The sequence below is a fragment of the Telopea speciosissima genome, chromosome 6 (assembly GCF_018873765.1).
Source record: "Telopea speciosissima isolate NSW1024214 ecotype Mountain lineage chromosome 6, Tspe_v1, whole genome shotgun sequence".
NCBI classification, from domain to species: domain Eukaryota; kingdom Viridiplantae; phylum Streptophyta; class Magnoliopsida; order Proteales; family Proteaceae; genus Telopea; species Telopea speciosissima.
In genome coordinates this window covers 49,912,979-50,031,368 of record NC_057921.1, presented here as the reverse complement: position 1 = coordinate 50,031,368, position 118,390 = coordinate 49,912,979, and the positions used below count along the sequence as shown (strand labels likewise).

Below are 118,390 nucleotides of genomic sequence, written 5' to 3'. Positions count from 1 at the left end.
TCATATATATCCATGCAAGTGTATCATAATCCAACTAGTATTGTGCATTCTCACATTTTTAGGATTTTTTGAGCCCTATTTGTTGCGGCCTTTAGGCTGAAATTTGACAAGAGGGGATGGTCTACCTATCCATTGATTGGTGTCCTCTCCAATCTGTCACATGGTAGATATGGGTCCCAAATGAAGGGGCCATCTGCAGTTTTGATTTTTGAATGGCCCCTTTATTTATTAAATAATATCAAGGTGCAGGAATCTGCAACAAATTTGATTGCACATCTAAATTTTGGCAAATGAAAATGGAGGAAGATTCCATTCCTATATTTGCTTTTAGTGCCCTTCAAGAGCACCATGGATGGCTTGTTATACCTTTTGGAACCTCCTCTGCCCCAAAATTATTTGTTGAGAATTGGGTTTCAAAACTTGGAATTGGTAATCAAATCGGCTAGTGCTGAATCCAATTCAAATCAGCTAGAGTCGATCTGAATCGGCTGGAAATTGATAGGAATCGGTTTGTGTTGATTCCAATATGAATCAATTGATTCGACCGATCTGATTCTGATTTTTTTAAACCATGATATAGAAGGATGGAGAACAGTTTCGAGAAAGTAAAGAATTTTATGTGCTTTATGTAGATGTTATTTTAGTATTTACCCGGGTTGGGAAAGATACTCTTGCTAAAAAACTAAATAGTCATTGAATAGTAATCTCTGGAGAAAAAAGAAGAAGTTAGAAACAAAAACTAGAATAGATTTCCTTGGTTTTACTCTTGAAAATTAAAAGGTTGAACCATGGTTTAAAACTCAGATCGGAGTAGGCAAAATTGGTTGATTCAATGGGGTTTAAAACTCGATCGGGTCGATTTTGATTAAAACCTTGACTCTAAGAATACTGAGTTTGACTGAGTTGGGTTGACTCGGGCTAATTTTGGCCAATGTCAGGACGATTTGAATCTAAATAGATGAATCTTGATCTTCTGAGTTTTGAAACCTTGGTTGCAACATCATGTCTTGGAAAGCATAAAGCACTATAAAATTGAATCCTTTGTTTCCAGTATAATTTGATAATTGAATTTAAATAAAATAAAGGATGGTCAACAATGGAAGCACTCTAAATATATGATCTAGTAAAATTTTGAAGTTTATAGTTGTCCAACTAGGACTTTCATTTTTACTCCAAGCACACTTATAAATTATAGAGTAGTTTTCTTTTGAGCATTTTTTTTGTTGAAGACCAATTAGAAATCCCATAGCCTTCCATTGTCGTGGTCAGCATAGTTGAACCCCAAAGACCAGTTAGGAGCAATGCAGCTAGAGATGGGAACAACATTGCTCTCTTTCACTCTAGTCTCAAGAATACAAAAGGAAGCGTGAGAGCTCCGTAATAGATTTCTAATTTTTGCTTGTTTGGCTGAGGGGTGGAGACCTCGCACGTTCCAAATAAATCTGCTAGTAATGATGAAAGATGAGTGTGAGGCCCCCCTTGCAAATTGAGCCCTAATATCGCCTTAGCGAGTAAGGCTTTAAAGGAAAGGGTCAGTCACTTTTTATACTTAGATTTTGAGGCATTCTTTTCTTGAGGTTGTATTAATAGGGGCTCCAGAGTGTTAACCTAGATTTTAGACCCGGCAGAGACATAGCCCACATGACAAGGGGGTTGGGAGGTCAGAAGCCTCACCTCTAAGTAAAACTATCAAGTTAGGGGATGTGGGGGACCCGGTTAACGAGTGGGTGGGGGAGAATGGATGGATGCATGTGGTGCGGGGGTTGGCGATGGGAAGGTTCAACTTGGTTGGTAGGGGGAGCTCATGGAAATGCTGATTTACTGAGTCAACGCGTGGGTAGGAGTAGTTGCCACGTAGGAAGAAGAGGAAGTGCCACTTGGCATTAGATTTTAGCATAGCAACAAGAGGGGGCAGGGTTAAAGTCAATAACATACGAGGGGAAGTGAACCGGGGGGTAGAAGATGGGTAGGGATGTAAACGGATCGGATTCGGCTCGGATAGTGCTATATCTGCATCCGCATCCGATTAGCTTTCGGACGGATTTGGATAGTGCTAAACGGATACAGAGACGGATATGGATTGGATATTTTATCCGTTTACATGTAAATATAGTTTTTCGGATAGCTATAGCATATCCGTATCCATATCCGTTTAGCTTTCGGACGGATTCGGATAGTGCTAAATAGATACGAACACGGATACGAAAACGGATTTGAACTATTCATTTACATCCCTAAAGATGGGTGATGGAGGTGTCCAAGAAATTGAAGAGAGAAACCCCTCTCTACCATTAGGGGAGGAGAAACGAGAAGCCCATGCCCCCCCCCCCCTCTTAGAGCACAAGGACACGAAGTGTTGGGGGAAGGAGGAGAAAAGAAGGTGACGATTGTAAAGCATGACCAATAGTCATCCCACCTTGAGTCGAGGTCAAAGGCAATGAAGGGGAATGACCCTCTTGGGGAGCAGGATCTATATCAGCACGAGAGGTCCCCTCTCACAATGGGAAATAGTCCCTGCACACGCATTGCAAACCAGATAGCAAGCCAACCCACGCCTCAACGGAGAGAAAAAAAAAAAAAGATTTCATAAATAAACTCTAAGGTTTGTGATTATTAAATCATGGGAAGCAGTTTTTTGTACGGGAGTGTGGCCTACGCTAGCACTCCCATGAGCCTATCTCTCTCCTCCTTAAAATAAGGTGGTAGAGATGTCTTTTCACATGGAGAAAAGAGAGAGAGACTCATGGGAGTGTTGGTGTAGGTTACACTCCGGGATAGAGATTTTTTTTCCTTAAATCTTTTATAAAACTTGACATGTGACTAGGAGCTCTTAGATTCATGTGTCAACAAGGTCTCACTTTCAATTACGTGGGCAATTTGTGTCATTGAGGAGATTCCATTGTACATTGTCATCTTAGAACACTGGGTCAAACTTTGAGGGAAGAGTGAGGGTATACTCCATTGCAGGTCGTGCAACATACTGTCTGGGCGGTGATTTAAAATTACGAAACACTCGAATGCACATATCCTCGTTTAGATATAAAATACCACAACTGCCCCCTATCACCTCGTCACCCGAATACACATGTCCTCGTTTCTTTTTCAAATACCATAACTACCCCTTCTCATCTCGTCTTTTCTCTCGCTCTCTCGCTCTCGCTATCGGGACTGATACAAACTTACAAAGCTGTATCCTTTTTTTCGCTTTCGCAGGGACGATCTGAAAGAGGAAGAAGAAGAAGAAGAAGAAGAAGAAGGAGCTTTGATCAATGGTAGATTCATCAACTATCTGATAGGAGAAGGAGAAGCAATTGACTGAGACTGTTCTGCTGGAATCTCCAGTTGAAGTCGGACTTCTTTAATCGTATTTCGAACAGAGTAAGTTTTCTTTCTTTTCTTTTTGTTATTCACTTCCAACTTTATGTGGTGATGAAGAAATAAGTAAAAAACAATAGAATTTTTAAAATCTCGCAGTAGAATTTGCTATTTGCACTCTTTAAAGACTATGAGATCTTTGGCATGGAACTGGCAAAAGAGGAGTGAAATAGCCATAATTTTTTTTGAAGTTGATTTATTATTACGTTTTAATGAATCTATTCGTGATTTGTGTTAATGAGTAAATTCCCCCCCCCCCCTCCCCCAAAGTGTGTCTCTATAATCATTCGACTTGTTTGTTTATTTATTCAACTTCCCCCCTCTCTTAAATGCTTACTCATTTTGCATTTCATCAAATTATTTGTGTCAGGATCATGCTTATATAGCACTGGTGAGACGATTCACTGTGGCATATATGGAGTCGACTGGTAAGCCTTTAGTGAATTGTATTAATTGTGAGTGTACTTCTGATTTTAGTTTTCATAGGGGTATATTTATCTTTTGTGTATGATCAATAGGTATTTATGATACATGTACGTGTAGTTTTATTCTCGATAGGGAGAATTCATGGGGTGGCCCATTGTACAATAAATGTGGCGTGCATATCAATCGAACATGCGTTCTATTAGGCCAATTCTCAATTGCCATACTGCAAGGTCATTGATTGGACAACTCTATTCACATAAGGGCACTATTGCCCACTGGTTCTGAATCTTTTCCCATGTCTTAACTGTCTATAATGAAGACTCTTGGTCCTTTGTTATAATCATTTGATTTCTGCAATCTTTGCTCTATTATCATCCCTAAGTTGGTCTGACGAAATTGTGTTGCCCATTGTTCATGAAAATGTTTCCTAAAGCTTTATTTTTACCATTGAATGCGTGTTTGTGATAATAAAGTTAAAAACTGAAAGAAGAGGAAATATTAAAGTCTAAAAGAAGGGAAAAAGTTGCCAATGCCCCTCTCTCCAACTGTTAACTGTAGTACAAGCTGTTAAATGTAGTACCAACTATACCTAATTGAACAAGTGTTTTTTGATTGGTTACATATTTATTGATTCTCCACTCAACTGAACAAGGCTTTATCCCAATAAGTTGGGGATGGCTAGATAAATATGTCTGGAGCCATTTCTTTAGGCAAGTTGTTAATGGTCTGATCTTCCCACACTGCTTTGACCCATGCTCTTTCTTACCATCCTGTTGTCTTAGAGCCTTTAACCTACACAAAATCATTCCTAACTAGTGTAGTAATTCATCTTTGTCATTCATTACCAAACCACATCAATTCACTTTCTTACACCTGAAATCCAAGCTCGAGTCGCATTGTTTCTCCCCTACTGCATCAGCCAAATTACTGGACGGAAAAAGATAATAATTCACATGATATGACAATCTTACCCTCTGTTAAAGGGGCAATGTGGGTACTTAAAGTTACGAGGGAGAATTTGTTAAGAAGTTGCAATGAGTTGAATAAGGCTTTTCAGGTGGAAAGTTAGGGAGTATTGGTAAACACAAGTATAGTTTAGGAGAGCTCTCTCTCTCTCTCTCTAACCCCCACATTTTTCATGTTGGAAGTCTGAACTCTTACCATCATATCAGGCAACAGCCCTTAGTGGAGCTTTCTAATTTTTTACTTCACAAGCCAGCATAGTAATCATGCACAATTAGGGAAATTTTGAAATGCTTGTGGATTTTCTAAAATAATTTGGGAACAACGCTCTTGATGAAACCTCTAAACAAAAAAGGAGAGTGAACAAAACACGAGTCAATTCTTGAAGATTGATACGTGCTTGTTATATTGTGAGATGGTCTTATAATTATTGGATGCTTATGAAACTTTTATAACATTTGCATACAATAAGAATGCGATAGTTTATTGATTAGTGAAAAGCTAAAAATGACTGCCATTGGGAGTGTCAAATCATACGTCTCAATTCTAGCCTTTTGTTCAGTGACAAAGATGCTTGCCATTGGTTGGTGCGGTGGTGATGCAGATGCACTACCTTGGACCGGTTCAAACCCGTTTGGGAACCCAGATGGAGATGAACCGGGTCCAGTTTGAGTTATTGGATCTAGTAGGATTTTAGGGATCTATGTTATTTGGGAAAATAATGATTTTTTTTCTTTATTTTATTCTGTTAGCTTTGTAGGATATTTGGTTTCCGAATTCTTCTTAGTTTCCTTATTTGAATTAGTTTCCTAGTAAGAGAGTCTTATTTTTAGGAGTCTTTTATTTCTCTTTATATATGATGCAATTCCCCATTGTTGGAGATATGATTGAAAAGATGAATTAATTTTGTGTTTGTGAACAGCCTGCGTGGCTGGTTTGTGCGTTCCTTTTCCACATCCCTTTTCTTCTTCTTATGCGTTCTTCTCCCCCTTGCAACTCTGATTTCTCCCACGCTTGCCTCTTCTCCTAATCGGCCCTCCACTAGGTGGATTGTTCATTTCTCTTTGTTCTTTCTTGCTTTCTTATTCTTTCTATTGCAATCTTGTTTCTTGAAATTCATATTCTCATAGTATAGGTGAGATTCATTAGTGGTTGGATTATGTCAAGGATCTTTCTTTACTCATAAGTAGATTACCTACAGCTAAAAAGATATTGTCGTTGTGTTCTAAGAAATCTTTGTTGTTACTTTCTGTTGTTGTATTCTCTGTCCAGAAGGATGAAGTAGTTAAATTACCTATATAATGATGGTCTATCGTCTTCAAATTCTATGGAGGCATTGTACATTATCCTTTGAATTTGTAGAGTTTTATAATTTTCTGATATCATTTGATTAGTTTCTTAAAATACTGACCAGATTTGTTGTTTGGGCATGAATCTGCACATCAGTCCAGTTGGTGCCTTGGTGGATATTTTTGGATCTCTTTACTTGGCTGATTAAACATTCTTCTGGGGGTTCGTCCTTTACTGTGTCTTCTATTGCCTTCTAAGTTTTGTCTGAGTTCAGATCTTTTTTGAATGGCGAAGCTTTGATCATAAGAATCTCTCTCTTTCGAGGTTTGGGCCCATACAAGCAGGTAAGGTTTATGTTAACCACTCTGCATCAGAAAGATGATCCTGAGTCACTGTTATAGAGAATAGAGGGTCATTAATATCTAAAAGTAAGGCTCCTTCTGAATTAGAATAGATTTTCCTCAGGTCCAGTTTGTTGTCACAAATCAACTGGAGACTATGGGGATGGATCCATAGTCTCCAGTTGACTCTCAGCTCACACAGATATATTCCAAACGATTCTTGGACATTCTTCAGCTCCCTTTTACCCTGGGGTTGAGGATTTTGAAGCAGAATCTTGATCCATTGGCTCTCAGTCACTGTATATGATTTTTTCTGACAATTTTGTGGAAGATCTTTATATTTCATAGATATGTGTAAACTTATTTCTACTTAGTCTGGTCTTCTTGTCTGCTTATCCAAGTGTGTTGCAACTCAAAGTCCTGGTACCACCGTCTGAAATTAAAGGAATCCTTCTTGCAACTAGATGGATTGTGAAATTCTTCTCTCCTTCCAGATTATTTCTTTTTGCAAAGCATGAAATTTACCATCAACTTTCATAGTTTCATGTTATGTAAGCTGATGCATGATTGTATAGAAGGGAATTCTTAATCACTTAAGCTTGGTGGTGCTGGTGTATTCAGCAAACTACCTATTGGTTGTGGATTTTATATTCGTCCATTTTGATATCTGTCCTGCTAGAGGGGCCTCTGGTAATTGTGTGCGTGCACATATATAAAGGTCAACTTTGAAGGGGTTAAAAGATTAAAAAAATAAAGTGATTCCATATATGTGGTGCTTTTAGATCTTTAGTTTTGGCTTTTCATGTTGCAATGCCTGTATGACTGATTGATGCATTTTGCCTATTTCGTGAATTTCAACCAGTTTGTGCCTGTTGTTGGTGCTTGTTGCAGTTGCTGGTTTAAGGGATACCTCTGTTGTTGTTGCTACACTGGATACTGGTGAAGTCTATATTATAGTCAGTTTGTCTACGAGGAGTGATACTCAGGTGATTTATGTTGATCCGACAACTGGAGCACTCCGATACAATGGGAAGCTGGGAGATGATGTTTTCAATTCTGAAGATGAAGCTCTGAACTTCATCACAAATGGGTCACGGTGGCTGTGTAAGAGTAGAACTAATGCTCGAGCTATACTGGGTTATGCAACCCTTGGAAGCTTTGGCTTTCTTCTGGTTGCCACAAAATTGACTGCCACCATAACAAATTTACCTGGGGGTGGATGTGTATATACAGTGACTGAGAGTCAATGGATCAAGATTCTGCTTCAAAATTCTCAACCCCAGGGTAAAGGGGAGCTGAAGAATGTCCAAGAATTGTCTGAGCTTGATATTGATGGGAAGCACTATTTCTGTGAAACAAGGGATATCACTCGCCCTTTCCCTAGCTGTATGCCGTTGCAGAATCCAGATGATGAATTTGTTTGGAATAGGTGGTTGGCAATGCCTTTCAAATACATCGACCTGCCGCAGCACTGTGTCATTCTTCTGCAGGTTCTGTTTCAGGCTTGGGATACTGATCTTGACGTTTAATTTTAGTTTAAGTTGCTAAGTTTCCAATATGTTCTCAATGTGCACCCTATGTCTGGGCTTTGGATTCTCAGATGTAGCTTTTCCATTAGTTGATATTTAAATGCACACACACACACTATATATATATATATATATATATATATATAGAATGCTGCGTGGTCGCATGGCCTCTGTACCCAGACAGAGGAGCATACTAAATTACCACCCCGTCCCCTGTGAAATAAAAAACATCCTCCATGTTGATGCTCTTGTGTGCGCTCACATTGGTCCTTATGCTGGTACAGGGCCTACATGACTAAGCAGCGATCTCTTGCCTATATATACACTTTTGACCTAGTTTTTCATTTCATAGTTCTGTAAATCTCATCCATCACAATGGCAAGTTTGGTAAAAATTTCATTAGGCAGCAAGTATTCTGTTGGGTTACTATATATTCTGGATGTTAGTTATGGGATCAGAATTACTAAATATGGTTTCTGGAATATTTTTCACTGGATTGGTTTTCATACTTGGCTGTGCTATGTAGAGTGCTGTATTTTTTCATCAACACTCTTAGTTGAATTTACTTTTTCTATTAGATTTTATCTGCTCTGTAGTTGATCTCATTTTATACCTTCTGAACTTTATGTGTTGTTCTATAACCCTTTTGTCATTGCATTTATAATCTCCAGCTATAGTTTCTTGTTTGTCTCAGTTAATAAGTGGGCAACCAGTTCAAACAACCATCAAGCACCTTGGGTGGTGTCTGATATTCCCTCTGTGGTTATGTTCAAAATCTTATAAGGATTAACATCTGTTGATATTTGATATATTGACATCTATCTACAGGGGTTTGCAGAATGTCGGGGTTTTAGAGGCTCAGGTCAGCAAGAAGGTTTTGTTGCCCTCACAGCACGTCGTAGCAGATTACATCCTGGTACTCGCTACTTGGCTAGAGGGTTGAATTCATGCTTTAGCACAGGTAACATCATTTTTCATTCGAATATCTTTTGGAATTGAATTGCTTCTATTAGTAAGAGGCAACTAAGTGGATATCGATATAGTGTAGGATCTTTTTAAACTGGCTGAACCTGGTGGGATGCATGGGAAGGGGACAATAAAGTAGAATAGAAACAAATGAGTGGAAAAAAGAGTTTGGGAGGGGGGGGGGGGAGGGGGTGGTAGAGAAGAGGAACAGTTCAATTGCTACTAGATTTATTTGTTAACAATTACTTTACTTGCATTAGCTATGTTTATAATTTAAAAGAAAGAATGAACCATTAAACTTGACATACCATATGTATTGAATTCAGTTTTGTTTTGAAGGGAAGGAAAAAGTGCCATGGAACTGAAGGTGTAAAATTACTGACATACATATAACATGATTAAAGTTTTTTTTTTTTGATCGGTATGCCATGATTAAAGTGCTCACCCATTCTACTATTTTTCATAGAAATGTATTCTTGTGATGTAATTACCTTTTTGGTGGTTCTCTAAAAGGCAATAGAATGACCATTAATGCAACTTTTAGGCTTGGTATTTACCTGCCTGTTTATTATTTCTTTGGGCGGGGCTCCCAGTACTTCGGGCCTTTTATGAATTGTCAATCCATGACTCACAGTAACCGATTCATTGAAGCACAATCCAGCTGTTTTACTGTATTTGAGTTTTGTCTACTCCATTTATTATTTTAGAGTTTGAATTTACGAATTGTTCTTTTTTTCGTGGACTTGTATGGTCAATTTATTGTTCTCTCCTTTTGACTTAATGCTATTCTTTTTGTTATCTATTGTAGGATTTAATGGATTAGTGCCCATAGTTTTCTGCATTGTAGTTTTAGGTTTCTAGATTAGTTGCTAAAGCTTGCTCTTTGCTAGTTGCCGTATTAGGTTGCTTGATCTGGTGGATTGATACTATAGCTTGTTGAATGCCATTTCATACTTAGTTTCATTTGCTTTGGACTTTGTTTGGCATGTACATGAAAGAGATGGAATTTCGCCCTTTTCTAATGGGCCTCTGCATCGTTCGGGATTCTTTTCCCTTTTAATTTGTGTGTTATATTATGGTGCTCATTTTTATCGCATGTCTGCCTTGATGTCGTTATCCATTTAATGCATGTTCATTTTGATGTGACTAATACATTTGGCATCATTGACATGTTGAAAATTTCGTTTCCTCAATAAATTGAATATTGGTGCGATGTAATGCCATCAAACTCAATAAAAATGTCCATTTGACAGGAAATGAAGTTGAGTGTGAGCAACTCGTATGGGTTCCTAGGAGGAGTGGTCAAAGTGTTCCTTTCAACAGATACCTTTGGCGAAGGGGTACTATACCAATCTGGTGGGGTGCTGAATTAAAGATCACTGCTGCAGAAGCAGAAATTTATGTTTCATCTTGTCATCCATATAAAGGAAGTTCACAGTATTATCAGAGGTTAAGTAGGAGATATGGTGCTCGGAATTTAGAAGTAACTGCAGGAGGTAGTCAGAATAAAAAACCCTTCGTTCCTGTTTTATGTGTCAACTTACTCAGAAATGGAGAAGGAAAGTCAGAATCTATCTTGGTTCAGCACTTTGAGGAATCATTAAACCATATTGGATCGACTGGAAAACTTCCATACACCAGGATTCATTTAATAAATTATGATTGGCATGCGACCATAAAATATAAAGGTGAGCAACAAACAATTGAAGAACTGTGGAAACTTCTGAAACAACCCACAATAACTGTTGGGATTTCTGATGGGGATTATCTACCTTCACGGCAGCGACTTAATGATTGTGAAGGAGAAATTGTCTGTAATGAGGACTTCCAAGGTGCCTTTTGCTTAAGATCACATCAAAATGGGGTGCTACGTTTCAATTGTGCAGATTCTTTGGACAGAACCAACGCGGCTAGCTATTTTGGATCACTTCAAGTTTTTGTTGAGCAATGTAGACGGTTAGGGATATCACTTGATACTTTTCCATCAATAAATAATAATGATGGGTATATTGCTCCTTTGCCACCAGGGTGGGAGAAGCGTTCTGATGCTGTTACTGGAAAAACATATTATATTGATCATAACACAAGAACCACAACCTGGGTTCATCCATGTCCTGATAAACCTTGGAAGAGATTCGATATGACATTTGATGAATTCAAGAGGTCAACAATGTTATCTCCTGTATCTCAGCTTGCAGACCTTTTTCTACTTGCTGGGGATATTCACGCGACACTTTATACTGGTTCCAAAGCTATGCACAGTCAGATACTTAGTATATTTAATGAAGAATCTAGTAAATTTAAACAGTTCTCTGCTGCACAGAATATGAAGATCACTTTGCAGAGAAGATATCAAAATGCAGTTGTTGATAGCTCCCGTCAGAAGCAATTGGAAATGTTCCTTGGAATGAGGCTTTTCAAGCACCTCCCATCAGTAGCCATTCATCCTTTAAAAGTATGTCTTAAATGATATTTTTCAAAGTAGCGGTAGTAGTTGTGCGTTTAGCCAGTGTTTCCATAATAACTATCAACATGAAACATTTTGCTTGAGTTTGATGGCACGGGTTAAAGTTTCCTTCATGACTATTAATATGTACACGGGTTAAAGTCTCCTTCATAATTAGTAATAGTCTGCCCTGTGATCAACTCATTTTGATTTTATATTTCAACATTTTTATCTTCGAGCATGAAAAATCTGTTGAGTAATAAAAAAACTGATTTAAAAAGTTGATTAATTGACAAGATTTATGTGCCTGTGCCCTAGTTTTGTATCTTGAAAGTAGGCTGACTTGGAGTTAGTATAGAAATTGTGGTATTTCTTTTTGGGGTTAATAGGGTTTATGCTAATTTTACTTTTTAAATACATTTTATTATTATTAATAAGCTGTATCTTACCAATTTTTAGTAAGTTATGAATTTATTATATATCCCAAGTTGAAAAATCACCATTTACAGTTAGTCCAAATGAACTATTCTAGTAAGTTGTATGTTTTTTTGAGTCATGTCAGGAATTTTTTTTACTTCGAAGTTGGAACTAGGTTTTTGAGTCTTAGTTTAAGTTTTAGTTAAGACTTTCAGTGGTTTTTTTGCATCTCTCTCTCTCTCTACAGCAATCAAATTTAATCTGATTCCATTTATTTTCAGCTATTGAACCCAAATTGACTTTTTAACCCGTTCTTAAATCATTGTATTTCCATATATAAAAATACTTTTAGGCATGGAAAGAGATCTCGGTTGAAACCAACCGAAACCACCGAGATATCTCGGTTTCGCAAGAAATCGAGACGAGTTAAGGTGGGAGTTTAAAAAGTACAGGGTTTCGGTTGGTTTCAATTGGTTTCGACCATGTTTCGAGCATATTTCGCTAGTTTCGACCTGAACACCTATATAAGTGTCACTTATCTCCATCGAAACTTGAGGAAACATGGCTGGAAACCAGGACTGCACTTATTTATGCCAGAAACCAGGCCAGACACTTATTTATGCCTAATATCTTACTTAAGATACTAAATAGACTAGGAATGAGACCCTTGGTGAAGATATCTACTACTTGATCACCTGTCTTCACAAAGGGAGTACAAATGCACCCAGAATCCGGCTTCTCTTTGATGAAGTGTCAATCAACCTTAATATGTTTGGTTCGATCATGCTGAACCGGAATATGGGCAATACTTATAGCAGCTTTGTTGTCACAATAAAGTCTTATTGGCCCTTCAGTTTCAAAACTCAAGTCTTGAAGTAGTCTCTTTAGCCATATAAGCTCACACTCTCCATGAGCCATGGCGCTAAACTCAGCCTCTGCACTGGATCTAGCTACAACTGGTTGTTTCTTGCTCCTCCAGGTAACTAGATTACCACCCACAAAGGTACAATACTCAAAAGTAGATCTTCTGTCAGAGACTGAACCAGCCCAATCAGCATCTGTGTAGCCTTCAATCTGCAAATGGTCATGCCTAGAAAATAGAAGACCTTTTCTTGGACAGGATTTCAAGTATCTAATGATGCGATGCACCGTATCTAGATGTCCACTCCTAGGAGCATGCATGAACTGACTCACCACTCCAACTGCATAAGAGATGTCTGGTCGAGTCAAGGAGAGATAGATTAGTTTCCCAACTAATCTTTGGTACTTGCTGGCATCTATAAAAGAAGAACCAAATTCATCACCAAGCTTATGATTCGGATCAATGGGGGAAGTTGCTGGTTTGCACCCCATCATGCTTGTCTCTTTCAGAAGATCCAAGACAAATTTCCTTTGGCAGATGTTGATTCCTTTCCTTGATCTAGATACTTCAATATCCAAGAAGTATTTCAAGAGTCTAAGGTCTTTGATCTCAAACTGTTTAGCCAGTTAAGACTTCAATCTGTTTATCTCAGTAACATCATTCCCGGTTATCATAAATTCATAATGTCATCAACATAGAAAATGAGAGCTGTAACTGTAGCATTACCTCTTTTGATAAACAAGGTGTGGTCAGCTTGACTCTAATCATACCCATTTTTCATGATGGCTTGTCTAAATCTCTCAAACCAGACCTTAGGAGATTGTTTGAGGCCATAGAGAGCTTTCTTCAAGAGACACACTTTCCCTTCAGCTGAGGGACACTTAAAACCAGGTGGAGGCTGCATGTACACTTCTTCTGCTAAATCTCCATGAAGAAATGCATTTTTCACATCTAATTGGTACATTGGCCAATCTTTATTGGCTGCCACTGAAAGAAGAACCCTGATTGAGTTATACTTGGCTACAGGGGGCAAAAGTTTCCTGGTAGTCAATGCCATACACTTGACTATACCCTTTTGCAACCAGCCTAGCTGTGTATCTTTCCACTGTACCATCGGATCTATAGTTGATGGTATAAACCCATTGGCATCCAACTGGAGTTCTCCCCCTGGGAAGATCAACTAGTGTCCAAGTATTGTTCTTTTCCTAAGCCACCATTTCCTCATACATTGTTTGTATCCTTTTTGGATCGGATAAGGCCTCTGTGACATTTTTGGGAATGGAAGAAGACTCAAGGGCAGTTGAAAAGACAATACTTGTAGGAGAAATAGAGTCATAGAAAACAAACAGGGCTATGGGGTTAGTACAGGCTCTCTTCCCCTTTCTCATAGCAATGGGAAGATCTAATTCAGAAGGAGAAGTATTACCTGACTGAGGATGTGGATCCAAAGAGGGGTTTTGGCAGGGTTGCTTTCCCTTCAACGCATGCCAGGGTTGCTTTCCTTTTCCCTTCAACAAGCATTTACCTCTTGTGAATACAACATCTTTGAATCTTATTCCCTTGTATTCTTTTTTCCTGCTAGCATCACCACCACTGCTAGCATCACCACCACTATATCAACAACACCATCAACATCAACAACATCCACTTCTTTGTATTTTCCAATATCTAATAGGAATGGGGAAGTGGAGTTAGCCAAGGGAGATAGAAAAGGAATGACATCAGCATCTTGTTCACTTCTAGTACTCTCCCCCTGAAGAGGATGCTGAGGACAAGAAAAGTAAGGAATAGACTCAAAGAAAGTGACATCTTTGGAGAGAAGTCGCCTTCGGGAAGGAGGATGTAGCACTTATACCCTTTGGTTGAATCAGAGTAGCCATAGAAGATGCACTTGAGAGCTTTGGGATCAAGCTTGGTGCGGGCTGATTTGTTGACATAAACATAACAAACACAACCAAAGACTTTTGGAGGCAAGGAGAAGACTGAGGATTGAGGAGAAAGAAGAGCCAGGGGAGATTTGGAGCCTAGGAGTGGAGTTAGCATCCGGTTAATAAGAAAGGCAGCGATAAGAAGTGCATCAGACCAGAAAGTCTTAGGCACATGCATACCAAAGAGAAGACCCTTAGTGATTTCCAACAAGTGGAGGTTTTTTTCTCTCAGCCACCTCATTTTGTTGGGGGGGGTCAACACATGGCAGTCGATGGATGATGCCATTATCAATAAAGAATTGTTGGAGCCCCCCATATATGTACTCACCCCCTTATCAGACCTAATAATTTGGATTCGAGTACCAAACTGAGTACTGATAAGTTGATAAAAATCCTTGAAAGAATCACAAACATCACTCTTTTGTTTCAACAAAACAGTCCAAATAGATCTAGAATAGTCATCCACAAATGAAAAAAGTAACGAAATCCAGACAAAGAAGTAGTAGGAGAAGGCCCCTAAACATTAGTATGAACAAGAAAAAAATGTGCAGTAGATCTATTACCAAGATAAGGATAAGATGTGTGGCAATGTTTAGAAAAAATACAAGATTCACACTGAAAAACATAAGAAGAAGTAAAAGAAGTAAACAAGTGGGGTAACTGTCTCCTCATAACAACAAAAGAGGGATGACCTAAATGCTGATGCCAAAGCATTACAGACTCCAAAGTACTACGGTCACTCCGACCACAAACAGAAGTTGCAGTAGTAGATAGATCAGGTAAACTCGGTTAAAGAAGGTAGAGTCCTCCTCTTTCAGTCCCACTGCCAATAACCCTCCTTGTCTCCAAATCCTGAAAAAGACAATATGAAGGAAAGAAAGTGACAAACAATTTATGGATTTGGTTAGGTGACTCACTAATAATAGGTTAGTAACAAAATCAGGAACATGAAGGATAGACTCAAGGGAAATAGGAGTAACTCTCACATTACCCTTACCAGAGACAGAAGAAAGGGAACCATCAGCAACCCTTACCTTGTCCCCGTCAGAGCAAATGGAGTAGGAATCATAATACTATGATATACTAATCATGTGATCAGAGGCTCTAGAGTCAATAATCCAGGTGGGTGCAGTAGAAGGAGCAGATGAGACCTACAGGCTACAGAGCTGAGGCAGTAGTAGCTGACCCTCCAGAGGTAGAACCAGTAGCTGACCCTCCAATGTGAGACATCAACTGGTGGAGGGCTGCAATATCATCCTGTGAAAGGGAATCGGGAGCAGGCTGGGGTCCAGATTTCTCAGACTCAGATGTCACAGAGTGAGCCCTAGCTCCCCCTCGCTTGCCTCCACGAGTACTAGATGAACCACCACGCATAACAGGGGGCTGCCATGAAGATTCCAACACTTGTCCTTGGTGTGTCCCAGCTTTCCATGGTGATCACATTTAAATCTCTCATGGTGATCTCCATGAGTTGGTCTTGGCCTTTCCCCCCACTTTTCTAGTGTCTGTGGGAACTAGAAACAAGAGGAGATCTCTTTGTTGATGGTGCAATATCCATAGTTGTTCTCCTGGTTTCCTCACTTTGCAAGTAACTACATATTTCATTCAAGGATGGAAAGGGAGACCTCCCTAGGATCTGCAGATGAATGGGCTCATACTCTGGATTGAGCCCACCAAGTAGAGAAAAGATCCTTTCAACTTCTTGATTCTTGTAAACCTTGGCTTCATCCTCAGAGTTGGACAATCGAAGATACCTGTAGTGATCATATTCCTGCCATAGGTTGATAACAGTGTTGTATTTAGAGATGCTCCTATCACCCTGCTTCATATTGGTGACCCTTTGGTGGATTTGGTACACCTTTGCATAGTCACCAACTCGATCAAAGGTCCGGGCAACACTGTCCCACATATCCTTGGCAGTCTCCTTGTCTATAAATCTCCCTACTGATCTCAGGTTTCATGGAGAAAACCAACCAAGTCATAACTGTGGAGTTCTCAGTCTCCCACTGCAGGTATCCTGGATCAGTAGTAGCAAGCTCCTTAATAGAGCCAATAATATACCCCAACTTTCCCCTACTGCGCAGGGACATCTTCACAGAACAGGACCAATCCAAGTAGTTGGTATTGTCCAATTTCACAACAGATATTTGGGTGTTGGGATTGTCAAAGGAAGCTATAGTGGGAAGACCACTAGCCGAAATTGGTCCACTAACCTCAGAATCAGCCCCAGACATAGTAGACATGATACCAAAATACTCAACAAAACAGATTGTTGTCTTGCACAACTGGGGAGTAACCTCTACCCACACACAAGCAAGAAATCCAGCAAACAAAGAGAACAATACACTGCCCAAGCAGTTCCAGCAGCAAAAAGGAGGTAAATCCTTAAGGAGAACTTAAATCAAACACCTTGGGTGCATCTCAACATCATTCCAGCAGTCATCCATCACATAATCATAAAAAGAACTTCCAAAAAAAGCTTCAACTAATAACCTTCAAATGCAACAAGATGTAAACAATGCAAACCTTCCATTATAGCACCTCATAACCACCCAATATGTTGGCTGCCAACAACGAAGAGCTAGCAGCAGAAATAGAGCAGCAGAGCAGACGGTACTGTTGGAGCAGCAGAAATCGAGCTATGTTCCTCAACACTGTGACCTACTTCAACCGAGTGCTAGGGGGTATGAAAGGATAACCCTAGGGCACGTTTGGTTGAAGGTGTCGTAGGAGTCGGATTCTTAAATTGGATCGGGTTCTTAAGAATCTGGTTCATGTGGATTTGGATTCTGATAAAAAACCTGTTTGGTTACCCAAAATCTGTTAGGTGGAATCCAACTGAAAAACTGTTTGGTTGCCCTGGTTTTGTCAGGTGGAATCCGGCTGAATCCATATGTAAGACTGTTTGGTTACCTTGAGTCTGTTAGTTGGATTCTACTTGAATTTTGTCTGGAAAAATATTTTAACCTTGTTTTGTTATACAACATATGCATACATTTAATATGACTTTATAAAAAATAAGATAATCAAAAAATTGGATTAAAATTCTCAAAAGAAAGTCTTTCCCAATTTTTCTTGTGTCCATAAAAATTACAAAATTAGCACTAATTGGTGTTATGTTACTTCAACAAAGCAAAACTCATAGTACGGGCATTTTCAAACAACAGAGATCTCTACATATGGTAAAAAATCCATATCCATTTAACTTAAGTACATACATATAAATTTTTTGTGAAATTTCAAAGATGTCATTAAATTTGGGTTCTTGTGTGGATTAGTGTGATAATTGACTATGCTATGAACAGTTGAATAAAAAGGGCCTTGGTGGATTCGAACCACCATCCCTGGAACATGCGCATGTTCCAAGTGCTCTACCAATTTGAGCTAAAGACCCATCAAGTGGAGCTTGGAATTTACAAATAACTAAAATAAAAGAAAAGGCTAACAAAAAACAAATCCTATGCTTCCACCATACTCATTCAAAGCCTTTCCAAATTAATTCTCCAATTCTGAATTGAAGCCCACAGATCACAAGAACCATTGGTCCAGTAAGTCCAGAAATGAAGAGAGAGCAGCCACTTACATTAAAAGAGAAAAAAGAAAAGGGGGAAAACTGCTATTATTAGGTACCTAGAATAAACCATGGATCTATTTAAGTATGAGATTACAAAAAATGATAATAAATGAACAAATATGCATTTTTGGTCTGTTTTCTCTTAATACAGCTTACACGAAACACAAAATCAAGTATAAATGCAAACTTAATTGGACTTAAAACATAATATAGTTTCCTATTCCAATCACACTTTTGTTGTCTAGGCCATGCCATTCCAAGCATTAATTCCTTACAATGATCAGGTATCATTTAGTTCCTGACTCATCAACACAAGTCATAATGGAGAACTGATTCATTCAATCAATCACACTCTTCAGTTTATTATATACTTAAATGACAGACCCACCTTCACTACAGCAAAATACAATACTCAAATGAAGTAACAAAACAATTCTTATTACCCTGATCTTGAATTGATTGCCACCACTGGGTAGTCTTTAAAATTAAGTACTAATTTATAGAACTATACATCAGAGATCTGAGATAATCACCCCTGTTATGATAGTAGCTAGCTAATCCTTTAATAGCTCAACCTGAGATAGATATGGAGGAGGATGAAGGTTGGAGCCAAACCAACCATTTAGCTCTTGCATTTGGGGAAAGGGGTGCCACATGTGTTGGCAACCTTCCTAGCATTGGGGGAGCTGACGAATTTTTTGAGGTTAGGGTCCTTGAGATACTTGCACAGACATGGCTTCTGCTCCTTAATTTTACTGCAACATAGCTTAGAGGGAGGAGTTGCAGACATGATTGCAGAAGCACACGATGCCAGCTCTGTTGGCTTGCAAGTGACAGCCATTGAGACTTGGGCTTTAGCTAGAAGCAGCACCAGCAGGACACACATTGCAAGGTAGGATGTCTTCATTTTCTTTCACACAACAACAAAGGCTGCCAGCAGAAAGAGATGAGAAGGCAGGAGGGGCAGGATCACCGAATCTTATTCGCAAACTCATTTATTTTCTTGGTTCAAAACAGTTAAGTGAGTTTATGGGGATGTAGTAACAAATGGATTTTTGTCACACAAGAAGTCAACTTGGAGATTCATGGAGAACCAGCAAATTATATTGGTTAAAGATCCATCTTATACTCCTTAGCATGAAAAGAAAAGGCTAAAAACTTACTGGTAAGGTGGAGTTTCTGACTTTCAGCTTCCCCAATGAATTAGAAGAAGACAATAGATGTGATAACAGGGGAATGAGACAGTAGTAGAATGCAGAGTGAAAGCAGTAATTTGGAGACAGAATAAAATCAAGATTTAGTAGAAATCAAATAGAACAAAATCAGATTGATAGACCAAGCTGAAACTAAAATCAAGTTCAGTAATTTGGAGACAGAATACATGCTGAAAATCTCAACTCGGTCCACGGGTCAGATCAGAAATTAAGAGCTTATCCTAGTGGAGCTAGGAGAGGGGTAAAAAACAGTAAATTCACTACTCAAAATAGAAATCAGAGTACAGAAACAATACGAGCAATCAATTCTGATCAGTGGTCATAAAAATCAGCAAAAATAGATTGTTAGAACAAGTAAATCGACTCAGTATTCAGATGCACAGAATAGTAAGTAATGTATAAGGGCAGAATAGGAATACTGAATTAGAACCAGATCAGCAGGTCTGATCAATTCTCATTGAGTTCCTCTTTTAGGAGTTGTTCAAAAATTATAGGAAAGGGTATCCACCCAACCTGAACCTCAACCTTTAAGGAGGGAGTGTGTGGTAATTGATGCTTGCCAGGAGATCTCTGAAAAATTAGAGGGAAAGCATGGTTTGAGCTTCTTATGCTTTCAAGTTCCAGTGAAGCAATGATTCTTGAGCTTCTGAAGAGCAGAACAGAGGCAAGTTACTGTCTTCAGTTGCACCATCCATAGAACCCATGATTGCACCATCTAAACATGATTCAAGGGAGTTAAGAGCAAATCTCAGATAAGGCATATGTGTTTTTTTTTGCCCCTAATGAATTTCCAATAAAGTAAAGTCTCAAAGGAGGATTTATATTTTGGGATTTGTTTTAAGCTTCTAGCTACAAAACATCTTACTCTTAAGTTTGTTTGCAATACCAACATTATTCAATCCGTTGGTTCTTTGAATCATGGTGGCTTTAGGAGTATTTTTATTTTTGAGCCCTTCACTCGTTACTAAAGCAAAAGACTTCTAAGACATAATAGTCGATTAGAAATTCCTAATAAAAAATTTATATAACAAAACTGACTGGGTTTCCTAGTTCAAGTCATACCTAGAAGAAAAAAAGACAATGGAGCCTATGCACAAATACTCCATATAAAGTAGCAGATAGAAAATATGAAGAAGCTGTCGAAATACAAACAAATAAATGCTTAACTGCAGATAACAAATGTATAACATGTCCTCCATACAAATCATGGGCAATACCCCTCAGCAGTAGTATACTATGACACCATGATGAAGAAAATCAAGCCAAAGAACAATAACCCAGCAATAGAACAAAAACAGATAAGGAGAGAGAGAAGAATAGAGGAGAGGTCCCCTTCTTTTGCAATGGAACCTCAACAACACTCACAACAACAAATGCAGCGACAGCCAAAGCCAAACGGAGATAGGAGCAGTAGCAGTAATTGCAAAGGGAACAACTCAAGATAAGAGAGAGAGAGAGAGAGAGAAAAAATATGCCATACCAGCCTTAATCCAAGATGTTCCTTCCACTGGAGATGGTTGAAGGTACCCTATTGAACTTCGTAGAACCTGAAATGGAGGAAAAAATTAGTCAGCAATCAATAATTCCAATTTTTTTAAAAAAAACCCTAACTACATAGACACCGAGAGAGAGACACAGATAATGAGAGAGAGACAGAGACAAAAACGAGAATGATAGAGAGGGACAGAGCAGAGAAGAACTTGCGCTTGGAGTTGTAGATTGTCTTCGTCACAGAGACAAAAAACGAGAACGATAGAGAGGGAGAGAGCAGAGAAGAACCTGCGCTTCCTTGAGTTGTAGATCGTCTTCGGTTCCTTGGAGAAGAGATGGCTGAAGACCAGAGAGAGAAAGAGAGTCGTGATTTCACCTTCGGTTCCTTTGTCTCACCAGAGATTGCCTTCTTCGTCTTCAGTTCCTTGGAGAGAAAGCGAAGAAGAAAACGATAGGCTGAAGACTAAAAACCCTAGCAATCGAATTGAATTTTCATTCCCGATTTTTGGAGTCCACAAGAATCCACCCTATTTATATGAGGGCCTAGAATCCTGGACTCGATTTGGAATTCACCCCAAGGGGCGAATTCTTGTGGATTCTCAAATTTACACTGAAAAATGGATTTTCATGGATTCTAGGAATCCAACACGGAACCGGGTTCCGAGAAACCAAACACGCAAAAAATTACGGAATCCGGATTCCGTCGAATCCGACTCCTCAGAATCCTTCAACCAAACACGCCCCTAGGCGATCCAAATGCAGCAAACCTCATCCCAAATGGTTGAGGTAGTAGGAAGAAACCAAGAGAAATGTGGAGGTGCTGGCAGCAACTTGAGGAGCAAAGTTTAGGGCTTCAAACTTCTGCAGCAGCATCTCCAGCTTCAAACTTCATATGTTGGTTCAAGAATGGAACTCTAAGAGATGTATTACTTCACATTGTACAGCCTCTATGGAACCCTCTATCCTTTTAGGGTTCCAAAGTGAGGTGAAGGATAAAACTGAGTAGCCGACTCTCAAACCTGAGAAGCTGGCTCTGATACTAAGTTTGAACTTAAAAGATGATCGATTCTAGTAAGGGAGAAGTAATTTACAGCAACGAAGGAGGAGAAGAGAAGAGAGGAAGAAGAAGAAGAGAGATTGGGAGAATAATCGATTATGTGTGTTGAGAATCATATTCACTTCATTAATCATTTGTAAGAATTACATAGACCTCCCTAGGGAGGTAAATAGAAATAAGAAGAAATAACAGAAATACAACTTAGCCATGTCTAATAATAAGACAATGACAGAAGTCACAGAACAACCCATACAACCGTTGTAATAACTCTAACAAAAGCAATCCATTCTCATATAATTTTCCACCTCTTTTCCCTCCCCAGTCCCCCCCCCCCTTCGTTTTCCCAAAAATAGTCAACAATTAAAAGACACAAAATATTTCAAATTAAAGGGAATCATAAATACAACTTAACTCAGCCTAATCCCAACTAAATGTGGTCAATACATGATCTTCTTTCTCTAATCAGCTCTGTTCAAAGACTTACTTGTTACTCGTCCTAAGCTATGCATGTCTTTTCTCACCTCTTCTCCTAAGGTCATTTTAGGCCTACCTATGACTCTTTTAGCTCCTCTATTATGCATTTTATCATTGCTCCTTTTTGGAGCATTCAAGGGTCATTTTAGGCCTACCCTTAGCTCTTACTGCTCCTGGCCAACCCCTGGTTCTTTTTTACAACATAATTATGTGTTTTTCACAAAAATAAATAATTTTCAAATTAGATCTCATTTTCAGTTTTGGGAAAAGAATACAAACTAAATGTACGAATCCATGAAAATAACAAAGTTTCATGTGTGCTGCAGGGTAATTTTTGCCTTTTCTTATGATTGTGCAAAAGTTTTATTAAACTTTTCTAGATCAGACTGGAGGTTAGGGGGGTCATTTCCATGGGGGGTGGGTGCATAGTTGTCATGGCGTCGCCATGGCGTCCTGGCGCTGGAGAAGGTTGCATGGCGACCTACGCCATGGCGTCCCTCTTTGATTTCTTCTTCCTGTCTTCGATTTCTTCTTCCCTCTTCGATTTCTTCTTTCCCTCTTCGATTTCTTCTTCGATTTCTGAATTTTCTTCTTAAAACTTGAGAAACAATAGAGAAAAAATAAAACATGGCTTGAGTATACATCTATTAAAACATTAAAAATGGAGAAAATAAACAATAAAACATGGTTGACATGCTCGCCATGGCAGGCGACATGTCGATATATTGATGTGACACCCCTCCACCGACTTGGATCGCCGTGACAACTATGGGTGGGTGGGAGAGAGACAGACTGGCGCTGTGCCCAGCCTTTACCCATATATATATTGTTGGCAGAATCGTGGGCTAGAAAAGAGAGAACGAGAGAATAATTGCTTGTATTAATTGATAGGTAAGCCCCTCTATTTATAATAGAGGGGAAATTACAAAGAGACTAAACTAGGCGATGTGGGACTAAAACCCACATAGCCCACTTACACTTAATAACATAAGAAGCCCAAAATGACCAGAATACCCCCACGGTATTCTGGATTACTTATTCGAACACTCCCCCTCAAGCTGGATTATACAAATAAGTAAAGAAAGAAGATCCTGCTTGAACTAAAGAAAAAAGAACTCCTAATAATGCTAACACTCCCCCTCAAGTTGGCGCATACAAGGTACTAATGCTCAACTTGAACAAAATGAGAAAAAAAACTAAGTTGCAATAAAATCCAGCTTGACATATGAATGCAACTCCCAAATAAACCTTCAAGAACTTGAAAAAATAGATCTTCAAAACTTGGACAGACAGGATCAGCAAACCGGGACTGGAATGTCTTCCAAAAAAGGCAGCTTTCACCAATCTTCTATTGCTGTCCATTGATGAATCTCTGAATGTTAATCTTGAAGATAAGTAACTAAGCTATCGAGCAGATGAATCAAGCAGCAGAAAAGATCAAGCAGCGGAAAAAATCAACCCAACTGTAGAACCTCATATAGGCAGGCAATAACCAAACATCTTCAATACTTTAATACCAATCTCCCCCTTACGGCAAACTCATCCCAATAACAAGGTACCGGAAAAAATCAACCCAACTGTAGAACCTCATATAGGTAGGCAATAACCAAACATCTTCAATACTTTAATACCAATCTCCCCCTTACAGTAAACTCATCCCAATAACAAAGTAGGTACCCATTGGCAATAGTGAATACTCTGATCTTCTATGTTTTGCACCAAGTGTTCCTGTATGTTCTGCTTTCTGCAATGGCTGCAGTATACTGTACATAATCCCCCCCTCATGTGTAGTACACATGGACATAACAGAGATGATGTAAGAGATAGGGCAAAAACATAATATTCCAGAAGTTTCCAAAAGGTGCTAAGGGTAATGGAAAAGGAAGAAATGGCTAATTAGAGAATATCATAAACTTCCAAGGTGGTTATGGGTAGATGCCAAAGGTATGGTTTGGGAGGTGGTGAAGTGAAAAGAAGCAGCGGGATAATGAACCATGGACAAAGCAACACAGTAATTTACAACCTTCTTTCAATCGATCAAACTAATTCCAACACGCCAATCTCCAATGATCAGATCTGTATTATAAAATAGGTCTAATTTGTTGAAGGAGAAGGCACCATTTTGCAAAAACTTGATCGATCTTCACACAAGGAAGTACCAGTGTGCAAAATTCCAAACTATAAACTCCCACATGCTAAATAGAACTGACGAAGATATTTGGACAGCAATGGATGTAAGAAGCTTCAACAAAAACTTGGATTAGCTCTGAGTTTGTGTACAATGCTAGGATCAAGCTCTCAAAGTGAGCCGGAAATGAACCAGAAAAGCTTCACATAACTGAATAAGTTCGTAGTTGTAACTAATAACCTTGGAACACACTGTTGTAATCCCAAATAAACTGATCTCCAGGGTAGTAGATTCGAGTATTCAATAATGAAAGAAATTCGATCTCCAATAGTAGGATACTCAGTCTCAATAATAAGGCAGCAGTAGTCCATATAAAGGCAGCAGTAACATGTCAACTAGTCATGCTTACAGAAGCCAATCAATAAAACCAGCAATATATGAAGTAAAGCTCAATAGAACCAGCAAATATAAGATAAAGAACCTGACAGATCCATAGGTAGTTGAAGCAGCCGACCACATAGGAACAAGTAAAAAAATAGGTTGATAATTGGAGAAACCGAGCCATAAGAATGAACCTGAATTTTTTCCAAAAAGAGCTGATGAATGATGCTGTAATATGGATTGAATACTCCTCTGATGGTTATAAAACTCTCCTAAAAAAATCAGCAATAGTGGACTGCCCTAACCCTTAGATCGATTATAGTCAAGGTTTTTACAAAACCCTAAAAGTGAAGATCGATTGTAGGGAAGGGGGCTTCAACAAAAGTGAGGATGACTTGTCAAAGGTGATGTTTTCTGTTAATAGATGCTGACCACAGCTGCGGGAATGGATCTCCAGTTCGAATAACCAATCTCCCTGGTGATTGAGACTTGATCTTCAAGTGGGAGAAACACCAAAAATTGCAGAAAAAATAGGGCAGCAGCTATCTTGTGTAATAGAACTTCTTCAAGCCATGAATAGTTGAAGTAGAATGTCCCTCTTGATGGTAGAAACACCTCCAGAAAACTCCAACAGCAGCAAGCAACCCTAACCCTAAAATTGATATGTGTCAGGGTTTTGTAAAACCCTGAAAAAGAGGATCAATTGGGGTTGGGGGTCTTCAAACCCTTGGAAAGAGGCTAATACTGAGGTCGAGTGGTCCTTGTAGTTGGAGTAATCATCCCTCCAAAAATCAACAAAAACTGAAGCCTGTAACCCTAATGCCGATTTGAGTCAGGGTTTTAACAGGTAACCAAAAATAGTAGGTTGAGAAGGTTTTTCTGTAAGTACAAATCCAGCCATCAGAAAGTGTCCAAACTTAGGTCGATTAAGGCTTGTAGTTGTAGGGAATCACCCCTAAAAAATCAGCTGCATCTGAAAGGAGAAACCCTAAAATCGATTGGAGTCAGGGTTTTGAAAAAAACTCTGACAAGTTGAGATCGATTTGGGTATGGAGGCTAGAAAAGTTAATAAAAGATGGAGAAAAAGAAAGAAAGGGAAGAAAGACTATAGAATAGGGTAGAAGAGTGTTGGAAAAAGCTCCACAGGAGGCTCCAACAATGGAGGATCAGTCTTCATTAGGTAGAAATCAGATCTCCAAAAATTCTGGATAGCTCCAATATCGCAGGTATGGCTCCAGCAGATTTCGAACAGAATTTTTTTAATAAAAAAAGGTAGAAAGGGAGGGGGGCAACAACTAAATCATTGATATGCTGTGTTTACCTCATTAGTGCTGCCCCTTTACAAGGTTGAGAGGAATAAGAACAGAAGAAGGAGAAGCCAAGAAAGGGAGAAGTCGATTGAAGAGATGGATTAGGGTTTTCTTTCTCTTTTTCTAACCTAGATCAAACTAGCTTTGATACCATGTTGGCAGAATCGTGGGCAAGAAAAGAGAGAATGAGAGAATAATTGTTTGTATTAATTGATAGGTAAGCCCCTCTATTTATAATAGATGGGAAATTACAAAGAGACTAAACTAGGCGATGTGGGACTAAAACCCACATAGCCCACTTACATTAAATAACATAAGAAGAATAAAACTACCCCAAAAAGACCAGAATACCCTCACAGTATTCTGGATTACATATTCCAACATATATTTATATTAATATTAATTATTTAGGATAAGTATCAGGTTAGAGTACGGAAACAAAATTCTTAATTCTATATCCTTTCATGGCTTATATAATTGAATAGTACTTCAGTATGCTATCCCTCCTCATAAATGTCTGGATTTGCAGAAATTTGAAGACTTCATTGGAATAACTTAAGATTTCAAATATTTTAGTATGGCATTGTTTAGTAATTTATTGCTGATTTATATAGGTATTATCCCAGCCACCTGCTTGTTTTTTGAAGCCAGTTGTGAACGTGTTTGCAAGTTCAAATAATGGTGATGATCTTTTGAGTTTCAAGAGGAAAGAGCTAATATGGGTGCGTCCTCTTGATTTGCATTTGAATAAGCAACTTATTTTATTAACCAAAAAAGAGAGAAGTTTGATACTTTGCAGGAGTTGGCATTTATCATTGACAGGTTTTTGTTGTACTTGTTTTAGTGAATGCATTTTTTATTTTCACAGGTTTGTCCACAAGCTGCAGATGTTGTTGAACTTTTTATTTATCTTCAAGAGCCTTGCCATGTTTGCCAGCTTCTTCTTACAGTTTCGCATGGAGCAGATGATTCAACTTTTCCAGCTACAGTTGACGTAAGGACAGGGTCTAATTTAGATGGGCTTAGACTTGTTGTTGAGGTGTGTTTTCCAACTTCCATGTTGTTGTTCTTCTAAATGTTTCAATTCCAAGAGTTTTCTACTATTGTGCTTTTAAATTTAGGTATTGATTTTCTATTTGCAATGAGAAGGCCTGTCTATTATTCTACTTGTGATAGAGAGGAAATGAAGGCTGCATTTATTTGGTGCCTGGAAGTCTGGAACCTGAATGAGGCTAAGTATACTCTGAACAACAGCATATATTGTATGGGGGAAATTCTAAGACCAATTAGCCAAAGGTCTGATTGAGCATGTATGACATGCATTGTAGTGGATCCTTTTGCCCTTTCTCATTGCTCTGGTGTTGGTAGAGGAGTCAACAAGCTCAAGTTGGCGTTGATAAGTGAAATTAGTTGTGGTGCCAAAGTCCAGGTAGATTTGCTGGTGAGGCTAGTAATAGTATTCAAGTGAGGTGGTGCATTGTTTGAAGCCATAGAGTCATTGGAGAGCAGATGGAAGTGTTGCTTGAGGAGCCTAGTCGAGTCATTGTAAGGAGTAGTTGCGTGATGGGAGTACAAACTGATGGTGTTTGGGCAGAACGTAGTAGTGTTGATTACCCATCCATCCCACTTTAATTCTCTGTGAAACATCATCCTCTATGTTACCTTCTTTATTTATGATTAACCCCATATATCTAAAATAGTCACTTTGCGGTATCTCTCTTCCCTCAATTTGCACCATTTCAGTATTATTTTGCTTTCAATTAACAATTACAAATCCAAGACTCTGATTTGGAGATCAAACCACATTAAACACATCTAATCTAGCCTCTACATTATATGTCCAATCCTTGATTGCTGCAGCAGGAAATGAGGGTTTCCTGACTCTTGCAACGATGTCGACAAACCCTCTGTCACGTCCACTTTGTCGACAACTCCTGCCGCTCCGTCTACCAAAAGCCTCCCCACTCCTAGTCGGTCGAGTAGTCCTTTTCTTTCTTCTGCTCCCCTCCTCCAGCTCCCGATTTTCTTCTACGAGAAACCCGTATGTCGGTCCTTGGTGGTCCTCCCACGTCAAACCTCCCCCTTTTTTCCTTTTCCTCCTCCAGCCTTGGGTCCCTCTAATATCCCCCCTCCTATGCTAACCCATCCCTCTCCCTCCATGGACCCATTTATTTCTGGGCCTTCGATTTATCTAAACCCCTACCCCGAAACCCTTTACCCGGCCCTTTCGGTCCAGTCCTCCACTTGTTCGCCTCCCCGGGCCCGCATGGATCTCGCAACCTAGACCCTGACCCATTCGGTCCATGCCACCATATGTTCCCCTTCCCTGGCCCACTCTAAACTCGTTGGGGCTCTGGCCCATTACACGGTCCACTCCACTGCTAGTTCGGGTCCTTCAATGGCTAGGGATTCTACTCACTCTGATCTTATCACCTCATCTTCTCTGCTCGTGTCGGACCTGCAAATCACTCTCTCCCATCCTCCGCTGGCTTTGTCGATTCATCCCCCCCTTTCATGTCTACCGCCGGCATGACGTAAGTTCCGCTCCTTATCCTAAGGAACAGCCCCCTTGAGACTATTCTTTACTCAACAATGAGAAGATATTGCCTCTATGCAAGGCTATCCCCGACCATGCCCTCTGCCTAGACAAATAGTTATGATCGGTGGGCAATCCTTCATTCCCTTTGGGCCGTTCATTTCCTGAAGTTGGGCCAGTTAGTCATGTTGTAGTTAGGCACGAACTATCAATGCGTCGCCTTCCTTGTTTTGTCTGTTGTGGTTTCTTGGGGCTCTTCCCCTTTCCTCTTTCAGGCCCTTGCCTCCCCCTTTGTAAAGGCAGGGTCTTGTAGTTTGCTTGTTATTTGTTTGTTCTCCCCACCTTCTTTCCTTTGGTAATGAATTTTTTATTCATCCCCAAAAAAAATAAAAATGAGGGTTTACAAAGGGGAATAAAATGATACATTTTTTTCTTCTCAGAAGAAAAAAAGAGTGCACAAAAGTCTGGATGCTTCTTTCGGGCTTAGGTTTGGGAAGTATAAACATGATGTTCTGGGTTGGTTTGCTTACTCCGGAGTCTGGATGAGCCAATGAAATCTCCTAAACATGAACTTTTTTTTTAAGTGAGCCTGTTTCCCTTGGGTGTCAGGTCAACCAGTTCAACCATCCCGATCGATCTGAGTTTCTAAAAATTGCTCCTGATGAACTAAATTACAAGGCTTTCACTTTATCTGAAATACTTTTGAATTCTTTCATTTTGTCCCCTTATATCGTGGAACATCAACTTAATACTCATGGAAAACCACATGAGAAACTAATCACCACTTCTATTACCAATGTTTCTCTCATAATAACTTGAAATTCCAAATCAGAATCTCCTGGAATAGGAACAAGATCCCTGTTGTTACTCCCATTGCTTTGCAATTCTTTAGCTTTGAATGGGCATCAATTGTTTTCTTCATGGCCTTTCTCAGAATATGATTTTCTTGTCACTCTTCTTGGCGGTTTTATTTACTTGAGGGAACATTACATGTTTTTGTCTATTCAAGTAAGTTTCTAATGCATTGTTGGGATTTATTGACATTTAATTATTGCATGGCTGTTGCAGGGAGCTTCCATACCCCAATGTTTAAATGGGACAAACCTTTCGATACCCTTACCGGGTGCTGTTAGTCCAGAAGATGTGGCTGTCACTGGTGCAGGTGCACGCCTTCATGCTCAAGATACATCTTGCCTTTCATTCTTGTATGATTTTGAAGAATTGGAGGGTGATTTGAACTTTCTCACCCGTGTGGTTGCACTTACATTTTATTCTTCTGGTCCTGGAAAAACTCCTATAACTATTGGTGAGGTACAAAGCTGATTTTGCAAGTATGCTGTTGTAAATATGTTATATGTAGAATTGTAGTATATTATTTTTTACTTATTTATATTCTTTATTATTTATTGTTCGTCTATTTTCATTAGCATTCATATTCTTGAGGGCATTTCTGTGACTCTATGGAATATTATATTGAAGAAAGTCTGTGGGTTAAGTACAGTGAGAATCATTCCATCTCACTTTCTCTCTAAATAAACTCTAGGACAGAAATCTACAAAATGTATAGGGTTTAATTCCTTCACAATCTATAGATTGTTGCCATTTGTTTTCCATCTGCTAACTGTTTAGTTTCTTATGAGAGGTTCTATATTTTCACACACAATAAAATCACTGAATGGGGTTTAATTCCTTCACAATCTATAGATTGGTTGCCTTTTGTTTTCCATCAGCCAACTGTTTAGTTTCTTATGAGATTTTTATATTTTCATACACAATCACAATGTGAGGCACTGCACAATAGTGCTACTAGTTAAACCTTTGGGGGAAAGGGGGGAGGTCTCCTTGCTGAAAACCGAAGAGCAACCGTTCTAATAATTTCTTTTTATAATATTCGTTATTTGTATAGACCATAAAAAAAAGGTTCACCCTGCTGTATTATCTCCAGAAAATGTGAATAAGGGTGAGTACTATGATTTGACATCATCTATATGACTTTTTAACCCTACTATTAACTTGAATGACTAAAACATGCCTACTTAAGCTAAGGATAAACTTGTCCAAAAAATATGTAAAATTCTTGACACAGACTAAACTAACCCACTTATACTTACCAAAATGACTCAACATGTAAATAAATAAGGAACTTAGGACCCAACAGCCAAAATTGACATTGGGATGGGGGGGATTATGACCGGTATTTTGGAATCATTCAGTCCTTCATTATATTGGTGTCTCTCCTCCAAAAGAGGGAGAAGTACCAGGTTTTGTCCTGGGATTTGCAAAAAACACCTAGGGGTTGAAGCACTGAACAATCATACCACGAGTTCAGATTGTTATCAAAACCCGAGATCTGTGAATGCTTGAATGAATCAAATGTGATCAGCCAAGCCTCTTAATTTATAACTTTTAAGAATGAAATTACATGACAGAAATAGCCCTGCCATAGCCGACATAGCTAGGCAGTGTACTAAACAACTTAAAATTATAAAATAAACACCCAAAAGACCAGAATACCCCCCACGGTATTCTGGTTTACATTATTCAACACTCCCCCTCAAGTTGGAGCAAAGATGTCGATCATGCCCAACTTGACTAAATTAGGATGAAATAACTTTCCAGACAGTCCCTTGGTGAAGACATCAGCAAGCTGATCAGATGAAGTCACAAAGGGAATACAGATCTGCCCATCTTCTAATTTCTCCTTGATGAAATGCCTATCCACCTCAACATGCTTGGTACGGTCATGCTGTACCGGGTTGTGTGCTATGCTGATTGCAACCTTGTTATCACAATACAACATCATAGGAAGGCGAATAGGAATACCCAAATCTTGTAGCAGACCTTTAAGCCAAAGTAACTCACAAATTCCTTGTGCCATAGTTCGAAATTCAGCTTCGGCACTAGAACAGGCAACTACATTTTGTTTCTTGCTACGTCAGGTGATAAGATTTCCACCTACAAAGGGGCAATACCCAGAAATAGACTTCCGATCTGCAGAACCAGCCCAATCAGCATCGGTGTATGCTTCTATCCATAGGTGACCATGTGAAGATAAAAGAATGCCTTTTCCAGGAGCTGACTTCAAATAGTGTAGAATGCGAAGAACAGCCTCCATATGGGAAGTGTAGGGATTATGTATAAATTGACTCATAGCAGTTACAGGCTTACAGCAACAGCAATGTCTGGACGAGTGTGTGAGAGATAAATCAGCTTCCCCATAAGCCTTTGGTACCGGCCTTTATCAACAAGCTCACCATCATTTTCCTTGAGCTGAACAGTGGGATCCATAGGAGTATCCGAAGGGTGACAGCCTAGCAAACCTGTTTCAGCCAACAAGTCTAGGACATACTTTCTTTGGGATAGAAATATGCCTTTTGAAGATCCAGCCACTTCAATCCCAAGAAAGTATCTCAATTTCCCTAGATCCTTAATCTCAAATTCCTGGCCAAGGAAGGTCTTCAACTGTCTGATCTCATCACCATCATTGCCAGAAACCACTATGTCATCAACGTAGACTATAAGGACAGTGAGTTTTTCACCAACCCTCTTGATAAAGAGAGTGTGATCAGCATTACTGTGCTTATAGCCCACAGAAATCATGGCCTTGTGGAATTGACCAAACCAAGCTCTGGATGACTGTTTCAGCCCATATAGTGCCCACTTCAGCCTGCATACTCTTCCTTTATTTCTGTCACAAGAGAACCCTGGTGGGATGTCCATATATACCTCCTCCTTCAGTGCTCCATTTAGGAAGGCATTTTTAACATTTAGCTGCTGCAAATCCCAACCAAGGTTGACTGCACATGATAACAACACACGAACTGTATTCAACTTTGCAACAGGTGCAAAGGTCTCCTGATAATCAATGCCGTATGTCTGAGTAAAGCCCTTGGCCACTAGTCGTGCCTTATACCTATCCACAGTGCCATCCACCTTCTGTTTCACCACAAACACCCTTCTACATCCAACGGTTTTCTTCCCAGGTAGAAGAACCACAAGCTCTCATGTGTTATTTTTTTTCAAAGCCTCCATTTTTTCCATCGTGGCTGCCTTCCACTTTCCATCTGATAGAGCTTCCTGCCAATTGTTAGGAACACGAACAGAAGAAAGAGAAGAAATAAAAGCACCAAACGATGGGGAAAGGGAGTCATAAGAAACAACATGAGATATGGGATGCTGAGTGCAAGTCCTGACACCTTTGCGAAGGGCAATAGGCAACTCAGGAGAAGGAATATTACCTGGTGGAGAGGCAGGTTCTGGATCCAGGTTCGGCAACTGGATGGGTACAGGAGCAACAGTTGATTGAACCTGCTTATGTTTCCTTGCATAGGTCTTCATTTTGCTAGCATCAATCATCCTCTGAAATTCACTAATGGTTCTCTGCACAGGAGTCTGGGCAGGTGTGGTTTGCTCCCCCTGTACAGGAACCTCTCCCCCTGACTCAGGGGGAGGAGGAGGAGGACTAGAAGGAGGCTGAACAGGAGAAGTAGGCTGAACAGATTCAACCTCATCATGAACCAATTGGAGTGGAGGTGGAGAGTCTAAAGTCAACACATCTTCGCTAATACTCTCCCCCTGAAGATGTGGGGACACATAGTAGGAGACACTCTCATGAAACACAACATCCATGCTGACAAAAGTCCGGCGGGATGGAGGGTGATAGCACTTGTACCCCTTCTGTGTGGCAGAGTACCCTAAGAAAATACACCGAAGACTACATGGGTCAAGTTTGCCCGGGGACCGTGTTTCCCTGGCATAGCAAACGCAGCCAAAAACCTTAGGGGGAACAACAAAGGAGGAAGAGCCAAGTAATAGCTCAACAGGGGGTCTAGAGTGGAGGACCCGACTGGGCAGCCTATTAATTAAATAGGCTGCAGTAAGAACAACATCCCCCCAATAAACGGAAGGGACATTACGGGCAAACATAAGAGCACGAGCTACCTCCAAGAGGTGGCGATTCTTCCTCTCAGCCACACCATTTTGGGCCGGAGTATCCACACAACTGGTCTGATGGAGGATTCGATGGGCAGCCAAGTATTTTTGGAACTGACCTTCCATATACTCTCTCCCATTATCACTCCTTAAAGTCTGAATAGTGGCATTAAATTGAGTTTGAACCAGCTGGTGAAAGTGCTGAAAACAAGAAAAAACTTCACTTTTATTGTGCATAAGATAGACCCAAGTAAACCGGGAATAGCAATCAATAAAGGTGACATACCACCGATGACCTGAAAGTGAAACTTTTCTACTAGGACCCCACACATTAGAATGAACAACATGAAATAAAGAAGATGATCTTTTATTAGAAGTTGGATAATTTGAACGTGTCTGTCTGGCCAAGACACAAGACTCACAAAAAAAATCTTCTTTATTACATGAATTACTTAATGCTGGAAATAAAGTAGATAGAGTACCTAAGGGGGGATGCCCTAGTCTAGAGTGCCGTATGTGTAATTCAGAAGAGAATGATGCTGGGGAACAAAGCCTAGAAGGTAATGCCTGAGTGGATGTAGGATCTCCATCAAGCAGGTACAATCCGCCATGCACTTTACCTGATCCAATCGTCTTTCCCGAGTCCAGTTCCTGAAAAACACAATGAGTACGAAAGAAGGTCACTTTATTGTTCAAAGATTTGGTGATACTACTAATGGAGAGAAGGTTAGTGGTAAACTTGGGAATATGCAACCCAGAAGATAATGTCAAAGAAGGGGAACAACCAATGGATCCTTTCCCAGATATAGAGGAGAGGGACCCATCAGCAATTTTAACTTTGTCCTTACCAGAAGCAGGAAAGTAGGTGTTAAAAAGACTGGAGGAACCTATCATGTGATCAGTAGATCCAGAGTCTATGATCCAAGGAGTGGAAACTATTGATGCACAATGACCAGCAAAGGAAATACCTATACGGGCAAAGAAGGAACCTGAATTGGCAGCAGATGTAGTGGGGGCAGCAGATGTATTTAACAGGCGCCGGAGAGCTTGAAGTTCTTCCTGGGTGAAACCGATGTCAGTAGTGGGAGCTGGAGCTACACTTTCAGTGTGATTGGCTTTGTTTTTAGGCATGGTACGGCCCCGTTTGCTCTCAAAATCAGCAGGCTTCCCATGAAGTTTCCAACACTGAGCCTTACTGTGATATGGTTTTTGGCAATAATCACACTTCATAGGCTCCTTAGTAGTGGCAGCAGCAGCAACAGTATCAGTAGAAGTGTCAGTAGTGGAACCAACAGTTTGTAAAGTTGATCTTTCAACCTTAAGAGTAATCATCATAGCAGCCCTCCTTGTCTCTTCACTGTGTACATAGGAAAAAGTTTCCTCCAAAGTGGGAAAAGGAACCCGACCTAGAACCTGTACTCGAATAGGATCATAGTCATCATTGAGTCCAGCCAGAAAGTCATATACCCGAAATTGATCTACATAGGTGTGGTAGGCAGTGATATCAGCAGCAGTGGTAGGCTGAAATCGAGCATAATGATCCAATTGCAGCCATAAACACTTGAGGGCAGCATAATACTTGGTGACTGTCATCTTCTTTTGAGTAGTATTTTGAAGAGTTTTCCTGATCTCATAAACCTGAGCACCACTCCCTGACCGACCATAAGTACCCTTGACAGCAATCCATATCTGAGTAGCAGTGTCAAGGAGGAGATACTGACTAGAGAGGTCAGTGGTCATGGAGTTCAGAACAAAGGACATCACCATTGCATCATTGGCAGCCCACTTAGTACGAGCAGCCCCTTCTTCAGTAGGTTGTTTGGTGGTGCCAGTAAGATGGCCAGTGAGTCCCCTACCAGCCACAGTCAGGGATAATGATCTGGCCCAAATTAAATAGTTTGTGCCATCAAGCTTAATGGCAGCAGCATAGGGAAGAAATTCAGTCCTATTCTGATCTCCTCCAGAAGTAGCCGAAGTAATCTCTGAGTCACCCATAGTGCAGTCAGACAGAAAATCGATCCTTGAATTTGAAAAAATTCAGATCTTCAAAAACCAGCAGCAGTTGGGGCAGAAATAGAGGTCGAATGCAGCAATAAAACCAGGGAATAAACCCTCAAAAAAAAACTTCTCAAACAACAGCCCAGAAAACCAATATCGATAAGGTGTCAGGGTTTTTTCAAAACCCTGACAGTTGAGATCGATAAAGAGAAAAGAGGGGCTGGAACTTGAGTGCTTCTGTTCCTGATTATTCAGATGTAATAGGTGCTGTCCAGATGCCTGCATGTGGTGCTCCACAGTGAAGAATCAACCTTCCATATCAATAGTGTCGATCTCCAAAAAACTGAAGCAGTCCAATATCGCAGAGAGGTAACAGCAGCTATCGTAAATCTGGAATTAGGGCATAAAAAGGTTGAGGTGTGATGGAGGGCAGCACTTAAACCATGATAGGATCACCTCATCAGTGCTGCCCTTGAATAATGGAAGGAACCAAGGGAAAAGAAAGAGAGAAGGAGAAGAGATCGATAGAGAAGATGGAAAAGAGGAAGAAGAATGGGGGGAAGGTTTTGAAGAACCCTAGATCAGAGAAGATGGCTCTGATACCATGTTATCAAAACCCAAGATCTGTGAATGCTTGAATGAATCGAATGTGATCAGCCAAGCCTCTTAATTTATAACTTTTAAGAATGAAATTACATGACAGAAATAGCCCTGCCATTGCCGACATAGCTAGGCAGTGTACTAAACAACTTAAAATTATAAAATAAACACCCAAAAGACCAGAATACCCCCCCCCACGGGATTCTGGTTTACATTATTCAACACACATAAATTTCAAACATATCAGCAACAAAATGATTTTTCATAATTTTTTGAAAAAAAAAACTACACTGTAGCAGCCTCTGTTATTCTGGAGCTGGGACCTGTTCAAAAGTCAAAACCCTACTAAAGCCTGAACATCGGACTCAAGTACCCAAAATAACCCTCATGATCATTGCTTAGGCATTTACTGGCTACAGGAGTCGACCAAAAACTCTATATAATACTGCAACAAGTTGATAGTTACTACACTTGACCCTATTCCCAAACTAGACACTACAATCTCAATTGCAGAAATACTCCTTCCCTATCTGCATATTGAGTTTATTTTGTGAATTAGCCATAAATGGATATATATATATTGATATAGAAAAGCTAGTAAACTAGCCTACAGGTCAGCCACTTCCTATTGTGTATGTTTCTTCTGTAGTCTGTACAGAGCCATGTGGATCCAAGCCCATCATACTGCCAAATTAGTAGTAGTTGGGCTTGGCCTGTTTTATGTCCTACATCAGTTAATGGCCAGTAAGCATTTTATCTTTGTTCTGTTATCCATAAAGAGGTAGTATTGAGCTGAACTGCAGACTAGGTATGGATGATGATGAAGATGATGAGTAGGCTTTTCTTACTTTATTGTGACGTAGATGTTTTCTAACTGCACTTTCTTTTCATTGATCAACTTGTCCTACTTCTAAACATCCTGTATTATGCTATTTCAGTTGTTCTGTGCCTAGTTTTTTTTAACAGTGGGGGAATAAGTAAAAAACTTGGTTCTTGTAACTGTGTAGTCTTTTTGATGTAGAAGGGGTTCAGCTAAGAACCACTCTACAGTAGGATCAATAAAAGTTGCAGCAGATCATCAATAATAGAAGCAAATCAAACACCAAAATAGAAAGAAAACAATAACTTGTATACCAGCAGTGGGAATGACTCCCAATTAGGATCGAGTGGAGGGTATGCGGAGGTGGCCTTGTGCCCCAAATTTCAGCCTGTTGGATAGTTGGTTGCTGAGATATGAACTGGAGTCAAAATTTGAACTTAGAAGGTTAGGGCAGATCTTCCAAACCAATGGGTGTCAGGACACTAAACCATGGATTGAGTGTAGCCTTTGGTGGTCTCAATCAGCCCTCCAAAGCACTGCTGGATCAAATTTCTTCTTGTTGAGAAATTGGAGAACAAAGTTGCAGGAGAAAACTAAGGCTGGAACAGAACCGCAGGGTGTAGGTCTCTCTTTGATTGATTGCAGCAGCAGGAGTCTAGGCTTAATTGGTGGTTCGATTCTGGTCTCTAAGAGTTCACAACTTCAACTTGTAGCAGTCACAAGGTAGTCACAGCTCTTTCAGCCAGGCTCTCTCAACCCTAGGGGTTTTGGCTAAGGAGATTTGGCTTTGAGGAAGAGAAGAAGATAAAGGGGGATAAGGAGATTCGGCTTTCTCAGCCAGGCTCTCTCAGCCCTAGGGGTTTTGGCTCTCACCAGCCAGGCCTCTCAGCCCTTCATCCACACAAGGGATAACAGAATCTTTTGCACTCAAGGCAACCAATATTCATCTCATTAAATCATGGTAGGGTGGCTTCTAAAGCCTTACATTAAATAGGACCCATAGCTGAGTCATACAGAAAATAGAAAGTATAATTAGAAGCTTATTAGAATTGCAGTCTCTTTTTGGGGTTGGATTTGCCTTACATGAATTAGAAACCTAATAAAATAGAAGGTAACAAAATTGGAAGTCTTTTTGCTAAGCTTCTAAAAAATAGAAACTAATTAATTTAGCAACTTAGTTCTAGGATTTGACACAAAAATAGAAACTAACTTAGTCTTCAAGTCTTCAAAAGAATCTTCTATATCTCCAGCCGATGGATTGCTTCTTGTGGGTCCCATCTTGAGTGTTGAGTAATGCTGCCGACTCCTTTAATTGGTGGTCCCCACCTTAGAATAGACCTCTATTAATTCTAACCAGCAGCCTTTAAATACTTTAGGCCCAGAGAGACAAATATACCCTTCACTTAAGGACTTGAATCCATGGTACTAAATCTCGTTTCATTTCGGTGTTTCGGTCTGACCGAAATTTCCGAGATACCAAAATTTCGTCGAAATCTCGGTCGAAATATGGTATTTTTCTGTGGGTGTAAAATGCAAAAAATGTCCGAGATTTCCAAAATTTTCGAAACGAGATGACCGAAATTTCCGAAACGAGATGACCGAAATTTCATCGAAATTTCCGAAATTTTCAAAATATTCGAAATATTGCATTTTTTCATATCGGACTTGCGTTTCATTTCGGACAGGTCGAGATACTCGAAATATTAGATATCTCGACCGAAATTTCACAAGTTTTAGTACTATGCTTGAATCTCTAATAACTAAAAGACTATTCTGCCCCCACAATCTTCTAGTAATATTCTCACCAAACCAAAACAAGGGCTGTGAAACTGTTCGTGTGAACAATGTTTTGTCCTACATCAGTTCCATAGCCAGTCATCTTCACTTTGCAAATAACCACACACTTCATCCAGAGATGGAAGGTGGGGGCTTTACCCAAAATTTGTACCCAGATTGGTTCATATTCTTTGTTTAGCCCACCATGGAGGATCAAGTCATGGTCCTTCTCAAAGGTGCTATTAACCTTGGCCTCATCTTCAGGGTTGGACAGATGGAGATCTATATAGTGGTCATACTCTTCCCAAAGACCAATAATAGTATTGTAGTATTCAGAGATAGACATATCTCCCTGGTTCATTGTGATAATCTGTTGGAGGAGTTAATAAACCTTGGAGGAATCTCCAACACGGTGAAAGGTCTTAATTACACTATCCCAAATAATATCTTTGGCGGTATCCTTTCACATACATCTCCTATCAATTTCACGTTTTGTAGAGAAGATCAATCAGGTCATAACTGTCGAGTTCTCTGTCTCCCATCTCTGGCATGCTGAATCACTAGAGAGTGGAGCCCGGATGCCACTGGTGATGTAACCCAACTTCCCACGACTCTGTAGGGATAACCTAACAAAGTAAGCCTTGTCCAGATAGTTTGTATTATCCAACTTGACAATGGATATCTGGGCATTAGTGTTTTCAATAATGACTGGATTGGAAATAACACCGCTTGTTCCACCAGTTGAGGCTTCCATTGGTCCACTAACTTCTGACATTATGTGGAGACACACACATGGAGCTGGTTGGACCGTTGGATACCCACACCAGATGGGGAGTACACAGTCTACCCAAAAAATTCTTCCCAATACACAAACACAGGTTCAATCAGTCAAAAAACATCACAGAACTTCTAAACTCCACCTTCGAATGGATCCCAAATGAGAGAAATAAAGGATCTGGAAGGTACATCTGGCAGTAGGTTAGTTCAGCATCCTGCTTGTCTATTTCACTTCAAGAACTTCTAAACTCCACCTTCGAATCTCTTGGTTGATGGGTGAAACAGTAAGCCATTCATCTCACATGGTATAGCCTCTTCCGGACCCGTTACCGATTTTAGGGTTCCAAGTCAAGACACAAAAGGAGAGAGAGTGATTGCTGGCCGACTCTCAATCCCACTCTGTTACCAAGTTCGCACTTGTAATGTGTGTCAGCAAGAATAGAAACCAAGAAGACAAGATAGGAAGAAAGAAGGAAGAGGATGAAGAGAGAAAGAAAGGGGATGTGCACAACAGGGTGAGAGAGCAATGTCGATGCCTCTCACCTATATTCACTCACAAGTCACATCAGATAAAAAATGAAAGTAAGATTATATAAGTATCCTTCACTTACACCTAGTAGGCTAGTAAACACATGTGCTTATTTCACATCTGTTTCCTATTCTACCCTTACAATATGTACTCTAACACACAGATGGTTCCTATCATTATGTGACAAAATATATTTTACTCTTTCCCATAGTGCGCTCTTTGAATTTTGCTTTCTGTACCAAAAGGAAGACTAAAAACTTTTCTAATCCAAACATTGGGTTATTCCATCATCGATGTCTTCTCAAGTTCTGGGAATTTGCTAAATGTTATGAATTGGATTCCGTAGAGTCTTATTAGACCGAATGCTGGCACAATGTATAGCCTTGTCTTTTCTTTTCGTTTTTATCTTTATTTTATTTTTAAAGAATGGAAACAGAAAAAATTTAATTTAAAAAATTAAGCATACATGATAAGTACACCAAAACGCCCTACAAAAAGTAGTGCACATCAGTATAGTACCAGCTTCATCCTTCTGATGTGCGTTTTCCTACTGGCCTTCTTTTTTCCTTTTTTGTGCTCGACATATAGCTCGGTTTTGTTAGTTATCACATTCATCTTTTAGGGTACTGTTCATTTTCTTTCCGCTCCCCTCTCAGGTTTATTTGCTGCTTGTCACAGGTGGAGGTACTTGGAGTTTCTCTTCCTTGGGGGGGCATATTAACAATGGAAGGACGTGGTGCGAAATTCTGGGATCTTGCCAACAAATGTCAGAAAGAGACCAACACTTTTCTGTGTGGTTCAGATAATAATCCATTTGGTCGTGCATCTTTCTCCAATGAAAATGTGTTGCGACCAGCACAACCAATTGCCTCCATAGATCTCTTGACTGGAGATAACATGTTTCCAGAATTCACTGAGCAACCACATACAAGCAATGCTAGCTCTAGGAGAGGTGATGCACTTGATTTCCTTGATAATGCTGTGATAGAGCACTGGGCTCCTGATGCAGATTCTAAATTCTCTTCTTCATTACAACATGGGAGACCTACAGATGATGGCAGTGTCCAACATTACATTAGTTGCTTAAAGGCACTATCCGGTCCACAGTTGGTATGCTAATGTCTTTCGTGATTCATGCTATTGGATAATGTTAGCTCGTTTAAGATTGTTAGTAAATTTATACAGTAAAGAAGTGGTTCATGGAAGCAAGTGCTTTTAAGGTGCAGTTAAGCATGTGCTTGTGGCTCAAGTTACAGCCTGGGTCCAAGTTGCACTACTTGAATTAGGCAATGCCTTTTCGGTGCAAGGTGCCCCATGCATGCTCCTGCTTATTACATATGTTTGGTTAAGTGAATCCTAGAATAGTTCTTAGAGTCGTTTACTTATTCTTGATCTGCGTCTACAAGAATATGGTGTCTTGAATTCTATCGAATATATTGTGAAACAATTAGTGTTGGCACTTGATTAATCAATCACTAGAAATTTTCATTCCAATTCATTGCATTGTGCAAAGATTTTTGCTGGAAGATTTGAGTTATTATTTGAAGTACCTTTTTTCTCCCAAGATTATAAATGAGACCACCTAGCTGCATCTTCTACATTATGTGAGAAATCTCATCCATCTTGACCAGAACTTAATATTTTCCTCCTAATTCTGTTTCTTTTAGTAGGTGTTCCATTCAGCTTTTCCCCCCATGAACACTATTTTGTGTGGTTTCCTTAAAACCCTATTTTGAAACCCTAGCTTTTATCAAACCTCCAGTTTTCACTCTTAAATTCCTTAATTAAAAACCTAATCTTAAGAGGGAGTGTTTGACACAAGGCGCTACATTTGCTTGAAACATCAGAACATTTACCTACATGGATTGATTTCCTTCACACTATCCTACATCATTTATTAGCCACATCAGTCATTCCTTTTGGTATTTGTTATACATTAAACATTTTGTATGAGATATGAGCTTTTTCATTGTTGTCTTATGCCTTTTTTTTCCTCATTGCTTGTCTAGGATCTTTCTTGCATAGTAAAAACATTAAAGACAGTACATATCCATAACATGTGTGACCTTGTTCCCTTAGATTGTGTTTGAAATACTTTCTGCACCAATGATATTTTTCTCATGTACCTCTTCTTCTTCTTCCTTTTTCTTATGGATTTCTCAATGACCTGATTTTGCTGCTGAGTATTTCTGTGATCTTGTTTACCCGTCCATTCTTTTATACTGAAGTTTTAATTGAACATGCAAGAGACAATTTTTTTGCTATAAATTTATATTTTTGTTTACATAGTAGATATAATTTCCATTATCTTTTTGGAAAAACTTGCGAGTCTTGGCGCAACGTTTAAGTTGCACTATTGCAACCATCAGGTTGCGGGTTCGAAACATGGAAACAGCCTGTCCGCAAAGCCAGGGGTAAGGCTGCGTACATTTGTCCCTCCCAGACCCTGCAGTACTGGGAGCCTTGTGCATTGGGACGCCCTTTTTTGCAGATTGAAACATAGGCATGGTGCAATAATCAATCCCATCCCCTCCTCCCTAAAAGAAGTGGAATAAGATGGTTGAATTTCAGTTGCTATGTCAACATATATATTTGTTATTTCATCTTGCAGGATAGGAAGCTGGACTTCACAGAAGCGATGAACCTTGAAATTGAACGTTTCCAAGTGAACCTTTCTGCTGCTGACAGGGACAGAGCTTTATTATCAGTTGGTACTGATCCTGCTACTTTAAACCCAAATGCCTTACTTGATGAGTATTACATGGGAAGATTATGCAGAATTGCAAACAGCCTTGCATTGTTGGGACAAGCTGCACTTGAGGACAAAATTAATGGTTCCATTGGTCTTGAGACAGTTGATGATGATTATATAGATTTTTGGAATATTACTGGAATTGGAGAGACCTGCTCTAGTCCCAGCTGTGAGGTTCGTGCTGTAACGCAACCTGCTGCCAACATGTCTTCTATGGTGTCAACTCGAGGAGCTTCACCATCTGTCTTTGTATGTTCTCATTGTGGAAGAAAGGTTTGCAAGGTTTGTAGTGCTGGGAGTGGGGCCCTCCTGCTTTCAACTTTTAACTCAAAGGAGGTATCAAGTGTTAGTGGTGTCTCAAGCCAGAGCGGGTCAAGCCATGGCAGTCAAACTGATTCCATCTCCACCAACCGTTTATCTACAATAGATGGGGTTATCTGTAAATCATGCTGCAGTGATGTTGTGCTTGATGCATTAATTCTAGACTATGTCAGGGTCTTGATTAGCATGCGGAGAAGTGCCCGTGCAGACAGTGCAGCACATAAAGCTGTGGACCTGGTGATAGGAGTTCCATTAAGAGATTTTGTTGTTGAAAAGAACAGAATGTCTGAAGGTCGTCAAGCTGGTATTATGTCAAGGAAACTACTTGGTAGAGAGGAATCACTCGCTGAATTTCCATTTGCCAGCTTTTTACATTCGGTAAGGTTTGTTTTCTTGTTTTATAGTTTCAATACTCCAGATGTTAATACACTGACTTTATTTCCTGTTACTGCATCCTTGTTGATGAAACGAGTCAGATTTGAGTTGAATCTATCTAGATCCGAATTTGTTTTAGCCTGTCCAAATCTAGTTCTGGATCTGAGCTTGATCGATGGTTATGGACCTATGGTATGGAACTGGAATTGGATCAGATACAGGTTGGATCTGGGTACTTATGTTTAACTTTTAATTATATATCTACATGTGATACAATGTGCAAAAGTGGCAAATCTTATGATTATGTTAATTGGAATTTTAAAGCTTTTGGATTTCTGAGATGCAACACAATTCAAATTTTCTTACTAACGATAAAAAGCTCAAGTAGACTTCCATCAAAGACAAGAAAGAAGGAAGAGGAACAATTCATTGGGTTTTAGAGGAGAAATCAAACAAGAATCAAGAAATTGGATTTTTTTTGCTGTTCACGTTAGCAGCATGTGGATAAACTTATGAAGGCTGTTACATTGGAATTTGAGGAAACTGTTAGTCCAATTGAATTGTGTATTAATTTTTTATGATAACAAACATGTGGTAACCAAACATGTGGACATTAATAGAATAAGCATGCCTTGGTGTGGGACTAAGTATGTTACTAGTTGATGGAAAGACTTTCCTGGAAATACCGTCATTAGTGGCCAATGACTATTAAAGTTCTGGAAGCTCCAAAAACATGCTTGTACTAATTAATTGGTTCTTCATTTTGGAAGTCTTGTCATGATGGAAAATGACAATGCACTTACCCGGAAGACCTAAGCATGTTATTGATGAACATTCCAGCAAACAAATTAATTAGTCACCCTATAAACTGAGAGAGTCAACCAATCTCTTAGGAGAAAAATTGACCATTTAAGTGAGTAAAAAGAATGGGTGGTTTGTCAGACTTCATGCCCCTCCCCCCCCCCCCCCCCCCAGTCCCTTGGTACATTATTGTTTGGTTTAAAGGCCACATCCCCCACCACAGCTTTCACGTTTGGAGAACCCTTAACCATTGCATCCCCACCCAATCATTTCTTGTCCACCGCCACATCCCTGGTTACCCCTCTTGTGCTCTTTGTTGGAATGGTATTGAGGACTTCGACCACCTTTTTTCTCTTGCCCTTTAGCCCTAACCATCTGGAAAAAAGCCTTGGGATCTATTTGGCACCGTAGCAGAAGACCCCTCCCATTTGCGAGGGAGTGGCTTTGGTTGAGTAGGAGTAGTACAATCTGTGATACTGCCGGCAAGCTTGTGTTTGGGGCTGCTATATGCCACATTTGGATGGAGCGAAATCTCAGAAGATGGACCTCCAACTCTCACTCTATCGACATGATTTGGAAAGCCATCTTCTTTGATGTTAGCTCTAAGCTTCATATGCTCCTCCTTAAGCCTGTTGTTGATACCCCAAGGAACAGACATATTGTTGTTTCCTGGGGTTTTAATGTTTTCCTTCTTCGTTCTGATGGCCCAGCTCCTTAGGGCTTGTGTTAACAAAATCGAAATATGGAATTGCTTGGATGATCGATATGATCAGCCCAAGACATATATTTATAATATGATAAATAATGTTGTGTGATAATAATAACCCTGCCATAGCCGACATAGCTAGGCAGTACATAATAACAAAAATAAAACACCCAAAAAGACCAGAATACCCCCACGGTATTCTTGTGTACATTATTCAACACTCCCCCTCAAGTTGGAGCAAAGATGTCTATCATGCCCAACTTGACTAAATTACGATGAAATAATTTCCCAGACAATCCCTTCGTGAAGCTATCCGCAAGTTGATCAGCAGATGTCACAAAGGGAACACAAATCAGTCCTTCTAACTTTTCCTTGATGAAATGCCTATTCACCTCAACATGCTTGGTACGATCATGCTGTACTGGGTTGTGTGCTATGCTGATTGCAGCCTTGTTGTCACAATACAACATCATAGGAAGACGAATAGGGACACCAAGATCCTGTAGCAAACCTTTGAGCCAGAGTAACTCATAAATACCTTGTGCCATAGCTCGAAACTCAGCTTCGGCACTAGAACGAGCAACTACATTTTGCTTCTTGCTACGCCAAGTGACAAGATTTCCACCTACAAAGGAACAATACTCAGAGATAGACTTGCGATCTGTAGAACCAGCCCAATTGGTATCAGTGTATGCCTATATCCATAGGTGACCATGTGCAGATAGAAGAATGCCCTTTCCAGGAGTTGACTTCAAATAGTGCAGAATACGAAGAACAGCCTCCATATGAGAAGAGTAGGGATCATGCATAAACTGACTCACAGTACTCACGGCGACAGCAATGTCAGGACGAGTATGTGAGAGATAAATCAGCTTCCTTACAAGCCTTTGGTACTGGCCTTTATCAACAGGCTCACTCACCCCCTTTTTCCTTGAGATGAACAGTAGGGTCCATAGGAGTATCTGAAGGGTGACAGGCTAACAACCCGGTTTCAGCCAATAAGTCTAGGACATACTTCCTTTGGGAGAGAAAAATGCCCTTGGAGGATCTGGCAACCTCAATCCCAAGAAAGTATCGTAGTTTCCCTAGATCTTTAATCTCAAATTCTTGTCCAAGGAAGGTCTTCAACCGTCTGATCTCATCACCATCATTGCCAGTAACCACTATGTCATCAACGTAGACTATAAGAACAGTGAGTTTTTCTCCAACCCTCTTTATAAAGAGTGTGTGATCAGCATTACTCTGCTTATAGCCCACAGAAATCATGGCCTTGTGGAACCGGCCAAACCATGCTCGAGGTGACTGCTTCAGCCCATATAGTGCACGCTTCAGTTTACACACTTTACCTTTGTTTTTGTTACAAGAGAACCCTGGTGGAATGTCCATATACGCCTCCTCATCGAGTTCTCGATTTAAAAAAATATTTTTTACATCTAGCTACTGCAAATCCCATCCAAGGTTGACTGTAACACACGAACAGTATTTAGCTTTGCAACAGGTGCAAAGGTTTCCTGATAATCAATGCCGTATGTCTGAGTTAACCCCTTGGCCACTAGTCATGCCTTATACCTATCCACAGTGCCATCCACCTTCTGTTTCACTACAAACACCCACTTACATCCAACAGTTCTCTTCCCAGGTGGAAGAACCACAAGCTCCCATGTGTTATTTTTCTTTAAAGCCTCCATTTCTTCCATCATTGCTGCCTTCCACTTTCCATCTGATAGAGCTTCCTGCTAATTGTTAGGAATACGAACAGAAGAAAGAGAAGAAACAAAAGCACGAAAGGATGGGGAAAGGGAGTCATAAGACACAACATGGGATATGGGGCGCTGAGTGCAATTCCTAACACCTTTACAAAGAGCAATAGGTAGATCAGGAGAAGGAACATTACCAGGTGGAGGGGCCGGTTCTGGATCCGGGTTCGGCAATTGGATGGGTACAGAAGCAATAGTTGATTGAACCTGCTTATGTTTCCTTGCATAGGTCTACACATTACTGTCATCAATCCTCCTCTGAAATTCACTAATAGTTCTCTGGACAGGAGTCTGGACTGGGGTAGTTTGCTCCCCCTGAATAGGGATGGTCTCCCCCTGTATAGAGACCTCTCCCCCTGACTCAGAGGGAGGACTAGGGGAGGGAGGACTAGGAGCAAGCCGAACAGATACAGGCTCATTGTAAACAGACTGGAGTGGAGGTGGAGAGTCTATGGTCAGCACATCTTCATTAACACTCTCCCCCTGAAGAGGTGGGGACACATAATAGGAAACATTCTCATAAAAGACGACATCCATGCTGACTAAAGTCCGGCGGGATGGAGGGTAATAACATTTGTACCCCTTCTGAGTAGCAGAGTAACCTAAGAAAATGCAGCAGAGACTACTTGGTTCTAGTTTACTAGGGGACCGTGTACCCCTGGCATAACATACGCAACCAAACACCTTAGAGGGGACAACAAAGGAAGAAGAGCCAAGTAATAGCTCAACAGGGGGTCTGGAATGAACAACCCAACTGGGCAGCCTATTAATTAAATAGGCTGCAATAAGGACAGCATCTCCCCAATAAAAGGAAGGGACATTGCGAGCAAACAGAAGGGCTCTAGCTACCTCCAAGAGGTGGCGGTTTTTCCTCTCAGCCACACCATTTTGGGCTGGAGTGTCAACACAGCTGGTCTGATGTAGGATCCTATGGGCAGCAAGGTATTTTTGGAACTGACCTTCCATATACTCTGTCCCATTGTCACTCCTCAAAATTCGAAGAGTGGCATTGAATTGGGTCTTAACCAACTGGTGAAAATGCTGAAAACATGAAAAGACTTCATTTTTTGTGTGCATGAGGTAGACCCAAGTGAATCTAGAATAACAATCAATAAAAGTGACATACCACCACTGACCGGAAATAGAAACTTTCCAACACTGTGCTTAGTGTGATATGGTTTGTGGCAATGACCACACTTCATAGGCTCTTTGCCTGTAGCAGCAGCAGCAATACTGTCAGAAGAAGGATTCGAGGTGGAGCCAGTAGCCTGTAAGGCTGATATCTCAACTTTAGGAGTAACTGTCATAGCAGCCCGACGTGTCTCTTCACTGTGAACATAAGAAAATGTCTCCTCTAAAGTGGGGAAAGGAACCCGACCAAGAACTTGCACCCGAATAGGATCATAATCATCATTAAGGCCAGCCAGAAAATCATAGACCCGAAATTGGTCCACATAAGAGTGATAGGCAGTAATGTCGGCAGTAGTAGTTGGCTGAAAACGAGCACAGCGATCCAATTGCTGCCATAAACACTTGAGGGCAGCATAGTATTAGTATTTAGTGACAGACAACTCTTTCTTAGTAGTGTTTTGAAGTGTCTTCTTGATCTCATAAACCTGAGAACCACTACCTAACCGACCATAGGTTCCCTTGATAGCAGTCCATATCTGAGTAGCAGTGTCAAGGAGGAGATACTGACTAGAGAGATCAGTGTGCATAGAATTCAGAACAAAGGACATCACCATAGTGTCATTGGCAGCCCATTTAGTACGAGCAACACCTTCTTCAGTGGGCTGTTTGGTGGTGCCAGTAAGATGGCCAGTGAGTCCCCTACCAGCCACGGTCAAGGATAGAGATCTGGCCCAAATTAAATAGTTCGTACCATCAAGCTTAATGGCAGCAGCATATGGAAGAAAATCAGACCTAGTCTGACCATCGCCGTTAGAAGTAGCCATGGTAATATCAGAGTCCGGCATGATGATGAGAAGTAGGGCAAAAATACCAGAAGAAGAAGCTGAATATAGGGTATGAAAACCCTCTTGGCAGCAGCAACACAATCAACCCTAACCCCCAAAATCGATAAGGTGCAGGGTTTTGAAAAAAAACTTGAAAGAGGTGTTCAATTAGGGTTAGGGGTCTTCAAAAAATTCTGAAAAAAAATCCTGTCGAGTGCTTTGTATGGTGGGAGGGACACCCCCTCCAAAAATCAGCAATATCTGAAACCTAAAACCCCAAAATCGATAAAGTCAGGGTTTTGAAAAAAAACCCTGAAAGTGAGATCGATTGAGGGAAGAGAGCTTCAATGCTGGATGTAGGGCTGCAGTAGTTGCTGTCCAATGTTGCAAGAGAGGAACCTCCAGAGGTGAACAAACAAACTCCAATGATAAGTAGATCTGATCTTCAAGGGGAGGGCTTCCAAAAAATCGCAGAGAAGAACAGGGCAGCAGCTATCGCAGATGTTTAACCAATCTTGTAGAACATTAATTGAGGTATGTAGAGGGCAGCAGCTAGATCATCTGATCACACCTCATTAGTGCTGCCCTTAAGCAAAGAGAAAAAACCAGAAAAAAAGGAGTGGAGGAAGAAGATGGAGAAGGAGGAAAACGATGGAGGGGAGGGAAGGGGGATGTTTTGTAACCTAGATTAGAGAAATTGACTATGATACCATGTTAACAAAACCGAAATATGGAATTGCCTGGATGATCGATATGATCAGCCCAAGACATATATTTATAATATGATAAATAATGTTGTGTGACAATAATAACCCTGCCATAGCCGACATAGCTAGGCAGTACATAATAACAAAAATAAAACACAAAAGACCAGAATACCCCCACGGTATTCTGGTGTACATTATTCAACAACTTGTCTCTTTGTATAGCTCCCCCTCCCCCTTCTCCTTTTTGGTAATGAATTTGTTATTCAACAAAAAAGAAAAGAATGGGTGGTTGACCTGATCTCAGAAGTGGTCGACTGGAAAACTGGCCGTAACAGCCTTCCTTTGGATGGTCGTTCGTTTGATTTGACCTTTGGCTTATAATGGTGAGTCAAATAATGGCTAGTTTGGCTAGGTGGTCGAACGAACACTTCAGGCAGTCAACCGACAAAGTTCCAATAGCCATAAAACAATCTGAAAACTGTAATATTTCTAGCTGTTGGACTTTGGCCTATAAATAGAGATGTTCTGCACTTCTCAAAGGTGTTCTTCACGTATCAAAACCATAGTTGTCAAGGCGCCTAGGAGACCTAAGGCGTTGGAGGGCCGCCCAAGCGCTTAGGTGACAAGGCGCCTGCCTAGGCCCCTAGTAATTTTTTTTTAAAAAAAATTTCCATTATATCTAGTATAGAAATAATATAGTTATGCTTACAACATTACAACAACAATACATAGTGAATCTATTCACTAATTTGCCATTATATCTAACAACATCATTACAGCAACAACATTATTTAGAGGAGAAAAAAACGCTAGTAAACAAGAGAAGGAGTACAGGAGAAGTGAACTAATGAAGTTCGATTATTTCTTAATTAATTAATTAATTTTTATTTGCTAAATGATCCATGCTTCTCCCCTATACACAAACTAATAAAAATGTTAGAAACAACATTATTTAGAGGGGAGAAAAAAACATAAGTTACAAAAAATTGATTGCCCAAGGACCTTGGTGTCCCAAGGCACCCTAGGCGACACCTAGAATCCTAGGGCACCCACCTTGTTAAGTTAAATAAGGCAGGTGACCTCCCAGCCCTTGGAAAACCACCCGGACGCATAGGCAGTGGCTAGGCAACGTCTTGAAAACTATGGAGAGAACCCTAAAGGAATTTTAAGAGTCCATGAGGATTTGATACCTAAAAAAGTAGAGAACATCTACTTGGGCTTCATAGGTTAGAATCAAGTCATTGAGCTCCATTTTTGTATCTACTCTAGTTAGAGGGTTTGAGAGCTTCATTTGTATATCCGCCTACAAAGAGGTATTGAGTGAGTCTTATCTTGCATATCTGCGTATTCAAGAGGCTCCTGAGTATGCAAAAACTTAGAAAAACTACCACAACACTGTTAAGTGTGATCCTTGGAAACACCCAGGTTTGGTTATGAGCTTGGTTCAATATCTCGCGATATATCGGTATCTCGGGCCTACCGAGATATCCGAAATATGGTGAAATTTCTCCGAAATATTGCATTTTTTCTGCAATATTTCGGGAGTCCATCTCGGTGGGTTTTTGGCCATATCTAGGCCTGATACTTTATGGACACCCTTATTTAAGCTAAATAAACACATTTAAACCTTCATATTGCAAAAAAATGAACTCAAAGTGGTGTTTTGGGCTTGCACCCTTGATTGACAGTATACGGTCGCCGACCCTAATGTATAAATAGTTAAATACACATTAATTAGGCAGTTAAAGACAAAAAGAAATTTAAACAAACTAATTAAAACTCGTAAGACATAATTCATAAATCATATTCTCATAAACTCCATAATAGGCAATACACAAAGTTACAAACTCACAACTCACAAGTTCAAAAATCAGTGAAATCACAACTTACAACTTTACAAGAGACAAGACTCACACAAGTGCTAATAATAGTTGTTGTGCCTTCCTGGATCAACCCCACTCATGGCCCGCTGGAGTCGACGTCCATTGTTCTCTGTTTGAAGGACATATGTGGACCATGGTATAGTTTCGGAGAAGAAACGAGTGTAGTCATCCACAACTGTCATGTAAATGGAGTCATCAACATATTGTAGGTAACCTATCCTAGGATATGGGTTAGGGTTACCAATCGGTCCAACCTGTGAAGAAGATGATCTAGTATGATATGATGTCGGCGAAAGCGGCGTTGGCACTGGCTACATGTATGGCTGATGAGGTTGGTAGCTAGGGTATGCAAAGATGTCATCCACAAAAGATGATCTAGTATGTCCCTGGGACTGGGACTGGGACTGGGAGTTATAGTCCCCTACCCCACTAAACTGCCCATATCCATATGGACCATATCCATATCCATATCCATATCCACCGTGAGGTTGTGATGAGTGGTATATGCGTCAAAATATGGGGCACGCCAATGCCCAGTCGATCCCCCTCCCTATCACCCATACTCAAACCGCCAACAGAGCTAGAAAAGTCATCAATGTCCATATAATCAGCTTGTAACTGTGTTTGTCGACCCCTACACTTCCTGCTGTATGGTTGTATGGAGGCTTTTGAGGGTGGGGGTGCAGGGTCACGTGCACTGTGGTCCGTATCCTGTGTGGCATGATCAAATTGTGTCTCTCCAGTTAATCGGACTAGCTCTACAGGCGCCGTATCCTCGCCTACCACATAACGCTCTTACATTCCATCAAAATCTTCACCACCACCACCGCCACCACCATCACCACCACCACCATCACCATCACCATCACCACCATCATCATCACCTTAGGACCTAGACCAGTCATCATTAGCAGCAACATTGCCACCAGTGGGCTGGAATGGTATGGGTGATGCTTCCCGTGCATGTATCTGACCCTCGTTAGCCATATAATCATCGACATCAGCACCAATCTCAGAAGCTGTCACGGGGTTAGGCCTACCTCCCTCCTGATCCAACACTAGCTCACCTCTATCCCTCACCCAATCCACAATAGGGTCCTCATCGTTTGAGTCAACTTGAAAGATGTCGGCGAGGTCAATAGTGCCCCTCTGTCCCTCATGTCCCATGCGTATGTGTTGCAGTTTCAGCCTCAAGTTGTAGTGCACATACACCATGTCAGATAAACTTTCAGATCCCAATCTATTACGCCTCTTGGAGTGGATGAGCGCAAAGGTACTGCAGTTCCTCTCACAGCCAGATGCGAAACATGTTTGGGCAAGGACCTTGATTGCTATTCTTCTTAAATTCTCAGCCGATTCCACATACAACACCCACCATTCAGTTGCATTATAAGTTTACAACAAAAAAAGACATGTGTCAAATGTTGTTTCAAGTTTCAACTTTCAATACATATGCAATTTAAAACTTAAAAGAATTAGATATTGAATTGAGTACCAACATCACCGTGTGCTCTGCCTTCTATTGCAGCATCGGTTCCAAAACTTCCTAATGCATCCCTAAACATCTTCATCTACACCCATGTGGAAAATTAGTAAGTACTTATTACTAATTAGTAATTACTACTTACTAATTATATTCCAAATGAATTCTAAGACTCACCACATTATTGCAAATAGCTTGTAGATGACCATCTGGCTCCAACTTCTTCACTACTTGTTTCACAGCATCAGTAAGTTGAGTTTCCAATCCAAGCCTATTATTATATTGATACTTGGGGTTCAAGTAGTATGCTGAAATTTGACATATAGAAATGAGATAATGTCAAATGCATAGGTAATTAGTGAATAGTAATACTATGAATTAGTTACATAAGCAAATTTACTCACCAGCCTTATGCAGTGGATGCATAAGTTGATTCTCCCAGCGAGCATTGATGATATCCAAGAAGTGCTTGCTACTGCGAGGAGCCACACTGTAGACACTATCTTTCATCAAGTCCATTGCAGCATATAGGACTGACATGGTTGGGCCCTTGAAAGCGGAGTCAACAATATGTAGAACTTTAACTACTAGCTCCAAAACTTTCACCACTTTGCTTAGTTTTGTCCTGAAGTCCTCAGATGACATGGTTGCTTGTGCTTCCCTCCCACTTGCAGTATTGGGACCCTTCCATTCAAACCACTCCTCAGAAGCAATCATACTTCTCAGCCCAGCCTTCTTTGTCTTAATGCTTTTTAGGGCAATGTAGTTGGTGGCAAATCTTGTGATGCCCGGCCTAACCAAGTCACCCCCACATTTTTCCCTCAATAGATTGAGTGCAAAAGAGTGGTTGTATACAAAGTTGGTGACTTGTCTTGCACTTTTAACCACAATCTTCACCAACTTTAACTTTCCCATATCCTTTAGCATTAAATCAATGCAATGGGCTGCACAAGGAGTCCAGAAGAGTTGGTACTTACTGTTATTCATCATCTTCTCACCGGCCAGCTTGAAGTTGCTTCCGTTGTCCATTACAATCTGGACAACGTTATCAATTCCCACATCTTTTTCAACTACTTCCTTTAACAATCTGTAAATGTATTTTGCATCCTTTATCTCTTTGGATGCATCCACAGATTTGAGGAAAACTGTCATCCCATCACAATAAACCACAAAATGAAAAATGAAAAATGAAAAATTGTCAGAAAATGAAAAATGGTACCAAAAAGACCTTTAATTACCAAGGAACAGTTACAAAAATAGGAACTATAACAAAAGTATCTACTATGAGAATATTCCAGCAGTCCTGTGTCCATAGCATGACCCCCACACTTCTTCTAGAAACCAAACCAGGTTCAAACCAAGGCCCATGTATGGTCTAAACCAGAACCAGAACCATAGGACAAGTTAGGTCTGGCTCTGGCCTGTTTTCTTGGACTGAACTGCATCATGTACACTTCCATTTTTGTTTCCCATTTTTGATGTTTAATGCTGTCATTTGATTGATGATAAGCAAGCATTGGATATTCATTTTCGCTTATTTTTCTTTTTGCATTCCAAATTTGAACTTAGGTTGCATGTTATTGATGGTCTTTTTCCCATTAATTTGGCCATTTTATATTGATATCTAACTAGGTTATGTATCAGTGCAGGTTGAAACTGCCATCGGCTCAGCACCATCATTGTCATTACTTGCTCCTACTGATTCTGGCTCACAGCATTCGTATTGGAGAGCTCGCCCTAGTACCTCCTCTATTGAATTTGCCATTGTTCTTGGCAGTCTATCTGATGTCTCTGGGGTCATATTACTTGTTAGTCCATGTGGTTATTCAGTAGTTGACTGTCCTACGGTGAGCATCTAACTATAGTTCCTTGAATGGTTTACCAGATAGCATTTGTAATGATTTGTGGGTATTTATTCCCTTAATAATGTGATATGAAGCTCATCTCAACTATGAATATCTCCCATCAACTTAGGCAAATTTCCATGTATATAGTTTACAGTTTGTTTTCTATTATCATCTACTTTGATACTCTACATAATTCCTCATTCTTTCTTTCACAGCGAAGTAGGCTAACATCCTTTACCTTTCCACTTAGTGGTTCATACTAACAGATTTTTTGAAATGTGGGGATTAATGTTCGACTAACTCAGAAAATACTGCTTTTCTTTTCTACCCTGTGCCTCTAACCTTATTTCCTGTTGCCTCTATGCTTTTCTTACCCATTGATAAGTTCCTGTTATTGTTTGTACAGGTGCAAATATGGGCTAGTAATAAGATAAACAAGAATGAACGCTCATTCATGGGAAAATGGGAGGTGCAGTCCATGATCACTTCGGAATTTTATGGAGCAGAACAGTCAGGGAAAGGTAATGATGTTCCAAGGCATGTGAAATTCACATTCCGAAATACCATTCGATGCCGTATCATTTGGATAACACTTCATCTTAGACGGCCTGGTTCAAGTTCTGTTAATTTGGAAAAGGGGTTGAATCTTCTTTCTCTAGACGAGAACCCCTTTGCCAAAATCAGTCGACGTGCCTCTTTTGGAGGGTCTGTTGAAAGTGAGCCATGCCTTCATGCAAAAAGGATCTTAGTGGTTGGGAACCCTGTGAGGAAAGATCTAGGACCTACATCTCCTCAGGGGCCAGAAAAGATAAATTTGAAAGCATGGTTGGAGAGTGCTCCTCAATTAAATCGATTCAAGGTACAACTGATCCTTATGATTTGCTAGTTTCATAAATTCAATGTTCTATCAATTATAAAGTGCAGGAAATGTCATTAATATGCCATTTTCTATATTCAGGTTCCAATTGAGGCTGAAAGATTGATGAACAATGATCTTGTCTTGGAACAATATCTCTCACCAGCTTCACCTCAGTTGGCTGGATTTCGTCTCGACGCTTTCAGTGTGATGAGACCTCGAATCACCCATTCACCACCTTCTTTTAATGTGAATAACCAGGAGATTTCTTTAACATTTTTGGAAGACAGACATATTTCTCCTGCAGTCTTGTTTATCCAAGTATCAGCTCTCCAGGTAATTTAGAAGTAAATTTTTCATTACATTACTGTCATATTATCCAAGTTATCCTTTCCAATATAATATTTATTAGTGTACTTATGCAGGCCCTGTTTAAATTTGGGCCTAGTTTTGATTGGGCCTTAGTTTTTGGGTTTTATTATTGTGATGGTTTGAAATATTTAGCCCAAGAGTGGTTTTAAGAGGCTGCATAGAATTTTTTATTAATGGGTCCATGTTGGTGATACGTGATAGTTGGATAGGGATTTATCTTATATTTTATTCCTAATTTGTTAGTCTGTGGGTTAGTTTAGGAGATTTCTTAGTTATTTAAGAGTCCTTGTTACGAAAGTAGATATTATATTAGTAGGCGAGTTTTCAATTTAGGATATTTTTTTTCTTTTCTACTTTCTATAAATAAGCAATGTTAGAACCCCCCCCCCCCTGATTTTGGATTAATGAATCAGTTTTGAATATTGTGGTAATTTCTTGCTGGCTTTACCTCTCTCTCTCTTTCTATATATATATATATATATAAACAAATGCTTTCTATATATATATATAAACAAATGCCTACTACTTTCTCCTTTTTTTTTTTTTTTTGGTAAATGAATATATTGCCGAACCCCAAGGGGGGGCAGGGAGAGAAAAACAAATACAAGAAAGGAAAGCGGGGAAAGAAGGGGGAAGGGGGAAAGAACAACCTGTTCAGTTTTAGAGAGGAAGGAGAAGAAGGAAAAGAGAGGGAAAGAGAAGAGCACATACGGTTGTGTTTAATCTCATATGTCTCAAACTAGAGACAAACTTCCTTATATTGAAAAAGAATAACTAATTACACAGGGGTCCCTAGCCTTATACAAATAACAGAAGAAACATAAAATACATGTGGTTATGTACAAGAATACCCTTAAACTCCTATTCTTAACACGACCACCCAGCCTACGCAGAGGAGGGAGGCCGCAAAAGCCCGGCATCAAAGCCCCAATAAGACACAATATGCCTGTTCCTGAGGTTATCCAAACAGTGCCTCTGACGGATACACCTGAGCTTGGAAGAAACATCAAAGGAGATGGCTTTCCAAATCATGTCAAAGGATCTAGAATTGGAAGTCCATCTCCTGAGATTTCTTTCCATCCAAATATGGTGTATGGCAGCGCTAAAAACCAGCTTCCCAATCGTGTCGCAAATCGAGTCTCCCGGAAAAGTCTTAAGCAACCAAAGCCATTCTCGGTCAAAGCTTCAGGCCCTTCTGCTTCGCGGCCAAATAGAGGACAAGGCTTTGTTCCAGATGGTGGAGGTGAAGGTGCAAGCAAAGAAAAGGTGGGGGGTATCTAATCGGCCAATCCAGCAAAGGGTACAAGAGGGGGGAGCAGGGATGGTGCGGTGGATGAGAAAGGCTTAGGTAGGCATGCAAAGTCTTAGGGCTCTCCAAACAGTGAGGCTATGGCGAGGGATGTGGCCAGTGAAGGAGGTGAAAATACCAGTGGAGGAGTGGAGCCAGATAATCCTGTCCACACGAGGGGATGAGGTGGGCTGCAAGGAGGGAAGGGTAGGCCAGATCTGGGAGATGATGGAAGGGTTAAGCGAAGGGGGCGGGGACCAAGCACCAGAGGAGATAAGGGCAGAGACAGGAGCATCCTTAGGAAGCCCTGAGGAATAGATGGCTCTGGGGCCAAGCAGGTTATAGAGGATTCCAAGAGGGTGCCGGGGGTCAAGCCAAAGGGAGGTGGTGGTGCCGTCAACAATGAAAGAGGAGATCCCAAGAAGAGCAAGGGGCCGAAGGGAGAGGATCTTACGCCAGATCCAAGAAGAGTCGGCGTGGGTTTTGATGGTCCAAATGGAGTCAGACTTAAGGAGGTAAGAATGGACCCAGGTAACCCAGATAGAGTCCTGGTTGGAAGAGATTTTCCAGAGGAGCTTAAGAATGCCCGCCTTGTTGGAGTTGTGGATGCGACGGATGCCCAGGCTGCCCTCAGATTTGAGGAGGCAGATAGATTTCCAGCTGGCAGGGTGGAGGAATCTGGGAGTCTCTTTTCCTTTCTAGAGGAAAGCACATAGGATTTGCTAAATGGCCTTGATGGTAGAATTAGGTATGCAGAAGATACCTGTCCAGTATAAGTAGAAGGCCTGGAGGACAGAGCGGATACATTCCAGTATGGAAGCATAGGATAAAAGCTTGCCTTTCAAAAGCTGAAGGTACTTGCGGATGTTGTCGAGCATAGGGGTGCAATGGTGACTCGACAGCCTGGCAGGGATCAGGGGGAGGCCAAGATAGGTGATTAGAAGGGTGCCAATGGAGAAGCCAGTGAGCTGGAGAAGGGTCTCTTTAGTAGAGTCAGATATACCAGAGAGGAAGATTTTGGACTTGAGGAGATTGACTCGGAGACCAGAGAGGGATTCAAAGAGGTGGAGGGAGTCCATGTTGGCAGAGATAGAAGAGTGGGAGGCCTTAGAAAAGATCATCAGATCATCAGCAAAGGCCAGATGCGAGAGACTGATGTGTTTACACTTAGGGAGCGAAGAGATAAGATGGAGATCAGTTTTGGTTTGGAGGCTCCTGGATAGGACTTCAAGGGCAAGGGAAAAGAGGAAGGGAGAGAGGGGGCAGCCTTGGCAGATGCCCACTTTAGAATGGAAGAAGCCGGCAGGGGTGCCATTGACAAGGACAGAGAAGGAGGGGGAAGATATGCAAGCGTAGATCCAACGGACAAAGACAGGGGGGAATCACAAATGAAATCCCAGCGGATGGAGTCAAAAGCTTTATGGAGATCGATTTTCAAGAGAGCCGTAGGAGAGTGGGATTTGCGCTCAAAGCCTCTGACGATCTCGGAACAGAGGATGATATTGTCCGCAATGCTTCGGCCTGAAATGAAGGCCGATTGATTGGGACTGATGAGGGAAGGGATGACAGCCTTGATCCGATTGGCTAGAATCTTGGCAATGAACTTGTAGATGAGGTTACAGAGGGAGATGGGCCGAAAGTCAGACAAGGAAGTAGCCCCGTCTTTTTTGGGGATGAGGCAAATGAAAGTCTGATTGATCTGAGGGAGCTGGCCCGGTTTGAAGAAGAAGCTGCGGATAGCTTTGAAAATCTCTCCTTTGAAGGAGTCCCAACAACTGAGAAAGAATCCCATGCTGAAGCCATCAGGGCCAGGGGCTTTGTTAGCCTCATGGGAGAGGATAGGCAGCGAGATTTCCTCATCGGAGGGGCTGGCGATGAGGGAAGCGGAGAGGGAAGGAGGGATGAATTTATCAATGAGCCTAGGGGGGATAGGAGTGGGGGGAGGGAGAGAAGGATTAAAGAGAGCGGAGAAGAAGGAGGAGGCCGCCTCTTTGATGTCAATGGGAGAGGTGTGTGAGGACCCATCAGCAGCGGTAAGATGGGAGATGGAGTTTGAGTTCTGCCTGGCTTTGAGAGAGCGATGAAAATAGGCAAAGTTCGAATCTCCAAGCTCCAACCACTTGGAACGGGATTTTTGACGAAGAAAGCTCTCCTCAAGGAGGGAGAGGGAAGAGAGTTCATCAAAGAGTCTCTTCTCTTCAATGGCAAATCCAGGGTTGAGGGGGTCGGACTGAAGCTTGAATTGGACTAAAGAGAGATCAGACCGGCAGGAAGAAAGTCTGGAAGGGATGTTGCCGAAGGTGGAGAGATTCCAGCGGCAAAGAGCCGATTTGTTGTTGCGGAGCTTCCTAGCTAGGGCAACCAGAGGCATCGAATGGGCCAAGACCAGGATACGCCAAGCTTTTAAGATGGTGTCTAGGTAAAGGGGGTGGGAAGTCCACATGTTGAAAAATTTGAAGGGTTTGGGGCCAAAGGAGGAGTAGGGCTGGATATGAATGAGACAAGGGCAGTGATCAGAGAGACCCTGAAGAAGAAAGGAAGCATGGGAATGGGGAAAGGAGGAGTGCCAGGCTTCGTTTGCAAGGAAGCGATCAAGCTTGCAGGCAATACGCTCAGGGCCAACACGGCGATTGTGCCAAGTGAGAGGGGAACCAGACCAACGGAGGTCGTCCAGGCCAAGATCCTCAATGCAGTCATTTAAAGGATCCACCGCCAAGAGATCGATGGGCCTGCCACCAACTTTCTCAAGCTGGGATCGAACAACATTGAAATCTCCACCGATTCCCCAAGGGAGGGAGTCCATACCAGCCTTAAGGAGGGAGAGGTCAGACCAAAGGGGAAGATGATCAATGGCTTGATTGCAAGCATAAACCACTGAATCAAAGAAAGGAGTGGGGGCATTATGAAAGGATAAACAGAGATGGACGAATTGAGAAGATGAGTGGGAAATGGAGATGTGGAGTTTGGAAGGGTCCCAGAGAATCCAAATCCTGCCATTTGGCGAATGGGAGTAATTGGAGAGAAAGGACCAAGAAGGGGCAATGGAAGCAGCGATGCGGGACGCATTATCCTGAAGGACACGAGTCTCAAAGAGAGCACAAAAGGAGGAATTGGAAGATTTGATGAAAGATCTAAGTTCGAGGTGCTTGGCGAGGGAATTGAGACCCCGGACATTCCAAATAAATCCAGAAAACATGGAAACTAAGGGGGGGGGGGGAGGGGGACAGCGAAATCCTAGGTGGAGTACTCTTGTGTCGCCTACGGGCATAGGCCACAGCCGGGCTGCCAACAAGAGGCTGACGAGAGGGGAGGGGCAAAGCCACCCCAGGAAGGAAGGGGTGGTACCAAGCGGACCGGGTTATCTGAGTAGGGGAGGGGGGGGGGTGAGACAAGGGGGGGTTTAGGGAAGGGATTAGGGGCACAGAGGTGGAACAGGAAAGGGTTTGAGGGGCGCAAAGTCGGTCAAAAGAGGTTCTGCAGGGAGAGAGAGGGGGGTTGGGTTCACAAATGGGCTGGGGGTTGGTGTAGGATTTTTTATATAAGTGGGTTGGGGGTTGGAAGATGGGTAGGTTATAGGTAAAAAAGGAATTGGGCTGAGAATTTGGTTTCTGGTGGGCCAGGTAAATGGGCTGAGACGAGGAGGGGGAGAGGGGGGGGGGGGGAGATGGGCCGAGAAGATGGGCCAGGTAGGGTGGAGGGCTTTGAAACATGGTTTCTTAAATTAAGAGAAGGGGGGTGAAGAGGTGGGGGCCACGTGGGGGTGGGTAAGAAGGGGGGTAGGGAAGTAAAATTACCAGGGGGTTAAAATAAACAACAAAGTGGGGGGGGGGATAGACCTTGGGAGAAGAGCCAAGGATTTATCGCAAGAATGGCAAAGAGCTTCGACTTGGTCACTCGCAGGGACACGATCAGGCCTGCAGGAGTCCATATTTGGAAGGAAGGGGATCTCGAGCACAGTAGGATCTTCAAGCCAAGGTTGGTGAGTCGTCGACAATGACAGGACGAGGTCATCAGCAGCTTTCTCAGGCAGACATGGGCTTCTTGCAGCGACAGAGGCGCTTTTAGGCGACTGGCCTGCAGGCAGTTCAGCTTGCAGGGATGCAGGCTCAGTGGCAGGAACAGGGGCAGAGGACGAAGGCGCCTCCATAGTGGGTGACTGCTTGGCACGGCGGTGGCGAGGCTGAGTTCGACGTCGGTGATGGGAGGGGGATCTACCACGGTGAATCGATTCCAGGGGCTGAGAAGTGTAGAGAACGGCAGGGACTTCCGAAGGTCCAGTGATTACCACGTGATCTTCCGATGGAGGGCAAACTGAGAGTAACGAAGGCGGAGCAGCAGTAGAGGCGGTTGCTGCAAGGGATAAGGGAGCAGTGGCAGCGCAGGCAGAGGAGAGGTGACCAAAAATCTTGCAGTGGCTGCAGCGAGGAGGCAGTCATTCGTACTTGACCGGTTGTGCGAAGGAGAAGCCGTCGTCTTCCACCATGGTGATAAGTGAAGGTGGAGCAGACTCGGCCGAAACATCGACACAAATGCGAGCATAGGATAGTCTGTCCATCTTGAGAGTTCTAGTGTCAGTATGCAGGGGAAAGCCAACTACTGAACCCAGTCTGCTGAGGCATTCACGATTCCAATAGTGGAGAGGGAGACCAGGGAGTGTGATCCACAAGGGAACTTGCTTCTATGCATCTCTTTCTTAATTGGACAGAAAAAAAGATTCTCACTCAGTCACTCCTCTTTCTTCTCTCTCCAATCAATACTCCTTTGCTCCTCCCTCTTTCAGCTATTGATTCAGATATCCAATTTGATAATTTTTCTAACAAAATCTGGTTGTTAGACTTAAGCTCAGATTTGATAATTCTTAGCAATCAGATTTTATCTTCTATCCAGAAATCAGATCCCTCTCTATCTTCTCCTAAATTTTCTCTTTCCATTTACGTTCGATTATTTCTCTTTCATACCAATTTCTCCCATCAATTTCATTTTTTTTTTTTCTGATTTAATAATGGAAATTAATTTCTGAAATCTAGTAGTTTTTTTTTTTTTTTTTTGGTGAATAAAGAATTCATACCAAGCAGAAAGAGGACTACAAAAGACCCCAGAAAAGGGGAAAGAAAAAAAATACACAAACATCCCGAACCTCAAACAAAGGAGGTAGGGGGCTGGAGAGAGGAAATGGGAAGGCCCCAGGACACAACAATATGCCTGTTCCTTGGGGTATCAGAACAAAAAAATTGGACAGCAGAGAGCTTTGCTTAATATCGAAAGAAATGGCGTCCCAAATCTGACGAAGAGGCTGAGAGTTGGAGGTTCATTTCCTGATATTCCGTTCCATCTAGATGTGATTGATGACAGCGCAAAAGGCAAGTTTTCCTCAGTGTCACAAATTGAAGAACAAGCAAAAGTTATGTCAACCCAAATCCGCTCTCTAGCAAAAGGAAGAATTCTCCTCCTATGGGGCCAGCATTTGTTGAGGATGCCTTGCCAAATGGAATGGGAGAGGGGGCAGTCAAAGAAAAGGTGGTCCTTGTCTTCAACAGCATTCCAACAAAGGCAGCACTGAGGAGAGACCTTAGTCTGCCTATGGCGAAGAAAGGACTGCGTTGGAAGGCAATTAGAGAAGACTCTCCAGGCTGTAAAGCAGTGTCTGGGGATGTGATGCTTGAACCAAAGAAGCTTCCTCCAAGGAGACAGAGGACCTCTGACACGAATGAGGTCCCAAGCAGCTTTGGAGCTGAATAGGTCAGAGGTTGCAGGGGCCCACAAGACACAATTATCCCTCTCGGAGGGTCTTCTAGAAATGTAAGGCAGTGCATCCCACACAGAAATCTAGTAGTTAATCTCTTGAAATCTGACCGTTAGATTTGACATCAAGTTTGATCCAAATCTAGCCTTATAGATTAGAATCCTCTACCTCCAATATTTAGTGAGCCCATCACTTGCAGATCCATCGATTAATTGGGCATTAGATCTGATAAATTTGATTTAGTTTGGTATCAGATCTAAAATCTTTTATTTCCTATGGCAATAGTTTATGAATTAATTTTTGCGCTTCAACTTCACATGGAGATAAAAACGGAGAAACATAGTTGTCAAGGTGTCTCCTAGGCCCCTCTAATGACTTGGGTCGTCTAGATGCCGTGACAACTATGCAAAGAAATTTGAGGATAGACTTCTTGATCTCCGATCAAGTTTTAAAGAGCTTGCCGATAATACTAAACATCTAGCGATAATGTATCAGGCATGATGGAAGCTTTAGAGAAAGAATCAAAAGTGGAAGAAACAGTGGTCGAAGAAGAGGTCGATCAATAGAGGATTCTAGTTGAGGAAACACAATTTGAAGAGATCGAGACAGGTTAATTTTCTGCTTCCTTCATAATCTTGGATGTCAAGAACCTGATTTTGGTCATGAGATGCTTTGGATCATCGTACAATCAAAGTCAACGATCATTGATGCCAATTGAGTGATGGTTTCAACTTCGATTGTCACTGAGAGGCGGTGAATCAGTGACCTTAAAAAACTTGAACCCAACTTGTTTGTTTCTCAACTCACTCATTGGCGTCTCTGGGTCTGAACCACACAGGCATGTACAGACATTCACATACACATATTACCTTGCAGCGAACACATACAACTATCACCAGCTGGGGCTATCACTTGCCACACATCACAAAATCCATCCTCCACAAACCATCCTGCATAGCACACATCCACAATATCCACAAAGCAATGTAAGCCACAAAACATAGAAGGATACGTGGTTTGGCAGTGTGCCTACGTCCACAGTGGAAATGACCTCTTGGGCTACAACCCAAATTAGGTCGATATGATGCACGATACACTTTTCGACCGCACCCACGGTCGGGAGCACCATCCCCAACTTATGTGGCACCCACCTCAAAAGAGCTACAACCCCTTTTATGCAACTACAACTGAAGGGACCACCTACCCCCACTATTGAGCATTCACTCGCTAGCCTCTTATTACAAATAAATGGGCTTATATGATTTGCCCCAGTTACAAGTTCATGTATATACAAATCCCTCCCAATTCATCACAAGTAATGATTCAGGAAATTTCCCAAACACCTAGCCTACAGTCAAATACAATACATGAGGATTTGTCAATCGGGTTACATATGTCGCTCGGAGATGTTGTAGATCAGACATCTCCAATCACTGACAAACTCCTTTGTCTTCTTCCTCTTCCTTTTCTTTCTCTCGAACCCTTGTATTTCTTCTTCTCTTCTCTCAACCCAAACCCTTGATGAAGCTTGATGCACTTGAAGAATCATTCCAATGGGCAAAATCAATATCCAGCTTGATGGTAATCTTCTTGGGTTCTTCTTGGAGACTCTGTCCTCCCTTTTCACTTCTCTCCTTTGGGTTTTTCTCTAATGTTCGAACTGACCAAGAATGGCCTTTGTTGCTGTTTTATCGACAACAATGACTTAAATTAAAAAAAGTCATTCGTACCTCAGACTCGACATTGAAATGACCCGTGTCGACCCTAATGTAGCCCAATCATGATAGGGAATTCCTTGCCCTTGCCTCCCACAGATCTCACACTCGTCTCAACACCCTCATACATATCTTTAATCAACATATTTACTCGACACCCCTTTCTTTACTAGGACAAGTCGAATTAAATCTCTAGGCACTCGGTCGTAGGCTTTTTCTTGGTCAATAAAGACCAAATGGAGATCCTTCTTGCTATCTCTATATCTTTCCATGAGCCTCCTCAATAAGTAAATAGCTGCCGAGGATTTGAGAACGAACAAAATCATACTCTGTTCCAAGACCATCCAAAAAATCCATAACTGCGAGTTGTTTTCGCTGCTGCTGCATCTTCTGTACGTCACTACTAATAGGAAGTAGAGTATTTAATTCTTCGTACATCCTCTTAAAATCAGCAAAGTACGGAGTCTGAGGGCGACCCTTCCAATCAACCCGATAGAACTCCTGTGACAACTCATAGATTTGAGAAAGGTTGTTCTACCCAGACTAGATAACATTTAAATATTCCCACAACTCCTTCACAGTGTCAATATGGGTAACAAGATCAACAATTGAATTATCCATTGAATTCAGAAGCTGCCCGAGAATTGAGGTATCAACAGTGTCCTATGTAGCATCATCAACAGGCTTTATCTTGGTGACCAGTCAAAACCAAATGCAGAATTTTCTTCCATTGTTGAAAATTGGCATCCCCTAAGTTTCTTTTCTGTGATCCGATGAGAGGATGAGGATACAACCTCAGCCACCATATTCTTTCCCTCAGCCATGAACACACACAAATCAGCAAGCAAATCAACAATCAAGTCTAAAAAAAATCTGTCTTCCAAAACCCTGACAGTATCGATTTGAGATGAAAACTCAAATAGCAGCACACCTTCCAAATAATAGTACCCTACAAACAGCAGCACTCTCCCCAAAAAAAATCGATTCCCAAAACCCTAATAGGGTGCAAAAACTTTGATTAATTCTAGTAAAAAATCGATCTCTAATCTCTAGAACAGCAAAAAATTCGATCTCCAATCTTCAAAACAGTGCCGATCAATCAATGGGACATCCCTCTTGAATCGATCCCTCCAAAAAATTGATTGATTATCAATTTTTGTTGGATTGTATGGGCCAGAATATCGTGGGGGTATTCTGGACATTTTCTTCCTTTTATTATGTGTACAGCCATGTCGGCTATGTTACAGGCAATTATGTCCTTGTTTTTTTGACTCTTTATTATAAATATATAGCTTGGGGTCTGCCTTAGACTGTCCAAGCATTCAGCTCTAATTCTGATCCTGTTAACATGGTATCAGAGCAGGTGTTTTGAATTAGGGCTCCACCTTCCTCTTTCTCGGTTTCTTTTTTCCCCTCCCTTTCATTCTCGATTCTACTTCCCTCCCTCGTCTGACTTCTTCTCCTTGTTCTTCATTCTCCCACTCGGGCAGCACTGATGAGGTGATCTACAGATCCAGTTGCTGCCCTCCATTACCTCATTCCATTCTCAAGGTTTTTGATCAATAGGAACCAGTCCCTGCCTGCGCTATTTGGAACTTCAAGTTTTTTTTGGATTGCTTCCATTCCAACTACAAGGACCCAATCCCCCTCTTTGAAGGCCAAGAACTGCTGCAGGATTTCTCTTCTGGTTAAGTTCCTATCTCCAAGTTTTTGAAGACCTCCTTAAGATCGATTTTTTCAACACAACAGGGTTTTCTGAAAACCCTGACAACTATCGATCTTGGAGTTGCTGTTGTCTATTGGTTCTGATTTTTTGAAGGGTGCTTCACCACTCATAAAGGGACACTCGACTACAGTTATAGCCTCTTTCATTCAGTTTTTGGGCCCATTCTCCCCTACATCGATTTCAGCAAAGATAGGTTTTTTTCAAAATCCTGGCAATATCGATCTAGGGGCTTCACTTGTCTGCTGCTGCTGATTTTTGGAGGGCTATTTCTTCATCTTCAAAGGACTTTCTCCTTCAATTTCTGGAGTATATATTGGCCTTTGTACTGGGTTTCTCATCACATCAGCTTCTCTGCGATTTTAGGTGACTCCATTACCTCGACTGCTACTTTTGTTAGTGATGGCCAAGGCAAATCAGGTTACCACACCTTTCCTCCTGATCCAATCAAATTGGATGGTTCCAATTACCTGCTTTGGTCTCGATCTGCATCCTTTGTCATTGCTGGCCATGGCCTTACTGACAATATTAATGGAACCAGTGTTATGCCAATTGAACCTGGTCCTCTTCAAGAGAGATGGCTTGCCAACAATGGGGTGCTCATGGCATACCCATAGTTCAAGATCTCGTCTCGTCTCGCCATTTCGAGCAGGTCGAGATTTTCAAAATATCCGAAATTTACCGAAATTTCACCGAAATATGGTATTTTTTCTGCCATATTTCGGCAGTCCATCTCGGTGGGTTTTTTGCCATATTAAGGCCTAATACTTCATGCACACCCTTATTTAAGCTAAATAAACACATTTAAACATTCATATTGCAAAAAAATGAACTCAAAGTGGTGATTTGGGTTTGCACCCTTGATTGACAGTATACGGTCGGACCCTGATGTATAAATAGTTAAATACACATTGTTTAAGTAGTATACCGAAATTTCCCGAAATATACCAAAATTTCATGAAATATACCGAAATTTGGACTTTTTCATTTCGTATGGTCATCTCGTCTCGATAGTGTCGAGATATCCGAATTATATCGAAATATCGGTGATATATCGCGAGATTTTGAACCATGGTCATACCTAATTGGTTCCATGAATTCAGATCTTGTGCATGGATTTCTTCTCCTTGATACAACCTCTCAGATTTGGGCTGCTTGCAAAGAAACTTACGGGCAGCTTGGCAATGATGCCTAGCTGTATGAACTCAGGAAGAAGGTCCTTCACACTACTCAGGGAGAATTATCTGTCTCCAAATACTATGCTACTTTGCGCAGCCTTTGGCAACAATTGGACCACTTCTCTGATTTTCACCCTACTATAGCTGCTGACATTACTTCATACAAGAAGCATGTGGATAAGATCAGGGTTTATGATTTTTTGGCTGGTTTGAATGTGGAGTATGACCAGATTCGTGTTCAAGTGTTGGGCCATAAACCTTTTCCCACACTTGAACAATCCTATGCTTTGGTCTCCTTTGAGGAAAACCATAGGGCTGTTATGCTGCACCCTCCTATTACTGACAAATCAGCCCTCCGACTGCTGCCCTGGCTACCCTTGCACCTGTTGGCACTCCTTCTCCTCGTGATTCTACTACATGCATTGGTGTTTGTGACCACTGTCACAAACCTTACCACACCAAAGAGAAGTGCTGGAAACTTCATGGGAAACCAGCTGACTTAGAAGCTAAAAGGGCTGCCAAGAAAAAGACAAAGAACAAGGCTCCTCACACTAAGACTATTATCACAGCCCCTGCTACTGACATTGGTCTACCTCAGGATGATCTAAAAGCATTCCTACGTGTGTTAAGGTCATCTGCTGTTGCTGCCTCTACTACATCCGCTGCTACTGCCAATTCCTCTGCTCCTTCAGGTTCAAACTTTGCCCGGTCAGGTATTCCATTTGGTGGTCATTGTGCTTCTGTAGCTTCCCATCCTTGGATTATAGATTCTGGAACTACAGATCACATGACCGGTTCCTCTAGCCTATTCCATCAATATTCTCCCGCTTCTAAGAAAGACAAGGTCAAAGTAGCTGATGGTTTCCTTTCTTCCATATCTGAAAAATGAATCATCAACTGCACTTCCTCCCTTCCTTTGTCTTCTGTTTTGCACATTCCTAATTTTACTACTAACCTTCTTTTTATTAGTAGTAGTACTCTTGATTTTAACTGCAAAGTAACCTTTTTTCCTTCCCATTGTGTTTTTCAGGATCTGGCATCTGGGAAGACGATTGGATTAGGTAAAGTGCACAGTGGATTGTACCTGCTTGATGATGGTCGTCTCTCTCCACCACCATTACCTTCTTCGCTACACCAGAATTCCTTGGTCTCTTCTGAACTTTATCAATGGCACTCTAGATTAGGTCACCCTCCATTAGGAATTTTAGCGCATTTACTTCCTGCTTTGGTCACCAAATGTAATGAGGATGACTTTTTTTGTGAGGCTTGTGTTCTAGCCAAACAGACACGTACTACTTATTCTCTATCAAATAAAAGGAGTTCTTGTTTCATTTGGTGCATTCTGATGTTTGGGGGCCTAGTCGTAAAACTTCTCTTTCTGGACATCGTTGGTTTGTTTCCTTCATTGACTGTCATTCTAGAAACACATGGGTATATCTTATGCACACAAAAAATCAGGTTTTTGCATGTTTTCAACATTTTCATAAACTGATCCAAACTCAGTTCCATGCTACTCTCAAAATTTTGAGAAGTGACAATGGAACCGAGTATAAGGAATCTCAATTTAAAAAATTCTTTGTTGATCATAGGATTATTCACCAGACTAGTTGTGTTGATATCCAGCCCAAAATGGTGTAGCTGAAAGGAAGAACCGCCACTTATTCTAAGTGGCTAGAGCATTGATGTTTGCTCGACATGTTCCATCCCAATATTGGGGTGATTCTGTCCTAACTGCAGCTTATCTCATTAATCGGTTGCCTTCCTGAGTTCTTGATTCCCGTAGTCCTGCTGATGTTTTACTTGGGAATTCTTCCTTTGTGGTTACACCCATGGTGTTTGGCTGTGTATGTTATGCTAGAGATACAAAATCTCGTGGCAAACTTGAACCCCGTGGAATGCGGTGCATTTTTTTGGGTTATTCTCCAACCCAAAAAGGTTATAAGTGTTACCATCCTCCTTCCCGTCATACTATGGTCAGCATGGATGTCATTTTTCATGAAAGCCTTTCTTATTATTTTTCACCATCTCTTCAGGGGGAGAGTTCTAGTGAAGATGTGGTTCCTTCTCTTGAGGTTCCCCTTCTTTTATCTCCTATGCCTGCTGCTGTCCAGCCTTCTATGGTTGTTGCCCAGCCTCCTATGACTGCTGCCCCTTCATCCAAAGGGAATCCTTTACAGGGGGAGACCATGGAAACAAGTGGTAATGATGTTCTTATTCAGGGGGAGTTGACTGCAGTACAGAGAACCAATAGTAAATTCCAGAAGAGCATTGACAGCTCCGACATTATCACCTATACAAAGAGATGTTCCGGAAAAGGGCAACTTCAATCCACTATAGCACCAATACCTATCTCATTGCCAACTCAGGATCCAGACCCTTCTTCTCCTGGTAAGCCTTCTTCTTCCGACCTACCTATTGCTCATCGCAAAGGTACTAGGACTTGCACTCTGTATCCCATATCTCGTTTTGTTTCATATAGCTCTTTTTCTCCTTCTTTTCGTGCATTTATATCTTCTCTTTCTTCTGTTTCCATTCCTAAAAATTGGCAAGAAGCATCTACAAATGGAAAGTGGAAGGCAGCAACGTTGGAAGAAATGAGAGCATTGAAAAAAAATAATATGTGGAATCTTGTGGCTCTTCCTCCCGGGAAAAAACTAGTGGGGTGTAATGGGTGTTTGTGGTTAAACAAAAGGCAGATGGAACAATGGATCGGTACAAGGCACGTCTGGTTACAAAGGGCTTTACTCAGATATATGGAGTTAACTACCAGGAGACCTTCGCACCAGTAGCAAAACTCAACACTGTAAGAGTATTGTTATCTTGTGTTGTGAATCTTGGATGGGACCTTCAGTAGTTGGATGTGAAGAATGCCTTCCTCCATGGAGAACTGGAGGAGGAGGTATATATGGACATCACTCCAGGTTTTTCAGGTGATACGACCAGGTGCAAGGTGTGTAAATTGAAGTGTGCTCTCTATGGGATACAAGCAAAGCAATGCTGATCATACCTTGTTCATCGAACGAGTTGGTGATAAGGTAACTATCCTCATAGTCTATGTTGATGACATTGTAGTAACTGGAAATGATGGTGATGAGATCAACAAATTGAAGCTATTCCTTGACGGTGAGTTTGAAATAAAGGATTTAGGACCTCTAGAATATTTTCTAGGGATAGAGGTTGCCCGATCTTCAAAGGGCATCTTTCTATTTCAAAGAAAATGCATCTTAGATCTATTGTCTGAGATTGGGCTGTTGGGGTGTCACCCTTCAGATACTCCTATGGAAGCTACTACAAACTTAAGGGGAAAGAAGGTGAACCTATTGACAAAGGTCATTATCAGCGGTTGGTGGAAAAACTTATCTACCTCTCAGATACACGACCAGACATTGCCATTGCAGTGAGTTTGGTAAGCCAGTTTATGCATGATCCTTATTCCTCTCATATGGGACGCAGTTCTTGGCATCTTACGATATCTGAAGTCTGCTCCAGGAAAAGGAATACTCTTATCTCCCAATGGTCATCTAAAGGTTGAGGCCTACACGGATGCCGATTGGGCTGGCTCTACTGACAGAAAATCCATTTCTGGGTACTGCTCTTTTGTGGGTGGAAACCTTATCACGTGGTGTAGCAAGAAGCAGAATGTTGTGGCAAGGTCCAGGGCTAAAGCAGAGTTTTGTGCGATGGCACAAGGAATCTGTGAATTGTTATATGGCTTAGGAGATTGTTGCAAGATATTGGTGTTGTTGTCCATCTTCCCATGATGCTATATTGTGACAATAAAGTTGTCATTAGCATTGCTCACAATCCTGTCCAGCATGATCGCACTAAGCATGTGGAAGTTAATCAACATTTCATCAAGGAGAAGCTTGAAGCCGGACTCATCTATGTTCCCTTTGTGAAGTCTGCTGATCAGTTGGCTGATGTATTCACTAAGGGGCTGAGTGGCGAAGTGTTTCATCCTATTTTAGTCAAGTTGGGCATGCATGACATATATGTACCAACTTGAGGGAGTGTTGGATTGTATGGGCCAGAATACCCGGTATTCTGGATATTTTCTTCCTTTTATTATGTGCTGGGCTATGTAAGGGGCAATTATGTCCTTGTTTTTTTGACTCTTTATTATAAATATATTGCTTGGGGTCTGCCTTGGACTATCCAAGCATTCAGCTCTAATTCTGATCCTGTTAACAATTTTAATTGATCAATCAAGTCTTCATTGTAGTCGAACCAAAAACAGCAAACAGGGGGTGAAATCACCCCCCTCTAAGCGTAGCCGCGACATATGGTGTAAACCAGCAACAACCAAAGAAGAAAAGAAGTTGCGCCTGGATGTAGGGATATCAAACTTGACTTGGTGTTTAAGGATCGAACTCTGATACCATGTAAATAATAAAGGAAAAGAAGAAGAGAGAGAGCTGTAAAGACTCCCACTTCATTCAATATATAACAAAACATAACCCTATCAAGAGCATAAAAGGAAATACATCATAAATAATAAAATTACTGTTCATGAGTTACTGTTCACGTGAACAGTACCCGTGGATACTGTTCGCGACACTGTTCATGTGAACAGTGCTGTGAACCCCTTAATCGATAACTTCTAGCACAAACAAAGGTTGAGTACTGCTGAATAGCACTCAATCTAGGCATCAAACAGGGAACCAATGGATTGAATGGTAGAGTGTTGGCAGTAAAAAAAAAACAGGTGTGAAACTAAGAAAACTGACAAGTGTTAGAGAACTAAATAGCAGTTCAAGAGATAAAACAGAAATTGTAAGTTGTGCAAGGATCGAGAAAAATCAGAATTTAACTTTTAGTGAATGAAAGTAGGGAAGATAGAAGAAGAGAACAGAAGGATATTTATTTAGGCCTCTCACTTAACTGTGGAGAAGGAATCCCTCCAAGGTTTTCCTCCCTACTGCATCCCACAGTAGAGCAGTTTTGAATACCACAGAATCAAACTCTGCCTCTCACAGAACTCAAACAAGCTCAAAGCTAATTTGTTTCTCAAATCGTTGGGGTAGTGTGATCCCCTACTTTTATTTATAACTTCAATGAAATATGCAAAATAAGAAACCCCCCATGCGTGGAAGGAGGTATCCCTTACAACCGAAGTTTCCCACAAAATAGAAACTCTTTGACAACCTAAAAAAATATAAACTAACACCTAATCCCATATAGGACTCAAATCCCAAAAATACTAAGCTCATTGGGCACTCAAGTAAGCATATTGGTCCATTCTTTGCCCAGTCCAATGGCCTGGTCTGTTGCTAGCTTTCTTGTTCTTCTGAACTACATCACATCCAATGGAAATAGTTACTGATGCAGAGCTTAGGGTATACACACGGAGGAAGAAAAGCCAGCCCAGTCAGGTCCCTAACTAGGCCCAATGACTTAAGTTATAATCACACCTATACTTGGGCCCATATATTGGTAATTCTTAAGCCCATCATCAACCCTATATCCTGCCCATATGTAGCCACCGACCAGCAGATGTGGAGAAGATACTTTGGCAGATTCTGTGGCCCAACTTGCTGCCACATGTGAAGGATATTTAGTTGGTTACTATTTTGTCATATTTTCTATTTCTTTGTGCTAGTTTTAGTTGCTAAGCCATTGACAACATAGAGTTTCTATTTTGATATTATGGCAACTAACATCTTATAAGAAGTTTCTATTTTTATTTTTTGGTGAAGAAAGTTTCTATTTTTAAGTTGTAAGCTACTTAATAGCAATAACTTTCTATTTTTGTAACCCATGCTTCATATTTTATAATACAAGAGGAGGGGTTACAGCAGCCCGCGTTTTTGATATTTAAACTACTGCTCTCTCGTGAGAGTATGCTGTGGTGACTCAGTTGCAGATCCGAGGTGGTGAAACCTAGGCTGGTTGGTGATGAATCTGACCCTAGGCTTGGTGGTGATACCAAGTCATATCATTCCTTCTTCTTACCTTTTCTCTTTTTCTTCTTTTTCTTCATTGTTCTGTTGGTTCCAGCAAGCAATACTCATTCTACCATGGTTGTTATTGGGTAAGTTCTAATCGTTTTGTGTCTTATGCATCTTCCATTGCTGTTGTTATTTATTACTTACTTTTCTGCAGGGTTTCTCTTCAGTATTCCTAAGTTTCTATTTTCTGACACACATGTTCTCCCAATCTAACCATCATATATCTTTGATATTCTGACATATAATCCATCTATTAGGATTTAGGACCTTCTTTTGACCCTAGTTTCAACCCCAATTGATTTAGTGGATTGTGAGACATCATTCTAACCATATTCTTCCCTATTTTCTCAGTTTTGGTTCACTGCGTTCTAACTGATTTTCTAGTCCTTGTTTATTCGGCCTACTTAACCTCATCAGTTACCGTCTTAAATATCAGAATAAAGTAGTTTCCTTCTGTCAAACTTATTGCTCTTAATAACCTTCTTAGGTGTTGCATCAGTCTGACAGAACAATTACCTAATTTGAGCTTGCCACTGATGAAAAGACCAGTTATGTTCAGACCAATGGAGAGGGAATGCTGAACCAGCTTAACTGGAACCTTCCGTTTTACTTGATTCCCTCATCCTGCTTTCTTGAGCTACATTGAATTGACAAATCATGCCACTGAAGTGTGTCAAAAAACTGATTTGTGCTTAGTTACATGTCACTCTCTTGAATTTGGTAAAGACAGTTCACTAACCTGTAGAGACACCTGCTGGAACTAAAGCATTCCAGTTGGGTTTATGAGATTGAGGAGGTCATTGGTCTGAACATGGATGTAAAATACCAGGCCCAATGCACCAGTGCAGATTAGGAGCTCGAGTCTTTTGAATTCCTTCCCAAACAGGAGAGGTTTTACTTGTTTCATTTTGCCATTTTAGGTTTTGCCTTAGTCCAAATGACTTCTGGAATTCATCAATGCAGGTATTACTTAGTTTGCTAAGCCCTCCTTGACCAGGTGGTTAATATTTGCATCTAGCTTCATAAACTCAATTATTTAAGTATAGTTACTATTAATTAAATTGTTTTAAAGATAGTCAATTTTTGCGATTGACAGTTAAAGGAAGCATCTATATGACTTCCAGTTTTAATGATTCAAAGATGAAACTCTGAGCAAATATTTTACAGGAGCCTGACAAGAAGTTGGTTACCGTTGGAGAATACCGTCTGCCTGAGGTTCGAGTTGGAACTGCTATGTACTTTGATTTCCCAAGACAGATACAGTCTTCCCGGATCACCTTCAAACTTCTTGGAGATGTGGCAGCTTTTTCTGATGATCCAGTTGAATATGATGACCCTGATTCCAGAGCTCCACCATTGGCATCAGGATTGTCTTTGTCAAATAAAATTAAGTTGTATTATTATGCTGATCCTTATGAACTCGGGAAATGGGCAAGCCTTTCCGCTGTTTGAATATTATTTATTTATTTAGAAATAGGGGTGGGGAGCTTAATGTATTGGTTGTGATTGTTATTGTCATTAATTTTAACTTTATATGAGTGTAACAATATCAATTATTTTAAATCAACATTTGTATATTGTTTATGTTGGACAGAAAAAACAGAGAAAGGCTTATTCATCTCTTCTGCACTTCTGTATAACATAAAATGTTTCCCCTCCATTCCCCCCACCCAAAAAAAAAAAAAACCTGTTGGTACTCAAATGCCATTTGTGGTCCAATGCAATCCTGAGAAGCGAGGACTACCATCAAGAGCCAAGGCCAAAAAATAGCATTATTGGTGATTTCTCACTATCTGATCTGAGATCCTTGGTGAATGAATATGGATTCTACTTTCCAAGAGAATGGAATAAAATGCAACTACAACCTTTCCCCCCATGGTTTGAAAAAGATAAAAAGAAGTGGGTTCTTGATTAGGCACTGTATTAAACTTGGTTTTAAAGACCAAATCAGTCTACGAACAACGGTGTTATCAGATTCTGTTTTTTCTTTCTAGGTTTGATTTCTGGTTCAAGTTTTGTTTTTAAATGAAATTTGCCAGTTATAGTTAAAACTGGGAATCCAACTCGAAAAACGAAGAACTGGGATTCGGGTCTCTTAAGTCTTGTTTAATCATATTGCTTAAGATAAGTGGTGTTAGTTCCCGTTTGGAAATATATGCGTATACTGCCTACCTATATTCTAGTTGTGTCATGTGGAAGGATGATTTCAAAATTCTAATGGTTGGATATTTAGAGAATGCTCTAGTTTGGTCATATGTCAAATATTTGGTTCAAATTCAATCATGTATCCTTACTTGTATGTCCATGCACTCTTTGGTAGTCTTTACCATAGACATTTAAATACGTTATTTGACATGCCAAATACCAAAATTAAGTGTGTCACTCAACCAAGCTAGGTGAGCAACCCACCCAATCTATCATAGAAGTATATGACAATTCTGATCGATTATCGACTGTTGTTGACCCAACTAAGATTGGTTCACCTTCAACAATGATTTGAGAGACAAACAGAGCTTAGGGGATTGGCTTGCTTCTCTCACTTCTGTATCTCGTTATTCTTTATTGAACTTGACTCTTTTTTTTTATGATTGAACTTGACTCACCCCCGAGTGGTTTATCTGAACTGTTACAAGTTAGTGTACACGAGCTTCCTAGAGTCCAACTTGTATTTATTATCTAAATAAAACGAGCTTTCTTTCTTTTTCAACCATACACCCCCCCCCCCACCCAAAAAAAAAAAAAAAAAACTAGTCAACCTTTGGGGATCTCATAAGATTGAAGAGATGCCACAGTGATTCTTGGTGGCAATTACACAACCCACAAACATCTTTAATTTTAGAGATAAATCTCACATGGGAAAAGTTGTAGATTTTGTATAAGTAGCAAATGACAATAATTTTTTTCTACAAAAAAAAAAAATAGCAAAGACACTAATTTTTTTCCAAGGGAATGTAAACCCAAGATTAGGTGAGAGTACCTGTGAGGAGTAGTAGTAAGCTCCTAACTTATTGGCAATATTCTTAGATTTGGTTGAAGGACAGAACCACTCGTTATGGGTGTTGGATTAACGAGAGATTTCGTTCCTTTGACGAGGAAGGATGGAATCTAAGGATCAATCCAAATTAAAATAATCATTTATGATCGATAGAATGCTATTTCAAACATGGGTTTAGTTCACGATATTGTAGAGTTGATTAGAGAGCAAAGATCTATGTCGTCGATCTCATTTAATTGGGATAAGGTTATGTTGTTGTTGTATCAGATCGAGGATCGACCCATATCAGATAGTTTTGCCCCTGATTTTCCTAAGAAGTCAGGGTTTTTAATAGTTTTACCTTTAATCCATACCGTTCCATTAATACGGATCGACCTGTGCCAATACCATTACGGATCGCTCGATCCAATGCCGGTACCTCAAACTATGATTCCAAATCCAAAAACCCCTACGAGGATTAAAAGGGTCCAAGAAATGATAATTCCTAGATTGCCTATATGGTAATAGTCAACAAGAGGTGGTCAAAGAAGCTTAAGAAGCAAAAGCCATACTGTGATTGTGAGAGGCAAACATTTATTAGATTAGCCCGGAATGATACCGGCCCTAATCATCACCCACCCTAGGGTTATGTCGGAATCGTTATTGTATCGGTATCAATGTCTGTATTGGGTATTGGCTAAGGCCGATACGGATATGATTCAGATACAGATCGGCTGGAATCGGATTGTATCGGATGTATTTTCAGACCTGAACCACTTTTTAGCCATTCAACCGATTCGTATTGGAATCGTATTCCAAAAATAAAAAGCAAAAAAAGGTTCAGACTTCAAAAAAACATTAGATACTCATTAGCTAATTCAAACTTCGAAGGATGTGAAGAAGGAAAAAACGGTGTATCCTAGGGAGCAAGCAGGAATCTCAGTTTTCAGTCCATTTGTGAAGTAACTTGCAAAGCACTCATTGAATCTGATTTTACGATCAACCCTTCTCATCCCTGTTTCCCAGCCCAACAATTGCCCAAAGTTCATCAACCAGATTGGTGTGAGTTCCTATATGGATTTAAAGAATCCTCCAATACATGGCACACTCTGTTGCAGCAAAGCCCGTAAATGATAAACCGTGAGGTCGATACAGGACAATGCCATAAAAAATGGGCACGAGCTTCTTCCCCTGTGTGGCAAGAAGGCCACATATCAGGGGACTATTTACGAAAGCAAGGATCTTTCCGTCTTCGTCTGATCACATCGATGTTGCAGGGATAAGCGAAGATATTTTAACCCAGGGAACCCAGGTGCTCTCTCAGGAACTTCTGTTTGAAACTAACACCCAATTAAAACAGTTGATTAATACAGATAATCTAAATGATGCCAGGCACATGTTCGATAAAATGCTTCAGAGAGATGAAATTTCATGGACTACTATGATGTCCGGCTATGTCAATGCATCCAATGCCTCCGAAGCATTGATTCTTTTCTCACGGATGTGGGTTGACCCTTCAATCAAAATGGACCCGTTCATTCTCAGTCTTGCACTCAAGGCTTGTGCCCGCAATATGGAACTGAAACACGGGATGCCGATCCATGCATACTGTATGAAAAGTGGTTTAGTGAACTCTGTCTTTGTGGGAAGTGCCCTTCTGGACATGTACACCAAAGCTGGATGCATTTCATTAGGTTGTAGAATCTTTGATGAAATGCCTTTAAGAAATGTGGTGTCGTGGACTGCTATTATTACTGGGCTTGTCCGCAATGGTTACAACAAGGAGGGTCTATTGTACTTCTCGGAAATGTGGGTATCGGATGTTGAGTATGATAGTTACACGTTTGCTATTGCATTAAAGGCTTGTGCTGACTCGGGTGCTATAAGTTATGGTAGAGCAATCCACACACAGGCAATGAAGATGGGTTTTGATTCGTGTTCCTTTGTGGCAAATACTCTGGCTACCATGTACAATAAGTGTGGGAAATTGAATTATGGGTTGCGCTTATTTGAAAGGATGAGGATCCGTGATGTTGTTTCTTGGACAACTATCATTGCTACATATGTTCAGATGTGTCAAGAGGAGGATGCAATTCAAGCGTTCATATGGATGAGAGAGTCGGATATTGATCCTAATGAGTTTACCTTTGCTGCAGTTATTTCGGGCTGTGGAGCTCTTGCAAATATAGGGTGGGGTGAACAATTACATGCCCATACTGTATGCACCGGTCATATTAATTCCTTGTCTGTTGCAAATGCCATCATGACCATGTATTCAAAGTGTGGATGCCTAGCTTCAGCTTCAAGAGTCCTTCACGAGATGAAGAAAAGAGATGTAATTTCTTGGAGTGCAATTATTGCAGGTTATTCTAATGAAGGACATGGTGAGGAAGCTTTCGAGCTTTTTTCTTGGATGAGGAGGGAAGATCTGAAACCAAACGAGTTCACTCTAGCTAGCTTGTTGAGTGTTTGTGGAAATATGGCAATTCTAGAGCAAGGGAAGCAAGTCCATGCTCATGTCCTGTCCATTGGTGTAGAACTTGATATCATGATAAATAGCGCTTTAATCAATATGTATTCCAAATGTGGGAGCATAGATGATGCTTCAAGGATCTTTTATTCAGCAGGAAATGAAGATACTGTCTCGTGGACTGCTATGATTAATGGTTATGCTGAACATGGGCACAGCAGAGAAGCTCTCAATTTGTTTGAGAAGATGTCAAGGGTTGGGGTTAGGCCAGATTATGTTACCTTCATTGGTGTACTTAGTGCCTGTAGCCACGCTGGACTAGTAGACCTTGGTTTCCAGTACTTCAACTCAATGAGTATGGACTACCAGATTAATCCTGGGAAAGAACACTATGGCTGCATGATCGATCTTCTCTGCAGAGCTGGACGGCTAAGCGATGCAGAGTGCATGATTAAAAGCATGCCATTTGAACAGGATGATGTTGTTTGGTCAACACTGCTCAGGGCATGCAGGACCCATGGTGATTTAGAGTGTGGAAAACGCACAGCGGAGCTCATTCTTGAATTGGATCCTAATTGTGCAGGGACGCACATCACGCTAGCTAACATCTATGCTTCAACAGGGAAGTGGAGGGATGCAGCGGATATGAGAAAGCTGATGAAATCAAAGGGGGTGATGAAGGAGCCAGGGTTGTCATGGATTAAGATCAAAGACAGAGTGTCTGCCTTTGTGTCTGGTGATCGCAAACATCCACAGTGTGATGATATATATTCCATGTTGGATTTACTTGCATTGAAGGCAGAACTGGCTGGCTACTCCCTGGATAGTGGTTGGTTGCTGCATGATATTGAGGATTAACAAAAAGAGCTATAAATTATTGTCTACCAGGTAAGTTTTTTTTTTTTTTTTTTTTCCTTCCTGGAGACTGTCATTCATCTAGTGATAAAATGAATAAAAATATTAAAAGGAAAAGAAGAGATGATATTAAAATGAAACCGACACTGGAGAAACCCCCTGAAAACCTCTGCCTCTTGTAGAAACGTTTTTTCGTCGTTCCTCTTTGGTGCACTCCCTATGCTGCTTGCTCTGAGAACCCTCTTCTTTTTATTAAAATGAGAACTGTAAGAAAGTATACAGCAGAGACCAATTAGGGAAGTCCTTGTGATCAATTTGATGAGGTTCACCAAATACATAATAGTTGTGCTTTATAATTAATTTGAAAGCAGAAAGTAGTCCCCTTGAAATTTTACTGACTTGTTTCTACCTTATTCAGCTTGTGCTAGGTAGGGCTAGATTAAAGTGGCATGATTCAGTTGGCAATGCAATAGTTCAACCATAACTCTTCAGTGTGTCAATATTTTCAAGTTAACACCCAATATATATTTGACAGGAAATACTTTTTCCCTTTCTATTCACAGAACCCACCATGGATAATAGATGATGACTCGATGAGTCAGGCTCTGAAAGCTGGCATTGATATTGGGTTTGGAATAGGATCTAAGAAGGTTAATTGCACCAACCGGTAGCTCAATATGCAAATTCCATTGCATGTCTCTGTACCATCATCATAATACATTATCTGGTGCATTACAAAGGAATTTGAGTAGTAATAGCATCTAATTTACAAGTCGTAACTACTAAGAATAAATCATTAAGTGAAAGGAGCCAAAGAGTCTACCTGGTCTTGGGCACAGCTATGAACCTGCATGGCACAAGGATGGGGGAGGAGAGGGAAAACTCTGTCTAACCAGTTAGGTTTTCATGGTTTTACTGTGAATTGGATAGAATCCACATTCCACAATTGATTCGCAGCTACCTTAAAAGGAAACTTGGGAGAATATATATCTTGCAGAACATCCTAAAGTCTGATGTACAGCACCCAACCAATATAAAATTTTGTTTAAAGTCTTTCAACAAAATGCCAAACCATCATACTATGCCATATGTCATCTTTCTACATTCCTCATACTCAACCAGACACCAGTATCTCAAATTCTCAATGATTAACATAATACTGAGAGCTATTAAGGAAAGCCTCCAGTAGACCAGTACTTTGTTGTGTGGATCAGGCCTATGAGCTGCCTCTTAAGTTACTTTGTCCTGACTCAGACTTCTGAGAAGTCATAACCTCTCAATCAAAAAAGTAGTCCTTGTTCTTGCTGATGCATTTATGACCCTATTAGTTAGGCTCTGGTACAGTTAAACTACCCAATTGGGCTTAGAAAGACCTTATTTTGGGCAATGGATGAGTTTTATGGGCCTTAGGTCACATGTTTATGGGTTTAATCTTGTAACACCCTAAATTTTAAGTCCATAAGGTGGGGATGAGATATGGACACGAGAGTAGTAGTAGAAAGTGTCTTAACTTCTAGGTTATAACTTATAAGTATTTGAGTTAGATTAGGATATCATTAGCAAATATAGAGTTCTATTTTGAATATACTTAATTTAGTATGTGAGAGTAGTTAGGAGTCCTTTTACTAGTCTGGTTAGGAAATTTAAAAGGTTATATGTGTATACCCCCCCCCCCCCAATCAGTTAGATATGATTTAAATAATAAAATAAAGTTTATTGCAAGAGTTTTTGAGCTGTTGAGCTCCACAAACAGGATTTTTGTGCCAGATCCGATTTCTCTCTTCTGTCCCTGATTTCTTATATTCTCTCCTTTCTTTTTAGTCTTCACATTGATCTCATGTTACTAGTTGATTTTCCAACTTTTGAAATTCAGATCTATCATTAAATTCTGTTTAAACTTATTAGTTATTTTACCAATTTTTTAAATCTGATCATTAGATTCTGACCGTTTTCTTATCACAACCCTTCTTCGTAGCAGAAGTATGTACTGGTTCTTCAGGGAAATATGTTGGTCTAGAAGAAACAATTAGGGACTTTCAACTGATCTTTTCCGGTGAATTAGTTGGTCTTCCTACGCAAGCATTTTATTTGATTGTTCACTCTAATTTCTCCTATCATATCTCTATTCTCAAGCTATAGTAGCTTTGGCTAATTAGTCATCCAGGAAACAGAATGGGTTGAATCCCTGCTACAACTGGAAGTGACCTATTTTGATAGGTGACATATTTATTTATTTATTTTTATTTTTTTTTTGGGGGGGGGGGGGGGAGAGTGTTGAGTATATATGCACATCTCTTCGTTGTTATCTAGTTCTTTATTATGATCCTATGCAATTCAATATAGTTCCCTTATTTACTGGTTCTTCAGGGAAATATGTTGGTCTAGAAGAAACAATTAGGGACTTTCAACTGATCTTTTCCGGTGAATTAGATGGTCTTCCTACGCAAGCATTTTATTTGATTGTTCACTCTAATTTCTCCTATCATATCTCTATTCTCAAGCTATAGTAGCTTTGGCTAATTAGCCATCCAAGAAACAGAATGGGTTGAATCCCTGCTACAACTGGCAGTGACCTATTTTGATAGGTGACAATTTTATTTTATTTTATTTTTTTTTTTTGGGGGGGAGTGTTGAGTATATATGCACATCTCTTCGTTGTTATCTAGTTCTTTATTATGATCCTATGCAATTCAATATAGTTCCCTTATTTAACCACCAAATAAGAGAGTGGAAATCATCAGAAATTAAATTTCCCTCAAAATCCTGTATGCAATTCACTTCAGATTGTATTTATAGCCATTACAAACTGTTGAATAACTATTATTATCTCAGACATAAAAGGTTGTCATTATAGACGTGCTGATGGGAATCCTTGACTGAACAACCTAGAGGGAACTTACTAAGACCACCACTAAGGGCAGTGAAAAATAAAAAAAGAGACACTTCATACAGTTCAGATACTTATTCCAAGGCAAATTTAGGCATCTATATTGATGGTTAAATAGCCAAAATGTTGAGTAAGGGTATTATTAGATAAGAACAATTATGGCGTCACCATGATTACCTAACAGCTTATGGTAGACATGACACATCGACTTAGAAAAAGCACAATCTTAGTTGCAGAAGAGCAAATCAAGGTCTAAATAGCATCTGTGTTGGAACAATGGAACATGTAAGATCACAAATTGTCAAATCATTTTTTTAAGTGTTTGCTACATGATTCCTTGGTAAGTTGTTTGTGTTAAGAGTTCAGATTACCAATCCAATGAACTAATAGTCAAACTATAACCTCACCAGCTTGAGAATCAATCCAAAATCACTTTAGTCTGCATTTGGTAACACTCTGGAAGTATTTTCATTGATTTCTGTTGGTGGCAGCGGATATGGTATGGTACCAAATACGTAACAAAAATTATTGAGAAGGATCTCAATGAACACATGTGATAACAAATCTAACCACTGGGAAGAGTAGGTTACCTAGAATGCACTAATGGCACATTCCTCCACAGGAATGCAGCACAAAAACATGATCTCCGAAGAATTGCTCCAACTCCAATGCATAGTTCAAAATCTCGACGGAATCTTGGAAATTTCGGTCGAGTTGAAACGAAATGGTAGGTCGAATTGAAAAATTACAAATTTTCAGTCCTTTCAAAGCTTTTCCCATTCATGATGCTGGGAGTCTTTTAAAAGGATTCTAGTCTGGGAAGTAGAGCTTATTGCAGCATTTTACTAGAACAAATAAAAGTTAACATAAAGCATGTGATAAGGATAAATAATGCAGGCAAAAACTGCCAAGGCAGACAGGGGACACAAGAGGACACATTGTTTGTGACAGGATACAAAGCAGGGAATTGAGGTATTGTCTAATGAGTCACAAATCCATTCTTTTATTGTAGCCTCAATTTCATCAAGTCAAAGCATGTCAAAATTCATTAGTTTTGTGGTCAATGGTAGACTTATTCAATTACCTAAACAATTAGTTCAACATCATGTGCTCTTGGATGAGATTTAATCAAGTGAATGTTCAATTTATGGACTGGATTCAGTTCTACAGTAGGTATTATTATTTCTGTTGTTTGCTTCTTTATTAACTTGGGTCTACATTAGTTGGTGGTAAAATGCTGGTAAGCTTCTTAAGTATGGTTTTAGGTCTTCAATGTAAATGTTACTTATCTTTCATAGTGTACACTGTACAGCTTTGTATGTTAGTATTTTGATAAGATAGCCTTCTCTTGTTCTTTTATATATATATCTAATTTTAATATTCTTATTTTTTAGGGTTATTGAGCTTGGGTTTTCTGATCTCATAGTTAATTTGTTAAACGAGTTGAACCTGATGATGATTGGATCCATCCATGACTACACATGGAAAGCTTCTTAAATCTCATCGCACTTTTGGGCATTTTAAAATTTCAATTCATTTCTAAGAGAAAGGGGTACTTAATAAGGCTTTGTTGATGCTATGCATTATCTGTCCTATCTCTTCATGGATTGTTTGTTCTTTCACCGCACTGCTTGATCGCTAACATGCTGGCACTTTAGCTTAGGCACATCACACCAACGTGCACTTACATTTCTTCTATCTTCTTTTGATGGCATTCAAATAAAATTGATAAGTACCGACTGAATCTCTTGTTTCTTGCATAGTAATGGTTTTGGAGGGAAATGGGTTCTCTTTGTGGAAGTTTTCTTTTCTTTTTTTTGGTAAATCTTTGTGGAAGTTTTCAAGCTTGTAGGAATTGGTTCATCTAATAGAATTCAAAATTTTGTTGAGAAAAATATTTGGTGGATTTGTTGGCACTTCCACGGAGTTATTTCACCTAGATTTTTATTATCAGCTGGGAGTGCATTTTTGAATGGTAAAGATGATAGGGTAGGTAAACTGGTAAAGTTTTTCTTCTTCAGTTTTCCCTATTTAAATGCCTGGGGCTTCATTTCTTGCTGGCTATGCAATGAAGGTTGGATCTGTATCCTAGTTCTTCCTTGGTCACCATATCAATATTTTATAGAGTTTGACTTGGTTAGGGGCTTTTATAGTTTCCTGCATTCACTTTGTAAGAAACGATCCATTGTTAGGTAATTAATAAATTTGGGATGAGCTTAATTGTGAACCATTCCCATATTTCAGGGGGTTGCAGCAGCGACACAAGAGGCCATTTCAGTCACTCCGCATCAGAGCAGTCTCAACTTCATACCATGGTCGTGAACAATGCACAGGGACAAACCAAGCACAGTGCTTCATTTCAACCAACAGAACCCACCCAAGGTATTGAAGAACCAGAACAAAAAGCTGAGAAGCTGGTTTCCTCAAGCCCGTCCCAAACGAACCCAGAAAAACACCGGGGGAAAAACCCATCACAACTACTGACAACACACCTCCTCATTCTCCTACTTGAGCTCCTCAGCCACAAAGTTAAGCCAAGGGGGTAAGCTAACAAACCTCCCAAGCCACCTTACATGCCATGCCCAAATGGGAAACCATTACAAGGTTCTTGTACAGGTACACCAAAACAGAAGTTAGCATCATGTGCGTCTGCCATGGAAGCTCCTTCCCACTGGCTCGAGTTCATGAAGCATCCAGGGGGCATAGATACATCCATTGAAGCATATAGTTGTGGTACCATCCACATTTTAATGGAGTAGTGAGGGTGGGCCTTGGTACAACAGTAAGGTTGCTCCAATGTGATCAACTGGTCAGGGGTTCGAGTCTGGAAACAGCCTCTAAGCTTCTTTGCGAAAGCAGGTTAAGGCTGCATACATTATGACCCTCCCCAGACCCCACAGTGGTGGGAGCTGCATGCCCTGGATACACCCTTTTTTTTGTGAGATTTTTTTAGTTGGTTTTTGTCATTTTGTTGGGTCTTGGGGTTTTGTTTTGGGAGGAAATAGGGAAGCTAAATGTGATCAAGATTGATGCACAGAATTTTGTATAATCAAAATTACACGAGACTCTTGCAAATGGCTGAAAAATTCCTTTATCTTCATCATTGGTTTCTCTAATATTTCCTTACTCCGTTACATCTTTTCTGACTTTGGCAATCCTAGCATGCCCACAGCTAATTTATGAGCTACATCCACACCGACCACACGGTTCCTTGGTTGGGTGATCCACTGGGGCTAGGTAGGTGTCACATCTAGTCGTGCCACATGGAATAACGACATAGCAATTTTAACTGTTTGATAATATGTAGGGAAATGATCTGGATTGTAACTTCATTATGTACTTTTATGAGGCATTTTTCATAATTATCACCAATATTCTTCGTCTAGTATTGCGATATTTGGTAATGTCATTTTTTTTTAAAATTATGTTAGTTATATAAGTGAGATGTTACGGTGATATTTTCGTGAATATGCATACTATTATTGGTCCATTAGTGCTATATTAGAGGTAAGGGTATTTTTGTAAATATGTAAGTGAAAATGACTTCTTAGTAAATATTTATGAGGGTTGGAAGTGATTTTGTTAAAGTGTCAGCCAAATGCCTTTTTTTTGGTAATTTATACAATACCACAACTGAAGTTTGATGAAAGAATAATTTTAAGCCCCAGTTTTGAAAAATTTTGCATACCCCTCTAAGGTTTGTAAACGACAACAAATTCACCCGTTCTGTCAATTCATGACTAACACCGTTAAAAATATGCTACAAATTGATAACCCTTCTGAAAACTAAAATTACTTCTTCTCCAATTAATCAAAAAAATCGATAGGGTTTAATGGTTTGTTGTAGAACCTTAAAGCCTAAATCGATGATGTTTACTCTTCAAAAGAATGTAAAAAGTCTAAATCCCTGATCAACAACTACATTCATGATTCATCCCTCTACACGTTCATCTTATCCAAACCCTAGTCTAAAAAGAAAGATTCAACTACACTCATGGTTCATCCCTTTACATGTTCATCTTACCCAATAAAACCCTAATCTAACTCTTCGTTTCTCACGATAAAAAGAAAAATTCAGGGCGGATCGACGGATCCCTCGGATTTATCAGATGCAAAAGGTCGGATTCGGATGGGAGATTGTTGTTTTCTGTAAATATATTTAACGATTGGAGGTGGGAGCTTTTGTTTTATGTCGGTTTTGGTTCAGGTATGTGTTCCTGTAGCTTCTAACTGGTTTAACAATTAATTTCGTTAGGCTAACTGTTCAGATCTTGGTAAGAATTGGGTATTGATCGGTTTGCATGTATTTTAGGATTTCATTTCGGGGTTTATCTGATCATTGTGTTGTAATTTCACCACCAGATCTGATGTTGGAGGTCAAAACAAAGAAACATGTATGAACATGTAGGATAGAAGATGAAAATTGGGTGTTGGAGAAGGGACGAATTCACGGTAATCAGCAGCTTTGTGCCAAAAGTGTAAAGACAAAGGGTGAAATAGGGCTGCTTTGTGAAAGGCCCTTGGAACTTCTAGAAACAGCTGGGAGAGATGTTGCCATAGTGTTCCCCATACCTGCAACTCATCCTCTCCCAAACGATTTGAGTTTTTTTTTTTTTTTGGATTTTCTTACCAGAGTAATTCTGTCAGTTGACTTTAAATTTTTAATGTTGGGAGTCATGAACTAACAGAATGTGCTTATTTGTTACCTGCAAACCTCAAGGATACGCATAAGTTTTCAAAATTGGAAGGTAAAATTATTTTTTTGTCAAACTTTAGGGATGGTATGTGTAAATTATCTTTTTTTTTTTTTTTTTCTATTCTGAAATTACTTTTTTCTAATTATTCTCTGTGAGCATAATCAGAAAAAAATACTTATGGATCAAAAGTACTATCTCATAGCAAAATTGTTAGTTTGTTACCAAACACAACTAGTCTAATTCACATAGTCTTAACTGGATCCGTGATCCGTCAAGTTGATTTATTAGTAGTCGTGGTATTATGTGAGTTTAAAATAAAATGAACGAAAAAGTCATATTGAATTCATGTTTCTTCACAAAATACCATAAAAACAATGTATATACAAGACTTCATCTTTGGAGCAAAAAGATATTTTATATACAAAAGCCAAGCCATGTCGTGCCCTAGCCCAATGCATATAGGAAGAGAGATAACTCTCTTCTCTAGCCTTGTAGTTTCTATGTCTATATATTAACCTCTTATTTTTCTCATCCACTTACTTCCAATGTGAGACTAAAGTTCCCCCACAAAATGTATTTTATTCGAAAACAACTGTAAAAAATTCAAATCTTGTGGCCCGGAAAACATTTAGAACCAAATAAAATGTAGTTTGAAACTTTCATTTTACGAATTGTTGTTGTATATTCAGCTCTTGTTGATGTTGCCATTGTTGTTTTCTTTATCTACCCAATCGGTTAAGGAAGCTTCTCTAATAGTATGCCCTAGGAATCTGGTATTTTCAACTTCATGATTTTATTATTAAAGAAGAAATAATTATTTGTGTGAATTATCCCCCCACTAAATGTTAACGGATTATAATCATAGGGGACTTCCTTGTAGACTAATGGAAATTTTACTGATAAAATAATAAAAAATTATCCATGGAAAGAAGCCAAAGAATAACAAAAAATTCAAAAGTACAAGGAATCTCAGAACATCTTTGGAAATAGGTTCCAATAGCAAAGAATAAGGCTCTGTATGACAACATTCTGTTCCAAAATACTGTTTGTGAGTTGGAAACAATTTTTGGTGTTTTTGTGATTTTGGAGTAATTTTGTATCAACAAATATTGTATGGTAAAACTAGAAAAAAAAATTGTTTCTACCACTTAAAAAAAAAAAACATGTATGGATTGCATATTAAAAGAATAATTTCTTTTATTTTGTGGAGGTGGTGGGGGTGTGGTGGCGATTAGTGAAAATCGAGTCTGTACTGTGCACAATTTTGCTTTCAGTTTGTGTTTATGTTTTTTCGGAGTTCCTTATCTTTGTTTTCTCAAAATTGTACCAAAATTTTTTTTCCAACCGGTTCAATCCATAAAAATAAAAACGAATCGGACGATAAAGGTTTTGTTCCAAAACAAATAATATGAAGGCCAAAAGTGGAAGACAAAATTGGGGTTAGAAGTTGAATCAGGCAATATCTCTCCTTTTTTTTGGGATTTTAACAAATGCCCCCCTGAAAATGCCCATTTGTCCAAATACATCCCTACAATTTTTCTAATTGCAAAATCCCTTACTTTCAAAATAGTATAGCACTTTAGTTCAGTCCGTTAATTTAAGACGTTAGACTTTAGTTTCAGGGAAACTAATGACAAAAATGCCCTTCTGATAAAATTCCAAGAATAAAATGACCAAATTGCCCTCATCTTCCCCAAATCATTAAGAGTTTGAAACTGAAAATCAAACGCTAAAATGAACCCTAAAATCCTACGGTCATACCTTCTTCTCGTGAAGCTGGTTTTCTCAGAGAGCTTTTGTAGACTCGCATTCTTAGGGAGATGAATGTCACAACCCACCCAACAAAGGCCCACGGGCCTAACTTGCAAGCCCAAGGATTTGGATATTGGGCTAAACCAAGTCCATGACCTAGAACTCTCTACACTTGAAGAAAAGTCTAGAGATGTTCTAGAACCTCAAGAAGAATGGAAGGTTAAGGAAGGTTCTAGAGAAGTTTATAGAAACCTTATATATAGTTAAGGAAATGGGGAGACTTCTAGAGATCTCCATATAATTAAAATGCTTCACAAAGGAGGTGGGAATGTTCTAGTTCTTAGACTAGAAATTTCCAAACCAAACATTCCTAACCATTGGATAGATGACACTTGTAAATATATTAGGCATTTCTTGGGTTCTTAGTTGCCTATAAATAGAGGTGGCTTCATTTGGCCAAGGCACCATCCGACCACCCAACAACCAACCAAGCAATTAAGTGAGTTATCAAGCATTGTAATCCAAGCTTTTGAGCAATATAAATTTCATTCATTCAAACTCTCTTGTGTTCTTTAAGATCTCTTCCCAAGTCCCTTGCTAGAGTTGTGGAAAGGCTGACTTAGTGCTAGCGTGAGTGCTAAGTACCGGCACGATTGATTAGAGAGAGCTAAGTCCGTGATAATTATGGTATCAGAGCTTCAATTGCGAGGGAGCATACTTATCGAATCGACATCATGCCTAACAACTCGAAAATGCTAGACATGGTGATGGACGAGCAAACCCGTGGAAGGGAGGCCATTCTCAATAAGGAGAAGCAAAAAGACAAAGACAAGTCCTTTGATGTTGGTGCTATGGAGCCATGCGTAGCTCAGGTGGAGTTCGCAATGGCAGAGGTAAAGGAGCGCCTTGATGTTGTGGAGCAAAGCGGGGTGAAGCTCGAAGGCCATGTGATGGAGCTCAAGGAGGAGCTTATGGGCCAAATGAGGGAGCTCAAAGAGTCCCTACTAAGCACTCTCAACACCATAGTGCACGCCCAACAGGAGGAGTTTGCCATCTTCAAAACTCAAGTGTGGGAAGCATTGGTCAAGATGGATGCTCGCATCGATGAAGTTCAAGCAGATTGGGCCATGTGTAGGAGTACAGCGACCGGGGGAGCCATTACCTCACGTGACATGCCTAGGGTGGAGGCACCAAGGCCCAAAGTGTTCAATGGGAAGAGAGACGCGCGGGAAGTTGATAACTTCTTGTGGCATATGGAGAGGTATTTTGAGGCGATGACACTTGACGATGAGGTAACAAAGGTGCAGACCGCGACACTCTACCTCACCGACACTGCGACTCTATGGTGAAGTAGGAGGCATGTTGATATTGAAAGAGGTATGTACACCATAGACACTTGGGATGAGTTTAAGAAGGAATTAAACAATCAATTTTATCCAGAAAATACTGTTTTCTTAGCTAGAAAGAGCTTCAAAAGGCTCAAGCACATAAGGTCTATTAGGGACTATGTCAAGGAATTCTCAACACTCATGCTTGAGGTCCCTAGTATGACTGATGAAGAACTTCTCTTCAACTTCATGGATGGCCTCCGAGGCTGGGCCGCGCAAGAACTAGAATGTCGAGGCATGCAAGATCTTGCTTCGGTCATAGTAGCGACAGAGGCATTGGTGGAGTTTAGGAGGGAAGATAATACCAAGGCTAAGAAGAGCAATGGTGGAAGTGGTGGGGGGAGAGAAGGGTCCCAAGAGATACCCTCCCAAGGAAGAAACAAGTAAAACCTCTGCAAGCAAGGAGGGTAAGCCCAAATATGACAAAAATGACAAGTTCACTCCAAAAGACAAGTACTTCTTGTGCGACGGGCCACACTGGACTAGGGATTGCCTCAAGAGGAAAGCTCTCAATGCCCTACTTGAGAAGGGTGAAGATGAAGCACACATGGGGTCCCTACAACAACTAGGTGCCATCAAGGCCAAGGCGAGGGAGGTCAAGGCCACTACCTCTCAGAAAGGGGCTTATGTATGTGGAGGTGCACATCAACAAGAAGCCCTTGCATTCTATGGTCCACACTAGTGCTACACACAACTTTGTCTCGACGAAGGAGGCGAAGAAGCTTGAACTAAGGGTGTCCAAGGAGAGAGGATGGCTGAAAGCAGTTAACTCCCAAGCTTGTCCCATAGAAGGTGTCACTCGAGGGGTCGAGATGAGCATCGGGACATGGAAAGGCACCGTAGACTTGTCGGTGGTGCTAATGGATGATTTCCAAGTGGTATTGGGTATGAAATTCTTAAGGAGGGCTAAGGCTATACCCATGCCATTCATTAGCACTGTGTGCATCATGGAGGAAGATGCACCATGCATGGTCCCAACGGTGTCAGGGACCAAGGAGAGTGCTAAGCTCTTGACAGCGATGCAACTCGAGGAAGAGGGAAAGAAGCTCAAAGACTCCATCTTGGTGTATCGTCTGGAGCTAAAGAAGACGGCCTTGTAGATGTGGAAGCAAGGCTTACTAAGAAGGCCCTTGATGGATGCAAGGACATCAGGCCATCAGGGATGCACAAACAATTACCACCTAAGGGGAAGGTGGATGTAGCCCGGTCTTGCAAAGACAAGACCAAGAAGAAGAAAAAGAGAGGGGCTAGCAAAAGAAGGCAACTGACAAGCTTTAAAGGCGGGCACTTAGTGCTCGATAAGTCCCTAAAAGAGGAGTCTAAGGAGAAGGCTCGCCGATACACTGGCCTATACGAGGTCATAAGGAAGAGACATGGAAGACTCAAGTTGTGGCTCAATGGACGCTGTTACTTTGCCCGAGAGGAGGCTATACAGGCGTTCATGCAGGCCATATACATAAGTTCTCCAAGAAGGTTGCGACGAGGACGTCGCCAACTTAGGCGGGAGAGAGTATCACAACCCGCCCAACAAAGGCCCATGGACCTAACTTGCAAGCCCATAGACTTGGACATTGGGCTAAACCAAGTCCATGACCTAGAACTCTCTACACTTAAAGAAGAGTCTAGAGATGTTCTAGAACCTCAAGAAGTATGGAAGGTTAAGGAAGGTTCTAGAGAAGTTTATAGAAACCTTGTTTATAGTTAAGGAAGTGGGGAGACTTCTAGAGATCTCCATGTAATTAGAATTCTCCACAAAGGAGATGGGAATGTTCTAGTCTCTTAGACTAGAAATTTCCTAACCATTGGATAGATAACACTGGTAAATATCTTAGGCATTTTTTGGGTTCTTGGTTGCCTATAAATAGAGGTGGCCTCATTTAGCCAAGGCACCATCCAACCACCCAACAACCAATCAAGCAAGTGAGTTATCAAGCATTGTAATCCAAGCTTTTGAGCAATACAAATTCCATTCATTCAAACTCTCTTGTGTTCTCTAAGTTCTCTTCCCAAGTCCCTTGCTAGAGTTGTGGAAATGCTGACTTAGTGCTAGCGTGAGTGCTAAGTGCCAGCACGGTTGCTTAGAGAGGGCTAAGTCCATGACATGAAGCTCCTGGTAGCGTGAACACTTCGAGGTCGATAAGGCCAAGAGGCATGAGAGAGTGAGTCTTGCCATCAGAACAGCGAAGCACACCAAACCTACTAACACCAACAAGTACAGAGTGAACTTCGAATTGCAACACGTTACAACCACTGCAATTTATTGGGCTCTGGTTCAATTAATGAATTTGATAGAACCATTCATGTTTCCTTATTATTCCTCCCTTCTTCGCTACTTCTTGTCTCATCGACGATTCAGTTCTCAATTTCTCTCTCTCCTTACTTTGCTTTTTTATACTTGTTTCTCTGCAAAATCCTAATTCATTACCTTTTTTTTTTCTTTTTTTTTTTTTGTTATTAAGCGGTTCTTCAATAAATTTTGGTTTGATCAGAGAGAAGAATGGTCTAATGGTATACCATCAATTAAAAATACTCCAACGACATAGAAAGAATACACACTCCCTAGGCTTCGAAGGAAGAATTTCTCAAGGGTTTGGACTTGCTATATTCACAGAGCCATCGAGGTCAGTGGTGATGATGAACACCAACACCAACACCAACACCAACGTACTCCCAAAGGACTTGGTCATTTCGTGTGTTGCAAAGCTTAACTAAATTCATTAGATGAGGGCATCCATCTAGTGTTTGATTCCATGATTTTAGGGTTCATCTTCCCCAAATGATTTAGGGTTTAAACGATTTGGGGAAGATGAGGGCAATTTGGTCATTTTATTTGTGGGTTTTTATTAGAAAGGCATTTTGGTTATTAGATTCTCTAAAACTAACGTTTAACATTCCAAATTAATGCACTGGACTAAAGTGCTATACTGTTTTGAAAATATGAAGAGTTTATAATTAAAAAAGTTATAGGGATGCATTAAGACAATGGATATTTTAACATGGCATTGTTAAAAACCCTTTTTTTTTTTCCAAATTGGAGAGCTTTAATAGGGGATAGGGGAAGGCTCCAAAGTGGTTTGGACTCATGACCTCTTAAGTGAGGAGAGTATCTATCCTTGTCGTATATATATATAGCGTTTTCGCATCGGCTCTTCTCGTATTAGGTGTTGGTTACCATGACTGACCCGTACGAGAGGGTGAAAGGAGGGAGACTGACCTTCAAAGGTGGAGCTCTCGCCACTCTCAAATCCATAGATAAGAAGAACAAGAAGAAGAAGAAGAAATCGAAGCAGAACCTAATTGACGAAACTTCTCAAGCTTCGGAATTCGCCAGCGACGGATCCGTTGCCAACATTGACACCAGTGATACCGCCGCAGAGGTTTACACCATTGATCCTGCGAAGAAATTGAAGTACGAGCAGCTCTTCCCCGTCGAAGCGAAGAAGTTCGGGTATGACCCCAAGTCGACTTCCAAGTCGGTTGAAGATGTTCTCGATGACCGAGTCAAGAAGAAGGCGGACCGATACTGTAAATGAGGTGAGAGCCAACTATGTCTAGGGTTTCCTGTTTGTTGTTATGATTCAAAGAGCGATAACTCTTGTTCCGTTTATTGATTTAGAAGCTTTATGCATTCGTTGATTGGGCATATATTGTGTTAGAATTCTACAACAATGGGTTAAATATTGGTGATTCGTAGTCCATTGAATGGTTGTGCTGTTTCTGTTTCCCGGAAACTGCTTATGACAGAGTTCATCATTATGAAAGATGATTTGATACTGGGGGTAATGTATGAATTAAATATTTTAGAATGAACTGGAACGAATGAATAAGAAGAAATTTAAAAGAAGAAACGACGAATAAAATCTTTTTTCAGCTCTTAGGAAATTATATCTGGGTTTTTATCCTTGTCATAAATATTTTAATCTGGAGCCATTATTAAGGTTTTGTATTTCTGTTTGATTCTTAGAGGAGAAAAAAATAAGCTAGGGGTTTGTATGCACCCACATCTGAAATCCCTGCATTTATTTATTTTTTCAAGAACTGTCATTCATTGTGTATATTATAGTTCCTAGCTATAATTGGCTAGGTACCTGAATCCTTTTCTCCCATTCTAGCATCATATATTAAATAAAACATGTTGATTCAGCATATTTCTTTTGGAGAATAGCCTAGCATCAGCATGAATTGAAGTGGGATTATTTTGAAGGTTTTGACTGAAGCATGCCAACTGAAGACAACCGTCTTTCCTTTGGGTTGATATCAGCTGTGTTTAAATTTATGTACATGTGTGTATTAACGTATGTATATGCATGTATGTGATATCACATCTCGAAGTAGAAGAAAAGCCCTTAGAATACCTTGTCTAGGGAGTAGAGAATGCCTTTTGGGCAATATTTGATATGTCTTCAAAGATTACCAGTTTATTTACTTTCTCAGGCAATCTTTATGTGGTTCCCCATCTAGTGCTATACCACTTGAATATGCTAAAGTATTGCACATACAAGTGCCATGTTCTACTGAGACTAATTCTATTAAGGAACACACCTTGATGGTCTAAATTTTCTCCTATTTATATGCTTACATCAAATTTTGAATATCATGAATGGCAATATAAAAGGATAAAACTAGCCAGGGGAATATTGGGACAGCCAAGGAAATTGTTTTTCTCTCTTAGTAAAAGAGCAAAATTGGGCCAAAACAATATTTTAATGTGAGGAAAAGTAGAATTAAAAGCAAATAATAGGCACAAGGAATAAGAAATAAACAAAACCCTTTTTTTTTCTAATGTTCTGTAATAAAGCAGGATGGTAAAAAAACATAATTTTCCTATCTGAGGAGTAAAGGAGGGTTGACCGAAATTATTCCTTCTCACTTTTAGTGACTGTAGAATCTCAGTGTGAAGCTCATTCGCTCCCCCCAAAAAAAAAAAAAAAAAAAAGAGAGAAAAGGAATCTCACTGGGAAGCTGCCATTTGAACTTCTCTTCCATATTCTAGTGTCACTCACGTAGTGGTTAATTAAGGCTTGTTGCAGCTGGCTGAGACGTAGTGATCATTGGTCATGTGTTTTACCCAGTGAGTTGTTTCAAAAGATTGGGCACCATATTAATGCTTCATTTATTATCTCAAAACATTGGCTTGTGGTGGCATTCTTAATGAAAGCTATTCTATGGAGTCTCAGGCATAGCCGCATAAGATACAAAGCTTTCAGATACTTATGTAATCAACTAGTCATCTCCCCAAAATTCTGTGTCACTGTTTTCAACCTTAAAATCCTGAATAGCTTATGAAATCTTCATCACATGTATAATTCTTGTTCATGCCACAACACCATTTAAGGCCATCAACTTCTCATGATTCCATTCCCAATTTCAAGACCCTTCTTGTGCTCAATTAAAGACCTCCCATGTTCTGCATCTAACCATTTAGCTGAAACGGACTTATTAGACAAAATGTCTTTACTCTTGCATTATATTCTCTTGATAGTAAGGTCCTCCAATTCTTTGGTCTGCAGGCCAATTTTCACAAAACTATTCACCTCACCTCACCTCACCTCTCCACCCACCCCACCTCATCCTCCCCCCCTCTCCAAAAAAAAAAAAAAAAGAAAAGAAAAGAAAAAGAAAAAGAGTTTGTCAATTAGGGTAGAAAATTGGGTTTAACTTGTTGATTTAGAGCAAGAATAGGGATCCTTGTGATAACAATCTTTGGTTTCCTTGCATAACACCCATATAGGGAAGCCATACTGATGCAGAGCATCCAGCTGATCCAACCAACAGCCCACCATCAAGAAGGCCTGATCACTACTTTGTTAAGAAGTATGCTAGGCTAAAGGCCCAATCCAAGCCCACAGTCCAGTAGCAGCCAAAGGCCCAGCCCAACTAAGAATTCATGTGCATAGGCCCAAGTTTGGCCAACAGTAGCAGGCCTAGCCCATGGCTAATCCTCTTGGGCATAGGACCAGATCAGACCACCTTGGTTGGCCCTCTTTATTCTTGTCTTTTTAGTTTCCCAAAAGTCATTGGTAGTAGGTGACTAAAGTCATGGTCATTAGTGGTAGGTTACTAAAGTCATGGTTGTAACCTAAAGTCATTGGTAGTAGGTTACTAAAGTCATGTTTGTAAGTCATTGGTGGTTTGTAAACTATAGGCATTTATGCCTCTCTCCTCATACTATATAAAGAGACCATGGCTGCTCATGGAAGCATGAATTATAACCAACAAATCAATCTCCTTATGAGTCTTTTACTTGTTAACAAGTGGCCTTGGGTGGATCTTCCTTGGTGGTCTAGGTGAGACTCCTACCGCTGAGACACTAGTGGGACTCTAGTTGTCTAAGTGATCTTTTATTTATCATCTTTATCTTCAAGCATCCATCATCCATCATCCATCACAACAAATCATCTTCAAGTAAGCTATCAAGACATCTTATATTCTGTCCCTGCACCCTTTTTCCATTGCACCCCTTTTGTTGCCTTTAAACTCTACACATAACCTTCTTTCTATGACCCTCTAGCCATGGCCTTTTCATTACCTCCATCAAAACCAACAGCCAACCATCCTAATCAACCTTAACCTAATTAAACCCATTTCAGTTCAGACCCTATCCCCTACCAGTTTCGATCTTGGTGTGCTAACCATTTCAGGTTTGCACCACATACAGTGTCCCTCATATATACCATATGGCAGATCAGATAGGGCCCATATTTGGTCGGTAGTTACTGTTAGAGGGTGATTTACAGATATGTTCCTGGTCGACCGTAATAAGAATAAGAGAAGAGGATTCAAGGAAAGGAGTTTTTGGAGATGAACAAGATGGTTGAGAACAGATAGGAGAAGGGGAGGATTGAAGTTGTCTTGGTGAAGCTTGTGATAGGGATAGGGGACTCATCCCGGAGAAGCTAGGAACTTTGGCCTTCTGCTTTGCGTCCCTGCAGGAATTCACGAGTTATTTAATTGATAAACAAAAATAAAGAAGAATTAGCATTCTCGCTTTTCATGTTCTAACTTTGTAAGAAGCTGATTTTATTGACAGGATATGAAATTTGGATGGGAAATCGTTGTGGGTTCACTAATCGGATTCTTTGGAGCAGCGTTTGGGAGTGTAGAAGGTGTTGGTGGGGGTGGGATCTTTGTTCCCATGCTTACCTTGATTATTGGGTTCAATGCGAAATCATCAACAGCAATTTCAAAATGTAAGAGTTAAGAGGCTTCTGTTTAAGATAGAAATTCTCCATAAGCCATGATTTATCGTTACCAATTCTGATCTCTTGCTTTCCAGATGGGTTCAAACCCTAACCAATTTGGGGAAAAATTTTCAGTTTCAACCATAATCGATTTGGGGATGATGAGGGAATTTTAGTCATTAGATTCCTTAAAACTAACATCTAACATCCCAAATTAACGGTAGGGACCAAAGTGCTACAATGTTTTGAAAGTAGGGGGAGTTTGCAATTAGAAAAGTTGTAGGGGTATTTGGACAAATGGGCATTTTCAGGGGGGCATTTGTCAAAAACCCAAAAAAATAAAAAGAAGAAATGAGATAAGAAAAGTTAGAAATGAGAAATGAAAGCTGAAAGTAAGAGGAAATAGGATAGCCAAGGCAGTAAGGAGAATCTTAGCTACATGTTGTCGACAATGTGAATCCTTGCCCTCCAATAAGCTCTATCTGAGGTCATACTTGGCACAAGACCCAGACTATGCATGTAACCTAGGCTCTGAAACTAGTAACTATAAAAGAACTAAGCAGCAGTAACTTATAAAGAACTTGCAACGTAAGATGAAAATACTAAACAAAATAAGAATTCCAAACAAAACTTACATACATATTAAACAAAACTTACATATTATGTAGTGTACACACCAAATCAAGATGAGGAGAGAAATAGAAGCACACCGAAGACAAACTTTCAAACAGAAACTCAAACTCACTTGAACTAAAAAAAATTAACATTAAAACTTAGCTTCAAACTTGGCACACCGATAAACAAGCCATCAGCTTCTATGTATACTAGACTACTTCTGACTTGCAAAAATCTGTCACCTAATATGACGGACTTCAAATGTTCTTAAGCCCGGAGGATTCGAGAGAAGCCAAAGGGGACCGCCAAATATAATCTTCTTGAGACAAGAGTCCTTTATTCAAGACCAACAATACTTTAGTTGGATATGAAAAAAGTAGATGCCCTTCAAAATAAGATGCTTTGACTGGATGCAAACTTTATAAAAAACAAGAGGCATGTGTCCTGTCTTAAGGACCCAACAACTGAAAAGCTTTAAATAAAAACCGAAATTATAGTGATTGAGAATCTTGTTGAGTGTGCACCTAGGAGAACCGAGATTTACAATGTTCTCTTCAGGAGCTGATACTGATCTATCATCACGGGCATCTTCATCTTCAGATAAGGCTGACAAAATACGCTGACGGAGATCCAAAGAAGATAGGGTGGGCTTTTCTTTTTTAAAGACGAGAGGAGAGCTATAAGCTCAGAAAGGTCATCCTGAGATGAGGATGATTCAGATTGAGGACAATAATTAGAAACTCGTTTAAGAGTTATATTGGATGGCAGGAGATAGGAAAGATTAAATTTATCTCACCATTTCACCATAAAGCATTTCAACGAACATTAAATGTCATAAGAACGGATTCCTAAAGAGAAATACCAGAGATTTAAGGAACTTACAGGCCAGACATGTTGGTAATCTAATTCATTCGAATGCCACGATAACGGAAATACCGGATTTAAGGATCTCTTCATGTCCTCTGTACCTTGAACCCTAAAATTTCAGGCTCTGATCTGCTGCCGAAACAAACATAGAAGCCATAAGAAAGTCCAAACCAATAAGCCATGATTTATCATTACCAATTCTGATCTCTTGCTTTCCAGATGGGTTCAAACCCTAACCAATTTGGGGACAAAATTTTCGGTTTCAACCCTAATCGATTTGGGGAAGATGAGTGCATTTTGGTCATTTTGTTCTTTAATTTTGGTGGGTTATTATCAGAAGCCCATTTTGGTCATTAGATTCCTTAAAACTAACATCTAACATCCCAAATTAACGGCAGGGACCAAAGTGCTACAATGTTTTGAAAGTAGGGGGAGTTTGTAATTAGAAAAGTTGTAGGGGGCATTTGAAAAAATGAGCATTTGTCAAAAACCCTATTTTTTTTATTCTTCATTTCTCTTACTTTCGTTTCCCTTTGTGAAGACCTCACTTTTCCCTACTTTGTTTGAAAAGGATCGATGTAGCCGACCACATTTAGTTGGGAATTGGGATAAGACTGAGTTGTTGTTGTAGTATCAGAGCTTAGGTGTTAAGCCGTAAGAGATTATTGTGTATCACCCAAGTCGCACTGACCTCGTTGCCCTTCAAACATAGAAGGTGTATAGGGCCCTGATGCAGGTTTGAAGACTCATGTTCGAAAGAAGAAGAAGTAGTGTTAGTGTTAGTAGTTAGCTACTTGGTTTCCATAGTTTTATTTTGATGTAATAAGTTGAACTGGACCAAAACTGGTTGAACCAGTGGTTCAACTTAATTAGTCTTTTATTTTGGTGTCATGTGACCAACTTAAGTTAGTCACATGATCTTTAGTGGTGATGTAATAGAGTTCGGCTAGGGGGAATAATTCCTTCTCCTAGGCTGGTTAGGAAAAGGCATTTGGCCATTATTAATAACGACAAATCGTGGGGGGAGGGATTTCCTCACCTTTAAATTTTGAAAGAAAAAACTCTCTATTAAGCTGCTGCTCTTCAACTTGTTCTTCATTGCTGAAGATTGTCTTGTGTGTGATCAAGACTGGTGGGATTGGTGTTTGATCCAATCGACACCTTGCAATGTGAAGCCTAGGTGGTTCTTTTGAAGCTCTATTTTCAAGTTCAATTCAATTTCTGGTTTTTCTATTCAAGATCTACAATCAAACAAGCTGCTGCCAAGGAAATTCTGCAATAAGAGTGAATTTGACTCATCCCAACCCTAACCATTCTTCTTCTAATCCTCTAAACTACCAAATCCTAGAAGCCCCTCCATCTCTAAACCCTTTTCCCACACCCCAATTACTTAACCAGGCCATTCCAGCCATCAAAACAGGCCTCCTTTGGATCAAATACTCCTCTGGCTCCTTGGAGAACTCGATCCAACTTTGTTGGTGATTCACCCATCCAAACCCTAGATATCTCCATTTTCCTCTTCACAAAACCCAAAACCCTAATCCCAGCACCTGCTGCCGATTCTGATTATCCATCTTAGACTTGTTAAAGTTTAACGATACCTTCATTGGAAGACTCCCCAACATCAACTTGACCTAACCCTACCATCAACCCTAGACCCCATTAAACCCTAACCTTAATTTAACCAAAAACACCTATTTCGACCTACTCAAACTACTGTTCAGATCAGTTCCTGGTTATTTGGCTCCTAGTTTGACTATTCAAACCTAGGAATACATTAGGCCCTTTTGAGGACTGATTTGTGTTGACAGATACCAATATTCAATTGTAAAATAAAAAATATAGAGTAAAGCTTGCCATCGAGCAAATATCTGTTTTGATGTTAGGTTTTTAACATCCTCTTCAAGAATATCTTTTGTAGCTTTATAGACAGACAAAAAATTGTTGATTTAATAATTCACTTTCAAATTTAGTAATGCAATGAACAATAGCTAGGATTTTCTTGTTAATGGTTGAATATTTTTGTTGAGCAGGTTTCCAAGTTCTATAGGTAAACCCAACTAGTTGTTCTTTGTCGGAGGGTAAAAATTTCTTAAATATATTTACAAAATGTACTTCATATCAAATGTACCCCAGATGAAGTTGTCTCCATATCCAAATGAAAAGCACTTCAAGTAGTTGAGGAGAGTTATAGCAACAACCTGATTTGAATCGAGTTTGTCCATAGCTGTCAAGGCGTCAAGGCGACCATGGTGTTGGAGAGGGTCTAAAATCAAGGCGCCCAAGGAATCTGGACGCCTTGATAACTATGAGTTTGTCAATGAACCTTGTGCAGGTGCTAAGGGAAATTCAATGACTAGGAAAATAGTACCCCTGTCCAATGTGGGCAGAACCTTTAGATACAAGAATTGAGAAACAAAATTTGGGGTGCGAAAGAAAAAGTGTTACCTGTCATTCTGGTTTGGGTAGACCGCTATAGTGAAAATCAGAAATCCTTCATTCTTCAGGACATCTACACTAAAAAAATTGGAAATCCTTCATCCTTCTCTTAAGCTATGCTGAAACAAACTAGATAGTGCCACAAACTTTGTTTCGCGGGTTCTTTACTAGATACTCTCTAGAAAGTAGAAATGGAAAGTTGGGACCCTCTAGAATCACTGCAAACTCCTTGCAACTGATTAGAAATCAGTATCTGTTTTAGAAAGTTTTTCCTTCAATGTCTGTTATAACTAAGTTGAGCTACCCTAATTCCAAAATAAAGAAGAAAAGAGAGAAATCGACTAATGTGTTAAATGAGCTAATGGGCCATTATAAGGATAAATCCCTGTTCATTTTTGGAAAAATGTTTTAATGAGAAGGATATATGGAGCCCTTGATTGCATATCCAGTGGACATCTGTATCCAAATAAATATTTGTAACTTCTTAACAGCTAATATGGGAGGATAGGTTGTAATAACCATTGTATTTATATTAATGTGAAAGCCTCAACAATGTAGTTAATTGGTGCATTCGGAGAAAACGATAATAAAATTAACTAAGGTAGAACTAATTCAAAATATACAGCTGGTCATATTGAACTCGCAAAGAATTAACAATAAAATACCCGTGTTCATGATCTGTAAAGGTGGACTAGAGTACTCTCATTAAAAACTTGGTTCTGCAGCATAAACAATGGTTTGTTACTTTGTTATGCTACTAAGATAAAAGTATAACAAAACAAAAATACACATCATTATCGGGCTTTAAAAAAAAACGTATTAACATTCAAATCTAATTGCATCGGTGGACGACTGCCATATGTATTGTCATCCCAATCGAAGCATTAACCTAAAATTACATTGTGTGGAAATTTTTGTCAATCAAATTTGGTAAAGTTGTTCCATTGTGACCAAATGGTCATGGGTTCGAGTTTCGAAACAGCCTCTTTGGGAAAGCAGGGGTAAGGTTGTAGACATTATGACCTTTCCCAGATCTCGCATTGGCGAGAGCCTTGTGCACTGGGTACGCACTCCCTTTCGGAAATTTTTGTCGATCAATTTTGGTGGCCAAGAAACCAAAATTACGATACACTCTACAATTACCAAAACAAGAATAAAACCATTACCTGAGTACATGTCGTGACGTTGTACCCTAAACCATTACAACCTGAGTAATGGTAACCCCTTTTGTTATTGAAATTTTCTGCTGTTAGCCTCAGGCTGGCTAAGTTCGGTCTCCCCCGTATTAAAGAGCCATATAACAGATCAATATCGTGTTGCCTGACTAGATTTGAAAGACGCAAATTGGTAGTAAAATTGTCAACGGTTGGTTGCAATCTCAACACCTCTCCTAGACCATCATTCAAAACTTTTAAGAGCAACATTATACCTCTTTTGTTAAAGAGATCCTTTAAATTGCTAATTTGTTGGCAATGCCATGTGAAATCCAGACGGATTGCTGGAGTTGTCCTTGAGAGGAGCCTTTACCAGGTCCAGACCCACTATTATCATCTAGGGCAACTTTGGTCCATCTAGGTATAATATACCTAATGGGAATCGAGGATTTGTCTGTTATCACATAAATCTTAAGAATGTGTTAGAGTTTCCTTTTATGCTCAAATAACTTGCACTCACAAATAGTGATTTTTGTTTCTTGGTTGTCCAACACGTACTGCATGTCAATCTCTCGATCCCCATCCCTCGAGCAAACCTTGTACTTATTAATTGTGATTTTGTCATCGCACCGTTTGGCCTCAAGACCAAAACATGCATAATACTCAATTGAGAAAACTTTGAACATCTTTACTATATAAACATTAGCGGCTTGGTGCTCGATTTTATGATTTGTAGTACAAGAAGGGGTTAAGGTTATGCCAATGACATTTGCTTTGGCTTTCTTTTCTTGTTTTCTCTTAATAACATATTCATATTGTGTTATAAATTTTCATTAACAGGGATTGATGGTATGAAGAAACCCTTAAAATATTATTCATTGATTCTCCTCTTTGGGTTGGTACTCATACCCGCAAAAAAAGTATCATCATAGTATCCTGGCACCCAATGTTGTTTTATTCTGAAATGCCCTTTTAGCCACTTATGATCCTGTAAATTATATCTATGTATCATCTTATGCCAGCTTTCTTCGAATTCATTGGTTGTTTTGGATTCATTAATATAACTCTTACACATTGCCTTCAAGTCATAAATATCGTTTGTACAATGGCCTCATGTGGGTTGCTCTTGTGGTTTTCCAAATATCATCCACAAAGCCGATGGATAGTCAATGGAAATATATACCTAATTGTCTCATTATTTCTGGATTTTCAGCAGTCAAGATTGCCTTCAGATGGATATTGTGCATAGCTTGAAGTTATGTTCTAAATAGCCATATGAAAGATTTTATCGTTTCGTCACCTATTAGGTCACAATTAAACAACATACACTATATATGATGATTAACACCTGTGAAATGAGCAAATTGGAACTTGTATTTATTTTTTTTGTAAGTTGTGTCAAATACAATTACATCACCAAACTTCTTATACTGTTTCAGTGCACGACTATTCACCCATAAAATCTCTGTAAACTGTTAGTCCTCGTTCACATGGATTGTATATAAAACTCTGCATCTAAGGTCATCTTGCTATCCAAATAGCTGATTGCTTGTGACAGTCAACCCCTTCGCAATCCCTTCTCATAGATCTCAAGAAATCATCTTTTACAATAGCATACTGTTCTTCACCGACAAATTCTTTAATTGTCATTATTTGGGTTTACCTTATCCCACACCTATGTAGTAGTTGCATAATCTCAATTGTACCTTTGTTAGTTTTTTGGTGCAATCTAAGGCGAAATGACTTATTCTTAGCCACTAATGGATGATTTTCTTCTTTTAAAAAATATACCCAAATTGAAGTGCTTTTCACTTGCAATAATATGCAAGTTACAGCAATGAAAACACCCATACTTTGACTAAATTTCTGACTACCTTTTAACAGGTGCTTATGTTAAAAAGAATTGTCAATTTTTGGACTAAATCTTTGGGGGGGGGGGGGGGGAATTCATATATTGATACAACAGTTATATGGGTGTTATGATGACCAATACCCATATTATTGCAAGGGTGTTTTCATTGCTGCAACTTGTAGAGTTCTTTTATACAATTCGTGTGAATGAGGACCAACAATTTATAAGGATTTTTTTGGATGGATGGTTATGTACAAGAACAGTATAAGAAATTAGATGATATAATTGTTTTACACAATTTACAAAAAAAAAAAAGTATAAGTTCCCGTTTGTTCTTTTCAAATGTGTTAATCATCATATGCAGTGTACAGTGTACGTTGTTTAATTGTGTCTAATAGCTGATGAAATGAAAGAATCTTTCATATGATTTTTTAGGACATGGCTTCAAGCTATGCACAATATCCACTTGAAGGCAATCTTGACTGATGAAGATCCGAGAATCATGAGAGCAATTAGACATGTCTTTCCATAAATTTTCCATTGGCTTTGTGGATAGCATTTGGAGAGGTACAAGAGTAACCACATGAGAGCATTGCACAAGTGATATCCTTGAAAGCAGTGTTTAAGAGTTGTATTAATGATTCTAAGATACTCCATTAGTTCGAAGAGAGCTAGCGTACAATGATATAGAGATACAATTTAAAGGATCATATGTGGCTAAAGAGGCAGTTCAGAATATGGCAACATTGGGTGTCATGTTACTATGATGACACTTTTTTTGCTGGTATGAGTATGACCAGTGTACTAAAACTCACGAAATTTCGGTCGAGATATCGAATATTTCGAGTATCTCGACCTATCCGAAACGAAACGCACGTCCGATATGAAAAAATGCAATATTTCGAATATTTCGGAAATCTCTGTCATCTCGTTTCGGAAGTTTTGTAAATCTCGGTAATTTCGGTCATCTCGTTTCGAAAATTTCGGAAATCTTAGTCATTTTTGGCATTTACACCCACAAAAAGAATACCATATTTCGACGAAATTTCGGTATCTCGGAAATTTCGGTCAGACCGAAACGAAACGAGATTTAGTACCATGAGTACGACCTAAAGAGGAGGGTCAATGAATAAGTACTTTAAGGGCTTCTTCACACCATCAATCTCTGTTAATGAAAATTTTTAACATAATATGAAGAGACTATTAAAAGAAAACGAGGAAACAAAGCTAAGGCAAATGTCATTAGCATAACCTTAACCCCTTCTTCTACTATAGATCACAAAATCGAACATCAAGCCACTAATATTTATACGACAAAAGTGTTCAAGGTTTTTTCAATTGAGTAATATGCATGTTTTGATCTTGAGGACAGGTAGTGCAATGATGAAATCACAGTTAAAAGGTATAAGGTTTGTTCGAGGGATGGGGATCGAGAGATTGACGTGCAGTATATGTTGGACAACCAAGAGACGACTGCAAGTTATTTAAGTAGAAAGAGATACTCTACAGACACATTCTTAAGATTTTGTAATAACAGACAAATCCTAGATTCCCATGAGCTAAATTATGCCTAGATGGACCAAAGCCGCCTGTGATGATAATAGTGATTCTGGACTTGACAAAGGCTCAAGGATAGCTTTAGAAATTCGTCTGGATTTTACATGACATTGCTAACAAGTTAGCAGTTGAAGGATCTTTTCCCAAAAGAAGTATAATGTTGCTCCTAAAGTTTTGAATGATGGTCTAAAGAAGGTGTTGAGATTGCAATCAACCATTGGCAATTTTACTGCTAATATGCGTCCTTCAAATCTAGTCAGGCAATGCGATATTGATCTGTTACGTGACTCTTTAACACGAGGAGACGGGGGACTGAACTTAGCCCGCCTGAGGTCAGCAGTAGAAAATTTCAATAACAGAAGGGGTTACTATTGCTTGAGTTGCAATGGTTCAGGGAACAACGTCACGACATGTACTCAAGTAATGGTTTTATTTTGTTTTGGTAATTGTAGTATGTATCATAAATTTGGTTATTTGGTCACCAAAATTTCCATACAATGTAATTTTAGGTTAATGCTTAGTCTGGGATGAAAATTCATATGGCAGTCGTCCACCGATGCAATTAAATTTGAATGGTAATGCGTTTTTTTTAAAGCCCGATAATAGGGTTTATATTTATCTAGTTATACTTTTATCTTAACGTAATTCTAGATGGCTGGAATACCAACTAAAATCAATAACCAGGATCTGCTAAGGGTTGGAGGAATCAGTTAGGTTAAAATAGAGGAAATTCTGAAATTAGAGTTAGGATTAGATGGGATCTAGGGCTTGAAGTTAGGTTAAGTTGATACAGGGAAGTCTTCCAGTGAAGGTCTTGAGATGTTTTATGGAGGTTGAGTATGTAAACAAAGATGAATATTAAATTAGGGTTTGGGTTTCTGGGTTTTGGGAAAATGAAATGTACGAAAATCTAGGGTTTCAAGTGGTCACCTGGGGCTAGAACCAGAATTGAGTTTCCCTTATGGTGTGGGGGAAAGATCGAATCTAGAAAGATGGGATTTTGATGAGGGGATTGGGCTGGACAGGGTTTAGGGTATGGAATGTTAGGGTTAGGTTTAGAGGATTAGAAGAAGGGTTTGGGGGTTGGAGTGTTGTACTTACTTGCTAATTGAACTGATCTTGAATCTGATAGCAGAAATCCCAGTAGTGAGTTGAATCTTCAAATATCGGCTAGGGCAGAATTGAAATAATGTGAAGCTTGAATGCAGAATAATGGAGAGAGAGGCAGTGAAGGCTATCCCAGCCTGGTCCTCCCACCCTCACAACCTATCTCAGGACAGTGTTGTTTGCAAAGCAAATTCTTCATTCATTAAATCGTGGGAGGCTCTCAAGAGCTCTTACATATATATAGCCTTATGGCTGGACAGAATTCAAACTCTAACTATGACTCAAAACTTAGCTAGGACTCATAATTGAACTAGGAATACTAACTTGGATTTCTAACTAGAATTCAAACTTGCACTAGGAATCCCAATTAGAATTACAATTCAATAAAAGACTGACTAAAAGAAATAACAAATTAATAGCCCATGATTTTAACTACTGGTGTAGGATTCCCCTACACCTACCCGATAGCTACTCATGTTGGTGTAGGGAAGAATCCCTACACCTGCAGCTGGTTTTAGACAGCCAATTTACATCATTAGTAGCATAACAAACCATTGTTTGTGTTGCATAGCCTCCAAGTTTTTAATGAGAGTACTCTGGCCCACCTTCATAGATCATGAACACTGGTGTATTATTGTTAATTCTTTGCAAGTTCAATATGACCAGTATATTTTGAATTAGTTCTTCCTTAGTTGTTTTTATTATTGTTTTTTTCCGAATGCACCAGTTAACTACATTGTTGAGGCTTTCACCTTAATATAAAAACAATGACTGTTACAACCCTATCCTTTTCCCTGCTGCTTTAATCTCCCGAAAATTCTTAATTCCGTCGATATAGAGGCTATAGCCCACCTTTTCCGAGTCTAGTGTTTGGGCCGATCCCACTGATAAAACAAATAAAGCCATATTGGTTGTTAAGAAGTAATAGATATTTATTTGGATACAAACGTCCACTTTATATGCAATCAAGGGCTCCATATATCCTTATCTCATTCAAACATTTTTCCAAAAAATGAACATGAATATATCCTTTCTAATGGCCCATCAACTCATTCAACACATTAATCAATTTCTCTTTTTTTTCTTTTTTATTTTGGAATTGGGGTAGCTCAACTTAGTAATAACAGACAGTAAGGAAAAACTTTTTAAAACAGATACTGATTTTTAATCGGTTGAAATAGGATTTAGGACAACTCAAATTTAGTAATGAGATTGATTTCTTTTTATACTGCTTCTCATCTAACCAAAGCTCTATATAAGCCTTAATTGCTATAACTTCCCCTAACAATGGTAACACTCATGATGTGGCTTCTCTATTGCTTCCTCCTTTGCTTCCTATATCTTCAATTCGTGTGGTTGATCAAATTCAATACCAATTGTTCTAATGATATATTTACTTCAAATTTCATTCCTCACCAACATCCATTTGATAATGTTTGAGTTTCATTCATTTGACTAATTGATGCTTTTCTTTTGTAGAGTGTTTGCAGTGATTCTAGAGGGTCCCAACTTTCCATTTCTACTTTCTAGAGGTTATCTAGTAAAGTATTCACAAAAACAAAATTTGTGACAATATCTAGTTTTCCAATTTTTTGAGTGTAGAGATCCTGAAGAATGAAGGGTTTCTGATTTTTTACTATAGAGGTCCTGCCAAACCAGAATGGCAGGTAACACTTTTTCCTTTTTCTCCACAAATTTTGTTTCTCAATTCTTGTATCTAAAGGTTCTGCCCTATTTTCCTAGTCGTTGAATTTCCCTTAGCATTTGCACAAGGTTCATTGACAAGCTCGATGCAAATCAGGTTGTTGCTATTACTCTTCTCGATTGCTTGAAGTGCTTTTCATTTGAATGAATGCGGAGACAACTTAATGTGGGTACATTTGATATCAAGTATCCAGATGATGACCATGAAGGCGCTTAGGGAGAGAGGCGTTAGGATAAAGGCCTTGGGAGAAGATTTATTGAGAGAGAGAGAGAGAGAGAGAGAGAGAGAGAGAGAGAGTACGTTGGGGAGATGTTAGGAAGAAGATATACATTGGAGAGACGTTGGGAGGAGAGATGATGTGCAATTTGTTAAGGGGAGAGACATTGGAGAGAGGGAGAGATGAGCATTTAATATTCGTGATGTCATTCCTACATTCCAGAGAAAACACCATCTGTGTATATCATATTTGATTTTGCAACAAGGTTACCATCATCCAACCGAAAATTTCAAAATAGAATCTTCTTTATTCAATGCTCAGTATGTTCTAGAAAAATGTTAGATTGATCGCTAAAACTCGAGGACAAGTTTTTTCTCACTGGGGAGAATGATGTAGTACATAAATCTGGTTTTATTATTTATTTTAGTTTAAGATGTAGTCATAACATCATGAGCATTAAATATTCATCTCTCTATCCCTCTCTCCTCTCCCCTTTAGTATTTATTGCCCATCATCTCTATCTCCCATTGCTCTCCAACGTCTCTCTCTCTCTCTTCCCATCTGATATACCTCTCTCAAAGTGCTTTCTCTCTCTCTCCCTATGGCTCTTCTCCCAAAGCACCCTCTCTCAAGGACTTTTCTCCCAAGGCACTCTCTTCCACTGTCTCTCTCCTTAAGTACCTATCTCTCAACGGCACCTCTCTCAAGGTACTCTCCTCCACCATCTCTCTCCTTAAGTACCTCTCTCTCAACGGTACCTCTCTCAACAGCTTTCTCATATATATATATATATATATATATATATGGGAGTGTTTGAATGACACATCTATAGGTGCATTTAGAACTTGACACCTTTTAATTGCCCCTTAGCGTTATTCTCAAAAGGTTTTTAAGGTATGGGTTTAAAGGGGTTTTAAAAAATAAGATGAAAGTGACATATCATTATGTCATTATCAAAAGATGTAATTGTCACGCACATTTCTCGAGTATGCATATGAAATGACACTATTACCCTCATTGGGAAAAAATGGTCATACTAAAAGGGCAAAAAAGTAAGGTTACAAATTATTTGGCACCTTGAGGGGTGTCATTAAGAAAATCCCATATATATTATGTGTGTGTGTGTGTGTGTGTTTGGTTTGAAAGAAAGTAGTTTGTGGATTTGTGTACGTGTGTGCCATTATATGCCCCGTCGTGAGTATAGAGGTCCTCTAGTGGTCAGAGAGTCCCACACTTGGTGAGTGAGTCCCCAAGAGACCTGTGAGTTAAGTGGTCTTCTTTGACCCCCTATTACCTTGTACTTGGCTTCTCAATGAAATTAGTGTTTCTTCTCCACATGTTCTGTCAATTTTCTTGTTTATTTTGAATTTCGATTCCAGCTGCATCAATACCACTTGCTGGATTTGAATAGAGCAAGCCAACTCATTGTAAAGAAGGTCTGGGGATGAAGGTAATTTGGACTTAGGATCATGAATGATGTGATTTATGGAAAGGGGTTATGGACCTTAAACACTGTAAGGGTGAAAAGGTTATGGAAGGTTACCATAGAGGGCAGCCTGTGGAGGTGTGTTATTCTAGCTAAGTATGGATCTGATGAGATGGGATGCAATATAAGATCAGTGGTGTGCTCATATGGGTGTGGGGCGTGTAATGGTATCTGTAAAGTAGAGCTGAAGTTTGAGAGAGAAGTGCATGTTGTGGGACAAGGGCTGGATCAGGTTTTGGCATGATATGTTGGAGAGGATTCCCTAAAGAATCAGTTTCCAGAACCATGTTCTCTCTGCCAAGATAAGAAATCTTGGGTGAAGGACTGTTTTGAGTGGAAGGAGTTGTTGATGAGTTTGGCATTTGCAAATCTGATGGAAACATAAATGACTGGGAGATGGCTTTAATGGTTGAAATGTGGTCTAAACCAGAGGAATTTGTATTTGGAGAAGGGAATGATATTCACTGTTCAGATTTGGCCCTGTGGGTCAAATTTTGTTTTTTATTTTATTTTATTAAGTCTTACTTTCTAAAAGTTAAATGCTGGAAGCAACCCTTTCTGTGAAACTCATATCTCAACTCTGCCACCTCAAATAGAACTCATTGTATGGGCAGCAGCAATAGATAAAATTTTAGCAGATGATAACATGATTAGTAGAGGTGGAATCTGCCAATCCATTGTACAAGCATGAATCTGCTAACATTTTACTCATACAATGTAGTTTTGCAAGGGTATTTGGGGTTGAATTCTACAGCTGACATGCATTGGCCAATCCATACATTTTTTTGGTTTTTGGTTGAACAATCCCTACATCTGTGATGAGCCACTGCAACGCTAGCAGTGATATGGAAGGTTGTGCCTTTTGCTGTATTTTGGGCAATCTAATAGGCTAGAAATATTGCAGATCCAAGGGAGATATTGAACAGGATGGACTGCAGTATACTCCTGCTCCTCCTATATTCCTGATGTCTTGATGCAGCAGTACAATTTATCTTCTTTAAAAGAAAAATAACCTCCATAAACCTTCATATTTTAGTTTTTTTGGTTATTATGTAGCGTGCTAAAAGAAAGTTAATACTTATATTTGACCTTACTCAGACCTAAATTCTGCGTATAAGGTACTTCTTGTCTTATTGTTGATTAACTATGCTTGCTGAAATAAAGAACAATAAGGTTTATTAACTCGGACTAGCTCAGAATTCAAAGAACTTCGACAATCATAAGTACAATTGTAGTACCATTTCCATCATTGTTTACCACCCCTCTTTTATATATATATATTTATATGTACTGTAACATTTTTTATTCCCCACCCCAATAAGCTATGTGATTTTTTTTTTTCGGGATGGGGGAATATGTAATTTTGGAGGGGAAGAAGGAATTACAAGATGTAAGAAACATCCCACCCACAAAAGACAAAAGGCCTACATCAAATAAGCAATACAAGGAAAGCCTCCCCAAAACAAACAAAGGTAATTTAATTTTCAATCATAATCAAAACATATTGCCAGAGCCTCTGTTATGGAATCCTTTCCATCTCTTTGAGTATATGACCACTAGATCCAACCAAATCTCTTACAATAGTTCCAGCATATCTTTGATGTTCCCAATAATTACATTGATTGCACTAATCCAATTCTACACAGCTTCTGTATATCTTGTACTTCTAAAATCCCCACAGAATAGGCCATGACCTTGGATTCTGTTCAATATAGCATTCATACTGCTGCCTATCAACATTTTTGACTGGGCCATGAAAAACAGATGCCATTGAACATTAGTTTTTTCTCTGTTGTTCAGATTGACTGGCTAAACAATAAAATCCCAATACATGGTATACGACAATTAAGTGCCTTTTCGAGTGTTAAGTGTGGGCAAAGCATATCATTGCATATCCACATTCAACTCGACTTTGTGAGTGGTTTATCTGCTTCTGTTTCTGCCCAACTCATCTTTTTGATATGTATTACAGGTGCAGCAGCATGACATGATTGCTGTAATGTTAGGCTCACAGACTTCAGCTGAGGCTTTGCATCTATGCCGGTGGAAGATACTCAGGATATTCTATACAGGTGGAAGATACTCCTCAAGATACTCTGTCAAACCTGTGTTTCTAAATCATTGTAGACCATATCAGTTTGTGAAGTAGCTGCTTTGTCACTTTGTATTACTGAATTTAGTGGTAGTAAAATCAGACTTGATGATCTTAAATCTGGATCCTTTAATCCTTTCCTTTCTCTCCTGCTGAGTCATTCATAAGAAATGATCTGGTGTCAAAACTTGATTTCCTTTTTGTATGTTGATAATGTAAAGCTGCAGTAGCATATGAAATAAGGATTTTAGCTACTATCTGAGTCTAAATCAGTTTGGCTTCCCATGTGGTTTGGTAAATAAAGTATATTAATGATTTTGTAGGGCGGCAAGGGCAACTCATGGAGAGTCCCCATCACCAAACATATTTGCCAAAACCTGTGACATGCATTTGCCTTGAGCAGAGAGTTCTTAGCGATCTCTTTCATAGTGACCTGCATGCTGCCCATTAGGACAAGGTGATGATGACTGCTATTAAATCAATATTCACTACAGTTGTCAATTGATATTGCTTACATTAAGAGTCATATATACAAATGAATCAGATGTGACAGAACTGCTGATTATTTTTGGTGGAATGAAAAAGCCTCTTTTGCAATGACATTCTTTTCTGATGTTCCATTTGGCTGGTTGGGCCATCCCACCTAGAAGAATGTTTGGATGGAACCACCTAATTGTGCCGGAAACACCCCGGCCAGAACCACATGTGCTAGTTTCCTGCATGTGGCTCGTCCGTGATAACATCTTTGGATTTGCATGAATTAGATGACCAATCACTAAGTGGGGATGCTCCCTCCAACATGAGCGAACATTTACGGAACAAGCAAGTCCTTCCGCTCTAGCTGATCTACGACCACTCTCTCCTGGTGGTTGAGGTGATCTACCACCATTGCATGGCAGATGTGGTAGAAATATGGTGGGCGGTTAAAACGCAAGGCCTCTGCTCATATGTCAAAGTTCCTTTGCAAATAAAGTTATGTCAAGGCTGCAATTGTTTTACTAGAATTATTGAAGATCAATACAAATTGTATATGCTTCCTTTCTTTTCACGTAATGTATTACATGTAAAAATTTTTACTTGGTTATTTATTTTGCGTGTTAAAATTATTTAAAATAGCTACATGCCATTATAATCAATTTTAAATTACATATTCTCTGTCATATGCCCCCCCCCCCACACACACACACATACATAAGTTATATGTGATCCATCCAAAGACAAGAAAAGGTGCTTGCAAGATATTAAAATTTTTACAAGGTAGAATTTACTATCAAATTGTGCATGAAACTTGTCGAAGGCCAAATCTGGAAAATTTGCGGTTCCTCCTAAAAATTTCTCCCATGATAATTTACAAATTAAAAAACATGTAGTGGAAAATAGGATTATATGGTAAAAAAAATTAGTGGCTTTTCTATATGAAAACAGACGGATCCACAAGGATTAGAAAAAGGGGGGGGGGGGGAATATTTTACTTAAGGGCATGAGATAGCACCTGTTCGTGTGTTTCCTGCATTAGAATGAAGGTCAACGAGAGCGCATGCAAGAGGTATCAACATGGATACGATTTTATATTTCACAGGGGTGGGGCGATAATTCTGCATGTTCCTGTGTTTAGATGCAGGATCCATGCTATCATGCAATGTTTTTTTTTTTCTTTTTCTTTTTCTTCTTTACTTAAATATTAAAAAAGTTGGAAAACACCCATCTCAAAATTCAAGATGTTGTTTTTCCAAAAGGTGGAGGGTTCCTCACGTTGCTAGTGTGAGAAGGTATCTGCATGCCACATCATCATCCATTGGGGTCACATTTTCAGAACATGTGAAAAAATAAATAAATCATGTGAGAGAATAATTACGCATCGATGGTATTGCAATCTTTTTCCTTTTCCAAAAATATTGATGATCTTTAGATCTTTAGTATTGTGGCACCCATAAAGGACTCCATTCCCATCATACAATTGGATTTGTTCCCACACGTAATATGTTCAAATGTTTGTTGGTCATGTCCAACCAAAAAGTGCTAAATGACAACAAAATATAAACTTTTAAGTCTATATATACTAATTACTTTTAAAAAAAATTACTTTATGATAAAATAAACGCAGCGGAAGTGACAAAACAAAGCATTAAAAAAATCTATGATGACCACTAGGATGGATAGCGATACATGAGAGAGTAAGCATAAGTATAGAAGGATATATGATTGAATTTGAACTTGATTTTGTTATGTGGCATACTTAAAAATATTAGACAGATATCGAACTGTAAGAATTGACACATCACGTTTTTTATATGCCAGAATGTGTGTAGCATGCAGGCAAGCTAGATGTACAATCTTGTCCAGACAACTTTTTACCTAAGGTCAACTTTGAATGAAAAATATCCACAATTTGCTTGGATCCTATCCATATCATGGCTCTCATTTATTTTTTCTTGGAAAAGTTTTTATTGTCTAGCAGGTCTAGATGATACTTCTAGACCAGCAGAAATATCTGGTAAATGGTAACTTGGAGAGAGGGGAATCTGCATGTGCCTGAATGTACGTAGCGTACATGAAGTATATTTACACTTCACACTTGTGCAGATTCCCGGATGATTTAAAAGGAATTAAAATTTTGTGAACAGATAGACCGTAAGGTGTACAACATACAGGAGAAGTTTCAAAGAAAAACTGAGGTAGGTAAGTAGAAACATAAAGCTTTGAAAATCCAAAGAGAAAATAAACTTTCGTAAAGTAATCGTACAAATTGTGGAAATACATGGGAGTTTAAATGGTTGATTTTGGATTTAAAATTTAACATGTACTCAATCTAGACCATATCCTAGATACTAATACGTTGTAATTGCAACATCATCCTTTTATGTGGCAAAACTTGGTTTCGATTTAGAGATGTTCTCTAGATTTGTTGGTCAAAAAAAACTTTGTCCTTTCTATTATTAGTAGAAATATAGTATGTGGCTTTATTTGGACATTACATATTGGATTTGAATTTGAGGTGTATGGTCTGAGTATCAATGGAATTTTTTTTTTTACTTCAGTTGTCTAACTTTTGGAATTTTCCTCGGGTATTAGGAACGTTCCCTCTCTCCCCTCCCTCTTTTAAAGAATAGATAACGTGATTTAATACACTAAGCCAAAAAGAAAATGGCAGAAGGAACCGTCTGTATTCTTTATTATTAAATTCTTAGTCCATGAAAGCTTTTCTTCATCCATCGAGGGGGAGGGGTTCATGGTTCACCCACCATTCTAGGGTCTCAATTATTTCCCTTGAAGGAATAATAAATGCCCATAAGATCTCTTGCAAGCATCCTCAAGCCGTGTGATGAAGGAAAGTTCATTCGCCATGGGTGAAGAAAACTGGGTCCAAACATAGGAGCATGTGAAATTATCATTTCACTCCCCGTGAAATAAAAAATTCCATCTATGTTGATGCCTGTATGCACACTCTCATCGGTCCCCCGTGCTGGTGCAAGGGCCATGCGACTAGGCATCAATTTCTTACCTATTAATTATACTTACATATCTAACCCCACCACCCCCCAAAAAAAATTTTTTTTTTTTTTCAATATTCCCAAGGGTTGTCAAAAACCTTCTTGGATTTTTGCCAATTAAAACATATGGAAACAGGATCAGTTCTCATGCAATTACTGTTGATTTTATATTAATATTTCTGAAACATTTCAGTGGGTTTAATTTGAAACTTATCTAAAAGTTGGGAAAGACGTTAGGCATATCCAGCCTCTATCCCTAGCTTAGCTAGGGTTTGATTGTAACCAACTTATTGCCCTCTATCATCATTTCTTATATATCATCTACTATAATAAAAATGAAATAAAGAAGTAAAAGAGAGGAATGCTGGGCATATATCCTAGATGTCTTTATAGTGTTTTTTTTAATCATAATTTAAGAAAGTTTCACCAAGAAACATAAGAGAGAGAGAGAGAGAGAGAGAGAGAGAGAGAGAGAGAGAGAGAGAGAGAGAGATTAAAACTGCAGGTGTTTTTGGTGAAATGCATGTTTGGTTTTGAATCAGAACAAGGGATTGTACGGCTACTAATTAGATCTCCTAATTGTCAAAAGGTTTATGTACCCAAATTATGTACTTAGGGTTTAAATTAATTAATTAATAAGAGAACAAAAAAAAAGATAAGACACCTACTCCACAGCCACCTAAAAAGCTAGTGAGAACTAATTAGTGCGTTATGACAAGGAAGAGGAAGATGGGTTTGATTCTACACCCTTCAAATTATCATATATACCTCCCCATGATATGCACTTCCTCTACTAAGAGCCAAAGAGATCAGAGTAAGTTAATCTGTCTTTTATGGTTATGGTTTCCCTTCTGCCATTAGAGAGAGAGAGAGAGAGAGAGAGTTGCATTTTGGAGTCTTTGCCAAATGAGGGTCTTTATATCTTGATGTTTGGCAAGATAAAATCCCATACCCAACACAGATGATGAGCTTGAAAATGGCAACAAAAGAAATAGAGTGAATCTAAGGAAGTGGTTTAATTACATTAAAGAGAACTTGGTTATGGAAAATATCAGTCTTGTTCACATTACTTTAGGCATACCAAATTTATTTTTTATTCTATAATCTATTATGTCTAGCTAGTAGTATCTGGACGATTATTGTTTATAGTCCATAACTTATTATCATAATTGATTACTTGTTAATAGGTCATAAATATAAATATAAACTATGCCACAGAGAGCCTTAATAGTGAAGATCGAGCTTGTATTATATTTATATTATATATGTTTGTAAATTAATCCGAATGATGATGTGGCACTAGTTTATTACGATTGTAACAACTGATCGAGAAGATTGCATCGTTTGAGAAGAATTTGAATTCTTTAACAATTGAAAATATTGCATTTGAAAGGAATTTAAATTTTAGTATTCTATATGCTTTCTCAACCGAAATGTTTTAGGACATACAAAAGCTTGTCACGAAGAAACTAGAAATAGGAAGCTGCCAGAGCCTTTGCAAATATGTCAGTAACTTGATCATGAATAGAGATGTATCTAACATTATGCGTTTTCGAGTTACTTTACTCTTGCAAAATGAAAATTAAAAATAATATGCTTAGTTCTGGAATGGAAAACAAGATGGACAACTAAGTAGATCGCTTCTATGTTGTCACACCATAGAGTGGGAGGTTGACAAAGAGGTATTCCGATTCATTATTTTGGGCGAGACACTGCAGCTTATTTGTGAGAAGACAATGAGTTAAGATTGTTCCAGGATAAATACAATGGTCGCACATAGAGGAAATCATCGGGGCATCTGACCCAATCAACATTGGAGAATGCTTGAAGATGTAAAGAGATCGATGGTCAATTTGGAAGGGACATTGTAGAAGTATGACATAAATACTCTAGAATTCGCTTGACCTCCACTTAGTACTCAAAAGTTTGATTGTGCATGTACTGACATACCTTATTAATGAAAAATGTAATATCTGACCATTTAAATATAAGATACTATAATGCCCCAACAATGGAATGATAGTCAAATGGATCAGAAATAGGCATATTTGAGT

General features: G+C 39.7%; 3 protein-coding genes across 4 annotated transcripts; all 3 read left to right on the top strand.

The window, feature by feature from the left end:
• Positions 1-3,247: 3,247 nt before the first annotated feature.
• Positions 3,248-75,170, top strand: LOC122664513 (probable phosphoinositide phosphatase SAC9). Its single transcript, XM_043860358.1, has 15 exons — positions 3,248-3,376; positions 3,572-3,579; positions 3,736-3,803; positions 7,287-7,885; positions 8,753-8,885; positions 10,144-11,345; positions 26,787-26,894; positions 27,041-27,211; positions 29,777-30,019; positions 40,819-41,250; positions 42,752-43,591; positions 54,530-54,727; positions 55,134-55,586; positions 55,686-55,919; positions 74,718-75,170. Exons 3-15 carry the CDS (start codon positions 3,791-3,793, stop codon positions 75,000-75,002), a joined length of 4,911 nt encoding a protein of 1,636 aa, XP_043716293.1. The 5' UTR covers positions 3,248-3,376; positions 3,572-3,579; positions 3,736-3,790; the 3' UTR covers positions 75,003-75,170.
• Positions 75,171-77,478: 2,308 nt separating this feature from the next.
• On the top strand, positions 77,479-79,854 carry LOC122663731 (putative pentatricopeptide repeat-containing protein At3g47840). The gene is made up of 2 exons (XM_043859369.1): positions 77,479-77,579; positions 77,673-79,854. The coding sequence occupies exon 2, from the start codon at positions 77,696-77,698 to the stop codon at positions 79,850-79,852; it is 2,157 nt and encodes a 718-aa protein (XP_043715304.1). The 5' UTR covers positions 77,479-77,579; positions 77,673-77,695; the 3' UTR covers positions 79,853-79,854.
• A 13,870-nt stretch (positions 79,855-93,724) lies between these two features.
• LOC122663921 lies at positions 93,725-117,698 on the top strand. Of its 2 annotated transcripts, XM_043859590.1 has the most exons (3): positions 93,725-94,107; positions 115,470-115,476; positions 117,686-117,698. In XM_043859590.1, the coding sequence occupies exon 1, from the start codon at positions 93,747-93,749 to the stop codon at positions 94,104-94,106; it is 360 nt and encodes a 119-aa protein (XP_043715525.1). In that variant the 5' UTR covers positions 93,725-93,746; the 3' UTR covers position 94,107; positions 115,470-115,476; positions 117,686-117,698. The 2 variants fall into 2 exon arrangements, with proteins under 2 accessions (XP_043715525.1, XP_043715524.1); XM_043859589.1 differs by lacking the exons at positions 115,470-115,476; positions 117,686-117,698 and adding an exon at positions 112,726-113,007.
• Positions 117,699-118,390: the final 692 nt, after the last annotated feature.

Excerpts from the sequence above, each read along its gene's own strand:
- LOC122664513 (XM_043860358.1), top strand. Across the intron at positions 43,592-54,529 it reads TTGCCAGCTTTTTACATTCG|GTTGAAACTGCCATCGGCTC; the intron begins GTAAGGTTTGTT and ends GTATCAGTGCAG. Across the intron at positions 55,587-55,685 it reads CTCAATTAAATCGATTCAAG|GTTCCAATTGAGGCTGAAAG; the intron begins GTACAACTGATC and ends TTCTATATTCAG.
- LOC122663731 (XM_043859369.1), top strand. The coding sequence starts at position 77,696 with ATGGGCACGAGCTTCTTCCCCTGTGTGGCAAGAAGGCCACATATCAGG.
- LOC122663921 (XM_043859590.1), top strand. The coding sequence starts at position 93,747 with ATGACTGACCCGTACGAGAGGGTGAAAGGAGGGAGACTGACCTTCAAA.